Source organism: Triturus cristatus, chromosome 9 (assembly GCF_964204655.1).
Source record: "Triturus cristatus chromosome 9, aTriCri1.1, whole genome shotgun sequence".
NCBI lineage: Eukaryota > Metazoa > Chordata > Amphibia > Caudata > Salamandridae > Triturus > Triturus cristatus.
Window position 1 is genome coordinate 360327421 of NC_140592.1, and position 144179 is coordinate 360471599.

The 144179-nt window shown below is 46.6% G+C and overlaps 1 long non-coding RNA gene across 1 annotated transcript; it reads right to left on the reverse strand.

The window, feature by feature from the left end:
- Positions 1-36522: 36522 nt before the first annotated feature.
- LOC146797939 (uncharacterized) lies at positions 36523-67158 on the reverse strand. The gene is made up of 3 exons (XR_014968564.1): positions 67028-67158; positions 36843-36910; positions 36523-36621 (listed from the first exon to the last, which is right to left on the reverse strand). It is a non-coding gene; the product is annotated as an uncharacterized LOC146797939 (long non-coding RNA).
- Positions 67159-144179: the final 77021 nt, after the last annotated feature.

Below are 144179 nucleotides of genomic sequence, written 5' to 3' on the forward strand. Positions count from 1 at the left end.
ATTCTAGGACTTTTCCTGACAGAAATGCAAGTAAAATGTGTTTTTTAGGCAAATTTTTTAACTTTGAAGTAAATTCTGGGTAGAAATAAAACGTGGTGAGAGCCACACAAGTCATGCACCACCGTACTCCCCTGGTTGTCTACTTAAAAAAAATATGCAGGTTTGCCTACACGACAGCTGGTCTAGGGCACAAAATCCACAACTATCCATTTTACCACCAAAGATATAAATATAGTACCCATTTGTTAAAGTTAATCCACCACTTTGACAGTAATGCTGACTTCAAAGCACAAAGGCTTATCAAAGTATCTAAATATTTAAACCAAGCCTTCTGTAGGTGAATCATAAAGCCACTTCCAGGCACCAACAGCTTTATGGTCCATTCACACACCAATCACCCACCACAACCAAGAGTTTCAAACCACCGTCCACGGGCCCAATCTACCAAATCAGTGCACTCACATCAACATATCGCCTCTACGAAAGGGCCCATAATATTCATACACCACAGGACGGAATCAGTTTGACTACATTTGAACACCTGTCAAGTAACTGCCTCCTTCTTTCTAAAAATTATCGAACGGTATTCCTGGTGAACCTTTACAAATGACTCCCATGATAGCCACTTGAGGTTCAGGAAGACAAGTCTTTTATGTGCTGTTAGTGCATCCACTGTGATAAATCAAACTCCTTGCAGTTTGTGGATGCAAGGTGAGGGTGTCCAATTATGCGCCAAGGCCTACTCCTCGGACTGAGTGAGTATATCTACTTTTGAAGCTAATACAAACATGATGGGGAATTTTCCAAAGTTTGCTACAGAGAACATCATAAACTATGAAGAATGGTTGCTTTTGAAACACAGGGTAGTTCGTGAGACCTTAGCATATGTCTCATCCACCGTTATGTGCAGTGCAGCTTATTGTACAGCAAACTGAACATCTACTAAATTTTTACAGAGGATGAACATGGCAAGCAGGTCAAGGATTGACCTATACGTGCCATAGTGATTCAGTGTCGGGGCGAGTGTGGACCAATGGATTTGAATCCATAGGTAAAGATGAAGTCAAGGCATGTGTAGCTGTATCAATTTCAAAAAGATCCTAAGCAACTATTCATTTACGAAACAGAACTAAAAGCACATACAAACAAAGGGAAAAAAAACATATGCCTTTATGCAAAAATAGAAATGTGTATTATTTAAGGTTATTGTATTCAAAATATATCTTTATGTATATATAAATAGATACATCAATTAATTCATAAAAAATACATGCCATCCAGATCACTTTCTTCTACTCACATATACCCATGCATACAGACACTTCATGCAACCAACAAACAAAAATGCATAGAGATAAATTATTATGCTTTGATCTGCAACTGCTTCAAGTTATATCGAATTGATCATTTCTTTCTAACACAGCAACTATAATGTAAAGATTGTGGCTACAATCAATATTCTGATTTTCTCTACGCGCGTTTCAGGTGAATCGTCTTCTTCAGGAAGTCACATATTGAGTGCATCAGTGCTGTATCTGTAGACAACAAAGAATCCAAAATATAAAATATAAATATACATGCCTTCAGACTGTATTTGAATGTAATCAAGTATATTAGAAAGTAACCAAAGTTAACAAAACGGTTTGTGCGTCGTACCGAAGTACCTGTGATGCTCTAAAAATTCCAGCGTTCATGCAGGCCAGGTGGAAACCAATTACCATGACATACCATAAAGCGGGTGTAGTTATGTAACCATAGATTGCGAGAAAACCCCTAGGGAAGTCACATAGGAAGTAGACAATGGTGTTGTCATGCTGCATGCTCAGGTTAAATGATTACCTTTTTCAACGATGTGTATCTGTACTACCTTTACTATCTGCCTTCTACATATACAATATCCATGGGAAAGAACAACTACCATAAGCTTTTCTTACCCGTTCATTTCTCTGTCCTCATCAGAGTCCTAACTACCCCTTTATAATTGGCAAGTGAACCTATACTAATGCCTTCTGTTCCTAGCTGCTTGAAGCTCAAGAAAATGCGTCTTTCATGTGCCATCAGTGCACTGACTGTACTAAATCCAACTCCTTCCAGTTGTGCATCATGCATCATTTATTAATACATATATTTCCATATTTCTTATGCTCTTCACATCAAAATTACAATTCCACAACCTTGTTGATTTTATATATAATGCACCCAATTGGAAGAACAATCTTTTTTATTGAATGTCACCTGGGACTATGAAGGGATATAATTCTTTTAAACTGATTCATAAGCTATGGAGTGATCAATGGACCTTAGATGTGTTTATAGATGAAATAAATAAATGTACATTGCTTTGTGATTCTTTCTGTATGTAGTGGTAAATGAAAGAGTCTTTCCAGAATGAGAACGTGAAAGATACCACAGACTCTAAATCCTTCTTTGTCCTTCTTAACGAACCTGGGAAAACAATTTCTCCATCTGATGTAGGATGTGACCCTTTATAGTCCTGAAAAATGTAAGAGAACCACAAGTTATGACACCCAACCTAATTTTGTGTGTACAATCAGAACTTTCCCATAGTTAGAAGCTCCATCTAAGTCTATTAATATGTTCAATTCATGACACATTGTGTATGTCAAGTACAAAAATGCCAAACACATGTGTCTTGCCAAAAAGTTGTAAGGACATCACAAAGAATGCAGGGAGATCTTTATACAAGACTCAGGTGAAAATGGATCTTTAAGTCCCTCAGATTCAGTAAACAATTTCAAATCCACAGTCCTAGTCACCTATTAGAGTATAGATGTGGGACAGCAGCTCCATATGACATAATATAAGATGCAAAACAGTGGCGTACTCATGTAAAAAAACACCAGACAGCATCGAATTCATAATGGTGCTGGCAGGAGCGGCCCGTGCTGGTAAGAGCGGTGGGCGCAGTGGGGCAAGGTGGGGGGGGACTCGACAGACGGCGACAAAGGAAAATTAATTATTTATTTAATTTTACCTCGCCTGTCGAGGCCCACGCCGTCCGACCACTCTTACCTGTAGTGCCACTCCTGGATGGATGTTGGTGAAGTAAGGCAACACCATATTCCATAATAAACATTGAAAATAACCGTATCTCCATCATTTCAGGACCCTTCAGGCTGTAGTGCCACATTTTACAGATCGTGCACTCTGGTACGTGCCATTAATATGAAGCATGAGCAGCTGCCATGATGGAGATGAGGTTATTTTTCATATTTATTATGGAATATGGAGTTGCCGTACTTCTCCCAGATCATTATACAGCTACAAAAAGAAGAGTTTTAAAAAAGAGAAGATTATGAATAAAGGAATCAACTTTTAAAGAAAAACTGCATTTTAATCTGTGCATTATGTGACTCTGTTGGAATTAATTTTGAAATCACTATTTGATCAAATTGCATTTGGACAATACATCTGGTTAATAATTTTGAGTGCTGAGCCATTCATGTTCGATAAGCAATTCTGGAGCTTCTCCTGTGGGAAGGTTAAGATGACTGTTCTTCCAGACTTGTGCACCTCTTCTTTTTGAATTTCACTTTTACCCACATTAGTGATATGTGCGATAATTATTGCCTCAGTCTCTTTTGTAAATCACCTGATACCTTTACATTTTATCCTGTCAGGGAGGTCAAATTTCAGGATTGCTGAGTGTGAAATATAACAAGCAGTGACAAAGCCAATAGGTCTTATCTATGCAAGAGGTATTGGCTTTGACAATATGTTTTTGTAATGTTGTACATCAGAGTGGCTGCTGTTTAGCATGGCTAAATGTTAGTGTGATTGAAAAGCCGGTGCAACTGCACCTGTATACCGGATGCACAGCGATGAGAAAACTACAGACTGTTTCACCATGTACACTTAATAATGAACATATTCATTACTTGAACAAAACTTAAACAAACAATGGCATTTCTTGTAACACAAAATATGTTCCTTTAATTGTTGAGCTTTATCGGTCATCAAAATCAAAAAATGTTAATTTGATACGAAACTTGATAAAATGTAAATGTAAATGTATGTGTCTTGTAAAGCGCACTGCTGCCCTGAGGCGTCCTGGCGCTGTAGACCGCTGGGGAACCCGTCCTGGCTATCCCTGTGAGATGGTCCCTCCAGGGTATCTTCAAGGTGAAACCAGGCATCCCCAGCGAATGTGGGGGGCCGTTGTGGAGATGAGGCAAGCTAATGCCCAGAGTTGCCGAGTGTGTTCCTGGTTAGAGTAGGTACCGAGGCGAGAATTATCGAATCCGTTTTGACCCTGGTCCACGACCCAGTTCCAGATGAACATGTGAATTGTCAATGTCAATTCTTCTTAAAAAAACATCAGCATAGAACTTAAAACAATGAAATTGACGGCGATTGTGGTTGTTGTTGCCCAATGCATTTCGGGATTCTCAAAAATCCCTTCTTCAGGGGCCTGTATATTGAAGGGATAAAACAAAAGAACATTTGCAAATATTCATTGTATGAAATATTGAAAGAATGAATACACATAATCAGTAGATACAACGTGCATGACCAGAGTGGTAAGAACACACCTGTACATGTCCTATAACCAGACAAGAATCAACTCTTGTGAACAAAAGTGAATGAAATTGAAAATTATTTCGACTGTGTGGTGTCGTCATTCTGTGTGGAGAAGAGAAAAGCAGAAGCCAATCACCAAAAGAACACACACCCTTTTTTTTGGTGACAAGTGATGTGCTCAAATGAGAAAGAAGACGAAAGAAGAAAGAAGAAACAAAGAAAAAATAGAGAAAACAGAAGAAAAAGAATTAAGTACTAGGTTCATGGCCCTTACTGAAATCGCAGAAATCCGTAAACTGGATGCTGAATGTATGTCCTCTCAGTATAGAGAGCTATCGCCCACACTCCTCTGAGTAGAGTACAGAAACTTCAACTAGTCTGCTGGAATATAAGAAACACAAACGGAACTCGCTGTTCAACAACCTCTGAAATGTGAGTATCTCAGAAAATCACATCCTGCAGGCAATGTACCTCTTGTCAGGCTGCTGTTGCCTGTGATGTAGATTAAACCCCAGAATTCTAACTCATTCAAAAGGCAAGGATGCCACTGATAATACTGCTGCCAAACATGCCCATGTGCTTGTGCAGAAATGGCTGACCGCGGCAAAACCTGAATCAAAAAGAAACGACACGGGAAAAGATGGTAATCGACTCAGCAGTCGGTGAACCTTACTGGTTATCGCTCGCAATCAACTCAACACTAATATTAATGGCAAAGAGTGTTCCTTTTACCTTAAATAAGTTGAAAAATTTCGTCAAACCTGGACGGCAAGGCGATGCATATGCACTTGTTGTAGAACGGTGGCGAAGGTCCGCGTACGCTTTTTTAAAAAAGAAGTGTGGCTGCATCGCGTCTGACGTCACCCCTGTATGCTGACTATAGACAGTGAAAAAAGACTAACACAATTCCTTACTTCATGTTTCTCCGCGAAAAAATGGATAGCCTGAAATGTACCCCGTACTCATCATCCAACGGCAACTAGTAGGTGCCGGTCACTGTGGCGATAATACACACGTGTTGTAATAAATGTCCGTCTCAATGCTCTAAAAATGAAGATGAATGAAATAATGTGTGCACAATGGAGATCTGCTCTTATAGTAAAACAGACTTGATGACAGATACATGAGTGAGACGGAACCACTGACTGAAAAAATATTAAATGAATGTGGGAAGGTAAATGAACTGGAGAGATTTGGTGTTTATAGTTACTGACTGTAAAACATGTGCACTATTGATTACTGCTGAACATACTGGAGGAATTGGTATGTCAACATCGGTCATTCTTATGTTCTAAAAATGTTTGTGGTGCTCCAATGTATGAATGCTCGTCAATAAAGATGAATAGAAAAACATTCAGAAATAGAAACCACAGAGTGAATGATCGAAAATAACTCGTGAAGAAAAGTGCCCATGGAAAAAACTGCCAGTGAGAGACTGGAATTGAAATCTTAGATAAACTGATGGTTGATAGATGAATGGAAAGGACAGTACTTACAGGCTACTTAATTTAAATAAAACAGAGCATTTCCAATTTGTCATTAAGCCCTGCTGGTACCAATGTGTGAAGGAATTTAGTCCACCAAACTTCCCTTTGAGCTAAAACCTTTAGAGTGTCAGTGCCTAATCTAGATGGAACGATTTCTAAAATCGGGAAGTTCAATTGAGCATTGGTGTGGTGATATTGTAACCAGTGCGTAGCCAAGTTTGACTTGAAACTTTTTGTCCGGATGGAACTTTTATGTTCAGAGATGCGAATTTTAATTTTGCGTGAAGTTTTACCTACGTAAAGAAGTCCGCAGGGGCATTTAATGGTGTAGATAACATTGGTGCTATTGCAATCTCCGTTGTATTTGAGAGAAATTAGTTTACCGGAATGTGGGTGATTGATGACGTTCCCAGTCATCACATTGTTGCAGTTGACGCAGTTGTGACATTTGCGCATACCTGTGAAGGGTACCATATTAACTGATGGCGGTCTTTTTAGCAATTCTTTGATATTCCTACTGCGTGTGTATGCAAAAAGTGGTGGTTCAGAGTATAAACCATTGAAATCCGGTTCATGTTGAAGTAATTCCCACCTCAATGTAATAATTCTACTGATGTTTGACGAATTGGTGGAATATTTGGATACAAATACTTGTCTGTTCTGGGTCTTAACTGGTTTGGGTGATAACAATTCTATGTGATCTCTTTGTTGCGTTTTAACCACTGCTGCATGTAGTACGTGGTCCGGATAACCACGCGCTCTGAATTTAGTGCTTTGTTGCAACAATGCCTCACCTAATAGGTTAGGATCTGATGTTATTCTTTTGGTACGTAATGCCTGAGAGAAAGGCAAGTTACGTAACAAAGAAGGCGGATGGAAACTGGAATACATCAATAAATTATTCCTATCTGTAGGCTTGGAGTAAACTGAGGTCGAAAAAGAATTGCTGTTTTTGGTGATTAATACATCGAGAAATGGCACTGAATCCACACTGATATTGTGTGTAAATTTAATGCGGGCATTCTTAACATTCAATTCATTGATGTTGGATTCAAGTAATGCTCGTGAATTTGTCCAAATCAAAAAAATTTCATCAATGAACCGTACGTAGAAAGCCAGATTAGTACTCCATTGACTGTTATTGAAGATATGATCATGTTCAAACTTAGACATGAAAGTATTGGCATAAACAGGGGCCCCAGAAAAACCCATGCTGGTGCCGCTGATTTGTAAATAATACTCATCTTGCCACTGAAAATAACTGTGCTGAAGACAAAATGTCAGAAGTTCAAGAATGAACACTTTGTTAGTTGTTATTTCTGGTGACTGAAGAAGTGCCCATTCACACGCTTCAATGCCTTCCTTTAATGGTATTGATGTGTAAAGCGCTGTGACATCAATAGTACACAAGAGCCACGAGGGTGAAAATTGTTCAGCCACATTATTCAGAAGATTTAAAAAATGCGTTGTGTCTTTGACATAACTGCGCCATGACTGAACAAATTTTTGTAGGAAATGATCCACAAATTGTCCTAAAGGTGTGAACAATGAATCACAACCTGACACAATAGGTCGAAAGGGGGGATCATGTAAGTTCTTGTGGACTTTAGGCAACATGTGGAGCGTTGGTCTTCTCGGGTAAGTCACTAACAAAAAATTCCGTGTGTTCAAAGATATCCATGACATGTCTACAGCATGATCTAAAACCAGTTTACGGATTTCTGCGATTTCAGTAAGGGCCATGAACCTAGTACTTAATTCTTTTTCTTCTGTTTTCTCTATTTTTTCTTTGTTTCTTCTTTCTTCTTTCATCTTCTTTCTCATTTGAGCACATCACTGGTCACCAAAAAAAAGTTTGTGTGTTCTTTTGGTGATTGGCTTCTGCTTTTCTCTTCTCCACACAGAATGACAACACCACACAGTCGAAATAATTTTCAATTTCATTCACTTTTGTTCACAAGAGTTGATTCTTGTCTGGTTATAGGACATGTACAGGTGTGTTCTTACCACTCTGGTCATGCACTTTGTATCTACTGATTATGTGTATTCATGCTTTCAATATTTCATACAATGAATATTTGCAAATGTTCTTTTGTTTTATCTCTTCAATATACAGGCCCCTGAAGAAGGGATTTTTGAGAATCCCGAAATGCATTGGGCAACAACAACCACAATCGCCGTCAATTTCATTGTTTTAAGTTCTATGCTGATGTTTTTTTAAGAAGAATTGACATTGACAATTCACATGTTCATCTGGAACTGCATTATCAAGTTTCGTATCAAATTAACATTTTTTGATTTTGATGACCGATAAAGCTCAACAATTAAAGGAGCATATTTCGTGTTACAAGAAATGCCATTGTTTGTTTAAGTTTTGTTCAAGTAATGAATATGTTTATTATTAAGTGAACATGGTGAAACAGTCTGTAGTTTTCTCATCGCTGTGCATCCGGTATACAGGTGCAGTTGCACCTGCTTTTCAATCATGTTGTTTCAGGTTGGCTACCTTTCCCGGTTTGCACGCATAATGTGTTTTTAGACAGTACATGTAGACAATAGAATATTTCGAATTTATTGTTGACAAGTCCACTCATTAGTAGTGCGCTGACTTCTACTGATTTCTATAAATGTTAGTGTGGTAAAGGAAAGTGGCGTGGAATGGGGTGTCGAAAATGCGAATAGAGTGGAGTGGGATGGAGTGGTGTAGACTGACATGGAGTGGCATACAGTAGAGTTGAGTGGTGTGGAGAGGAGAGGAGTGAAGGTGAGTGACATGGAGTAGCATACAGTGTTGTGGAGTATTGTGGAGGGAGTAGAGTGCCATAGAGTGGAAGGGCATAGAGTTGAGTGGTATGGAGTGGAGTACAGTGTCAGAGTTGAGTAGAGTGGAGTGTCATACAGTGTCGTGAAGTGGTGTAGAGCAGAGTGGAGTGGCGTAGAGGGCGTTGCGTAGATTGGAGATGAGTGTTGTGGAGTAGAATGGATTAGAATGTCATGTAGTGGAGTGGCATAGAGTAGAGTGGAGTAGTGTGGAGTAGTGTGTCATAGAATAGAGTAGAGTAAAGTGGCATGGAGGAACTTGTGTGGAGCGTCATAGAGTGGAGTAGTGTCGTAGCATGGCATAGAGTGAAGTGGAGTGCTGTAGAGTGGAGTGGCATAGAGTGGAGTAGAGTGTCAGTGGAGCAGAGTTTAATGGAGTAGAGCATCTTAGAGTGGAGTATCGTGGAGTGGAGTGTCAAAGAATGTAGTGTAGTAAAGTAGAATATAGTGGCCTAGAGTGAAGTAGCATAAAGTACAATGGTGCAGAGTAGATTAGTGTAGAGTGCAGTGGTGTAGAGTGCTTTGGTTTTGAATAAAGTTGTGCAGGGTGCTTTGGTGTAGAGTGCAGTGACGTAGAGTAGCGTAGAGTGCTGTGGCATAGAGTAGAGCAGTGCAGAGTAGAATGAAGACGGGTAGAGTGCAATGGGTTAGAGTGGATGGTGCAAAATGGAGTAGAGTGGAGTGGTGCAGGGTTGAGTGGAGTAGTGCAGGATCGAACTCAGAAGTGCAGAGTAGAGTGGCATACAGTGCACTGGCATAGAGTGCAGTGGTGTAGAATGTAGTGGTGTAAAGTGATGTAGAGTGGCGTAGAGTTGAGTTGTGCAGAGCAGAGTGCAGAGGCGTAGAGTGCAGTGGCACAGTGTAGAGTCATTCAGAGTTGAGTGTCGGGCGCAGGGTCATAGAGTCATAGAGTGCAAGGTCGTACAGTGGTTCAGAGCCGAGTGGTGAAGAGTAGAGTGGTGCACAGTAGAGAGGTGTAGAGAGCAGTACTGTAGAGTACAGTGGTGCAGAGTAGAACAGAGTGGCATATAGTGCAGTGACATAGAGTTCAGTGGCATATAGTGCAATGGGTAGATTGCTTCAGAGTAGAGTGGTGCAGGATAGATTATAGTGGTGCAGGGTAGTGTTCAGTGGAATAGAAAAGAGTGGTGTTGAGGAGAGTGGAGCAGTGTTGATTGCAGTGGTGTAAAGTGAAGTGGTGCAGAGTGGTCTAGAGTGGCTTAGAGTTCAGTGTCATAGGGTAGATTGTTTCAGAGTAGAGTGAAGTGGTGTAGAGAGGAGTGGTGCAGGACAGCTAAGTGATGTAGGGTAGAGTTATGTTATGTTATATTGTGTTTATATAGCGCACGGCTACTCAGAAAGAGTGTCCCAGCGCTTTCCACATGCAGCTCAGTGTAAAATAACACAACAGACCAATAACAGACCACAAGGCAAAAAAAAGGAGAAAAGAAAACCTAAAGGTTAAAAAGCCAAGTCTTCAGGCTCTTCCTAAACTGAAGCAAATTAGAAGTGCTGCGTAAAACCAGCGGAAGCGAATTCCAAAGCTGAGGGGCCTTGAGGCTAAAAGAGCGCCCCCCAGTGCGGGCCTTCCTCACACGCGGAACCACGGCCATGAAAAGAGATTCTGACCGCAGTGAACGGGCTGGACGGTAAAAAGACAGCCTCCGTTGCAAATACCTAGCGCCAGAACCAAAAAGTGCTTTATTCATCAGCGTCAAGGATTTAAACATAATCCGCTTCCGGATGGGCAACCAGTGAAGCGTCCGCAGCTCGTGCTCGCCTGTGAAGGCCAAAAATGGCACGAGCGGCAGAGTTCTGCGCCACCTGCAGGCGCTGGAGTGGAGCGGTATAAAGTAGCTGTGCAGCATGCATTAGCATAGAGTGAAGTGCTGCAGAGTGGAGAGATGTAGAGTGGAGTGGTGCAGAGTGGAGTGGCCTAGACAGGAGTAGTGTAGAGTGTAGGGGCAAATGGTACAGTGGTGCATAGTAGAGTGGGGTAGAGTGAACTGGCACAGTGAAGAGTGGTGCAGAGTAGAGTAGAGAGGCATAAAGTGAAGTGGCATAGAAAGCAGTGTCAAAGTGCAATGGTGCACAGTAGATTAGAGTGACGTAGAGTGCATCAGCATAGAGTGCAGTCAAGTGACATAGAGTGGTGCAGAGTAGAGAGCAGTGGCATAGAGTTGAAAAGTGCAGAGAAGGGTGGTGTAGAGTTGAGTGGCACAGAGTAAAGTGGCATAGAGTAGAGTGGAATAGAGTGGAGTGGTGCAGGGTTGAGTGGAGTAGTGGAGGGTCGAACTCAGAAGTGCAGAGTAGAGTGGCATAAAGTGCTCTGGCACAGAGTGCAGTGGTGTAGAACGTAGTGGTGTAAAGTGCCATAGAGTGGTGTAGAGTTGAGTTGTGCAGAGCAGAGTGCAGAGGCGTAGAGTGCAGTGGCACAGTGTAGAGTCATTCAGTGCAGGGTCGTAGAGTGGTTCAGAGCAGAGTGGTGAAGAGTAGAGTGGTGCACAGTAGAATGGTGTAGAGAGCAGTACTGTAGAGTACAGTGGTGCAGAATAGAACATAGTGGCATATAGTGCAATGACGTAGAGTGCAGTGGCATATAGTGCAATGGGTAGATTGCGTCAGAGTAGAGTGGTGCAGAATAGATTATAGTGGTGCAGGGTAGTGTGCAGTGGAATAGAGTAGAGTGGTGTCGAGTAGAGTGGGGCAGTGTTGATTGCAGTGGCGTAAAGTGAAGTGGTGCAGAGTGGAGTAAAGTGGCTTAGAGTTCAGTGTCATAGAGTATTTTGTTTCAGAGTAGAGTGAAGTGGTGTAGAGAGGAGTGGTGCAGGATAGAGAAGTGATGCAGGGTAGAGTGGAGCGGCATAGAGTAGGGGTGTAGCATGCATTGGCATAGAGTGAAGTGCTGCAGAGTGGAGGGGTGGAGAGTGGAGTGGTGCAGAGTGGAGTGGCCTAGACAGGAGTGGTGTACAGTGTAGTGACAAATAGTACAGTGGTGCATAGTAGAGTGGGGTAGAGTGAACTGGCATAGTGAAGAATGGTGCAGAGTAGAGTAGAGAGGCATAGAGTGAAGTGGCATAGAAAGCAGTGTCAGAGTGCAATGGTGCACAGTAGATTAGAGTGATGTAGAGTGCATTGGCATAGAGTGCAGTTAAGTGACATAGAGTGGTGCAGAGTAGAGAGCAGTGACATAGAGTTGAATGGTGCAGAGTAGGGTGGTGCAGAGTTGAGTGGCACAGAGTAAAGTGGCATAGAGTAGAGTGGCATAGAGTGCAGAGGCAGAGCGTGCAGTGGTGCAGAGTAGAGTGGCATAGAGTGTAGTGGTGTACACTAGAGTGGCATAGAGTGCATTGGTGTACAGTGGTGAAGAGTAAAGTGACGTAGAGTACAATGGTGTGGAGTAGAGTGGCACAGAGTGCAGTGGCATAGAGTAGAATATAGTGGTGAACAGTGCAGTGATGCACAGCGAATTTGCATAGAGTATAGTGGCATAGTGTATTGGTTTTGAGTAAAGTGGTGTAGAGTGCATTGGTGAGGAGTGCAGTTGCATAGAGTGTGGTTGCGTAGAGTGCAGTGGTGTAGAGTACAGTGGCATAGTGTGGAGTAGAGTAGTGTGGTGTGGAATGGTGTAGAGTGGACTGAGGAAGAGTGGAATAGCATGGTGTAGACTGCAGTGGCATAGAGTAGATTGTTTCAGAGTAGAGTGAAGTGGCATAAAGTGTAGTGGTATAGAGTAGAGTGTTGTAGAGTGCAGTGTTGCAGAGTAGGTTAGAGTGGATTGGCGTAGAGTGCAGTGGCATAGAGTGGAGCGATGCAGAGTTCAATGGCATAAAGTAGCGAGGTAGAGCATTCAGTTGCAGAGTATAATGTCAGAGTGCAGTGGTGTATAGTAGAGGTGTGAGGAGTGCACTGGCATAAAGTGCAGTTGCACAGAGTAAAGTGGTGAAGAGTGCAATGGCGCAGAGTAGTGTGGCCTAGAGTGAAGTGGCACAGAGTACAGTAGGTCATAGTAGAACAGAGTAGCAAAGAGTGCAGTCATTTAGAGTAGAACAAAGTTGCATAGAATGCAGTGACAGAGTAAATGGTGTAGAGGAAGTGGCAGAGAGTATAGTGGCTTAGAGGACAGTGGTGCAGAGTAAATTGGCATAGAGTGCATTTGTTTTGAGTAAAGTGGTGTAGACTGCATTAGCATAGAGTGCAATGGCGTAGAGTGGTGCAAAATAGAGTGGAGTTGCGCTGAGTGCAGTGGCAAAGAGAAGATTGTTTTAGACTAGAGTGCAGTGGTACAGAGTAGATTAGAGTGACTTAAATGGGTTTGTCATAGAGTGTAACGGCATACAATGGAGTGGTACAAAGAAGAGTGCATTGGCATAGAGTGGAGTGGCACGGAGTGGTGTAGAGTGCAGTGGCAAAGAGTGCATAGTAGAGTGATGTGGGGTAGAGTGCATTGGCACGAAGTAGAATGGAGTGATGTAGAGAGGCATAGAGTGGCGTGCTAAGAAGAGTGGAGTGACACAGTGTGGAGTGGAGTGGAATAGTGTGGAGTGGTGCAGAGTAGAGTGGAGTGGGGTAACAAGGAGTATACATGGTATATTAGCATTGAGACAACACATCTTCAATTGAAATAACCATTGCATTTGCACTCACATACAGTTTTACTGCTAAATGTATACAGCGCACATATGATAATGTGTGGAAATGTCATCAGCCAATGTATTGATTTGATTGTCAGCACAGTTCATTTACAGATATTTACATTTTGCTGTGTGCTAGAAAACAAATAACAGCATGCTACCTTCCTCAAGCAGACCCCGAGTAGCCAGCATGATTGTCACGTAAATCGTTTCACTTTGAAGTCAGAGAAAGAAATATTAACAAAAATTCAAAGGGAGGGATGAACAGACTGTTATTTATCCAGGTCCAGCATACATATCCGTAAACTAACCTTAATACAAAAATGGTATGCAGTTCCTCATAAAAAATATATATGCAGGTGGAAAGGTGTTACAATGCGCAGGTTAGTCGCACAGGTTTGGGAGAAGAGACTTCTCCTCTTGGAAAAAGACCCTCACACACCCAGCCAGCTAGGTGTCTTGCTTCATCATCGGGTCTGCTCCTTATCGGGGCGACGCTGCAATCCCCGATCGGCACCCGAGAAGTGGCCTTCCTGGCGGAGATCTTTATTCCATATGCCGTTGGGTGAAGTGCGTGTGAGGGCCCTAAAATAGTGTAGGTGATAGTGATGTGTAGGAAAACAAAAAGTAAAATAGGGAAGAAGGTCCACTCAAGAAATTTTAATGAACGTGGCCCCTACTCTAATTAAAACTAAAAAGACAAAACGCGTATCTCCACTCTAAAGATGTGAAGTCTATGTGTTTGTCAGTAGGTCAACATGTTTCTTGCTCAAAATCAATTAGATGGCAATTCATCAGGACCGGAGGGATCTACCTACACTTTAATGGTGGTGGCCAATAATTGAATAAAGTGGATCAATAACCACCCTTACAGCACCCAAGAAAAGTGTGGTACCTGTAATAAGAAAAATACACAACCTGCAAAAAAATTATTACAAACAGAATAACATTAGAAAATTAAATCATGGTATTCTGGTAATGATATGAAACAAATGCATCACACAGTGATCGTGATTCAATATCCGTATGCCAAACACACGTGACTGGTGGCATGCGTGATGTGGATATCTGTCAGTTCACTACGCACAATGCATAAAGACCAAATTTAAACATAAAAAATGTAAAAAAATGAAGCAGTCGTCAAGAGCAATCACCAAGGCAACTCACCCTATTGGGGTCAAGGAAGTATGTCATCAGTACCGGCTGGTGTAGACACTAAAGTATAGTGTCCTATTAGAAGTAAAAGATGAAAATAAATAATAAAAATGAGACACGTTAAGGAGTTAAGAAATGATAACAACCTTGGTTGAAAAACGGGGCCCAGGAAGTCCCTGTGCTACGGAGGGCTCCCCCAAAGGGAAAATTCTAATGTAGCGATGTTTAGGCTCTAAAAAATGGGGCACAAGCATTTACAAAAAAGGCTTAAATTTAGGTGAACGCGGTGCACGCCCCGGCAACGCCGACGAGTGAAGTCCCCGCATCCACAGGGGTCATTGCAGGTCCAACACATGCAGGCATCCCGGAGACCCCACCGCGTCCAACAACGTAATAGTAAAGAAGGCATTGTGCTCAGCGCTAATGGCGTCTAAACTGGCAGGTTAAGGAAACAGTAATCGCCGCGGTGCGTGTGATGCAGATGGGGTAAACCCAGAGGTAGCGTCGGCAATAGTATTCACACGATTTAGCAGTGCCGCAGTATCTCGCACCAACTATTAATCGCGGGGAAGTTGAATAAGAGAGAGGAGCTAAATGCAAGTCTCAAAAAACGGTTGAAGACACACGTGGTATGTTATTTACTCACGGTTCCAAGAGGTCATGGATGGCGGCAGCCCTACCCACACGAAGCCGGTCCGGGCAGTTCGTGGAGGTGACGACGGAGGAGTGTAAGTACCCGCGCATGGGGGTTGGCGGGGGTGGGACTTCCGGTTGCTGTGGTCAAAAGCGCCAGGGACAGCCAGGGAAGCGGGCCAACCATGAGCGCCATCTTAGGTAGGGAAATACCTGTAAGATTAACTGCAGTTGTGTCCAGTGGGGGAATGCATGGACGGAAACACCCGCGGAAAAAGCCCCACTGGGGGCGGAAAGTATTTTTTATATTTAAAAAATATATATAGAGAAAGATAGTGAACACGGAAGTAAGGGTCCAATTGACCCGCTTCAGCTAGGAAGAGATCAATAATGGAAAATGTCCATGGAACTACATCATTCAACTCAAAACGGTGGCATACCAATGTCAAGTGGAAGAAGAGTTTAATAGTGATAAAACGAGGGCCATGAATGTCCAATAGTCAGTGTAACTGAGCCAAGGGTAAGGAGGCTACATCACTGGCGCAACACGTGCCAAGGTATACATCTAACTAGAGGGAGTGTAGGTCAAATGCTACGTGTCAGGTGGAAACGACGCTGATAATGATGAGGTGGAGATCAGGATTATCCAACAGGCAGTGTCCATGTAACAGGGATATGTAGGCTGAGCTAACAAGCCCACCAAGATAAAAAGCATACGTCTATATTGATTAGAGTGTTAGTCAGGTACCATATAGGTAAACCGCCAGAATGCCGTGGACAGGGTCTCAAAAGGCACAAACAACTAGGTGTATATGTGCTATATTGCACAGGTCCTATACGTATGTGAAAGGTCATAAAGACAAGGTTGCGGACCAGAATAGGGCAAACCTAGGCTAGATCGTATCTTGTTGGGGTTATGGGTCAAGAGACCGTACTATTCGCTAAGTCAGGAGACTCCAAGGGATGTTCTCATTGACCCCTGACCTGTCAGTTGCCAATCGTAGGACCCACCGCTGTTCAATACGGAATAGTGCTTGTTTTGATATCCCAGGGTGAGTCTCTAAAACGCCCCATTCAAATGAGTCAGGTGAATGTTGTGTGTCTCTGAAATGGGTGGTCATCTTGGTGTTGGTCTTGTGGCACCTGACATTGCTTCTGTGTTCCATTATGCGAATTTTAACCGGCCTTGAGGTCATGCCGATGTAAAGTAGGTTACACTTACATCTCAGTATATAGATGCAGTTAGAGGTGTTGCAATTAGTGTGTGCAGTGATGATCCACCTAACTCCATTAGGAAATTCCAATTCTTTGGTGATTTTTGTGAGGTGGCAAACTGAGCATGCCCCACAAGGGTAATGTCCCGTGACAGGGGGTAAGTGCCACAATGTTCTTTGTCGGTTGCCATGTTGTTTCTTAGGTCGCGTGTGGATTAGCATGTCCTTGATGTTACTAGTACGTTTGAATGCAAACCTAGGTGTGGGGAGGTTAAGTGTTCCTGTGTTAAGGATTCCCCAGTGTTTATGAATGATTTTTCTTATTCGGTTGGAGTCAGGGGTAAATGTAGTGACACACGTCATTGTAGGATCTGGTGTTCTGATTCTGTCTAGTAGCAGACTCTCGCGGTTGTTATTACGAGCTCTTTTAAAGGACGTGTCTACAACCTGTCTAGGATATTCCCGTCGGAGAAGGTCTCTCTTCAACGTGTCGGACTCTTTTTTGTATTCAGTTAGGGTGCTGCAGTTCCTCCTAATACGGAGGAACTGGCCAAAGGGTAAGTTCTGTCTCAAGGCTCTAGGGTGGTGACTACTGAAAAGTAAGAGACTGTTCCTGTCGGTTGGCTTGCGGAACAGGGTAGTCGAGATGTTGTCTCCCTCTAATCTGACCTTGAGATCGAGAAAGGGAATCTCTTTCTCTGAAATAGTGTTAGTGAATCTAAGATAGGGGTTCAAGGTGTTTATCCATGTGCAAAATTCATCACATCTTGCTCGCTCCCCTTTCCAAAGTATCAAGATATCATCGATGAATCTCTTCCACATGTGTATATTTTCCAAAAATGGATTTCTGGGGTGGAAAATTTCCCTTTCTTCAAAAGCTGACATATACATACATGCCAGGCTCGGCGCGAATGTGCTGCCCATCGATGTGCCCTGTGTTTGATGGTAAAGTTTGGCATCATATTCAAAGACATTTTCTGTTAGTGCTAAAGTAGCACATTCCAATATGAAAGTCACAGGTGTCGGTGAACTCCATTCACTCATGGTCAGTGCATCTTCAATGACCTCGAGTGTAGCTCTTTGTGGGATATTAGTATAAAGGGCCTCAACATCCAGAGTAACCAGTAGGTCAATTGATTCTGGATGCTGAGTACCCTCCAAAAGACGAAGTACGTCTGTAGTGTCCCTGATGAAGGAGGGTGTAGCCATGACCAGTGGTTGTATAAAGTGGTCAACAAATTTGGACAGTGGTTCCAAAATGGAGCCAATCCCTGACACTATGGGACGCCCTGGAACAGGAGTGGTGTTCTTATGGATTTTGGTTATTCAACTTCCCCGCGATTAATAGTTGGTGCAAGATACTGCGGCACTGCTAAATCGTGTGAATACTATTGCCGACGCTACCTCTGGGTTTACCCCGTCTGCATCACACGCACCGCGGCGATTACTGTTTACTTAACCTGCCAGTTTAGACGCCATTAGCGCTGAGCACAGTGCCTTCTTTACTATTATGTTGTTGGACGCGGTGGGGTCTCCGGGATGCCTGTGTGTGTTGGACCTGCAATGACCCCTGGGGATGCGGGGACTTCACTCGTCGGCGTTGCTGGGGCGCGCACCGCGTTCACCTTAATTCGGGCCATTTTTGTAAATGCTTGTGCCCCATTTTTTAGAGCCTAAACATCGCTACATTAGAATTTTCCCTTTGGGGGAGCCCTCCGTAGCACAGGGACTTCCTGGGCCCCGTTTTTCAACCAAGGTTGTTATCATTTCTTAACTCCTTAACGTATCTCGTTTTTATTATTTATTTTTATCTTTTACTTCTAATAGGACACTATACTTTAGTGTCTACACCAGCCGGTACTGATGACATACTTCCTTGACCCCAATAGGGTGAGTTGCCTTGGTGATTGCTCTTGACGACTGCTTCATTTTTAAACATTTTTTATGTTTAAATTTGGTCTTTATGCATTGTGCGTAGTGAACTGACAGATATCCAAATCACGCATGCCACCAGTCACGTGTGTTTGGCATACGGATATTGAATCACGATCACTGTGTGATGCATTTGTTTCATATCATTACCAGAATACCATGATTTAAGTTTCTAATGTCATTCTGTTTGTAATAATTTTTTTGCAGGTTGTGTATTTTTCTTATTACAGGTACCACACTTTTCTTGGGTGCTGTAAGGGTGGTTATTGATCCACTTTATTCAATTATTGACCACCACCATTAAAGTGTAGGTAGATCCCTCCGGTCCTGATGAATTGCCATCTAATTGATTTTGAGCAAGAAACATGTTGACCTACTGACAAACACATAGACTTCACAGCTTTAGAGTGGAGATACACGTTTTGTCTTTTTAGTTTTAATTAGAGTAGGGGCCACGTTCATTAAAATTTCTTGAGTGGACCTTCTTCCCTATTTTACTTTTTGTTTTCCTACACATCACTATCACCTACACTATTTTAGGGCCCTCACACGCACTTCACCCAACGGCATATGGAATAAAGATCTCCGCCAGGAAGGCCACTTCTCGGGTGCCGATCGGGGATTGCAGCGCCGCCCCGATAAGGAGCAGACCCGATGATGAAGCAAGACACCTAGCTGGCTGGGTGTGTGAGGGTCTTTTTCCAAGAGGAGAAGTCTCTTCTCCCAAACCTGTGTGACTACCCTGCGCATTGTAACACCTTTCCACCTGCAAATATATTTTTTATGAGGAACTGCATACCATTTTTGTATTAAAGAAATATTAACACCAAGCTCCCTGGAAGACACACCCTGACATTTGACCTCTGACTTTGAATGCACAGCAAATATGCAAGATAAGAACAAGATTTAAAGGCCTGTTTGCAGAAAACAAGTTTGTGGAAGAATACAGTAAACAAGGTTTGGCCAACAATATGGACAAGCCCGAGCTGGACAACCTAAAGCAAATAAAGCCAGCAAATAAAAAGCCAAAATTGTGAGTTACAAACCACAAAGCCAATGGTAAGCAATGGGTGGAATGCATTGCTAGGTCAACTTTCTGTATGGCCCCAAGATATCTTAGGCAAACCAAACAGCGGTAGGATGCACCCTAGCGAGGTAGGATTTTATTTTTCTTACATACAAATACAACATGAACTGTCAAAATATATCTACTGATTACAAAGCTCAAATGAAGCACTTCCTTTTGTAATTCTGAAGTGTGATGGATACAAATATTTTTTCAGAGCAAAACAAATCAAGATGCTTTACTCTGCGATGTGAACATGATAAATGATCACTGAACCCCAATTTCCGCACATTAGCATTTGTGCACTATATAGTGTTATTAGTAAAGCTATATGTTTGTGCAAATGTAGTGGCCATTTCAATGAAAATTGTGCGGTCTGTAAATGACAGTGTGCTACAACAAAATGATTTGGGAATATATTTGTGACAGTGGTCTCCAAATGCACCACCCATACATCCCATACCCTTGCCGCTCTCCTGCTGAATAAACGAGGATCACATGTCACACTTGTTCTTTGTGTGCTGCTTGAATTTTTATAAGCTCCATGATTTCAGTGGGGTAACGCCAATACCAGCACCACCACACTGACAATTGTTCTAGCACCACTTTCCCGATATGTATTTTATCTCCCTTGTTGTGACTCCACAGTCTTCTCATTACACTTTAGTACTCCTAGCTTTCCTGGAGAAAGGGATTGATGGGATTACTTAAAATCAATTCCTTTCACTGGTGCAAATTCAGGCTCTAAAGAAGGGTCTCTCTGTTCCTGAGTCTACCTGCACAGCCTCTACATTAGGAGTGTGCGAAGTTCGCGTAATTTGCTTTTGCACAGTTATGCACAATTTGAGGAAAATTGTGCAAAATTATGCATGCATGATAACACAAAATGCAAATCCATCATTTAGCACCATATTTTAGCATGAAATGCATATTCACATCAGTTTTAAATACAATAATGCAATTTGGGGCAAGGAAATTGAGCTAAAAAAACTCACAAACAACTGTTGCATGCACTCTGTTTGTTCACTTTGTTCCCAGGCTCCTGTCCTATACTTTTTCTATGAACACCAGTGAAATTGCTTAGCATACTGGGATTATTTGGGGAATGTAGCCTAACAACTGTAACACAAAATTTTTGAAATTATGCAAAATATGCTGGCATAATTTAAATGTTGCCTGTGCCAATTGATTCAACTCTACCCAATCGCTTTGACTCTGCTTTTCTGTTGGCTGTGCTAGGTGGAATTATGAAAACCCTGTGGGAGCTGTGAAACTTATCCTCCATCTTACTTTCACAGGACAGTTCCACAATGGAAGTGTAATCAATTTTTGCTAACTGAACACTGGGAGAGGGGTGCCTCGCGGCCATTGTGCTTTTGGTCCCTACAGCATTATGTTCTAGTTTTCCTCAATTTCTCTGAAGCACTTTGGGGCATTAGCAAGACCGGCAATAAAATTATCGCCGTTTTAGCGGCAGAAAACTGCCGCTAAAACGGCAATAATGGGCTTGCTAATATGCGTTATAGAATTCCAATAGAAGCCCAGGTTAGATGTGCAGGACATCTAACCCAGGCTTCTATTGGAATTCTATAAGTATATTATCAAGCCCATTATCGTCGTTTAAGCGGCAGTTTCCTGCTGCTAAAATGGTGATAATTTTATCGCCGGTCTTGCTAATATGCCCCACAATTCTTTGTAAGACAGGTCTAGAGAATCTCTTGCCTAGTCTACATGATATATATTCAGTAGGAGATGCATCACTCAACAGGGGAGAAAAGCCAGTTCCTATGAGACAAACTACATCCTCCCCCTCCCCCCTACAGTGGCACTAAACTCTGAAGGATTTGCCCAGGAGGATTCACCTCTCACACCACAATGGCCCGTCAAGCACATGCCCTACCTGTTGCCAGTCACTAGTCTGTCACTGGGATCCCTTTACTGTCATAGTGCCTAGAAGGCTCCTGGCAGTTTGCTCACAACCAAAGGTTTCTGGGCTTAACCTCTCAGTTGCTGGGACTCAAAAGTCCATCTGACCCTCCAACACTTAATGTGAAAGTGGCACTGGGTGGTTATTTAAACAAGCGATACCTTGGAAGGATTTCATCTTGAAGGAAGGGTCACCGTTCAGACATCTGACTGGAGAGTTACCCTTCCCAAACCATCTCCAAGTACAATCTCACCTCGCTCCTTGACAGATAACCAGTTCTAATTACCAGGCACACCCTGTTATAATGTCACAAGCTCATTACCCTCTCAGGCAGAATCAAAAAATTAAGCTACGGCCATAGAGCTGCATTGTATTGTATTATATTATATTGTATTGTATTGTATTGTATTGTATCTCATTGTATTGTATTGTAGCATTTGAACTGAGCTTGCTATCCTTATGTGAAGCACTGAAGCACCTTCCTCTACAGATAGCAAGCTACACTGTGTAGGTTGTGCTGAAAGGGTATTGTTTTTGTTGTGAGCTATGGTGGAACTATGTTCATTGTATTTCAAGACAGTAGCCCCTATACAGATATGATAACACGGTTATTTATTTATAGCAATCTTTAAAAGCATCAACATCAGCCCAGTGGGTGTTGGTGGCAGAACGTGCTCGGTGCTCTCTTAAGCGCGATACACACGTGATTATAGTTGTCAAATTATATATGTCTAGGGACCATTGGTTTGAAATACAATGATTTCCCAAGGTCCCTAACAATTCTCGGGTTCCCTTGTTACTTAGAGCTTTGGAAGTGTTTTCATGTCATGTGTGATAACCATTGAGGTGTGGTTATCATTTTATAGGATACAGTGCCTTGAGGGTTTCATGGCTGATGGTATGTGAAAGATAGAGGTGCAAATTATAATATCAGTATGGACTAAAACATATAGGCACAGGCAGCTGGATGCTCAATGTGTTTCCACCCAAAAAGAAGACATAATCCGAGAAGGCCCATTAATCCATATGGCAACATGCACCAGGCACAGATGATGTTGAACAAGTAAAAGGATCTCAAGGGGCAAGAGCCAGAATTTGTGACCTGAGTAGTAGCCATTCACTTCTTTTTTAGGGCAAGGATACTGCCTACTGCTGAACAAATACTCCCCATGAACAAGATGTGAAGTGGAAGAGCAATTTAGCAGAAACTAAAAAATCTTTAAAAGGGTTGGATTCAACCTACTCCTGCTAGGCCCAAGGAAGTACGAATTGTGAGCAGGGATTCACACACCAAGCACTTTTGAGGCTCCTGAAGGCAGATGACCACTAGACAGGTGAGTCCTAGTCTGGTAGTGGCTCAAAATACCAGCCACATTGGCACCCACACATGCAAGGGTGATAGGCAAACCACTTGGGGGGATATTCTCAAGAATGTGTGAAAACTACCGCAAAAGTAGCTTAACGCAACTCTTCACATCACCGTCTATCGCGGGAAAATAACACCGTGTTAACGTGGTATTCCCAACACGGCGGCACCATAGTATAGACCCACCACAACGTGGCAAATGAACGCGTTAAAATCAATGCAACGCAACAAAAATGCGAAACACCAATGCGAAAAAAGCGGCGATGACGCAAATCGCGATACAGAAATCAGAGAAAACCAGCCAAAGGACTGCAATCCCCACGCGGCATGGGGGAAAATGCACTACAAAAGTTAGAAAAAAAACACATACAAAAGCCAAACAACAGCAAAGCACAATGGAGGCAGCCGTAGCAAGTGCAGAGTACAACCAGAACCCCACAAGCCCCCCGGAGGACCAGCCTGGGACCTTGGGGTCAGGGAAGGGCAAGGAGAAGAAGAGTAGGAACAAAAGGTTCAGTCCGCAGGAAAACAGGATCCTGATAAAGGAGGTGATAGAACACCATCAACTACTGTTCGTCACCTCCACTTTGTCACTGGCAACTAAAAATGGAATATGGCAGACCATCGTGGACAAGGTGAATGCAGTCGGAGTGCTGAAGAGGACAATGGAAGAGGTCAAGAGGCGCTGGAATGATGTCAAGCGCAAAACCAAGCAGAAACTCGCAAACAACAGGAAGGAAGCAATGCAGACTGGAGGTGGGAGTCCATTGCAACAGGAGGAGCCGGACAAGATGGAGGATATGGTGTCCACAGTCATCAGACGGGAGACGGTGGCAGGAGTTGGGGGACCGTACACTGCTCAACATGACCGGACACAACAGCAACAGTGTGAGTAACGACCAGGGACTGAGGGACGGGGGGAGATGGGCACAATGGCATAGCACAGTTGCAGACAAACCATGCCCCAGAGTCCCAACTCCCACCAAGAGCCCAATGCATCCAAGTATGCAACATCTCAGCACTGTATAAGCAGAGAAGTCAGAGGCACACCGCATGTAAGCGATAAGGGTCAGCCAAATCAGAGCTGCAGGGGCGACTCCCCTAAAATGCGTCACACACACATCACTTCCAGAGCACATCAACATTGACAACGATGTGGCACAATCCGCAACACGTTCCACCACAGAACAGAGGACACAACTGGTGCCACTTGTGTGCAGAAAATGGCCAATCACATGTGGCATAGCAGGGAAATGTGAGTTGACAATGTACGAGTACAAACACACATCCATGATGTTGTCGGAATGTCCACTGTCCCGTATCATATAGGCATGTCCCCACAAATAGTCACAATGTACACTGGCATGCAGTCTGAATGTAAACATGTACAATGCGACAACATACATGTGAATACAATGTTAAACTGCATCTCCCCTTCACATTCCAGGGGGAAATTCAACACCTCCTGCAGAGCAGTCCCAAACTCGCTTCTCCGATGACGAAGAGGACCACTACACCTTTGACTCCGATGCCCTTCAACAGCTCGTGGACAGCCTCCACAGCCCACTTCAAGGAGCAGAGCAGCCCAGCTGCTACGAGGAGAACCCGCCCCCTACACAAAGCGCACAGCAGGCAGCACCCACCACCACGTCTGCCTCCCAGGACCCCCACGATAAACACATGGCCTTCCAACGCCGTGTGTTGGGGTGCCAGGAGAAGCTGGCTGAACAGGTGCAGGTGGGGTTCGACCACAAGGCAGACAAACTAGAAACCATATGTGGGTGTCTAAGTCCAATCAGGGACCACTCACAGTCCCTAACGGACACCGACAGTCTACTCCATGCCCTCCAACTAACCATGGCTGATATCGCCAGAGTCCTGACTCTGCGACAAGAATGACTGTCTAGTCAGAGTGACTCCAGCGAGCTCGCCCGGGAGTTCGGACTCATGCAGAGGCTCATGGAGGACAGGAAGCGGACACGGGTGGAAAGATCAGCTGCCACGGCTGCACACGAGCGAGAGGTAGCTGGGTCACTCAATGCCATAAATATCCTCCTCCTGCCACAAGGTCTGGCGCTGATGCATGCTGCTGCTACCTCTCCATCCACTGCCCCGGCCCCTGATGTGTCAGTGCCACACTGTGCTGGAGGCAGAACACCACCACCACATGTGAGGCACCTGAAACAGCAGAGGACGAAGATGCGGATGAATCTGCACTCGTGGTCAAAAGTAAGCGGTAGCATTCATCCCCGCTATATGGCCTGTTTCTGCTTGGTTCTGCCATCTGCATCATCACCTTCTGCTGTCCCCCGATGCACTCTGCAACACTCACCTTGGACCTCGACATGGACTGCCATATTCTGTTTGCTCACCAATGACACAGCTATCAGACTCCGGACTGAACTCCTCCTCTTCTGATGTACTTGTCATTCCCTGAAGGACTCTGGCAGGCCCTCCATGGACTACCAATGTAACATGGGTTTTGCATGGCCCTGTACTGCGTCCATGTTGCTCATGTTGTGGGACTTGGGTCACAGGGTGACACATTGCCGATGGCATTCTGGGTGGCGCTGACACTAGAACAGACACACGCATTAGTTACTTCCTTGTCCAGCCCAGGACGGAACCACGCCCAGAGCCCCGGGGTCATTGTTCGCACCCCTACGCTGGACAGGCATATGCCAGGCCAGCCCACTCCTCTTACGCTCACAAGGGGCGACGACAACGCTATATGTCCCACTTCTTCCCTGTAGGGATCTGCTGCTCACAGGTCTAGTTGTCAGCATGCCACAGCCACTCCCTCATGGCTGGTTCACACCCACACCACACCCATTCTGCACCGGCATCACAGAACATGTGACCCTGCCAATAAAAAGGGCCTGGCGCACGTGCTGGACGCCATTTCCACTCTCCAACTGGGTGTCTCTGTGTGGGTATCATTTATGCATGAGGGCCTAGGGCCCGGGCACAGCACATTGCCCTGTGCCGGGGGTGACAGGAAGGCAGGCCTCTCCTGCCAGAGATTCGGTCAGCAGCAGGAGGCCAGACCCGTGTCTGTGGCAGAGGCATCCATTTTGTGATGCCAGGGCTGTAGAAAGTCCTACCCGGTTAGACCAGTGTGAACATGTCTCTACCTCTAGAAGGGTGGAATGCTACCCCCGCCGCCAGAACTGGCAGGGGGGGGGGGTTGTATTCCAAAGCATTTGACACCAAACACGACATGTTTCCGTTCAGCCATCCCAAAGTTAGCATTTACCGCAAGGTTATAATGGACTTAAGAGTATATGGTCAGGCTGCACCACAAACAGCATCGGAGGAGGTACTCCGAACGCTGCAGAGGGTCTCTGCTCATGCAGGGGCACCCTCTCACATAAAAACCAAGCACTCTGCCTTCAGGATTGTTAAGGCCTGCCATAGGAGTGACTTATAGGTTTTATATGTGTGTGCAATGGTAGTGATATCGGTAGCCTATACTACTGTAAGGGGTGCATGCACCACCTTACCCAGTAAGGGGTACACACACCACCTTACCCAGGCTGCAATAGCAGACCTGTGGTGTCATTTTGGAGTGCTTCCCAGGGGTGGCATAATACATGCTTCAGACCCTGGTAGGCATCTGAGGTACCTATGCCCTAGGTACATAGTATACCATATACTAAGGGCTTATAAGGCACTCCAGAATCCAATTAGATATGTACCTAATGTACATGGAAACCACTTTAGAGAGGAAGCAGCTAGGCGGGGGTCCTGATTAGCAGGGCCACAGCCAGACTAAGGTCGAAAAACAGTGAAACACCAGCAAAAAGTGGGGGTACCCATGTGAAGCAGATTCTACTCTCCTACAGTCTGCACCACGAGACTCAATCATAAAGGGTCCGTGGCTAGCGGTGCACAGACTTGGTGGCACCGGATACACTGCGGCAGGCACAGGCACACCGCCACGGGACGGTGTCTTTCGGTGCACTGAGGTAGGGGCACCTAAAGTGCTGAGCGGGTGTGCAGCCTGCGATGATGCACCATCCAGCCGGTCAGGAATGGTGGCATTGGTGTGAGCCCTGCTGGACCACAGTATAGGCCTGAGCCAGCGGGCAGTGCGGGCCTACCGCCATGTGGCGTTGCCTTGCAGTTGACAGAGTTAGTGGCACCTCTAGTGCTGAGCGGGTGTGCAGCCTGCGATGAGGCTGGGTGCACTGATATGTTCTCTGCCATAGCGAAATCAAGACCCAGCATCAAGTGTGTGACCTGGTGGCCCGCAGTGTGGGGCTGCATGATGTGGAGGGTGCCATGGTCGCAGGCCCCGGGCTTGGGGCTCCCAGCAGCAGGTAGTGGGCCCTCTCGGAGGCATGCCGGTGGCGGAAGGTGAGCAGGGAGGCCTGGTTGCGCAGGGGCGGGAAATCTCTGCTAAGCGGCGGGAGGGGCTGGGGTGCAGAAGCCTGTGTGCGCAGAGTCGGGCAAGCGCATATGGCGTGTGCTAGTGTATGGACTCTGCCATTCATGTCTCTGGCAACTGTTTCAGATGAGGGATCTGGGGGACTGCAGTTTTTACCGGCACGTGGTTGGGGACACACCGGTGGCTGCAGGTGAGCAGTGAGGCCTGGGTCTGCAGTGTCGGAAACTCTCTGTCCCTCTCTCTCTCTCCCTCTCTCTCTCTCTCTCTTTCTCTCTCCCTCTCTTTCTCTCTCCCCCTCTCCCTCTATCTCTTACGCTCTCTCTCACTGTACTTTGATGTACGCATGACACACCTTCTTATCTGTATTTCTGTCTTGCAGGCTGTGACTTACATAATGCCCGGAGAAGACCCGCCGTACCTCTTCAAGATTGTTGTTTTTTGTTTAATCTGTAATAAAGATTTTTTGGGGATTATATAATTTGAATGTATGATTTCCATTTTTTGGGCCGCACCAGTATGTTAGGTGTTGTGATTGTGTGACTTCAGGCGATTTGTTTTGTTGATGTTTCGTGGTGATGATGTGCATTCTCTTTGTCAAAAGGGAGGGGGGAGCGGGTGGTGGGGTCCTGGGGGTGGTGACGGTGTGTGTTGTTGCCCTATTGGGGCTCCGGGCTGCATGTTCAGTTGCTCAGGGGCATCTGTTGTTCTTCATGTTTGGTTCTGGGTAGTGCTCCCTTGTCTGGTGCCGGTTGACGTCCGACTTTGCACCAGGTCAGAGCAGGTGTTAGTTTCCTGCTGCTAACGCGCCTTATCGCCTGTTTTGTGATCTTATCGCCGATGCGGCTGGTCGTTGAGAATGTTGTGGAGTGTTGTTGTTGCGGCTTTTTGCTCTGGAACGCCTACTCTGCATCTCATTAGTGATAGTTGGCGGGGTCATCCGTGGCGAGGTTTTTTGAGGATGCTATCGCCGGAAAACTGGTAGTATGGGCTGTTAGCACCGGCTTGTGAATGGGGCGGTAAATTTATCGCGACTTTGGCTGCTATAAAGTGCCGATAACTCAGCGATAGATCCTTGAGAATATGTCCCACAGTTTTGAAAAACAAGCTGAGACCAATAGAACCACAGACATCACTTGCTACTAGCTCCTTGAGAATATGCCCCTTGGTTTGTTGCTGTCCTGACAGCACAGGAGTGGATTGTCCTGCTGCATGTTATCCTTCTACCCACACCCCTCCAATACTTTTCTTAAATCCTAGAGACCCTTGCCGCTTCTTGTTTACATAATGAGGCATTCTCCTGCCTTTCTAGGTTTTTTCCCCAGACAGCTTCCACTTTTATTATGACTAGTGAATGACATTTCACAGTAAAGAAGAAACAATTTGGTAACAGGAGAATTACCCGCCTTGCATAGTTACTCGCATTCATCCCCTCACATGTATACAAGTACAGCCCATAAGGCCCCATTCTTGCTGTTCCTACACTAAACTCACAGTGGTAAATGGTCGTAGAGTAAGAGTTTTTTTCCCTGTCTCACTTTAACATAATGTGGCAATTGTTGCTTGTCTCTCTTACCCTCTCTCTAATTGACTTTCTAAACTTTCCCATCGTAAATGGCTTGAACATGCTTCAATGCTCACATTTCAGTATAGTGTTACCATAGCTTGGATACCTTCTGCAGAAGCTTCTGGCTTACGTGTTCTCTAATTTCCTCAATGTTGCATTCCCACCGCTCTTTATTAGGACTCAGCTTGACAGCGCGTGTGCTGTCTCAAAGAGACAGTTAAAATGAATATGTGGGCTTCAGCCCGCCCATGGGATTTCTATTTGCTGGCTCTCTCCATTGTGAATCTCATATTCTTTTTCCCATTGGTCCATCTCAAGCACGTGTCATGTCTCTTCTTGTGTTTAGCCCTGCCCGAGAGCATGGACTAGTAACCATCCACTGCTCCCATTTCATGACAATTTTAGGACCTACTTTGGGGCATATTATCAAGGGCCTTATCTCCGCTTTTTTGACTTTAAAAGCCAAAAAAGCAGAGATAATGTTTTCCCCCTATTAACAAGGCTAACATGCATTAGCGCATGTTAGCAGCCTTGTTATCAACGCCTCGCTTTGTATCTCTAATGAGATGCGAAGTGGGCATCACTGGGCAGTATAACCTTGCGAATATCGCTGATGTGCACATCGCAATATTTACAAGGCTGCCCCAGCATTTAAGCAGAAGTTAGTTTTTGGAGAAAACCGCTGTTTTCGCCAAAAACTAACGTCTGCTAAAATGCAGACTTACCTATCCCTAACATTGGGGTGGATTATGCTGATACGACCACAGGGTCGTATCAGCAAGGTTATCGCCGTTGTGCAGGGAACATCGCTGGAAAACCAGCGATGTTCCCTGCAAAACGGTGATTATCCCGCTATCGCTGGAATCTTTATTACGCTGGAGAAACGCGTTGTTAATAACTCGCTAACAGGGCGATAAAATCCAGCGATGGACGGCTATCAATAAAAATGCGCTAAGCGTGCTTTGCGTTATTTATCGCCGTCCGTAGATTATATGCCCCCTTGTTCTTTGTTTTGGAGCACTTCACAAGAGCACTTGTGTTTTCACTCGCTCTCTTCTCCGTTTGCTGTTGTCTCTTTTAGTTTTCTATCGAGAGCTCTGTTCCTTTAAACAGGCCTGTAAATCTTGTTTATAAGTATGTGCAGTGGAAAAGTTTGCCTCCTAGTTTGTTAAAAGCTTTCCTCCTTTTTGTTCTCTTATGCTTCCTTTTATACATACTGGGGGAGGATGTGGTGTAACTGCTTGTTCAGTCGACTTTGAATCTGGGTAACCAGGTTCGAGTCTCGGTGGCAGATTCAGCATCCTCTGATTCTGGGAAAATCGTCCCTGGTTTTATACTTGCAATGTTTGCTGCTTGCAACTGCCCCTATTTATTTTCATGCAACAAATGCAGTGGAAAAGCTTGCCTCCTACTTTTCTCTTTACTGTTCCCCTATGCTTCCTTTTATAAACCCCAGGAGAGGCTGTAGTGTAACTATTTGAGTTGCCGACTTTGAAGCTGAGGAACTGGATTTGAGTTACAGCAGAGGCTCAACAGCCTGTGATTCTGGGCTAATCACTTTCTCCGTTCCTAAAAGTGAATAAATACAAGTGCTCATGTACAGTGCTCTGATACCTTCAGTCGATTTTGCGCTATAAAAAACAAAAAAGGTGGGGCCGTATTCTCAAGGAGCTATCGTCGAGTTAACGGCACTTTATCGCAGCCGATAAATGTACCACCCCATTCACAAGCTGGTGCAAACAACTCATATCAACAGTTTTCAGGTGATAGCATCCGCAAAAAACATCGCCACGGAGGACCCCTCAAACTATTGCTAATGAGGTGCAGAGTAGGCGTTCCCAAGCAAAAAGCCGCAACAACCCCAGTCCACAACATTCACAACAACCAGCCTGATGTGCGATAAGATCACAAAACATGCGATGAGGTGCGTTAGCACCAGGAAACTAACACCTGCTCCGACCTGGTGCAAAGTCAGACTACAACCTGCACCAGAAAAGAGAGCCCAACCCAGAGCCACACCTGAAGAACAAGGGATGCCATGGATGGTTTCATCCGCATCTTTGTCCTCTGCTGTTTCATGTGCCTCACGTGTGGGTGGTGCTGGCCTTTCTCCAGCACTGTGTGGCAGTGACACCTCAGGGGCTGGAGGTGGAATGTCTGCCGCACTGTGTGGCACTGACACTTCAGGGGGCTGAAATGTGTATGTAGTGGTAGCAGCAGCATGCATCGGCGCCAGGCCTTGTGGCAGCAATGCCATGAGGATGGTTTTGAGGTCATTGTGAAACCCAGCTACCTCTTGCTCGTGTGCAGCCATGGCAGCCACTCTTTCCGCATTGGCCCGCTCCATGATCTCCATGAGCCTCCGCATGAGTCCCAACTCACGGGCGAGCTCGCTGGAGCCATCCTGACTAGACAGTCATTCTTGTCGCACAGTCAGGACTCTGGCGATATCAGCTATGGTTCGTTGGAGGGCATGGAGCGGACTGTTGGTGTCCGTTAGGGTTCGTGAGTGGTCTCTGATTGGACTTAGACACCCATGTATGGCGTCTAGTTTGTCTGCCATGCGGTCGAAGCCCACCCGCACCTGTTTAGCCAGCTGCTCCTGGCATCACAACACACGGAATTGGAAGGCCATGTGTTCTTCGTGGGGGTCCTAGGAGGCAGCCATGGTGGTGGGTGCTGCCTCCTGTGTGGTCTGTGGTGTCCCCGTTGCAGCTGCTCTGCCCTGCTCCTGAAGGTGGGCTGTGGAGAATGTTAATGAACTCTTGGAGGGCGTCGGAGTCGAAGGTGTGGTGGTCCTCTTCGTCATCAGAGAAGAGAGGTTCGGACTGCTCGGCAGGAGGTGTTGATTCTCCCTCTGCAATGTGAAGGGGAGCTGCAGTTTAACAATTTGTTCACATGTGTGTTGTCACATTGTACATGTTCACATACAGACTGCATGACTGTGTACATTGTGGCTGTTTCGAAGGGGCTTCCCATTTGCTGCGGGACAATGGACATTTTGACAACATCACGGATGTGTGTTTGTACTTGTACAATATAAACTCAGATTTCCCTGCAATGCCACTTGTGATTGGCCTGTGTCTACACCCAGTCGGCACCAGTTGTGTCCTGTGTTCTGTTGTGGACGTGTTGGGGTTTGTGCCACTTTGTTGTCAGTGTTGATGTGCTCTGCATGTTATGTGGGTGTGCTGCATGGGGGGTGGCCCCTGCTGCTGTTTTGCTGCCCCTTATCCCTTTCATACGGTGTGCCTTTGACTTCTGTGCTTGTCCAGTGCTGACATGTAGCATACTTGGGTACATTGCTCTCTTGGTGGAGCTGGGGTCTGGGGCATGGTTAGTCCGCAGATGTGCTGTGCTTACGTGTGCATGTGTGCCATTGTGCCCATCTCCCCCGTCCCCCCAGTCCCTGGTCATCACTCATCCTGATGATGTTGTGTCCAGTCCTGTTGAGCAGTGTCAGGTCCCCCGACTCCAGCCACCGTCTCCCCACTGATGACTGTGGACACCTCCATGTCGTCCAGCTCATCCTGTGGCACAGAGCTTCCACCTCCAATCTGCATTTTTGCCCGGTTGTTGGCGAGTTTCAGCTTTGTTTTGCGCTTGACGTCATTCCAGCGCCTCTTGACCTCTTCCATTGTCCTCTTCAGCACTCCCACTGCATTCACCTTGTCCACGATGGACTGCCATAGTCCATTTTTTGTTGCCAACGACACAGTGTGGGTGACGAACAGTAGTTAATGGTGTTCGACCACCTCCGTTATCAGGATCCTGCTTTCCTGCGGACTGAAGCTCTTCTTCCTACTCTTCTTCTCCTTGCCCTTCCCTGACCCCGAGGTCCCAGGCAGGTCCTCTGGGGGGCTTGTGGGGTTCTGGTTCTCCTCCGCACTTGCTCCGGCAACATCCATTGTACTTGGCTGTTGTTTGGCATTTGTTTGTCTGGTTTTTTTCCACTTTTATGGTGATTGTTCCTGCCTGACGCGTGTGAATTGCAGGCCTGCAGCTGGTTTTCGCTGATTTTTGTATCGCGCTTGGCCTCATCGCAGCTTTTTTTCGCGGTTGCGGTTCGCATTTTTGCGGTGTGGTGTTGATTTAATTGCGGTCAGTTGACGCGTTATCTGGTGACTATCGCATGGTACCGCCATGCTGTGAATACCTGGTTAACACGATGTTAATTTCCCGCGATGAACTGCGATGTTGAGGGTTGCTTTAAGTAACTTTTGCGATGGTTATCACACGTTCTTGAGAATATGCCCCATGGTTTCTTGCTAAATACTCTGGAATGCTTTTTAAAATATGCATGATGCCAAATTTGAAGCTAGGGAACCGGGTACAAGTCTCTGCGGTAGGCTCAACATCCTATGATTCTGTTCAACTGCGGGCTCATTTTATACTTGCAATGTTTGCTGCTTGCTACTCCCCGTATTTATTTTCACGCAGCATGTACAGTGAAAAAGCTTGCCTCCTAATTCGTTAAAAGCTGTGCTCTTTATTGTTCTGCCATTCTTCCTTTTATAATCACCAGGAGAGAATATGGCATAACTGGTTGAGTTGCCGACTTTGAAGCTAGGAACCTGGGTTCAAGTCTTAGCATCAGCTCAACATCCTGTGATTCTGGGCTTATCACTTTCTCCTTTGCAGATAATGAATGAATGCAACTGTTACTCATGCACAGTGCTCATATCCCTTCGGATTGAGTTTGCGCTACATAAGACTACAAAAATGTTGGTTTCTTGCTGAATACTCTGGAATGCTTTTTAAAATAGGCATGATCTTTTTATTAGTTGAAACGATTTTGCAATTAAAAAATTAATGTTCACCCAGTTAATTCACTCGCTCCCAGAGCCATTCTACATGTCTAAAGGCTCAGGTTTCATGCTTTTTTAATTCACTTTCAGACATGTTGAACAATGCTGCTATTCAACATGGCTAAAAGACATTAACATTGACCACACCAATAGCTCTCAGATTGCTGACCTATTGGCTTTGCCAATGCTTATTATTCTAATCCATCCTTAATAATGACTGCCTCGTACAATGTAGCCTTCGGCGTAGCACATTGATTTCTGAAGCGCGGCACTGCGAACTTAATTGCCTAGAGGTGATTATCTTTGCATCGCTGCACGTCACAAATCACATAATTCAGCCAAGTCAAATCAAATAATAATGACTAAAAACTGCCTTCATGCACTGACTGTCATAAAAGAACTAAAATGTATAACTATAACACATAGGACCTAATTACGAGTCAGTCGTGTTTTCCAACCAATGAGTAAACCTCTATTTATGGAGGAGTCAGAATTATGAGTTAAAAGGTATTTAACTTTAATATCTCAAGCTTCGTTAAATTTTACCACGTCAAACCTGCCGAAATTTAACAGGGAAAATGTGTACTGTATTTACCATACCATGAGGATTTTGGTGCGTTAAACACCAAAATCCACGTTATTCACCACAAACTCAAAATAGGTGCGATTTATCTCACCTGTTAAATAACATACTCCATAGTATCGTAATTTATCCAGCATGCTAAATAGCACCTACACTCGTAATCATGGCCAGAGACCGCTGATAGGTAATCATGAAAGACTATATATGGTGTGCTGCATTCACAGGCTAAAGGGGCAGCAACAAGGTACCTCAAAGTGATGAATACGGTAAACAACGTTTACAACAAACATTTTTGTACGCAGGGAATCACAATGCTGTCGTTACAACGATCGCGTTGTGATTCTGCATACCATTACTCCGCAATTCGGAACAACGACTTGCGGAGGGGGGGAAGGTGTTGGATTTAAAATCCAACACCTTCCCTACTGTCCGCACAGACTGGAGTTGGAATAGTAAATTATACTATTCCAACCTCCAGCTCCCCCCCTCCGCAAGTCGTTGTTCCGACTTGCGAAGTAATGGTATGCGGAATCACAACGCGGTCGTTGTAATGACCGCGTTGTTATTTCCTGCGGACAAAAAGACTGCGGGATAAGGAAGCATATTCGATGAATACATATCTACACATGAGACACTCCGTAATTCTTGAAGGACAATGTTGTCGAGATGACAAACGTTATCTGTTAACTGTATGAGAGTGTCCTGAGCCCCACTTGAGCCACTTGAATTTTCCTATATAATCTCCATTCACAATTTAATCAATGCCCTTCATTGCTACCCTTGTGCATGGATATGGATTATTAGAAGGGACAGCTTATTTTCTTGACTTTTCAATCCAAAACATGGACAATGATTCACCAAAAGTTTCATGGAATACAAGTGACAACACACCCCCTTTACCCCTAGAGGACATAACAAGAAGTGGATTTGCAACTTGTTTTACCACAATGACATTGCAGAAAGAAATGCCACTTAACTTGTGGCCACAGTGACATCACAGGATTTGGCATCACTGTAGATACAAAAATGCAAAGAGGGCAGTATTAGAATAAAATGACAAAGGGTCCGATTAACAGAACTAATCTGAGACAAAATCATAAATTTACTACTTTTGGTATTCACAGAATGCACTTACTACTTCTGGTTAAACTTACTACTTTTGGTTAAACGTACTATTTTTGGTTAAACTTGACGATATACTATGGCTCAGTCTTAACAAATCTCTTGGTGGATACTATCGAGCAGCCCTGCCACAACCAGAGATATTGTCTTCATTGTTGTTCTGACCATCCTGCAACTTGTACATATTTGTATATAGCTTCACTCTTGTATATATGCACTACACTACCTGCACTGAGCACTCACTGTCACTTAGAAACACTGGTCACTATATAAATGCGCCTCACTTTGACAGCCTTTGAAAAATGCATTTTTAAGAAATGTTTTGAAAATTCAAAAATATCAAATAATAATTACTTTTGCAAGCAATTTTGAGTCTCTTGTTGTACTATTGTGTTCCAATATACCAATAATCTTGTGTTGCGTGCTGCGATTTAGCCCACTTTTTACTTTCCAGCATATTGGTTAAGCTGTGAGTCACATACACTAGTCATATATATGAAATTTTTGTAATAGGATTCGTTTTTGTTGACAGTGTAATTGCTGTCTCCCCGACAGAACCATTGTAGCTCTACTTACACTTACCCAGGTTCTGAGGGACACAGGGTTCCCCCATTGTATCTATACACCAGTGCTACTGGACGGCTAACTGACTGATTTTCTTTTGAAACTGTGGGGCATATTCTCAAGGACCAATCGGTGAGTTATCAGCACTTTATCGCAGCCAAAGTAGCGATAAATTTACCCCCCCATTCATAAGCCGGTGCTAACAGCCCATATCACCAGTTTTCCGGCGATAGCATCCTCAAAAAACATCGCCACGGATGACCCCGGCAACTATTGCTAATGAGATGCAGAGTAGGCGTTCCTGAGCAAAAAGCCACGACAACACCACTCTACAACATTCTCATCGACCAGCCAGTTCGGCGATAAGAAGAAAAAACATGCGATAAGGCACGTTAGCAGCAGGAAACTAACACATGCTCTGACCTGGTGTAAAGTCGGACGACAATCGGCAGCAGCCAAGGGAGCACAGCCCAGAACCAAACCTGAAGAACAACAGATGCCCCAGAGCAACTGAACACGCAGCCCAGAGCCCCAATAGGACAACAACACCCACCGCCACCACCCCCAGAACCCTACCACCTGCCCCCCCCCCTTTGGACAAAGAGAATGCACATCAACACCACGAAACCATGAACCAAACAAATCGCCTGAAGTCGCACAATCACAACACCTAACATACTGGTGCGGCCAGAAAAATGGAAATCATACATTCAAATCATATAATCCCCAAACAAACTTTATTCCAGATTAAACAAAAAACAACAATCTCGAAGAGGCACGGCAGGTCTTCTCCAGGCATTCTGTAAGTCACAGCCTGCAAGACAGAAATACAGATAAGAAGGTGTGTCATGTGCCCATCAAAATACAGAGCGAGAGAGCGAAAGAGAGAGGGGGGACAGAGAAAGAGAGGGAGAGAGAAAGAGTGGTAGAGAGAGAGAAAGAGGGAGAGAGAAAGAGAGGGAGAGAGAAAGAGAGGGAGAGAGAAAGAGAGGGGGAGAGAGTTCCGACACTGCAGACCCAGGCCTCACTGCTCACCTGCCACCTGCTACCGGTGTGTCTCCAACCATGTGCCAGCACACACTGCGGTCCCCCAGGTCCCTCATCTGAAACAGTTGCCAGAGACATGAATGGTAGTGTCCATACAGTAGCACACGCCATCCGCGCTTGCCCGCCCCTGCCCACACAGGCTGCTGCACCCCAGCCCCTCCCGCCCTTCAGCGGAGATTGCCCGTCCCTGCACAACCAGGCCTCACTGCTCACCTTCCGCCACCGGCGTGTCTCCAAGAGGGCCCACCACGTGCCGCTGGCCCCAAGCCCGGGGCCCGAGACCATGGCACCCTCCCCATCATGCAGCCCACACCGCGGACCAGCAGGTCAGACACTTGATTCTGGGTCTTGATTTTGCTATGGCAGAGAACATATCAGTGCACCCGACCTCATCGCAGACTGCACACCCGCTCAGCACCTGAGGTGCCACTAACTCTGCAAACTGCGAGGCGAGACCACGTGGCGGTAGGCCCGCACTGCCCACTGGCTCAGGCCTACACTGCGGTCCAGCAAGGCTCACAACAATGCACCATCCCGGACTGCCTGGACGGCGCATCATCGCAGGCTGCACCCCCGCTCAGCACTTTAGGTGCCCCTACCTCAGTGCACCCAAAGACACCGTCCCGTGGCGGTGTGCCTGTGCCTGCCGCAGTATATCTGGTGCCACCAGGTCTGTGCACCGCAAGCCATGGACACTTTATGATTGAGTCTCATGGTGCGGACACCATCATGTCACCCCCGGCACCGGACAATGTGCTGTGCCCGGGCCCTAGGCACTCATGCATAAATGATACCCACACGGAGACACCCAGTTGGAGAGGGGAAATGGTCTCCAGCAAGTGCGTCAGGCCCTTTTTATTGGCAAAGTCACGTGTCCTGTGACACCGGTGCTGAATGGGTGTGGTGTGGGTGTGAACCAGCCATGAGGGAGTGGCTGTGGCATGCTGACAACTAGACCTGTGAGCAGCAGATCCCTACAGGAAAGACCTGGGACATGTAGCATTGTCGTCCCCCCCTGTGAGGGTAAGAGGAGTGGGCTTGCCTGGCGTATGCCAGTCCAGCACATGGGTTTAAACAATGACCCCGGGGCTCTGTGCGTGGTTCCGTCCTGGGCTGGACAAGGAAGTAACTAATGTGTGTGTCTCCATTCTAGTGTTGGCGCCACCCGTAACGCCATCGGTAATGTGTCACCCTGTGATCCAAGTCCCACAACATGAGCAAAATGGACGTAAGGGGGAATCATTGACCCTACATTCATCCATACTTCCACACTTGCAAGATCATAGACATGACACATCGCTGTGACAATGAATGTTTAATGCACATTCAATGGAGTGTCGTAGCTGGAGCAGTACAGGGCCATGCAAAAGCTATGTTACATTGATAGCCCGTGGATGGTGAGCCAGAGTCCTTCAGGGAATGACAAGTACATCAGAAGAGGAGGCGTTCAGTACGCAGTCTGATAGCTGCGTCATTGGTGACCAAACAGAATATGGCAGTCCATGTCGAGATCCAAGGTGAGTGTCGCAAAGTGCATTGGGGACAGTGGAAGGGGATGATGCAGAGGGCAGAACCAAGCAGAAACAGGTCATATGGCGGAGATGAATGCTACCGCTTCCTTTTGACCACGAGGGTAGATTCATGCGCATCTTCGTTCTCTGCTGTTTCAGGTGCCTCACATGTGTGTGGTGGTGTTCTGTCTCCAGCACAGTGTGGCACGGACACCTCAGGGGCCGGAGGTGGAATGTCTGACGCACTGTGTGGCACTGACACATCAGGTGCCGGGGATGTGGATGGAGTGGTAGCAGCAGCATGCATCATCGCCAGGCCTTTTGGCAGCAATGCCACGAGGAGGGTCTTAATGGCATTGAGTGACCCAGCTACCTCTCACTCGTGTGCAGCCGTGGCAGGCAATCTTTTCACCCGCGTCCGCTCCATGTTCTCCATGAGCCTCCGCATGAGTCCCAACTCCCGGGCGAGTTCGCTCAAGCCACTCTGACTAGACATTTGTTCTTGTCACAGAGTCAGGACCCTGGCGATTTCAGCTATGGTTCATTGGAGAGCATGAAGTGGACTGTCAGTGTCTGTTAGGGACTGTGAGAGGTCCCTGATGGGGCTTAGATACCCAAGTATGGCGTCTAATTTGTCTGCCATGCGGTCGAACCCCAACTGCACCTGTCAGCCAGCTACTCCTAGCACCCCAACACACGGTGTTGGAAGGCCATGTGTTTATCGTGGGGGTCCTGGGAGGCAGCCGTGGTGGTGGGTGCTGCCTGCTGTGTGATCTTTGCAGGGGGTGGGTTCTCCTCATAGCAGCTGGGCTGCCCTGCTCCTGGAAGTGGGCTGCGGAGGCTGTCCACGAGCTGTTGGAGGGTGTCAGAGTCAAAGGTGTAGTGGTCCCCTTCGTCATCAGAGAAGAGAGATTGGGACTGCTCTGCGGGAGGTGTTGAATTTCCCTCTGAAATGTGAAGGGGAGATGCAGTTTAACATTGTGTTCACATGCATGATGTCGCATTGTACATGTTTACAATCAGACTGCATGCCAGTGTACAAGTGACTGTTTGTGGGGAGCTGCCTATATGATGCGGGACAGTGGACATTCCGACAACATCACAGATGTGTGTTTGTAATTGTACATTGTCAACTCACATTTCCCTGCTATCCCACATGTGATTAGCCAGTTTTTGCACACAAGCGGCACCAGTTGTGTCCTTTGTTCTGTGGTGGACGTGTTACGGATTGTGCCACATTGTTGTCAATGTTGATGTGCTCTGGAAGTGATGTGTGTGTGCCGCATTTTGGTGGAGTCGCCCCTGCAGCTTTGATTTGGCTGCCCTTTTCCGTTACATGCGGTGTGCCTCAGACTTCTGTGCTTATACAGTGCTGAGATGTTGCATACTTTGATGCATTGGTCTCTTGGTGGGAGTTGGGACTCTGGGGCATGGTTTGTCTGCAGCTGTGCAATGCTTAATTGTGCATGTGTGCCATTGTGGCCATCTCCCCCGTCCCCCCAGTCCCTGGTCGTTACTCACCCTGTTGGTGTTGTGTCGTGTTGAGCAGTGTCCAGACCTTCAACTCCTTCCACCGTCTCCCCACTGATGACTGTGGACACCATTTTCTCCATCTCGTCCGGCTCCTCCTGTGGCGCAGGACTGCCACCTCTAGTCTGCATTGCTGCCTTCCGGTTGTTTGCGAGTTTCTGCTTGGTTTTGCGCTTGACATCATTTCAGCGCCTCTTGACCTCTTCCATTGTCCTCTTCAGCACTCCGACTATATTCACCTTGTCCACGAAGGACTGCTATATTCCATTTTTAGTTGCCAGTGACACAGTGGAGGTGGCGAACAGTAGTTGATGGTGTTCTTTCACCTCCGTTATCAGGATCCTGTTTTCCTGCGCACTGAATCTTTTCTTCCTACTCTTCTTCTCCTTGCCCTTCCCAGACCCCGAGGTCCCAGGCTGGTCTTCCGGGGGGCTTGTGGGGTTCTGGTTGCCCTCTGCACTTGCTCCGGCTGCCTCCATTGTGCTTCGCTGTTGTTTGGTTTTTGTATGTGTTTTTTTTCCTACTTTTGTAGTGCATTTTCCCGCATGTCGCATGGGGATTGCAGGCCTGTGGCGGGTTTTTGCTGATTTCTGTATCGCGATTTGCGTCTTCGCCGCTTTTTTCGCGTTGGTGTTTTGCATTTTTGCAGCGTCGCGTTGATTATGACGTGTTCATTTGCCACTTTGTGGTGGGTCTATCGCATGGTGCCGCCGTGTTGTGAATACCATATTAACTCAGTGTTATTTTCCCACGAAAGACTGCGATGTGAAGAGTTGCGTTAAGCTACTTTTGCGGTAGTTCTCACACGTTCTTGAGAATTTCCCCTGTATTTTGTCCCTTGCTCACTTTAAACAGTGAAATATTGTCTACAGTCTTTTTCCTGTAACCTGTTAAAAGACTCGTAGGGGCATATGTACAGGCCCCTATCGCCACCGGGTTGTCACTTTTTTTGCCGCTCTGGTGGCCTAGCGCCATTTCCCATAAATGCGCCCCTATCCGGTGAAGTCCTCTGCGGCAAATTGACGTGCATTGGGTGTTGCAGTGGGCATTCCACCGCAACACCCATTGCTTTTTGGCACCACCCTAGATTCACATAGCTGAAGCAGTCCCAAAAACTAACACCAGGGAATACCTGGTCTTAGAATGGCGATACCAGGATACATTTTTTATTTCTCCCCGTTTCTTTCACTTTCTATGTGTGCTGCACACATAGAAAGAGCAAATCGCCTTGAATTATTGTTTTTGTGCAGGAAGGTGTTCCTTCCTGCACATAAACAATCGCCCCTTCAGCGCAGGCTCTCTTGCAACATGGCAGCAGGGTGCATGCGCTGGCTCTAGGCAGCTTTTTTTTACATCAGCACTAGTGGACACACAGGGATGAGCCATATATCTGTGAATACGGCGCATCCCTGTGCTTAAAAAATATCAGAGCACGGCATTGCCAAATTTGGTGCAGCACCACGCCCTGACATTTTTTTGTAAATATGCCCCATAGTTTTGTAGCTTGTGTGGGTGTATCTCATCGTTTACATAAGATCCATTTTGCTCATCACGTCTGCAGTGAGTTTGAAGCATGATCTGACTTGGTATGGTACTTTCTTTAGAAGGCGACTAGCAAAGTTTTCCTATAGAACTTTGTAACAAAACATGCACTTTATGCATATTTTCTCAGTTAATGGCACATGGATACTTCGTGATTCGAATTTACAGCTTTCAACTTTGGTTGATGGGACCCTTAGTGCTCAGCACGACTGCAGATAATGGAGGGCTGGGATCATGTGTGATCTAATGAGGCTTGCATATTACTGTTTTTTTAAAGACTTTTCAGGCATTTAGCAATTAATGTTGCTGTCATTTCCAGGAAGACAGATGATAGCTTTTGATCTACTTGGTGGCATGCTTAACTATGTCCACAGATTTGCGAAACTAATGTCCACCTATTCAGTATCCATCCCTCTACTGCAAATTCAAAGGAGAAGGGCCTGAGGAGGCACAGTGCCCATGTTATGGGAGTGGGCCATAGAATACATGCCACCTGTAACATGTACATGCCCTTTTTAACAGAAGAGTGAGACAGAGAGGCTTTTGGACCTAGGCACTAAAGTCCTGAGCGTCAAAGACTTTCTGCTGAGTTTGCTTTACTTATTTACGCAGACGCAGCACACAGTCTACTGGTGGAATTTACAACTCAAGGTAAGTTGTGATTTGTGATGGATTGTAACACAAAGTAAAATAAACAATGCAATATGCTGCCTGGGATTATTTTGAGTCAAAGGGGCGTTCCATGGGTGATGCATGGGCATTCCCATGCAACCCCAAAGGGGTATCAACACAAATTCCTATCTACAAATAATTATAGACAGGGATTTGAGCAAGAATTCCTGAGGCTCCCTGAGGCATGCGTAACAGAGAACTGTTTTCATTGCTCAGTTACAATTGAATGGGAGGCCTTCAAAGTTGTAAAAAGGGAACATTGTAGAGCTAAAAGGATGGGCGTTAAGGCACAATTGCACTCTGACTTTCTAACAAAAGAAAAACTGCTAACCACATTATAGAGGGAATTAGTTGGTGTCAGAGTGGGATGGGAAAGCCGCCAAGAAGAAAAAGAGAAACTGTTGGCATTGGTAGAGAAGCTGAAAGGGTACGATAATAGGTCAAATACCATTAGGGCACCTGCTGAAAGATATAAAGCCGGTAAACCACTGGCTTGGCTGGTTAATTGGGAAAAAAGGGACGCTCCGATTCTTAACATCTCTACTTTAAGGGATCAAGTGGTCTACTCACAGCTGAAGATAAATGACACATGTAAAGCCTACTATGACAACCTCTACTCCGCTGGGGATGTTGCATTAAATTACGACATAACCAATTTACGTGACGGTTGCAGCCCCCTCTAGATTTACGGTTGATGAGGCAACTTTCCTGGGAGTGGACGTACCTGTGCAGGAAGTGAGGGCATTTGTGAAAGAGATTGTTAGGGGGTGGGTGCCTGGATCCGATGGGCTTTTGATTGGATGTTATGCAACACTTCTGGAAATATTGGCTCCCATATCAAAAGAGGCTTTCAATGCAAAAGAGATGAAGATGCACATAATGGAGGTTCCTATTGTCCACTGGCTAGGCTTTAAAATATTAAGAAAAATACTTGAGAGTAGATTACTCCAGAGAGTGAGTAATCTGGTGCACCCTGACCAGTCAGGGTTTATTGCCCAACAAAGTAACATGCCTAATTTCAAGAGACTGATTCAGGTACTGTGTGACCCGGTGATTGTGAGCTCTGCTGCCTCAATACTTTCTACTGATATAGAACAGGCCTTTGGTTGCCTTCAAAGGGAATTTCTGTATATAGTATGATCAGGCATGGTTGGGCTCTAGGATTTTTGGCGAAGATTAGACTGATATATACTAACCCACTGGCCAAAGTCAAGATGTGCAATTTAATATCAGAACCTATATAATCAGTAGGGGGCACGAGACAGGGATGCCTGCTCTCTCTAATGTACTGTTTGCATTAGTAGTGGAGCTGCTTACCCCAATAGTGAGGCAAGGGGACTACTATTGGTGAGGGTGGATAGATGGTCCCCATTATATATTTCCTTGTATGTAGAAGCCTTGTTTTTATATTTGAAGGGGGATAAACATGAAGTGCTGCGAGCAGTTGAGGCACTGGGGAGTTCGGGCGGCACTCTGGACTTATGGTGAACTGGGAGAAATCCTGTGGACAGGTTATGATTACTTTGTTCGCCTCTGGGGAATGCTGTATATAGACAAACTGCAGCCTGGAAATCACTACTAAAACTCATCCACATTACCTGTATGTCTCCTGCCTGCTTCCCAGTTCAATCTTAAACACATACTGAAAAATGTACATTTGCTTCCATGGACTACAGGTTCCATAATGCACTGCAAAGTATTCACTAAGCTCCTGCATCCACTGTGCATTGCTTTCAGTGTGAGTAGTCCTGCTGTTCCCCAGCACTGGATTCTCTCATCCAGGATGTGTGAGAGAAGAGAAATGCACACACCTATGACTAGTCTGGTGCTGCCCAATCAGGGGGCTCCATTATAGATGCTGCTGCTGGGTGGTGGTGTCTGGAACAGTTTATAAGATGCCATTGCCTGAAGCTCCCTCTTTGTGCATTGAAGTTTGAACCTCTGTGTACCAGGCCTCTTATTGCATGTTTTTCTTTCCAGTTCCTGCCTTGTTTCCACCACAGCCTGTGTCCTTGCTGCAGATTTCTCTCAGCCCCGCATTGCTTTTGCTTTACTCCTGTGTCTGCCTTTTTTCTACAGTAAGGTGCAGCCCCGGGGCTGCTCTCTTTCTAGTTGTTCCCAGTTTGTTCCTTAGGTTCCGGATATTCACTCCCTTGTTGGACAGGCCACACGAAGGGCTTGCGCCCTCCCCGCATGACAGGGCCCAAGCCCCGGCCCCCCAGGCGCGGCCCACGAGAATCACCCGCACCCCGTCTCCCGACGGAACTCCTGCCCTCGGACCTCCCTGTAGCACGGGCCCAAACCACCACCGGCTCCCTCGGCCGGGTCAAGCCGCCATCTTGGGCCCTGCGCCACGAGGCCGCGTGGCCTCCCCCCGACCCTAACCCTGGGCCTGGCCGGCCCCGACATCCCGGCACCACCATCCACCCAGGAGGTGAGCGGATCACTTGGCAGGTCAATGGGAGGACGAAGTGCCAAGGACTCTCCCCCGCCAGGTGACGATCGCCTCCAGCTCCCCCAGGCACCGGCTCCACCCCCCCGCTGGGTGTCTGGACACCTTCATCCCGGACCCTCCGACCCCCAAGTGCGAGGGTCCGGACATCAAAGGGCACCTGCCCTATAACTGGAGCAGCTGCGGAGCAGGAAGGCAGTTGTATCCTGGAGTCGAGAGACACCGAGAGAACTCAGCCTTGACGGACTACTGGCGCTGCCGTAGCCCTATCTTGTGATTCATCGTCCTGCCTGCTGGCGCTGCCGCGGCCTTCTGCAACATCCATCCTCGTCGGGACCTGCTGGCGCTGCCGCGGCCCGTTGTAACGACCATCTTCACCGGGACCTGCTGGCGCTGCCGCGGACCGTACATCGACCATCTTCTCTGGGACCTGCTGGCGCTGCCGCGGCCCGTGTATCGACCATCTTCACTGGGACCTGCTGGCGCTGCCGCGGCCCGTACCAGCTAGACCACCTAAGCTCGAGGATTGTGAGCTACCCACCACACCACCTCAACTACCAGACTGGTAACCAGACTGTCCCGCTACCCCCTTTTCCCATCTTGAGAGACTTGAATCGAGGGGACCCCTGAGTCCAGACCTCCTTGTACCTTTTCATCGTACCTTAAGAAGTGCTTATAAAGAACGCTAACTCATCGCCTTGTGTGGTATCTGTCTGTGGGGGGGAAGTTATTTGTCTGTACGATCGCTGGAGACGGCTCTCCCCGGAGACCTCTCCCCTTGTCCTCGGCTGACCCTCCCGGTCCGTCTAACATTGGTGGCCAGCGGCGCGATCCGAATCAACGCGTAATCGTACAGAGAGTAGCTCACCCCACGACAAAACCACGATGTCAGCTAAAGATAGCGGTTCCACTGAAAAGTTCCAAATGGATAAGTTGGAAGAGTATAACCACCGCGAAATTAAACAATTCTGCATGGAACTAGGCATTGCTACCACCGGCCTGAGTACCAAAGAGGATTTGAAGCGCGCCCTTGAGTCGTGGGCAGAAACTGGGATCACCGGATCCTCCGACCAAAACAGTGTCGCACCAGAGGGGAACGCCACGGCTCCCGAGGAGAGGGGAACGGGCCTCTCGCAGGAGGAGATCCAGGAAAGAGAAAGGACCAGATTACACGAGTTGGAAATGGCACGACTCAAGATGGACGGTGAACTAAAGTTAGCCGAGCAGAAACTAAATCTAGAGCATCTGCGGCTCCGAGAGGAGCGAGAAGAAAAGCAGAGACAGAGAGAGCTTGAGGAAAAAAGAATAACACTCGAACACGAACGCAAACTGGCGGAAATAGAACTTCGGAAACAGAATAAAGAGACGGGGGTGCCTGAGCGACCGCACACCCCAGGGGCAACCGAGAAAAAAGTCCACATCCCCAAGGATGTTGTCCGAGAGTATGTCCGAGAAGACGACATACAGCAGTGGTTCAAAGCCTACGAGATCGCCATGACCTCCCACCGGATCGACCGGAGTGATTGGGGAGCTGGACTATGGGGGAGGTTCGTCAACGAAGGTCGCGATGCCCTGTTGCAGCTCCCAGATCACCAAATGTCGTCCTACGACCACATGAAGGCTGCCCTCCTCACCCGCTACGGCCTCACACCCGAGATGTACCGCCAGAGGTTCAGAGATTGCATCCGGATCCCGGGTACAACTTGGGTGGAGTACGTAAACTATTTCAGCAGAGCCTTCGAAGGGTGGATCAAGGGGAGCCATGTAACGACCTACGAACAACTCTTTAACCTCATGGTATGGGAACACCTGTCGAACAACTGCTTCGTCGAGCTCAGGCAGCACCTCCTCGACAGTAAATTGACCGACCCCCGGCAGCTCGCCGCTGAAGCTGACCGATGGGAGAGCACCCGAGTGGGCCGGAGAGGACCGCACGAGCAGAACCGAAGCAACCAAGGCCAGCACCGTCCTCGGGGAGGAGGAGGAGGCCAGGGGCGAGGGAGAGACACCCTCCCGGCAACACCCGTGGCCAGCACCCCGCCCTCGGCCGGCCGGGGAAACCCCCCGATGCGTCCAGGGTTCCGAGCCAATGTCACGTGCCACCGATGCCAGCGAGTCGGCCATTACGCCAATGACCCGAGCTGCCCGCAGAACCAAACACCCAAGCCCCGCCAGGTAGCTGCCGCCGCCCTGGGGGAAGAACGACTGTCAGAGGAACAGGAAGAGTATGAGCCGGCCCAGCAAGAGTGGGAACCGGCCGCCATGGTTCTAGCGTGCCTAGGGGGAAAAGACATAGTCCCGCGGGCTCCCCTACCCGCCAACACCAGGAAATACGGTCAGTGGGTGACCATTAATGGGCATCGGGCCGAGGCCTTACGTGACACAGGCGCCAGTGTGACGGCCGTCCGCTGTCACCTGGTGAAACCCGAGCAGATCCTGCCGAACATTCTCTGCCCCGTCCGCTCAGCTGACAATTCCGAGAGTCTGTGTCAAATGGCCTGCGTCCCCTTCGAATGGGGAGGGGTCTCCGGCCTGTTGAAAGTGACGGTCCGGGATGATGCCCCCGTGGACTGCCTCCTGGGGAATGACCTCGAGAGTTCCCAATGGGCCACCGTCGAGAGAAGAGAGCACCTGGGGATGCTGGGCCTCCCGGACTGGGCCTGCGTAACCACCCGGTCCAGGGCAGCCCGTGCCGTTCCCCGACCAGAAGAACCGGAATGGCCAGCACCTCCGCCCCCGGTCGCCCCAGTAGAAGACAACGATGAGGCCAACCCCCCGGAGCCAACGACCGAAGGGGACGCGCACCTCCAGGACGTCCCCGGCCTGGCTCAGTGGCGTCAAGAAGGGGGGCCCACCCAAGAACAGTTCCGCCAGGAGCAAAAGACCTGCCCCTCCCTTGAGGGACTCCGCCAACAAGCCAGCGCCCAGAGCGCAGGGGACTCCACCGGAACTCACTGGGTCTACTGGGAGAACGACCTGCTATACAGCGAACAGAGGATCGCAGAGCTAGGGGCCGGTCGAGTACTGGTGGTACCTCTCCGCTTCAGAAACTTCCTGCTCAATCTGGCCCACGATGTCCCCCTGGCTGGACACCTGGGCCAAGACAAAACTTACAGTCGCCTAGTGACCCACTTTTTCTGGCCGAAGATGCGGAACGATGTCCTGAACCACTGCCGGTCCTGCCCCACGTGCCAGGCCAGTGGGAAGAGTGGCCGTAAGCTGAAGGCCCCTCTACAACCCTTCCCGGTGGTCACCACCCCGTTCGAGAGGGTAGGAATAGACATTGTGGGGCCCCTGGACCCCCGCACGGCACAAGGACATAGGTTCATCCTAGTACTGGTGGATCACGCCACCCGCTACCCCGAGGCGGTGCCTCTACGAACAGTAACAGCTCCGGTGGTCGGCCGGGCCCTAATGGGGATCTTCTCCCGGGTGGGCTTCCCCCGAGAAGTCGTCAGCGACCGAGGCACGAACTTCATCTCCAAATACATGAAGTCCCTCTGGCAACAGTGCGGGGTCACCTACCGATTCACGACCCCCTATCACCCCCAAGGGAACGGACTAGTGGAGCGATTCAACCGCACTCTCAAGGGGATGATTGGGGGATTGGAAGAGCCCCTCCGTCGCCAGTGGGATGTGCTACTCCCGTGCCTCCTCTTCGCCTACCGGGAAGTTCCCCAGAAGTCCCTCGGTTTTAGTCCCTTCGAACTCCTGTACGGGCACCCTGTGCGAGGGCCCCTCAGCCTAGTCAAAGAAGGTTGGGAGATGGCCCCCCTAAAGACCCCTCCAGACGTCTTCAAGTACCTCCTGGCCCTACGTAATCAGACCCGGCGCTTCAGGGAGATGGCCAAGGCGAACCTCGAGGCCAGCCAGGAAGACATGAAGAGATGGTATGATCACCATGCCTCCTCCGTCGAGTTCGAACCGGGACAACAAGTGTGGTCGATGTCCCCCACCGAACCATGTGCCTTGCAAGATAAGTGGACGGGGCCCTTCAAGGTGGTCGAGCGCAAAAGCCCCGTCACTTACCTCATCGACATGGGGACCACCCGAAACCCCCTTCGGGTCCTCCACACCAACAGACTCAAACCACACTTTGTGCGCTCAGAACTCAGCCTCCTGATGGCTACAGACAGTGGGGCGGAAGAAGACTCCGAGCCTCTCCCTGATCTCCTGAAGACTCAGGAGAAAGACGGTTCCGTGGACGGGGTCCGGCTCTCCGATGCCCTCACCCCAGAGCAACGCCAGGGCTGCCGGGACCTCCTGCTGCGGTTCGCTTCACTGTTCTCCCTCACTCCCGGGGTCACCCCTTGGTGCTTGCACGACGTAGACACCGGGGACAGTCCCCCTGTCCGGCACCGGGCCTACCGCGTACCAGATCGGGTACGGGCCTGCATACAAGAGGAAGTGGCCAAAATGCTCACGATCGGGGTCATCGAGCCCTCGGACAGTCCCTGGGCCAGTCCAGTGGTATTGGTCCCCAAAGCCGCTGCCCCCGGCACCACACCTGAACTGAGATTCTGCGTCGACTACCGGGGCTTGAACGCTGTCACCCGAACCGACGCTCATCCTATCCCCAGAGCGGATGAATTGATCGACCGACTGGGGGCCGCCCGCTACCTCAGTATCTTCGACCTAACAGCGGGCTACTGGCAGATCGGTCTCACACCCCGAGCTCAAGAACGATCCGCCTTCTCTACCCCCGATGGCCACTACCACTTCAAGGTCATGCCCTTTGGCATGAAGAAAGCCCCCGCTACATTTCAACGTCTTGTGAACCAGGTCTTGGCGGGGCTCGAAGAGTTCAGCGCTGCCTACCTGGACGATATCGCTGTATACAGCCGCCACTGGTCCGACCACCTCCTCCACCTCCAGGAGGTCCTACAGGCCCTCCAGCGGGCCGGCCTCACGATTAAGGCCGGCAAATGCCAAATTGGTCAAGGGTCTGTGACCTACCTGGGGCACCAGGTGGGGAGCGGGCTGGTGGCCCCACTGCAACTTAAGATTGCTGCCATCCAGTCCTGGCAGCCCCCCGTCACTCAGACCGAAGTCCGAGCCTTCTTGGGGCTCACCGGCTACTACCGGCGGTTCGTGAGGGACTACGGCAGCATTGTGGGGCCCCTCACGGGTCTCACGTCCAAGAACCAACCAAAGCGGATTAACTGGACCCCCGATTGTCAAGCGGCCTTCGAAAAGCTGAAGGCCGCCCTGTGCACCGCCCCTGTGCTCCAGGCCCCCGATTACAGTCGGGAATTCGTAGTACAGACAGACGCCTCCGACCACGGCATCGGAGCGGTTCTTTCCCAAGTGAACCCCGAGGGTCATGACCAGCCGGTGGCCTTCATCAGCCGACGTCTCCTGGGCCGAGAACAGCGCTGGAGCACCATCGAGAGGGAGGCCTTCGCAGTGGTGTGGGCCCTCAAAAAGCTCCGGCCCTATCTCTTCGGTACCCACTTCCGGGTACAAACCGACCATAGACCCCTGCAGTGGCTGATGCAGATGCGGGGGGAAAACCCCAAACTACTGCGCTGGTCCATCTCCCTGCAGGGAATGGACTTCACCGTGGAGCACCGACCGGGCCAAGACCACGCCAACGCAGATGGCCTGTCCCGCTTCTTCCGCCTCGACAAAGAGAGTCCCCAAGGAGATGGGTGACTCTCCCCGCCTTCAGCTGGCGGGGACGCATGTTGGACAGGCCACACGAAGGGCTTGCGCCCTCCCCGCATGACAGGGCCCAAGCCCCGGCCCCCCAGGCGCGGCCCACGAGAATCACCCGCACCCCGTCTCCCGACGGAACTCCTGCCCTCGGACCTCCCTGTAGCACGGGCCCAAACCACCACCGGCTCCCTCGGCCGGGTCAAACCGCCATCTTGGGCCCTGCGCCACGAGGCTGCGTGGCCTCCCCCCGACCCTAACCCTGGGCCTGGCCGGCCCCGACATCCCGGCACCACCATCCACCCAGGAGGTGAGCGGATCACTTGGCAGGTCAATGGGAGGACGAAGTGCCAAGGACTCTCCCCCGCCAGGTGACGATCGCCTCCAGCTCCCCCAGGCACCGGCTCCACCCCCCCGCTGGGTGTCTGGACACCTTCATCCCGGACCCTCCGACCCCCAAGTGCGAGGGTCCGGACATCAAAGGGCACCTGCCCTATAACTGGAGCAGCTGCGGAGCAGGAAGGCAGTTGTATCCTGGAGTCGAGAGACACCGAGAGAACTCAGCCTTGACGGACTACTGGCGCTGCCGTAGCCCTATCTTGTGATTCATCGTCCTGCCTGCTGGCGCTGCCGCGGCCTTCTGCAACATCCATCCTCGTCGGGACCTGCTGGCGCTGCCGCGGCCCGTTGTAACGACCATCTTCACCGGGACCTGCTGGCGCTGCCGCGGACCGTACATCGACCATCTTCTCTGGGACCTGCTGGCGCTGCCGCGGCCCGTGTATCGACCATCTTCACTGGGACCTGCTGGCGCTGCCGCGGCCCGTACCAGCTAGACCACCTAAGCTCGAGGATTGTGAGCTACCCACCACACCACCTCAACTACCAGACTGGTAACCAGACTGTCCCGCTACCCCCTTTTCCCATCTTGAGAGACTTGAATCGAGGGGACCCCTGAGTCCAGACCTCCTTGTACCTTTTCATCGTACCTTAAGAAGTGCTTATAAAGAACGCTAACTCATCTCCTTGTGTGGTATCTGTCTGTGGGGGGGGAAGTTATTTGTCTGTACGATCGCTGGAGACGGCTCTCCCCGGAGACCTCTCCCCTTGTCCTCGGCCGACCCTCCCGGTCCGTCTAACATCCCTTTACTTATTACTTTGTTTGTCACAGCTGTTATCTTTTCTCACCAGTCTCCTACATTTTTTCTCCTTTTTATGTTCCCTTTCTTGGTGTTTCTCTTTCAGTCTCTAGTTTCTTGAAGTTCCAGTCTGTTGCTTGTTAGAGTTCCTAGAATCTTTGTGCTTGTCCTGCGCCGCTTGTTCTCCAGTTTTTCCTTGAATGGCCTGCTCCTGCCTATTAGCCACAGCTGTTAGTTCCTTTCTTGTGCTTGCTCTGTGCACTCCTCAAGGATGCTACTGTCTGGTAAGTGTGCCCTTTTATCCTCACTTGTGTATAAGTGTTCCCTTTGTACAGGTGCTAGCTTCAGCAGGCAATTCCTTCACAATCCATTTTCTACATTTCTATGTAGTCTTAAGTGCCTTAACTCTGACAGTGTGAGATTTCTATTTTCTTAGGACTCTCTACTGTGACACCAGCTGTACCCATAAGAGCTTGCCTCATGTATGGAATTCCAAAGCTTGGTTGTGCCCTAGGGTCCAGATCTCAGGGGAGGGCGGCGAACTCCACTCCACCAGTGGTGTTTTGCCAACTGCGCGCTCCGCTGGGAATGTCGAGTTTGGCAAAAAAAAGTCTAATTTCCACCACGTGGCGGAGTTTGCCACCACCCCTTGCGATAACATAGCGGTTCCAGCCAAACCTCGAAATTGTACAAATTTCCCAATACTCCTCTCCCTTGGGCTGAGTGGCTTCTGCCGGCACATTGTGGGGGAGCGGAGGCCTGCAAAGGAGGATGTACTGGCCTTATTCTGCCAAACAAACAGTGAGGAACTGGTGGTCTAATGAAACAAAACTTGTAGGGAACAGAACTACCAACATCCCAAACACAAAGATGAACTTAACTGCATGGGATCATACCTATGTACAGCAGAGATCACAAAAAGTTGTCAAGATTTCTATCAACTGCCAAGAGAGGCCAGTGTCATCATCTGGTCATCCTTCAATCTTAGCCACTCTTCCTCAAATCCTTGAGGGAAATCGTGTAGCAATAAGATTGCAACTGAGCAATCAAAGTCTAGTCGCAGAAGGAGAGAAGCAAAAGGTGGCTGATCAGTGTGATCACGAAAGATAGTAGATTATCTCTTGCTTGATGGAAATAGTATTAGTGCAGTGCAGGACAGTAAAATTTAAAAAGGAGTTGGAAAAGAGAGAAACAGCCTTTAATCACCATCTCTGTGCCAATCCTATTAAAAACGTACTAAAGCAACTTATTCTGCCAAACCCAAGGGATCCAGCTAGTCACCCAGATTCAACACGTCCCGCAGATGCATATTTAAAAATCCCACCCAGTCCTCATGCTTCTCCGAAGACCAATGCCACCTGCTTCCCAGCACAGTCCAGATTGCAACAGGGGTTGTAGGGCAGAGACGAATCCAGGACAGAGGGGAAGGAAGCGATCTGATTGTGAAGGTCTAAGGAAAATAAATCATATTTGTGTATACCTTCACCCAGCCTCTCGGCTGGTCTAGGTGCAGCTCTGCACGCCTGGCACGGTGCTGCCAACCCTCCTGTTGCTGTGACAGTGAACCGCTGTGCTTCTTCTGTAACCCCTTCACTGAAGGACTTGCCGGGACTGAGCATGCGCACCATGGAGAGTGGAGAATGGGTTAAGGTCAGCTCTCTACATGTGCAGTGCCCGCGAGTCCTGCAGCGTAGGATTTACAGAAGAAACAATGATAACATGGGAACATGACACAATACAATACCTGGGAGTTCTAATGTATTGGCTGGAATGAAAGCTTCTTGCAGGAAATTATGGGGCAGCCCTGTCCTTTATTAGACAAACCATTGCTTTTTGGAACACACAAACGCTGTCTGTCATGGGTAAAATTACGTTATCAAAAATGATAATGCTGGCATGGTAATTGTATTTCTTCACCTCCTTGCCCATCCAAATACCCAGAACTGTATTCTGCGACCTAGCTCACATGTCAATTGACCTCATATGAGGAAGACAAAGGCACAGGGTAGCATTGTCAAAGTTGAGGGACACATGGATGAGGACGTCTTGCTGTTACTGACTTTGAGCTCTACTGCCTGGCCACCCACCTGCCATGGATGGCTTGGTGGCAAGCAGTTTGCTGGGATGGTGCACCTGCTGGGAACCCAGGAATGCATTCCCAGACTCTATTAATGCAGGCTTTGTTTGATCCTTTTAAGAAAATGCTTGTCAAGGATGAGGGTTCCGGATGTTCTCGTTTTTGCAGGCCTGGGCACTATACAGAAAAATGTGTGTCTACCCTATACTAAGAATAAACCTATTTCCTCATTAATGGTTTGGCCTCATGTGGGTAGTTGGAGAGGACTGTGGGAATGGACAGTGAAAGGCCTCACAGTGCTAGGCAGTATAATTTGCTGGGGGCAATATCTCGGGTTTCTTCTAACTTTATGAATACCACATCTTGACATCCTGGTTTTCGTGGACCCGAGTGCTACAGAGAACTAATGTGTGTCCACCCTAATCTAGGAATAAACCCATTTCCTCAATAATGATCTGGCCACCCGCGGGTAGCTGGAGGAGACTGCCAGAATGGGCATTGAAAGGCTGCATAAGTTGCTGGGGGCATTGGTCCAGGTTCCGGGAACTTAAAGAATTATATGACCTACCACACGGGCATTTCCTGCTACACGAGGCCCTTGTGGGACAATGCAAATCTGGTTGAACATGGGCTTAGACCAGTCCCCCGAGCATGAGTGCCTACAATACATCTTTACACTAGAGGGTAAGACTAGAGCAACCATACTTTTGTATCTCATACTCCTGAAGTCTATCAAGAGACTTTAAAGGTTTTACATAGTAGATGTTTTGATGATATTATTATACTGACTACTGATGCTGACTGGGCTTGAATACTCAATAATTCTTCCAGGGTGTCTAGAAATGCCAGATTCAAGCTGATACAATTTTACTTGCACTGAGTGTATATCACTCCAAAGAGAATTGATCTCATGTCACCCATGGATTGAGCAGGCTGTCCTTGGTCCAATAAGGAGAGTGCTGATTTATACAGTATGATGTGGGCCAGGCCAATCTTAGAACATTTTGGAATGGCATTCTTCAAGTTTATTGACAGGGCCACTGACAGGTCTGTGCCTCCCTGATGGAAATTTCGAGAAGCAAGACCACATCACCCATGAGTAAATTCATAAATCTAATGCTAATACCGGCCAAACACCAATTTGCCATAAACTGGAAGAAACCCATGGATGCAGGTTTTAATTAGAAGGCAGTAGCGGCCGGCATGGCTGGCTTGTCGTAGGGCGGTGTTGCACGGGGAGGGCGGTTGCACGGGGAGGGGGGGGGGGGGTAATAATTTAAAAAAATAAAACCTACCTTTCGGCCGACCCGGGTCCTGTGTCCTCACTGCTCCTGCTCTCCTGCCGGAGGCAGGAACAGGAAGCAGGCAGCCTCCCTCCCCTAAGCCAATCACAACTCTCCAATGGAGCGTTGTGATTGGTCGGGGCATGCCCAGCCAGGGGCTATAGGGGATGGTATGTTCTCCATGTAGGCTGCAATGCAGCCTACATGGAGAAGTTCAGAGTGCTCATTACTGGTTTGGGCGCCCGAGAGAGCTGACCTAACCAATCATGCACATTCAGGTGTGGGCAAACCACTCCTGCCCTGCCAGGGCAGCTGCGCGCACCTGCCCGCAATGCAGTAAGAAAAATAAAATGTTAATAACCAAAAGTTATTACCAGTTTATATTTTGGCTTTCTCGCACTGCAAGAAAGTAGTGGGGCGATGATCCTCCACCCTAGTGGAGGAGCCGCCCCTATTAGAAGAATAAAGGAGTGGGATACTGGGGCGGAATGCAGCAGTGGCTCCTCCCCTATAGCAGAGAAACGTCACCTCCCTATCGGCCTCAAAATATATATTTTTTTTAAAAACAATAATAAAATTGTTTATTATCTTTTTATTTTTCTTGCAATAGAAAAGGCTTGGGGGTGGAGCCGTCATGGAGGGGGAGTGGAGAGCAAGGCACTGTTGTAAGTGCGCATGACGGTTTGGCCATTCTGTTCTGTTAAAGCAGCAGTCGAGGTGAGCGGGATCTGGTGGGCACGATGTGCCTGCCTATCCTTTTTTTAATTTAACAGAAACATTTCCCCTACTCTTTTTATAAAGGCAACCATCCCGGAATGGTTAATTCCGACAGCTGGACTGCTCAGACAAAGTGGAAGGGAGGAAGTCTGTGTTTTGAAGCAGACGGTGGGACAGACAGCTAAACAAGAGACCTGTTTTCTCACCAGGGTGCCCGCTGCTTGAAAGAATTGCAAATGTGTGCAATTGCATAATCTGCAAACGTGAAGGTTGCTTGGAAGCCAGTATCGGCATTTATCAATGGAGTCACTTGAAGCTTCGAGATGACAAAGATTAATTATTTTTCAGATGTATTGCATACAGCACTATGGGGTGGGTGCTTTTAATGGACAGTTACATACATTTTGGGCCAGATGTATCAACATTACATTTTGCGAGACTATAATAGTGAATTTTACCGATTCACAATATAGACTCGCAAAATGCAATGTATGTAGGAATGTGCTAATATTTTACGATTCCTACGCATTCCTTATTTGCGACTCGCAAATTTCGAGTCTTAAATAAGGAATGGATACCCATTCATTTCTATGGGTGAAGATGCCCATAGGAATTAATGGAAATTGCACGCGCAATTTGCGAGTACCCAATAGGTACTCGCAAATTGCGCATGCAATTTCAAGGATGCAAGGGTTCCAAAAGGACACCCTGTTGCACCCCTGAAATGTGCATATGTGCACATGTGCCTGTATGTGAGCCACATGGCACTTTGAAAAATGGTGGTAATTTGCGATTCCTTAAAGCAATAGCGCAATTTGCAATTTGTGATGGCTACTAGTGTAGCATTTAGCGATCCTCTAAAAGCGTGCGCAAAATTGGGAATCGCAAATTTTGCGATTCCTTATTTTGCAAGTGGGTTTTTTCATCCCTACATGGCACACTACAATTTTGTGATCGCAAACGGTGAAATTCTGCGAATTTCACGGTTTGCGATCGCAATTTTGCTTGATACATCTGGCCCTTTATGTATTAGGTAAAGTCTGTGAATTGCTAAAATCTACATTTTGGGAGCGCTATTCTTTAGCTAAACTTAAATCGTTGTGTGCATTTTGTGGCAGCTTATCTTATACTGTGTGTAATGTGATTTTAATATAATGACTTACAAATTCACAGTGATTTCTCTCTGGGGCTGTGTAGCACTAAAAGTGCACAAATCACTATGCCCCACTGCACTAACCAGGACTCAATTTTGTGGCTCGGGTTACACACACAGACCGCTGCATTAATTGCATGACCCATTGGAGGATTGATAACGTAAAATAGTGCATTTCCCACTGATTCATTTAACTTGCATTTATTTTTCATGTAAGGTGGGCGTTATTCTATATTCAGCTACCTGAAGGTGATATAGACCGACAAAATAGTTACAGAATATTTTGTTCTTTTTAGTTATGCCTTTGACCACGCCCCGATGCTCACTCGCCTCCATTGCACTCAGAATCACAGTTCCTATACTTTTTTTTAATGCACTTTGACCACTGTGTTAAAGATTTGATTGAGACTCATTTGGCTGTAAGACGATGGCACATATCCCCCCCAGCAGAGCTGCAGGAAATAGATGCACTCTATGTATTATATTTCTTATTATGCTATGGATTTGTAACCACTTGAACCCTCACAGTCCAGCACTTAAAGTTTGGTTGTATTACCATAGCAGGGCTATAGGTGTGAAACACCTTGTAACATGATTTCACTGCCAGATTATTGCATTCTTGGAAGATGCAGCTATGAAAGTTCTCTGTATGTTACAGTGTTGCTATAACTAGTTGTGGGACTCGTTTTCTATCTGCATGTATATGTTGTTCGCCATGATTATGATATGTAAAGGAGAACTTGTTATTTTGCAATGACTTCGAAAAAGTTTACAAAACAATAAAAATTGTATCTGCAAAAAAATGCTGTTTTTCCATCCTGTAATCCAGATCGTTATGCTGTACAGAAAAACTATGTACAGGAACATCATATGTGGATTTTCCAATTAGTAAAACTGGGAGCTCAGTCAAAAAAACTACTAATTAGTGGGTAGAATGCAATGGTTTCCAGTGCTTAGTTTGTAAAAACCGAAGTACCAGGGCCCTCATCAGGGGCCAAAACAGCTTACATTGCCCATTGCCCATTGCCCCTGCTAGCACAACTACTAGCCATCTCACTCCTAAAAGTGTGACAGTACAGACTATTCCAGACCACTAAAAGCTGAAGGAATAGCTCAGGCAGCAGGTATTTGACATTTTTATGCATATTAAATTATTAAATAACTGTTGTTGGGCAGATTTGAAAAGTAGCAAACAGCAACCCTATGTGGCACCCTGCCATAAGAGCCGGTGTTGACTATTAAGTGCCGGTGCTGAGAATCGGAACCCCGGCACAAATTAAGCACAGCTGATTTCCCACTCGAAACTCTAACTTTACATATGGCAGTAACACACATGGATACTGTAAAACTCATTAGCAGGGTCATCAGAGCAGGCTATCATTACCAATAACAATTACAGGTCTAAATGGTGTTGACACTGCCCTTCGGCACTATGCCAAGAAGCTTCATAGATATGTAATGGGGACAAGTGAGTGACCATTAGCCATTAAGCTAGATAAAGGGCAGTGCTTTAAATGGGCCGGTACTGTCCGGTACTGCGTGCCGGCACTTTTTTATTTTGAGAGGGAGAGTACCGGCATTTCTCAAGAGAAATATAATACTTTTAATTGGAGGGTACCGGCACTTCTCAGAAACGAGCAGGTACTCTGGTACAGAATACCTGCACTCTATTTTTCCATTTCAATCACTGATAAAGGGTATCTCAACACTAGCTGAAAACAGAGCAAATACCTACAAAGTTATTGATGGATTACTGTTTTTTAAGGAAGAAGAGATGTTACGTTACAACTAGTTAATTTCTGTACACATAGGGCCTGATTCACAAAGGTAAATTGAGATGAAAGTCTAACTTTACGACTTTTGGTATTCACAAAGGGCATTTACGAGTAGTAAAGTTAGAGTTTTGGTCTCAGTTTTGGTCTCAGTTAAACTTAAGACCAAAACTTAAGTTTATCTGAGACAAAACTCTAACTTTACTACTCGTAAATGCCCTTTGTGAATACCAAAAGTCGTAAAGTTAGGCTTTCATCTCAGTTTACCTTTGTGAATGGGGTCCATAGACTACATAAAAAAATTCAAAATTAAAAGAATCCTTCTGCACAGACATGATGCAGAATACTGAAAGGTATATCTTTACAGAGCAGCAAGACATAAACCTATCCACATGTTGAAATAATCCAATGGAATACGTTTTTCAGGATTTTAAAGGTCACGAAAAAAAACATCTTTCTTGATAAGGAAGAGGAGCTGTTGGGCACCCTGTTTCAGCAAGAAGCACAGATCTATTGCCCTGGTCTCTACCCATTTACTAACAAATGGGTATTTCCAAACGTGGACAACATCTTACTTGTGCAGATGTCAGCGAGGTAAAACTGCCAGGAGTGAGTGACACTGGGGAAGTGGCTGCTAATTGCATTTCTAAAGCCTTGTCCCTAAATCGGTGGAAAATATTCCCACTAGAGGGGAGGGATAAACTCTTCAAATAATATAGTTTCATTGAAATTGCCACAGTTCTCGGAGTCCTTAAAGCCAGACCATAGTGTTACTGTAGGTTCTTATCACACTGGGCAAACATTAAACACAACTGACAAATGATATGATTATTCTCAGACCTATTAAAATATTTTTTTCAAATTCACATTGCAAAGTGAGTCACCACCACTGAACGTAGCTCAGTGAGCAGGCACCTATCTCATGTAAAGAGATGGGTGCATAAGAGAGTATGGTTCCTTGGAGAGAAGTAACGACTAGTGGAAAATTTACAAGGGACACTAACTCTTTCAGTCTTCTGAATAGAGTACGTACTTGGCTTGTGTTACTTTCGTGAGATCAAGTGACCTCACGTTTATCGTAATGAGGAGTCTTCAGAAAATCAGCACTTATGGCCCTCATTGTGAGTTGTTGCATTGTAGGCAGAGTGATAACTCTGGGTGAAATTACATAACTTATCTCCAAATCCGAGTTATCTGATCCAAAAACCCCAGACCCAATATTTCTGGGCCGTGAGGCACCTGGCACTTTCAGAAAATACAGGGGCTGCAAAAAAACAATTAATAGACAGAATGCTGAACAATGTCAAACATTCACACCAGTACAGAGGTCTGGGCCTAAATCCATGTTTTTTATTGCTCCCCATGCCATACAGTTTAAACCCAGCCATATGTAAATTAGTCTTGACCCTGCTCCGAATGAGAACAGTCCAGCCGGAACTGCCGGGCCAAGTCCTCTCTGGATTGGAAACAAGCATCCTGGGACCGGTTTCGGGGCATCACCCCTTATCAGCCAGGCTAGCTTGCTTCCAATATCATGTAGAGCACGGAACCCACGTCTGGGCATACCCGTACCACTCGGGGTGACAAATGCAAAAAGAGCAATTGATGGACAGAATGCTGAACAATATCAAATTACAGAGATCTGGGCCTAAATCCATCGTTTTTTTGCTCTCAATGCCATTTCAGTTCAAATCCAGCCATAAGCAAATCAGTCTTGACTCTGCTCCCAATGGGAACAGTCCAGCCCAAACTGCCAGGCCAGGTCCTCAATGCACTGGAAACAAGCATCCTGGGACCAGTTTCAGGGCATCACCCCTCCTCAGGCAGGCTAGCTTGACTCCAGTGGTATGGAGAGCACGGAACCCACGTCTGGGCATACCCGTACCACTCGGGGTGACAAATGCAAAAAGAAAAATTGATGAACAGAATACTGAAAAATGTCAAACACTCACCCCAGTACAACAATATGGGCCTAAATCCATTTTTTTTTGCTCCCCACGCCTTTCCAGTTTAAAACCAGCCTTATGCAAATCAGCCTTAACCCTACTCCCTATGGGAACAGTTCAGCCTGAACTGCCAGGCCAGGTCCTCCCTGGACTGGAAACAAGCAACCTGGGACCGGTTTCAGGTCATCACTCAGCCAGGCTAGCTTGACTTCAGTGGCATGGAGAGCATGGGACCCACGTCTAGGCACATCCGTCCCACTCGGGGTGACAAATGCAAAAAGAACAATTGATGGACAGAATGCTGAACAATGTCAAACATTCACCCCAGTACAGAGATCTGGGCCTAAAACCATTGTTTTTTGGCTCCCTATGGCATTCGAGTTTAAACCTAGCCATATGTAAATCAGTCTTGACCCTGCTCACTATGGGAACAGTCCAGCTTGAACCGCCAGGCCAGGTCCTCCCTGGACTGAAATGAAACATCCTGGGAACGGTTTTGGGGCATCATCCCTCACCAGCCAGGCTAGCTTGACTTCAATGGAATGAAGAGCACCGGACCCATGTCTGGGCATACCCGTTCCACTCGGGTGACAAATGCAAAAAGAACAATTGATGGACAGAATGCTGAACTATGTCAAACATTCACCCCAGTACAGAGATCTGGGTCTAAATCCATTGCTTTTTTGCTCCCCATGCCATTCCAGTTTAAACCCAGCCATATGCAAATCAGTCTTGACCCTGCTCCCTGTGGGAACAGTCCAGCCGGAACTGCCAGGCCAGGTCCTCCATGGACTAGAAACAAGCATCCTGGGCCAGTTTCAGGTGCATCACTCCTCATCAGCCAGGCTAGCTTGACTCCAGTGGCATGGAGAGGACGGGACCCACGTCTGGGCATACCCGTCCCACTCGGGGTGACAAATGCAAAAAGAACAATTGATGGACAGAATGCTGAACAATGTCAAACATTCACACCATTACAGAGATCTGGGCCTAAATCCATTGTTTTTTGCTCCCCATGTCATACCAGTTTAAACCCAACCATTTGCAAATCAGTCTTGACCCTGCTCCCTATGGAAACAGTCCAGCCCAAGCTGCCAGGCCAGGTCCTCCCTGGACTTGAAACAAGCATCCTGGGCTGGTTTCAGGTGCATCATTCCTCATCAGCCAAGCAAGCTTGACTCCAGTGGCATGGAGAGCAAGGGAGCCATGCCTGGGCATACCCATCCTATTCAGGGTGAGTAATGCAAAAGAACAATTGATGGACAGAATGCAGAACAATGTCTAACATTTACCTCAGTGCAGAGATCTGGACCAAAATAAATATTTGTTTTGCTCCCCATGCCATTCCAGTTTAAACCCAGCCACACGCAAATCAGTCTTGACCCTGCTCCCTATCGGAACAGTCCAGCCCGAACTATCAAGCCAGGTCCTCCTTGGACTGGAAACAAGCATCTAGGGACTGGTTAAGGGGCATCACCCCTCATCAGCCAGGCTAGCATCACTCCAGTGGCATGGAGAGCATGGGACCAATGTCTGGGCATACCCTTCCCACTCGGGGTGACAAATGCAAAAAGAACAATTGATTGACAGAATGCTGAACAATGTCAAACATTCACCCCAGTTCAGAAATATGGGCATAAATCCATAGTTTTTTTGCTCCCTATGCATTCCAGTTTAAACCCAGCCGTATGCAAATCAGTCTTGAGTCTACCTGGCTTGGCAGTTCGGGCTGGACTGTTCCCATGAGGAATAGGATCAAGACTGATTTGCATATGGCTGGGTCTGAACTGGGGGGGCGAAGTGAGCTAAAGAACGATGATGGATTCAACCCAGTTCTGTGACTGGGGTTGAGTGTCTGAAAGGTTTCAGCGCTCCATCCATCATCTCCTTGTGTTTGCTTTGGAGCTGCTAGAGCAGCATTTCCCAGCCCTGACCGCGCCTTGAGTAGTCCAGGAGAAGCAGACCATGCTCCACCTGGGTACTCCCAAGCTTGTCACCTATCACCCCACCAATCACCATCCTGATTCTCCTATTGACAGTTTCCATCTGCTCATATCAGGAACACAATGTCAGAGGTTTTTTCCACAGATTTGGGGAGCAATCAAGTAGTAAAGTATCTGGGTACGTGTGGTTATTCCCTATTCCAGGAAGAGAACTTGGAATAGCTGGAAAATGGTGTGTGGATACTGCCTTTAATAAGAGATTCCGTCCTCCTGGTATACCCGCGACAAATTCCGACCAACTCATAATGAGGGCCTATACAACTGTGGGTTGACAGAGGTGGTGCAATGAATATAAAGTCTTGCTGATTGTACACTAATCGATCCCAAAGGCTTGTAACACAAGAGTTTTTTTTTTACAGGTCTTTCCCATTTCATATCAAATAAGCAAGCCTACTGTTCCAATGACATTACAATATTGTCAGAAAGACCCACATTCTGAGTGGTCTTAACATTCTAAACCCTCCACAAACTCCTATGTGTGCAGGCTTTGGAATAATAAATCAAAGCGGACTTTGTCACACCCAGTAATTGATAGATGCCATAAAATCCAATGCCAGTGTTAAATGTTGGCAGGTCAAAAATATCAGAATGTAATATCTGAAAAATGCCTGGCAGTTATAGAAACATGGAGATGTTGCTGTGGTAATAACCAACATTGTAATGCTCGCAATCTCAGAATAGGTGCTATTTAACATCCTGATAAATTTCACCTCCTGCTGTGTTGGATTTTATGGGGGATATATATTGCTGTAAACATAGTGCAACTTTAAATGAGAACCAAAGTTCTAGATTATATTTCCAATGTATTTTTTGTCTAATGATAGAATGGGACTTTCAATAGACCTAATTATTTTTTTTACAAATGAGAAAGTCGATTGGAAAAACAATTAATTTATTACTAGAACAAAGGAGATAGGAAATGGGTTTAATTTCTCTCAAGCACTGAGGCACTTAGAATTTCATTAAAGTCAGCCAGGGTCCTGAACAGAAAGAAAAGTATACCAGACTGTCCACTCAAAACAGGTCGGTTGGTCTGATGTACCTGCATCAATGACCCCAACTCTGTCGGGCCATCAGTGTAGGGTTTATGACAGCAGAGCCAGCAGGGGCAGGGACAGGACACTCCCTCATCTCTGCCAAATTCTTACTCAGCCCTAAAAGTTTTTTCCTACAGAATGATCTGTCCTCACTGTTAAACAAGCAACATACATCAACATGGGGTAGGTCTGGCACTGTCCGGTACCAGAATCTCCTTGTTAGATCATTGTCTGACAGTTTGTGTCCTAAATGAAATCTACAAAAATGTCACCCCATTGAAATAATATTATAAAAATTACTTCCAATAAAGTAGTATTTTTGTAAATGATTTTAGGACACAATATTTGTTGCAGACAATATTCCTTTCCGTTTGCGGAGTTTTCTACACTCTGCGCTCAGCGGAGCTTGCGGAGTGCAGAAAACTCTGTTCCGCATAGTGCAGCAGAGTTTTTTGTCTACTCGTGCTCGCCAATGGTAAGTTGGCATTCGCGAGCTGCCTCTTGGGTAGAATGTTTTCTCAAGTGGCAGGAAGATCGTGCTGCACTCCGACACTTGCGGAACTCCACAGTTTGTCACTTTGCGGAGTTCCGCATAGCAGAATACCACCCAGGCACTGATCTACAGCCAACAATACACAGCAGAAACCTTGGAGATGCCTATATTTAAAAAATAAAAAAAAGTGCCATCTTTTGTCACACTGGTCCTCCAATTCTTGAGAATATGTCATCATAATTCCTTTGTCATCAGAAATCAGGAATAATCTGTAGTGGCAGAAGTCTCTATCTCATCAGGCCGCTGTATTCTTCTGGGTACCTCATTTCTACTATTGGTTACAACCCATTGCAACAAGAAGGGATGGAGGCTGTCCTGGAAGATCACACAGCCATTGGGCCCTCAATCTAAGACAGCAGGAAGTTTTTTTGGGAGTGTTCACCCATGTATTGCAAAGCAGACAACAACACCATCAAAAAAATATAGTTTTCCTTCAGCATGTAGGTTGACAGGCAATCATTCTCCAGAGTGTCCCAAACACTGCTGTACCGCATGTCGTGAGTGTGAGCGGTTCCTTTCCGCCTATTTCAAGCAATACGTTTAGCAATGACCAGCACTTAGAATGCAGGTTTCGAAAACTAACTTACAAAAGTTAGCCTGTCTATTTGGTTTGAGGCCCACGATCACCGTTCCCAGGTCTGAAGGGATGAGAATGCCTTTATTTCCCTATGGCGTTGAGGACATTGAGGACTTCTGACCCGTATGTCTTTAATTTAGGACATTCTCACTAAATGTTACCCACCTGCATTTCCTTCAACGTCACCCCAAGTGATAAGGGAAAGTGTGTTTCAACCTCTCTGTGTTAGGTACCAAAGATTCTTGTTTTAAAAGAGGATTCACTAATCACCCTTTTTGTCTAAGGTTCTCAAGAATATCCCCTTGTGAAGGGTTTAAATTGTTCTATTTCCCCTATTGTAACTGAGCAGACCCTCATTAGCTCAATTAACACATCTATCTGAGGCAATCTATTACAACATTCAAGTGTGGTCATCATCTCTACTGCTTTCACCTAGTGGCTTGGAGTTTGTGAATGTGGAGTAACAGATAAAATGTTACTCAGTGGAAGACTAAATAGGATTCCAACAATGTTTATATCAAGATACTTTAAAGCTATGTACCTCAGGGATCACTTTTTTCCTGGTTCAAGCGAAGATGTCTTTACCCAGAACATGCTCGCCATTCCAGGGTCTCAATTTTTTGGGATTGGGTAATTTTTCTTTGCATAGTCAATGGGCTGAGATTGGAAAAAAAATCCATGCTCAAGCAGTTTCATTGAATCAGCAGTGAATACTCAAATATTGATCATAGTTTTTTCAGGGAGGTTTGAGCAGTGGTTTAGGATCCAGACTATTAAAAAGGTTTTTAGCATTAGTTGGCAGTTCATTCCCTTGTGCTCAGCTGAGATCTTTAATCGTTCTAAGTGCTAAGCAGGAGGCTGCCTTGAATTTGTGATGGATGTAGTTTTTCCATTTCTCTCAGTTAAGGTTTTTTACTAGACATAACATTAGCGAAGAGGGTTCTTGGCCTTGCAATATCGAAGCCCATTCCTTTGGTTCTTATAGCATGGACCACTTCAACACCTTGTTTCCAGATTTATCCCAAACAATTCCTGGTGATGGATGATGATCATTCTGGGGGGCATATTATTAAGAACGGCGTTAAAATTATTGCTGCTTTAGCGCCAGGACACTGCCGCTAAAGCGGCAATAATGGGCTTGATAATATGCCCTTGAGAATTCCCATAGAAGCCCATGTTCTGGTGTCAACATGGGCTTCTATTGGAATTCTCTAGGGCATCTTATCAAGCCCATTATCGCCGCTTTAGTGGCAGTTTCCTGCTGCTTAAGCTGCGATAATTTTGACGCCGTTCTTGATAATATGCCCCTAAAACTTTTAGTTGAGGTTAATTAGCTTGTATTACCTCCTGACTATTGTGTTTTTTTGCTCAGAGCTGTGTGTGGTTGTTGAAGCACTACATAGATGTGGTCTAGTATTTCTGAATTCACCGATGTTTGATATACCTTCTTATTTAGTACGAATTCTGTAAAAGAACACGGATTAAAGAGTAAGGTCTCAATTACTTTCCCAGAGACTTCATTCCAGAGCTTGTTTTCCCTGTTCCATCAGCTAGCTGGACTTAATGGTTCTTCTTGAGACAGGGACAGAGATTTGGGAACTCTTGAATATTAAGGGAATAAAATAATTGTATTTCTTTTATTTTTAAAGGGGTGAGTAAGTATTCTTGTCTCACTGAAGTGGAACATTGAGGCCTGAAGATATCTAGGATCAGTCTTAAGGGACATTACAAATAAGTGTTATTCATTTAGACATTTTAAGGTCGAGCTTAGCAGACAGCACAAGCTTCTGGTTGCAAAAGACATATTGTGGACTTGACAAGAACGTACAGGGGCATGCATTCTGCTCACTGTTTACCATTGGTTGGCTTTACTGTCACTAGTATTTCTGTTCTATGGCCTTTCCGGTTTCAACCTATCCATCTTGTATCTGGCCCTCCCCAGGAGCATAGCCTACATACCATCTATCTGATGGGCTGGCTTCTACCATTCCACTGCTGACTTTTTCAAAACTACTTTTTTCTTTCTGCTTAAGAACTCTATGAGTGTTCATGAATTTTCAAGCTTTTTCCCTTTCTCCACAAATATTACCCCCAGGTTCTGTGCAGGGCTGGACGGGCCGTAGCGGGCACAGGGCATTTTCCTGGTGGACTGGAAGGGTGGGGGCTAGTTTTGAACTGGTGTGAGAGCCGTTTTTAGGTCTCGCTGGCGTTGCAGCGCGAAGCGCTGCCGCCAACGAGAACTATTGTTACCCTGATGCCTCTCAAGGGAGACAAACCGGGCACTCGCAGCGATCGGGGTCTGTGGACGCGCTTCTGAGAAGCGCAGACGCACACGCCCCCAAGCACGCGCGCGCCACGCTCCGCCGACCGCCGGGCTTGTTTCTATTTGGAAGAGAGTTTAACATACGTTTACATGACATTGCTAGATAAATATGCGAAAAGGTTGCCTCTTAGAGTCAAGCTAGAGACATGAGCCAAAGGTCGACTGAACTCTATCCCCCATCCACCTCATCCGTGGGAGGTGTCAGCCCCTGGAGTACCCGTCCCCTCTCACCTGACACTGTGCTCTCGGGTACGCCCTTCGTCCCGGGCTGGAGTGCGATGAAAGCGGTGCGCACAGCGTGGCAGCCGCCGGCGGGCTGCGACCAGGGGCGTAACACAGGCCCCCGCAGCCCCCGCGGTGCGGGGGCCCCCAAGCTCCAGGGGGCCCCCTCAGCACAGTGCTCGGGCGGAGAGCTCCTAATTGAGTCAGCATGGAGGCATAGAATTATCCACATCGTTGTTTGTAAAAGGGGGAACATTTAGGTCTTTTTCTGAAGTCAACTCCCTGCATTGAAAATACTTCAGCGCGCACCGGAAACAATACCAGATTACCAATGCCATGCCGTTATCTGGAGGAGGAACATTGAGGCCCTTTACTACAGGCAACTGGCCTCCTGAAGAACGTCATGGGATCCTGTAGGTAAGATAAGATCAAGATTAAACAAGTATTTGCAATCCAATAGGTATCACATTACTGAAAGTTTGACCTATTGGTGATGCAAATAATAATACAACGCTAATAGCTCAAACTTTCAGTAAAGCGAGACCTATCGCATTGCAAATGCTTGTTGGTTCAGGGGCTGGTTTTGCAGAAGTGCTGCAATATAGGCCCCCTGTCCCAAAAGCAGGAGCAGAGTTTCCCACCAGCACCCGCGCAACCCCCTCCCCCTCGACGGCCGGTCAGACTCAATTGCCAGGGCGGTTTGCCTTCCCAGTCCAGCCCTGGTTCTATGTTGCTGTCTCGTGTACATATCCCGCTACGCTCCTCCTTCGCTCTCCGTGTTGTTAACTGGTCTCGCCGATTATGTCCGCCGGCTCAAAAAACAAACCCATTGACTGGCCAATGCTGGACATCCCTCATGACTGACACTGTATGAAAAAGAACCTCCACATCAACTCCCAGCAGCACACAATCCAAACTAATACATTCCTGTTTCTTTAATGTGCTGAATGACCAATCACAGTCACTGCATTTCCTTATTCCATTCTTAGCCTGCTGCATTCAAGTCTTCTTTAAATTCTGCCTTTTCACCACTTTCTGTATATGCGGTGATTTTCCCTTACCCTCTTGCAGTAAAGAATCAAAGAGCAGAAGAGCTTAACTCCAGCTCCCTGCAAGATCCTTTTTGATATATAAACAGCTGATAAGCACAGAGGTTTCTCTGCCTCTTTCCCTCATAAACCAGCTGAAGACAAATCTGTATCACTGCAGTTAACATGCTATGGAATTGGCCTCACAGCAAGAACTCTTCAAACCACCTCTGCTCATGTCTACAATTACAGCCTCAATGCCAAGTTACAAACTGCTTACTGCCCTGATCAGTGCACATTTATTGTACATTTTATTTATCATGCATTGTTAATTAAAACCATTACATGTACGTTCAAAACACGTTACAAAATGGAAACATTTAATATACAATTAATTTGAGCTGAGTCTGGTTAACAATTAAAACAAAATCATATGGGGGTCAGTTAGAATGAGTAGACATTGGCATGCCCAGAACTTATGGTATTGGAAGTCCCATATTCCTGGAATCCAGGAGGCTGAACACAGGCAGTGTTTCAATATCATTTATTGAAACAGAATGGAAAGTGCGTCCAGAAACAAGGCCTCTCACTTCCGGTGATTAATAAATGCATTATTTAGGTTGTTTTGAAATGTCTGATCTGACACCTTCTGGTGCTGGTTCTTTGGAAGCAATTTGGAACTTTTCTAAAAGCATCCTAATTGTAGGTACAATAAGGGTATACGGACACATCCATTTTTACCGTTTTAGAATACCCTAGTGCGCAAACCCAATTTTGAAGTTGTCCTTGGAAACAGTGTGACACTTCCATGCATATGGGGCTTCCAATACCATAATTCTGGGCATGCCAATGTCTTACTTGAAAGTTGGTTCAGAACAAACTGTCTGACATTTATTTGATTGAGGGAATCTCTGCCCGAATCCTTTGGTATCTCGGTTTTAGATAATTTTCGTCCTGATGATGACCCAGCTCGAAATGCTAATGTTGAGGGGTCAAAGCATCGAAAAATAACATATGTGGCCTTGATTTTTAAGAAATTTGATGGTGGATGTCAACACTTGTTTCAAGGGTGTGGACTTCAAAACATTCTATTGTCCCTATCTGCCACATGTATATCTGCTGTACATAGCACAACTGCACTTTTTATTCACTATTTATCACTCTCACTGCGCCGTCACTTTTTAGGAGCACCTTGTATAAGTACTACATTTTACTGTGTGAATGGAACGAAATATTCATAAAAGAGATAGGTATAAATAAATGCATAATTGAAACTTACTCATTTGAGTCGTTTTTTCCACTTTCCCAAATATAACACTATTGTCGTGGTAGTCAAGGGCTACACTAACCCTAGAGGGACCACTTTCTTGTTTATCCAGCCTGGGTGCCGGGGTTATTGGGTTACCCCTGGGTTACTGGGTTTCCCCTTTTTCTATTTAAATACTCTTCATCTATTGGTCTGTTCAAGTGGCACTGGTGTTTATATTTCCCTTCCTCCCACAAAAATTTACAGTAAAGAGCAATGGGCCTGTCCACTTCACCAATTGTATCTCTTCACAGTGTGTAAGACTGCATTTTGCTTGTGGACATATGCACATCCATCTAAAAAATGACCCTACTCCAAGGCTAGGGATAGTATGCCAATCTTTAGTTTTATGTCTTTTGTTTTTAATGTATGTTTTGTGAAGGGTCATGGGCCAATTTGTACTTTATTTGCCAACATAACCTCAACATCATCGGACTGCAGCACTTTCTCACCTGCTATTACTGTTACACTTTTAATTCCCACTGCATATGTTTCCAAAAAACTCCCCCCACCCAACTTTATTTTTATTTTATCTCCCCCATGTACATTGCTTCACCCACCAGCTCATCTGCTGCTGCTCCATCCTTTGCTAACGTATCACTTTCTTTCAAACGTGTTTTATCTTTTTGGGAGTGCCCAGCAGCTTCCGTTTGCTGCCCAGCCACTCTGCAGAACAGAAAGCATTTTAACGCTATGAAAAAAGTTATGTTTTTCTTTTCCAATTCAAGTGGTGTCCACAATTATAGATCAGTAAGTAAAAAAAGCTGCCCTACGGAAAAAGAAAAGGGAAGGAATGCGCCGTATCTATTAGATACAGCACTTTCCTGTCCACTCCCCTGCGCCGCCGCTCAATAGGCTGCGGTGCGCCAACGCAGGCACATTTGCACCATGGTGCAAGGGTGCCTGCATTGCGGGGATGATTATTTTTGTGCAGGAAGGGAAACCTTCCTGCACATAAACAATCACAAGAGGCTTTTTCCTCTACATGTGCTGCAGAATGCAGCACACATAGAAAGAGGAACAAGCATTGGCATAGCCAATAGGTCTTACCTTTGGGACCTTATAAGTGTTTAGCCATGCAACAGTTGCATAACTAAATACTTATAACGTCCCAAAAGCGAGACCTATTCGCTATGCCAAGCGGCCGTGGGGCCGCAAAAGTGAACGTGATCGCGATCACGATCAAACATCAAAGCGGCCGTGTGGCCGCGAAAGTGAAAGTAATCGCGGTAAAGCGCGGCGCGCGCGCCCGCGCACATGCGCTGTAGCTCTAGGCTGGCCTGGTAGCACTTTTTGGAGCCCTCTCAATAAGTCTCGGCAGACCAGCGCATGCGCTGGGTCAGGCGAGACCTAAAAACGAGGAGAAACAAAGAAAGTTTATGATGCTGCCTCAGACTTACAATTTCGGGTAAATCTGGGGCAGTGTCAAAAAGCCAAGGATGTTGTTGGGAACGACCCCAGCAACAACCATGGAACACCACTATCACGCAGTTTTCTGCATGAAATGGGCACATATTTACAAGGCCATGAAAAGCCACATAACGTTGCTTACGAGGCCCTATAAATATGCCAGGCACATCAATAAAGTGACGTTCTGGCGGCGCAACAGTGCTGGTAGGGCCTCATATATGAGGCCCTCTTTCTATAAATCAGACGTACAAGTGCAAACATCAGTCTTTACGACTGCAAGGAATTAACAAAAGGTGACCTTACAGACTTAAGTCATTTTACTCCTGTGTACCACACAGTTGTGTAATATTTGGCCGGAGTAAATCCTATGCAGGGTGGAGGGAGGGATTGTGCTTTCCAATGCGTAGTTAACTTTGAAAGTTTGTGAACACCCCGATATCCTTGAGTTTTTGCGTGTTCACAACCTTCTCCTTGACCATTTCTCACCGTGGAAATGGTTTCAGATTTACTCCTGTCGAGGGCAGGAGTACATCAAGGCTAAAACGCAACCTTTGTTGGCGGTACTCTAAAATTCTTCTTCACAGGGAAAAAAAAAATTCGGTCTTGAAAGAAAACTGGTACCATTGGACAAAGCTTTGCAGCGGTTGTAATTGAAAGCCATTTACAATTACATTGACGGAAATGCCAATTAATAGGCATACCCAGGAATTCAAATAAAAAATGAGTTTGCCTGGTCAGTATCCAGGATACACTAGCTAATGATTCACAGCAGATAGGCATGCACTGCACAGCACTTACAGTCTTAGAAACACATGTCACGGAGTCACGTCTGGAGGGGGGGAGGCAAGGGAGGAGGGAGGGAAGACAGGAAGTTGAGTTGCCTCAGTGGGAAGGGGGAAGGCAATTGTGGCTTTTAAATATATGATGGTTCCTTATAACCCACCGCGATGTGTCTTATAAGGTGTGAACAGACATAAGAGATTTGCTGTTAGGATTGAGTTCAGATGGGGCGAGTTACATTATGGACATTTGAGAACACATGCGAGACAGTCCCAATACATCTGCTGTACTATAAATGGATAAAGATATGATGATGTACCCCTAAAACAAGGAATTTATAGATTTGTATAATCTCATTGCCTGTTTGTTCCACCTGCATAAAAAATTAAAAATTAAATTAAAAAAAAAAACGAGTTTGCCTGTGAATCGGGAAACAATGCACATGTAACCTTGAAAAGTCTTGTATATACCAGAAAGTCATACTTTTGCACCCGAGAGCAAAAATGAACCAGCAGATACAGATTTGTAACTTTTTGGGGCAATTCGACTCACAATGCCCATTTTATTAGTTGCCAAGGTAAAATAAGCATATCAATGCCACAGAATGACGGCCTTCAACAAAAGAAGGGAAAGGCGTGCCAAGGTAGAACTCCTGCATGCCAGCTGGAACAATTGCTTGTGGGCTGATTTTTTCTAGCCACATAAAAAATAATTCTTCTTGCCGCGTGTCAGCCATTTTAGCAACATGACAGGCCAACGAGAGAGCATATTATTTTGTCATGTTTATTGACTTATGAACATGACAGGCCCAGTGTGCCAAATGCTGGTATAATTGTTCGATGCACTGTCGTGGGAATAGTATGCATGGGTAATGATGTACTGTTTCCCAATTAGCCCAAGTTAGGATGCCAGGCACTCATTTGGGGCATTGATCCTGCCTAGAGCAGACAGGTGTTCAGAACCCCCAATGCAAAACCCGGCTACTGGCCCAGGGGATCACCCAGCCAGTACATCTTGATGGCTTAAAAGTTACCTTGTTAGTTGCAGCTTGCTTTGTCCCAGGCAACCGCCATTTTGATCACTTAGCACCTGTTCTCATTACCTTCAATAGTTTCCATTTGACAGCGGGTGCATTTATAAAATGGCGTGTCTGGTTCATGAAATACTGGATATAGACGCTGTGCGTGGTCTATCACAAAAATGGAACAGCTCAAGATCCCGCGATCATTGAAGAGCTATAGCTGGGTCTGGTGGTTTAGTGGACTAATGCATCCACTCCAGAGGTCTGTGTTCGACCCCATAGTTGCAGGTTCAAATCTCTGCGGGTCCATTCAGCCTTTCATCTTTTCTGAGCTCGATAAAACCAGTACTATTGAGTTGTGTAACAATAAACATCTGTTATTCAGCACCAAGATACCCTGTTAGGAATAAACATGTGCTTTACAAATATTTATGTTTTATTTAAGACGCTTTTGGAAATCCCTAGCCTTTATTCAGACTATGTCATTAGCAGGGCAGGAGTGGGGGGTACACGCGGGTGGATGCCATCCACCCTCTATTTTCACAGAATAAACGCTGTCCACCCTGTCAAGAATTTGGGCCCCACTGAATTATGTTTTGAACTCGTCCCGGTGTAATTCCCAAACGGTTCAGTGACTAAATATCGAGGGACAAAATATCGACCACACAAAAAATCAACACCAAAATATAGAAGGACAGAATATCGACTCCCTATCTACAAACAGGTAAGTACTAAAATATCGATTCCAAAATATAGACTGTTAAAATATAGTTAGCCACAATATCAAATTTTTTAAATGTATTAAAAATAATATAAAATTAATTAAATATTAAAAACAATTAAATAAAAGATACCTAATATAATATAAAAATGCTTAAATTGTAAACATAATATAAGTAATTTAAAAAAGTCGAGATTTTGTTGGATAGTGAGAGCGTAAAAATTTCTATTCCCACTCCAGTGAGTGCAACAGTAGGGAAAGCGTTGGATAGCGTAGGGGTAAAAATTACTATTCCCACTCCAGTGAGTGCAACAGTAGGGAAAACGTTGGATAGCGTAGGGGTAAAAATTACTATTCCAACTCCAAACAGTGCAACAGTAGGGAAAGCGTTGGATAGCGTAGGGGTAAAAATTACTATTCCCACTCCAGAGAGTGCAACAGTAGGGAAAGCGTTGGATAGCGGGAGGGTAACAATTACTATTCCCACTCCAGAGAGTGCAACACTAGGGAAAGCGTTGGATAGCGCAGGGATAAAAATTACTATTCCCACTCCAGTGAGTGCAACAGTAGGGAAAGCGTTGGATAGCGGGAGGGTAACAATTACTATTCCCACTCCAGAGAGTGCAACAGTAGGGAAAGTGTTGGATAGCGGGAGGGTAACAATTACTATTCCCACTGCAGAGAGTGCAACAGCAGGGAAAGGGTTGGATAGCGTAGGGGTAAAAATTACTATTCCCACTCCAGAGAGTGCAACAGTAGGGAAAGTGTTGGATAGCGGGAGGGTAACAATTACTATTCCCACTCCAGAGAGTGCAACAGTAGGGAAAGCATTGGATAGCGTAGGAGTAAAAAATACTATTCCCACTCCAGTGAGTACAACAGTAGGGAAAGCGTTGGATAGCGTAGGGGTACAAATTACTATTCCCACTCCAAAGAGTGCAACAGTATGGAAAGCGTTGGATAGCGGGAGGATAAAATTAACTATTCCCACTCCAGAGAGTGCAACAGTAGGGAAAGCGTTGGATAGCGCAAATGGAAAAATTACTGTTCCCACTCCAGTGAGTGCAACAGTAGGGAAAGCGTTGGATAGCGTAGGGGTAAAAATTACTATTCCCACTCAAGTGAGTGCAACAGTAGGGAAAACTTTGGATAGCGTAGGGGTAAAAATTGCTATTCCCACTCCAAAGAGTGCAACAGTAGGGAAAGCATTGGATAGCAGGAGGGTAAAAATTACTATTCCCACTCCAGTGAGTGCAACAGTAGGGAAAGAGTTGGATAGCGGAGGGAAAAAAATACTATTCCCACTCTTGAGAGTGCAAAAGTAGGGAAAGTAATGATTTAAATTTAAAATAAGATTACATTAATTATCAATACCGATAAAAAGTTAATTAAAAATAATTACCAATTAATAACAATTAATTACCATTTAAAAATATGAATTATCAATTGATAAAAATGTATTACCAATTAATAATAATTAATTACCAATTAAAAATTAATTATCGGGGCGTGGCTAGCTGCCGAGTGTAATGGCCGCAGCCTAACGGGGCTCCGGGGGTGAGACCGTCCTCCCCGCCATCCGCTCACTGATCCGCGTCTTGTTGTGAGCCCAAAGTCGGTGCTTTTACCGCCGCAACGAAGCGGCATCCAGCGACACCGCTCCGGAGTCTCCCCGTGGCCGGTGAAGCAGCCGGCGCCGCACAGAGAGTATCAGCCTGTCTCCTCGGCCGAAGCCGGGGCCTCAATTAGGTTGGCGTGGCCCAGATGCTGCACGCGAGTCCCGGGATCGCCGCATAGCGGTGCCCCCTGCCCTGACGTCGGACGGACTGCGCAGTGGACGACCTGGGGCTACTGCCTTGAGCCTGACTACCCTGGCGGACGCTCAATTTGCCCTGCGGACCCACAGCACATCGGGGTCGCCGCTGGGCCGGCGAGAAGGGGGCGGAGCGGCGCTGCGGAGCAATGGCGACTGCAAGACATCTGCGACGCCGGGAGTGATGGGACTGCCCGCCTGGAGGTTCCGGGGACTGCTGTAATGGCCCGAATAGCTGTCTGACACCCCCAGTCTGCACAGTGTGAAGTGCGTGTCCAGCCCACACGATTCGGATGCGGAGGTGGTGATTTGCGGGACTGTGACGGACCACGCTCTCTAAAGCGAGGGGAGTGGATGAGTGTGGGTTAAGGGCCGTTCGGTGTCAGTCTTGCCCCCACGAAGTGCCAGTGCCTGAGAGGTGGCAGCGCTGCCGCGGGAGTGAGAAGACGCCTGGTTTTGCCCCTCGAGCCGTGGTGTTGACAGTCCTCTGCGAGGCCTGGTCCCCGGCCCCATCATGAGCGGTAAAGGGAGTAGGGCACATCAGCACGGGAAACTGGATAAATACGCATACACTAAAGACTCTCCCCCGCTGACGGAACACGCAGAGGCGGCCCCCGCTGCCACCGGCCAGCCTAAAGTGACATTAGAGGACATCATGGCCGCCTTGACTAATGTGCAAACGACGGTGGGGTCGATATCCACGGACGTGACGCTCCTCCGGGCTGACTTCCAGAAGATGTCCGCCAGAGTCACGGAGGTTGAACAGGTGACTGCTACTCTGACAAAAGACTCTAGCTTGCTGCTGCAAAAAGTGTCGCACTTAGAGGCCGAAAACAAACGCATGCTTGAGAGGCTTGAGGATCAAGAAGGGCGCTCCCGCCGCAACAATGTACGCATTACGGGCATTCCGGAGAGCGAGGAGAGCCCAGCCATGGATCTTTACGTGGAGAATCTCATAAAAACTGAACTGCAGCCCAGGGGACTCTCTGCCTTCTTCTCGGTGGAGCGGGCGCACAGGGTGCCCGGGGGTAGGCCTAAAGTCGGGGCTCCCCCCCGGCCGGTCCTGGCCCGCATTTTCAACTTCCGCGATCGTGATGCCATTCTGCAGACGGCCCGCGTGGCTCCCCCCTTGCGCATACAGAACTCACTAGTGTCCTTTTTTCCGGACTATACGGCGGCTGTGTCGGCGCGCCGGAGGAGCTTCTTGGAAATCAAAAAAACGCTCAGGGCCCGTGAACTTTCCTACTCCATGCTATTTCCGGCCAGACTGCGAGTGGCGGCAGATGGAAAGACTTGGTTTTTCGACTCGCCGGAGGAAGCGCATGACTGGCTCGAGGGGTGGCGGCAAGTGAAACAGTCAGGCCGCTCAGACAGGCGAAAACGCCCGCCTGGAGAGGCGACGGATCCTACTGGCCGAGATGATGCTCTGGAAGCTGCGGCCCGGCTGCAACACGAGGCGTAATCCGGAGGCGATAAACTTTGACTCTTTAATGGACGGTGCAGGGTAAGGGGGATGTCTCCGGGGTGGTGAGGTGTCAGTGCATTCCTAGGGTGGCTCGGAACATTTGACCGCCCGACAGGGGGATGGCTCTGGTCTTCCTCGGACCTCCCGCTCCTTGCACACAAGTTAGGTATTGGGATATGGGGTCGAAGCACTCTGCTGATTTGGGGTGGCGGGCAGTTTGGAGTCCGCCTGGCAGGGAGGCAGGGAGGGGGTTGGGGGGTATGGGGGTATTCTTTTGGTTCTTTTTAGTGTTTACGATTCAAATAGACAGTAATGTTTGTAACACAGTACACACAGCCACTACGGAACGCACATTGCGCGTTGTTTGTTGCGCGCTGCTACTTCCCCCGGTGCATTGGGTATCCCAGCGAACAGTACACGCGCAAAGCACTGCACGCACGACCTCCGCCGATCTATCCTCACTGTCAGTTTTCCACTACCCCAGCTGCTGCGATTGCTGATATAGCACAAGGACAGTCTAATAACATCCCCCTCACTCCGACGCAGCCCCTCTCCCTGCTCACGTGGAACGTGTGTGGTTTAGGTGACAAAATCAAACGGGGCTTGGTCCTTCAGAGTCTTAAGAGGTGCTCCCCGGCGGTGGTCTTGCTGCAGGAGACCCACCTTACGGGCAATGCGAGTAAGGCCATGGACAGGTGGGGATACAAGATGGTAGCGCACTCTGAATTCTCCTCTGGTTCCCGAGGGGTGGGCATACTGGTTAAAAAACAATCCCCCCTTATCATACGTGGAGTTAAAACTGACGACTCAGGGAGATTCGCAGCGGTCATCGCCCAATGGGAGGGGCGGCCCCTCAATATTGTCTCAGTCTACATTCCCCCTGCACTGCACGCCACGGCGCTCCCTGCACTGAGTGGGTTTTTGCTCGATCTGCCGGAGGGGGAGCTCCTCATGGGAGGTGACTTTAATGCGGTTATAGACGACCTGCTTGATCGCTACCCAGCGCGGACCGGGGGTACGGGGCCATCCCGACTCGGGAGCTTCTTCGAGGCGCTCGGGCTGACGGATATTTGGAGGCTACATCACCCTACACTGCATCAGTACACGTACCACTCTGGGGTGCACAATAGCCTAACTAGGATAGACTATTTCCTAGGTTCGGCTGGCGGTCTCCAAAATATCGACAACGTTGAGATCAGGCCCAGAGGAATATCGGACCACTCCCCTATACTCCTGCGGTATACACACTACCACCTGGCTAGACGCCGTATTTACCCAATCCACCCGGGATATCTTCAGGTCCCCGCCATTAACGCTGCACTTAGGAAGTCGACGAGCCTGTACTTCCAAGAAAACGCCTTTTCTGTCGCCTCCCCGACTACCCTTTGGGAGGCATACAAAACAGTTCTGAGAGGGCAGGCCATAGCGTCCATTACGGCGCATAAACGCGAGAAACACCTTGAGCTGCAAGCGTTGGAGGCGGACCTCGGTGCGGCAGAGTCGCGCCAGGCCGCGAACCCGACTCCCGAGGTCTCCCGCAGCCTTCGTGTGGTGCAGGCAAAGTATAAGGAGCACCTAGCGGAGTGTACCAGACAGCAGTTGGCAGCCACTAGGCATAAAGTCTACGATGTCGGGAACAAAACAGGAAAGCTGCTGGCATGGCTGGACAGACGGGACAGAGGCAATAGGTGGATAGCGCAGCTTACCTCGGACGGAGGGCAGGTAGCAACTGACCCACGCGAAATAGTGCGCATCCTTGCAGGTCATTTTCGAGCAGTCTACTCTTCTGCTTCCTCCATGACGGTGGAGGAGGCGCTGGCATATATTACTGATCTGAATATGCCCAGACTCGCCCCCGAGGCGGTGATGGCTTTGGAAGCCGATCTCACTGTGGATGAAATACAGACCGCGGTGGTGGCGTTGCAGTCGGGCAAGGCATCAGGCCCCAACGGCATACCGGTCGAGCTGTACAAACGGAAGGTGGAGACGCTCGCACCCCACTTGCTTAATATGTTTATAGACAGCCTGCAGAAAGGCGAACTCCCGCCCGATCAGCGTACAGCCACCATAGTGGTGATACCAAAACCGGGCAAGCCTGCGGATCAGTGTACGTCCTATCGCCCCATCTCCCTACTCAATGCGGAGGCGAAGATCCTGGCAAAACTACTGGCGACTCGGCTCACACCATACCTGTCGGATATCGTACATCCAGACCAGTCTGGCTTCATGCCCGGCAGGAGTACGTCCCATAACCTGAGGCGGTTGTACAGTGTGCTGGCACGGGCGCATCGAGTGGAGGAACCAGCGGTGCTTCTATCGCTTGACGCTCACATGGCATTCGACATGGTCGAATGGCCCTTTCTCTTCGCAGTGCTGCAGCACTTGGGATTTGGGCCCAAGTTCAGTGCCTGGATCCGGCTTCTGTACACCAAGCCGGTGGCTCATGTCATTGCCAACGGGCATATGTCAGAGGATTTCCCCCTGACGCGGGGCACGCGCCAGGGTTGTCCCCTATCGCCGTTGTTATTTGCCCTGGTACTTGAGCCGCTGGCGGCGTGGATACGGTGGGCACCAATGATACGGGGACTCAAATGGACGATCGATTGGGAGGACCGAGTTTCGCTCTACGCGGACGATATATTGTTGTATCTGGCCTCCCCGCGCCGCTCCATATTAACGCTGCTTAACATCTGTGACGTCTTCGGTAGAGCATCTGGCTATACTATAAATTGGACCAAGTCGGTCATGTATGTGTTGCGTGGCCCTCCGCCACTGCTGCCGGCAGATTGCCCGCTTAGACTGGCGGAGGGGTCATTTAAATACTTGGGTATACATGTTACAGTAGATCCGGCGGACTTTCTCCAACAAAATCTTCAGCCCCCATTGGACCGTCTTAAGCGAGATGCCCGTCATTGGGGAGCGCTACCGCTGACCCTGTTAGGGAAGGCGGCACTCTTTAAGATGATGGCCTTGCCCCGTTTTGTATACGTGTTGGAAAACACGCCGTACCCAATACCGCCGGCGTACTTTCGCGCGGTCGCGGCGCAGGTATCTGGTCTTCTGTGGAATAACGGGCCGGCACGTATTGCGCAGTCCAGACTGACCCGCGGTTGGTATGACGGAGGGATAGCACTTCCCGACATCCAGCTTTACTACTGGGCAGCACAGTTGAAGGTTGTCAACCAATGGCTCCACGCCCGACACTCTGACCCCGCCTTTAAAGCGGACAGGGATATACTAGGGACGCAGGGTATGTTAGCGCCCCTGTACGACGGGAGGCTGACCCCTGAATTGTTCGGCCCCCTGAGGCAGACTGTGGCCATATGGCACGCGGCCCAGGCCAGGCTGGGTTTTAGAGGAGTCTTGACTCGGCTCACGCCCCTATGGGACGCAAAGCGGCTTGGGAGGCTTCGGGGCTGCAAGGGCTTCCATCGATGGGACGACATCGGAATATCCACGGTGGGCGACATGTGGCAGGGGGGTGCGGTAATTCCCTTCACGCGCCTGCAACAACAATACCAGTTGGCGCCCTCGGAATGGTTCCGTTACATGCAAATTAAACATGCCTTACTGTCAGCAATTGAACCCGGCGCTGCTGTTCCGGAAGCGTCGCCCATGGAGGACAGATTGCTAACGGATTACATGTATAAAAAGGCCACATCCCTCACATACCGTAAGCTTATTAATAATCTGCCGGACCCTATGGGACCCTTGCGTGAGAAATGGTCCAGTGATGTGGGAGAATTTGACGATCCGGACTGGCGGGATGCGCTGGCGTCACCACGGGAGGCGGGGATCCCCTCCAGGCTTAGGCTGGTGCAGCTACGGATTCTCCACCGCTCATATTACACCAGACACACCCTGCACAGAATAGGTAGGGCACCGCACCCATTCTGCCTGCATGGCTGCGGGGAGGAGGGTACCTTCTTTCACACCATATGGGAGTGCCCCAAGATTCAAGAATACTGGCGGCGGGTGATGAGGACACTGTCCCAGTCGGGGGGAGTCTCACTGGTACCAGAGCCTAGGCGATGCCTGCTAAATGTGTGGGAACCTAATGACCTTGGCCGCCAGGCTCAGAGTTGGGCTACGCTGGGGATTGTGCTAGCCAAACGGAACATAGCCCAAAAATGGGGTACGGGGGAGGTGCCTTTGCTGTCTGTCTGGAGAGGGGACATGGATAGAGCTATGCTGGCTGAGCGATCAGTGTTCATCAGGCGGGGGTGCCCCCGAAAATAGAATAAAGTGTGGGGGCCCTGGAATAAATACAGAGGGGGCATTTGCGAACCACCACCGCTGCAAGAAGACGAGGCCTCTGACTCGAACTGAAGTGAGCAACTTTGAGACATACTCTTGGGGTATGGTTGCCGGATCAGGAACACTGCGCAGCAGTATTGCCGAGGGGTGGGATATAGTGTCCAGTGCGCCGGGGTTTTCCGCTGTGGCATTACTGTGTACCCGAATATTAGCGCTTTGTACTGTTGTATATCAAAATAATAAAAATTGTTTAAAAAAAAAAAAAAAAAAAAAATTAATTATCAATTATCAATACACATAAATAAAAAAAAATATATTTACTTTATTACAATTAATTTACTTCCCACCCAATTCCCCTATAAACCCACAACCCACTCCCAATAATAAAAAATACAATTAACATTATTATCAATTAACCAATTAATAAAAATAATTTTGCAAATAATAAAAATTATTTAGCAATTCATACAAATTATTTACCCATTAATACAAATTAATTACCAATTATTAATTAATTATCAATTAATTATCAATACACATACATAAAAAAATAATATTTACTTTATTACAATTAATTTACTTCCCACCCAATTACCCTACAAACCCACAACCTGCTCCTAATAATAACAAATACAATTAACATAATTATCAATTAATCAATTAATATAAATTAATTACCAATTAATAAAAATTAATTACCAATTAATAACTAATTATCAATTAATTAATTATCAAAACATATAAATATAATTAACATTTAATTAACCATAATTAAATTACTTCCCACCCTATTCCCCTATAAACCCACAACCCGCTACGGAATTAAATTACGCAATAATTAAATTACATAACATTCATTTGTTGAAATAAATTAAACATACATTACAAAAATAATACATCATTTTAACATATATACTACCATAAATAACACCATTTTTTTTTCGATATTATGGTAATCTATATTTTAAAATTCGATATTATGGTATTCTATATTTTTAAAGTCTATATTTTGGAAATCGATATTTTGTACCCCAATTTCGATATTCTGACCTATCTATATTTTGATAATTCGATATTCTGTCCACACTATATTTTAACTTCGATATTCTGGGCAGTCGATATTTTGGAATCGATATTTTGGGTGTTTACCTTCCCAAACACCGGGACACTTTCAGCAGTGCCTACACATTGTCTGCTTTCCATCTGCAACAAGCAACAACGTGCAGGCGGGGACGGGGCTTTCTTATTTTAGACTCCTGCTGGGCCCATAACAAAGGCCGAATCTGAGGGGTCATCAGGCCTCCTTTTGTGAGTCTCTTGGCTGGGAGCTGTCAGGAGTCTCACACCTAGATGAAAATGAAGCGGAGGGAAACAAAGGTTAGCACGTCACACATACTTAAGAAAGGCAGCTTTTCACTTTTTTTTACTTTGTTCAATCCCTGTTTAGGAGATGCACATGCATTGTAAGAATGTCAGATGTTTTGGTCTTTCACAGTAATAACACACAGCAAATTGCATTTATATAGAGCTTACTACACCTGAGGAGGCGTAAAAATAATTTAAGTACCACTATTTTTTCTTGTGTAGCCCTACTCTTCCCAATGCAGGGTGGCAGAGCGCTTTACATCAACATGTGCATATTCCATGTACAATAACTGATAAAAGTTTGTAAATGAATGTTCAGGATGTGTTACATAAAACTGGGGGATTGCGAGGTGTAGAAGTCATATATCATCTTCCATAGCTCACTGTGCTATTATCCTCGTAATGCGCTCAAACGTACTCATGATAGACCTGCTAAACATATATGTGAGGGCTTTAGATCCGATGTCACTTCTTGTGATGCCACTTCCTGTAAAGTCGTGGCTTGTGATGCCACTTTCTATGATGTCAATTCCTGTGACGCCATGTGTGATGCCACTTTCTATGATGTTAATTCTTGTGATGCCATGTGTGATGTTGTGCGCCGTGATGTCGTGCGCCGTGATGCCACACGCCGTGATGTCTAACTACAGGGCATATTAACAAGGGCTTTATCTCCGCTTTTTTGGCTTTAAAAGCCAAAGAAGCGGCGATAAAAATATCGCCCTATCAACAACAGGGTGCTAACATGCAAAATCGCATGTTAGCACCCTTTTTCACTACGCTTCCCTTTGCATCTCTAATGAGATGCAAAGTGGGCGTTCCAGAGCAAAATAAGAGGAGAAATGTCGCTAAGCGACATTTCTCCTATTATCAAGCTTCACGCTAACCCTGTTAGAGACAAAAAAGCAGCGCTAACCACGGTTAACGCTGCTTTTTTACGTCTGCTAATTTTCAGATTTAGCCATGTAATCCAATGGGAGGTGGATTACATGGCTAAATCCACCATGGACTATCAACAAGGATATCCCTATCCTTGTAGTTTTATCGCTGCATTACCAGCGATAACCTCCCAAAATGCCGCTATCGCTGGATTTTTTATCGCCTAGGTGGTTAGCGCTGTTAATAACGTGATAACCAGGCGATATTATCCAGCAATAGTGGGCATTAAAAAAATTAACGCTAAGCGCCCTTAGCGTTAATTTTCCCTGTTCCTTGTTAATATACCCCTAAGTAAGTCCCCCCACTTCTGTTTTTTAGGACTTATGCCCTGGCCATTAGTATCTGTAATTACTTTCTCCAAGAGCTACAGGTGTCTACTTCCAATGAACCTTCCCAAAAAATACCTCCTGTCAGAAAGACTTATCACATCTGCATGGTAACGACTTTCTCTCACTCTTTTTAAATTGATTGCACTCTCCCGGCATTGATGTCACTGCTGCGGATCCACTCTCTGACATTTATTATCTGTATATAAGTATTTTTTTTATTGCTTTAGATGTATTTTTTAACACTTCTTTATTGTGATCCTGTACCTCAAGGTATTAGGACGCTATACAGATAACTCAAGCTTCAAATTACAACAAACCATAAAACAAGAACACTTTTGAACCTTCCCTGCGTATTTGAGCATAATCTAGGGACTTCGCAGAAGGGCTCTGAATCCCCCTGTGCCCCATTGGCGCTAAAAAACATGAAAATACATTTCAAATAAATAAAAATAATAAAGTATGCCAGGAATGGCCCTAACATTTGTTATTCTATGTAAATAGGTTTTTTTAACGTCTTAAATAATTGTAGTTTATTTAATATTCTAATGTAGTGCTGATGCGCTACAGGGTATCAAGGCACTATACAGGTAACGCAAACCTCAGATTACATAAAGCCATGGGACAAAAACATTTGAAAAAAAGTGAATTTAAGAATCCCACATCTAGATATTCTAAACATGAGAAATTATGATATACACACTATTGTATTTTGCTGTAATAAGTATGGACCTCAGAAAGCGCTCCAGAGCCACGTGGCGAACGATTGGCACTGAAGGAAAACTACAAATAAATGAAAGAGTAATAAATAGAATAATAAAATTACCTCAAAGTTGTTGCTTATTGGCAGCCAGTCTCCCGCTGGTGAGGGAGCATCACCTGAATCTAGGTTCTTACTGTGTACCTGTTCTGAAGCAGCTACAGGCCTGCCTGTCTGCTGAGAGGGAAGAAGTGCCTCTCCAGTAGGAGGGAGGTTCAATTTGTCCCAGGAGTCTGTGGAGCAACCGGAAGTGAGGTCTGGGGAGAGCAATTTGCTGGTCTGTGGTGTCGGCGGCACAGTAGCCTCTTCACTCTGGTTCTTGGTGGCTATTGTGAACCTGTGAGTGAAATTGGTGAGGCCTATCATGGCTGTGATTGTGTGTCGGATTCAGCATCTGCACAGCCACAATTGCCATCTTGTGCGTGGCTGTGTCTGATAGAGTTGTGATGTACCTGTGCAATTGCCGCTACAGACAAAACTTAGTGATTAGCATGGACATGGCCACAACTGCCCGGTATGGTGATCGGCTTGAGCATGGCCACAACTGTTCAGCATTGTGATCAGCATGTGCATGGCCGTGACTGCCCTGAGTAACCCGCATGCGTGGGGACTGCAATTCAGGGCTACAATTGCCAAGGCCATGACCACACAGAAGAAGCTGCACCTGCCCATTGTAGTTTTGTCCGGTTGGGGTCCCAATGCTAGCTCCGGCATGCGCCCGTTGCAGAGTCTCTGACTTTAAAGACACTCACCATTGGTCCATCCAGGACCTCGTCGCAGTCAGGACTGCTGCCTCCGCTTCTCGTGGGTGCTTTGACAAGTAGAGGACCTGCAAACAAAGCAGGAACCCCAGGAGATAGGTCAGCTGGCATGCAACCTCTCTGGGAGAGGGTTTAAGTATGACCGAATGCCAGGAGAAGTTCCAATGGGACCATTCCAGTGGTAAGACAGTAAACTGTGACTGCGAGAACTGAGCACACCTATGTGTGAGTAATGGAGCCTCCACCTGAGCTTTAATCAGGTTCCTCCCTTATACTGTAAAACGAGGGTGCCAACTAGACCCAGTGGGGTGAATCTGGATCAGGGTGGGAGATAGAAAGAAGGTTGGGAGAAGCACTGCCTATAATGCACCAAGTAAATTTTGTTGAGGTATTGTGTTCTTTTACAACCTAGTGAGTATTAAAAGAAAACTCATGGATTGAACATTCTACTACTGAGCTTATTGACTGAGAGTTAAGTATGGAGCGGGTTGTACTTGGACCATTTTGCAGAGACTTAGTAGAACAGACTTCGGGACATCAAAGACAAATTACCTCATCCCCCACCGTTGAGGTCCAACAGCCCATGCTTGCCCATTGCCCTCAAAACATGATCCGAGATTGTGATCTACTAAATATTCATTTGTTTTGGTTGTAAACCCGTTCAGTCTTCAATTTGTGTGTGAAGGAATTTTCTTTTTCAGGTTCCTGTTGCATCTTATCTGCATTGATAAATTGTGGGGAGCACATTTTACCCAGGGGAATTCTTCTCAATCTTTCTCCACACTAATATCTACCAACATGTCTTGCTCTTTTCTAATATGACTTGTAAGCAACACGCAAGGAGTGTCACATATTCCACGCATGTGAGGAGGGAAGTCAGCATTCTAGCTTCCTCAAGTGTTAGAGCTAATTAACAGATCAAGAAGTAAGTGAAAGAGGGTGAGCTAAATGACCAGGAGTTCATTGTCCACTGGCAGCACACAGACAAGTCATTGCAAAGACTAATGCTGCAGGCACTGGACCATTGTAAGTAGTTAACAGGAAGGTGGGCGTTTGAGTTCCTTAATGTACAGGTGTCTTTCCTCACTTGTATAACCACACCAGTATGATAGATCACACCTGGTGATAAGGAAAGGAACATTCTCACAACTGCTGCTGCTTTCTTGGAGTCAGGGAGACCATATCCACACTGAACTGACACAGTATGTACTAGCTGGGCAAAAGGTTCCTAGTTAACCTGCATAGTCTTTCTGGAATGCTTTTTCTCCATACTTCAGTTCTCCTGATGTGTGCTTATCTCCTAGCTACTTGAAGGAATGAATGAATAGTGGGATTTGTATAACACACAGCTACTGCTAGAGTGTCCCGGCACTAGCCCCGGACAGCAAGTGGACCAACTTAGCTTTTGAACTGATGGGTTGTTAGATTGTTACTGAAGATCTCAATATCCTGGCTACTTCTCAGAGCCACTGGGATAGCATTCCAATGTTTAGCTGCTAGTACTGAGCTGGCCAAGACGCCCCATTTCTTTCGTCTAGTAGGAGGGACACACAGCAGGTGGGCTGATTGAGATTTCAAGGGTCTATTAGGGCAGGAGGGGGTCAATCTGTCCTGTAGGCATTTGGGTTCAGGTCTGTGCTATTGTCAGTACTTTGAAGAGAGCCCTCTTCTTCACTGGAAGCCAATCCAGCTGGCTGCGGTAGTGGGATAATGTGGCACATTTTGGCAGCTTAAACAGGAGGCGAATGTCATGTTATGCACCTTTTGAAGTTTTTGTATAAGGTATACCTAGGTACAAGACATTTGCATAGTTGAGTCATGACTAGATCAGGGCTGGAACCACAGTTTTCTGGGCTTTGCAGGGCAGGAATTTTAGGTATTTCCTTAGCACCCCGAGAATCCAGTAGGAGTTATTCACATTGCACTGTGGCTTACCCCCTACTTTAGTGGATGCAACACCCTCCTGTGACCACAGTGACTAAGATTTGGACCAGAGGTGGCACTCCAGTGCAAGTTACAAGCCAACAACATAAACTATTTCAGTGAATTGTCAGATCTGTTGTCTCCACAAATTGCTTATTTACCTCTTAGTACCATCCTGTCTGACTCCTTTTTCCTTTCAGCCTCCTTTTCAAGTGTCCTACACTATCTGCAGTGCGAGAATCAGAGACTGTGGGCCAGAGAAGAGGGTGATAGAGGTTCCAGAGGACACAATAACTTAACGCCACAACAAACAGACCAGGAACATGTTTCAGAACATGATCAGGGATGATGTTGAGGAGCTGCTGACCATGCTTCCGCCAGAGGACATCACAGCCTACGCTGGTCTGCTAAAGGTCCTTAACAATGAATGTGACCATCAAACATGCAGTCCATATTAAAATTGGTCTATCAAGGCATACATTAATCCAAGGTGACTTTAAAACTCAACTGCAGAAACTGTTGCATCATTGTGAATTCTCCAACGTTGATCATGAAGAGGTGATTAGAGCCTGACATATTCATGGGTGTTCAGGCACAAAGCTTTTGAGGGAGACTGTTCGGCTTGCACAAATACTGCACGTTGAGAAGTTAGGACTAGCTCATGTACCATTGACAAGGAAAGGGGCAGACTGATGAAGATTAAGCAATAACCATAATACAAAGCAAACCAAGCAAGACTGCAGATTCAGCAAGACTGTGTTTGAGGTGCAGCCTCAGGCTCCCACACAGAGGCATGTCTTCCAATGGGTGATGCAGCTGTGAAATCTACCTTCTCTATGTATGTGAAGGTGATGTAAAGAGATCACAGAAGAAGCCTTGCAAAGTACCTCTCCATCAGAAAGTGTACAGTACACCATGTGACACAAAGACACACAATGAGGGAAGGATTCCCAAACTGACACTCAGGATTTTCCCATGGCTCAACAGAATCCCTCAGAAGAGCCTTATTTGAGAACTTTAACACTTTTGAAAGGCACTATCTAAAAGGTGTGAGCTATTTGACGGGAAGCTGGAAAAATGATGCATTTTCCATCCTATTTACCTGGCATGTGGCTTAATTGTAAAGATGATATGCTACTTGGCCAGCAGCCATGTAAATAGCCCAGATTATTTGATTATTATTTGAGGTTTTGTAAAGCGCGTAGTAACCCGTAAGCATCCCAGCGCTAAGATCATGACAATCAAGAGGTTGAAGTGAGGGTCCTTGCTGACCCGTTACATCCCCAGTAGGCATCTTCGGTCCTCAGATTCTAATCAGCTGGCAGTTCCTCGTTTTAAGAAGGTCAGATGGGGGAGTAGAGCTTTTTCTATTGCTGCACCTCTACTCTGGAATAATCTCCCTCTGGAGATTAAGTCGCAACCCTCTCTTGCCCTTTTCAAGAAGGCTCTTAAAACTTGGTATTTTATAAAAGCCTACCAGTAAGCTCTTTTAGTTTTATTTTTAAGTCAGTTTTATCTGGTTAGGCGCCTTGACGCCCATTGGGCTAAGTTGCGCAATACAAAACCACTTTCATTCATTCATTCAGGGAGAGATTTAAGGAAACAAATGAGTTTTTAGAAGTTTTCTGAAACGGAGGTAGTCTGGTTCAACCCTAAGATTACGGGGGAGGGCATTCCACAGACGGGCTGCGTTTACAGAGAAACGCCTTCCGCCAGTGCGTGCCCTCTTCACTCTGAAAGTGGTGATAAGGTGTTCATTGTCAGAGCGAAGGGAGCGTGTAGCTTTGTAGGGCCTAATGAATTTCTTAAGGATGGGGGGGCCTTTATCCTGCAGGAGTTTATGGGACAGGCAAAGAGCCTTAAATTTGACTCGCTCTCTCACTGGGAGCCAGTGAAGGTGCTTCAGGGCTAGCTTTGCCGATGATCTGGCCGGAGTGTTGGTGAGAATCCGTGCCGCGGCATTTTGGATCCTTTATAGTTTATCAAAGGTTGCTTTGGGGGGCCCCAGAAAAATGGCATTGCTATAGTCCAGCCTAGAGAGAATGAGGCCTTGGATGAGCAGTTTCTGGGAGGCAGGAGGGAGCAGGGGCAGGATTTTCTGACGGATTTAAGGAGCCCGAAGCAAGTCCCGGCAATTTTTTTGGCTTGGGTCTTAAAGGACAAGTCCTTTTCTATCCAGAATCCCAGGCTCTTTATCTCGGTTTTGGGAACTGGAGGTTCACCCAAACAGGGAGGCCAGATGTTAGGGGGAAGGGAGAGGCCCTTTTGGCCAAGAAGTAGGATATCTGTTTTTGATCCGTTGAGTTTCAACGACGAACAGTTCATCCATCCTTGAATCTCTGATAGGCAACTGTAAAGGTTAGATGAATCCTGGTTGGGATGTGATAGAGACACCACTAATTGTGTGTCATCTGCGTAGCTAATGATATTTACACCAAACGGGATAACCACTGCCTCCAGTGGGGACATGTAGACATTAAATAGTGTCGGGCTTAATGATGAGCCCTGGGGCACTCCACACTGGAGGGGGGTAACAAGTGAACGGGAATCGTTCTCCCAAACCTGGAAAGAACGATGATTTAGAAATGATACGAACCAGGCCAGGGCAGTACCATCTACACCGATGTTTTTGAGTCGCTGGATTAAGACTTGATGGTTAACGGTGTCGAAGGCCGCACTGAGGTCCAAGAGGAGCACTGCCACTGATCCTCCTGCGTCCAGGATGACTCTGGCCTCCTCCACTGCCGCAAGCAGGGCTATGTCCGTGCCCTGACCTGGGCGGAATCCGGTTTGCGAGTTTCTGAGCAAATTATTGGACTCGAGAAACTGCGAAAGCTTTTTGTTGACTAGCTTTTCAGTGATTTTACTGATTCCAGGGAGGAGGGAGATTGGCCTATAGTTGGCCATCTCCAGAGGGTCAAGTGAGGGTTTTTTAAGGAGTGCCTTTACGACAGCCGCTTTCCAGCTGGGGGGGACTATACCCTGGAGCAATGATGAATTAATGAGGTCTGTTAGCGGAGAGGCGATCGTAGGAGCCACTTTTTTTAGGATGCGTAAGGGCACCGGGTCGCTAGGGGAGCCGCTTTTGATAGTCGCTAGAGTCTTTAGAACCTCTTCAGTAGTTACCGGGCCGAGAGAGTTAAAGTGGATAGCATCTAGATCGGAATTAGTGCAGCCCTCATCAATGAGACTGAGGTGGACAGCAGGAAGAGACGCGAGAATTTTCTGAATTTTCTCGTCAAAGAATTTCGCCAGATTAAGGCACTTATCTTCGGAGGTTTTGGCGTCTGGATGTTCCTCTGATTTCGGCTCTGGGACTTTGAGTAGTTCTTTAAGAATGATAAAAGTTTCCTTAGCGAGGCAAGAAGAGTTTTTTATCCTTACATCAAAGAATGTGCTTTTGGTGTTGTGAATGGCGAGTTTGTAGTTTTTTAAAGAGGTGCGAAACGCGACTTTATTTCTTATGGATTTATCCTTTCTCCATGAGCGTTCTGTTCTTTTACACTCCTTACGTAGGAGGTTGAGATCAGGAGTGTACCACGGAGCCGGGTTTACTCTTTTGACTCGTTTTAGGCTGGTGGTTCTGGGAAGGAGATCATCCAGAGAATGGGTAAGCCAGGTATTGAACTGATTGTCTGCAGTAACTGGGTCTGAGGATGGAAGGGGAAGAGTAGCCCTGAGTGTAGCGGCCCATTCTTCTGTCGAAAGTTTGTGCCAGCGACGATCGGTGACCCGGATTTTTGGTGGCAGGGTGAATGGGACAAAAAGATGCTAGTGAATGGGTATAAAGAAGTGGTCTGTCCAGGATAAGGGAAGAGGAATATGGGTTTTGAGGTCAGGAATGTTGGTGAAAATGGGGTCCAAGAGGTGTCCTTTGTTGTGGGTGGGCTCTAAGTTCACTAGTCGGATGCCATAGGCCATGAGGTCCAGGAGGAGTTCGGAAGCAGTAGTGACCTTGGGGTCTAGTAGGTGGAGATTCAAGTCCCCCAGGATTAAAAAGTTAGAAGTGGTGGTTGCCATGTGGGTGACTGAGTCCACAAGAGAATTAGGGAATTTGGCTGGGGCTCCCGGCGGGCGATATATCAATAGACCAGAAAGCGAAGTTGCGGGGGATATCTGAAGGACAAAATGGCAGCTTTCGCAATCGTCTATAATCCCATCATCGGTTCTGCAGGAGAAGCGCTCTCTATGGATGATAGCCAGGCCGCCTCTTCTACCGAGGGGTCTATTCTGGGAGTGTATTTGATAGCCGGGTGGTAGAGCGTTGATAATGTCAGGATCAGAGCAGGGGGTAAGCCATGTTTCCGTAAGGAACAAAATATCGATGGCATGGTTATGTACTAGAAGATTAATTTCGTGGGCGTGTTTAGGGAGGGACCTACAGTTAAGAAGGCCAAGCTGAAAGCCGTGATGTTTAGCGACAAAGGGTGCCGGATTACAGAGGTGACAGTTAATAAAAGATTTTTCTCCTGAGTAAATGTAGTTGCATTTAGAGTCTTTCGAAGGGTTCAATGCAAGGAGCTTGTCTCTCGAGTAGGTAAGTAGGCCAGCAGTGGCAATGGGCATAGTGACTGGGCCTGAGGCCGGCTGGGCCCGGACGGGCCCAGACGGTCTTGCCTTAGGCGCGCCTACGGCGCGCAGACGGCACGCCCGCTGCGCCCGTCCGCTGCGCGCACGTGGGAGGCACATTACTTATAGGTGAAGAAGGGCGTGGCCTAGTGCAAGTGGGCGTCACCCGTGACAGCGTTTCCCTCGGCTGCGCAGGGTCAGAAGATGACGAAAAAGCCCAGGAGAGCACGAGACGAGGTAGGGTTAGTTATGTGTTTAAAAGCAAGCAAATTCGTCAAAGTTAAAAATAGCAGCAATCTGTACAAAGCTCCCGGCTGTGCCTCAGGAGTATCACAATCTACTAGCGGGCTCGTAATCTATTCGGTTAAGTAGGCGAGGGGGGTGGGCGTGGCCTAGTGCAAGTGGGCGTCACCCGTGACAGCATTTCCCTGGGCTGCGCAGGGTCAGCAGATGACGAAAAAGCCCAGGAGAGCACGAGACGAGGTAGGGTTAGTTATGTGTTTAAAAGCAAGCAAATACGTCAAAGTTAAAAATAGCAGCAATCTGTACAAAGCTCCCGGCTGTGCCTCAGGAGTATCACAATCTACTAGCGGGCTCGTAATCTATTCGGTTAAGTAGGTGAGGGGGGTGGGCCTGGCCTAGTGCAAGTGGGCGTCACCCGTGACAGCGTTTCCCTCGGCTGCGCAGGGTCAGCAGATGACGAAAAAGCCCAGGAGAGTACGAGACGAGGTAGGGTTAGTTATGTGTTTAAAAGCAAGCAAATTCGTCAAAGTTAAAAATAGCAGCAATCTGTACAAAGCTCCCGGCTGTGCCTCAGGAGTATCACAATCTACTAGCGGGCTCGTAATCTATTCGGTTAAGTAGGCGAGGGGGGTGGGCGTGGCCTAGTGCAAGTGGGCGTCACCCGTGACAGCGTTTCCCTCGGCTGCGCAGGGTCAGCAGATGACGAATAAGCCCAGGAGAGCACGAGACGAGGTAGGGTTAGTTATGTGTTTAAAAGCAAGCAAATTCGTCAAAGTTAAAAATAGCAGCAATCTGTACAAAGCTCCCGGCTGTGCCTCAGGAGTATCACAAAGATTGCGTATTATTTAACCGGTAGCCAGTGCAAATAGCACAGAAACTTCACTATTTATCTGTATGCAGGCTAAATAGCAGGATTTAGGTATTCTTTGGCTGAAGCATTACTGTTTGACCTGCAGCTTGCTAAATTGCAGAAATTATTTATTACTTTTCCAGCTGCCATGCAAATAATATGGAGACGTCGCTGTTTATCTGGCTGCTGGCTAAATAGCAGATATTATTTACTACTTCTTTCAAGCTGGGTAAAGGAGTAGATTTTATTTATCGCACCTGATAAAATCTGATATCCTGGGGGTTGGAATCTATCAGGTGTGATAAATGGCGCTTGTTCTGAGATGCTGGGGCATTAAATGCAAATTTGGTACTTATTGCACCAAAATCCGCATGTGATGATAAATACCATATTACTTTTCCATCTATAGTTTCCTACAGGACTGACCTGCTAAAATGTAATGAGGGTGAGGTATTTATTGCACCAAGTAATTACCTGAGGGATAAATTTCACCTGACTCGGAAAACACCAATCCACTCATAGTAAGGGCAACTATGTCTGGCAACTATGTAGACATCCTAGAAATTTCACTTATGCATCTGGTGGCTAATTACAGACTTCATGTAGTACATAGCCAGTGGCCCTCCAATTACAAAAAAAAATCACTAGATAACCAGAAATTGGATAAAACCAGGGGATATATTATTTACCTGGCGGGTGTGATAATAGAAACTTCTCTATTTATTGTGCCACTGTCTAAATGGCTTGTAGAGGAGAACTCATGAATGAGTTTTAATATTTACCAAGCCACTGCCTAAACAGTGTATATTATGTATTGCTGATGGACCAATGGCTTAATTACAAATATGCTGAGCTATTTTAATGTTCAAGTAAACAGTAAAGTGTCACTGCTTTCACCCTGGCTGCCAGACACATTTGGTTTGGTTTCAGTTTTAGTGACTTGAAGAATTTTATAGACAGTTGTGCACTTTACAACTAATAAAATAAAAATGATAATAAAAAGATTCAGAAATTAAGGTAATAGCATTTACTTTATGGATATAGGATGGATATTTCCAAATACGTGATGCTAAAAATCAGCCTTTATGTACAGCAGCTGTTAATGTACATTTTTACAAAACTTCTAGTCATTGATTATCCTCTCCTAAAACTCTTTTTTCATTTTTTAACTGATATTGTCTCACTGATTAGATACAGGAATTGTGGTAACTGATCCTATAGGCAGCATCATTAAATCACACCACTTCTTCTTTATTCTGCTTATTAATGAGATACATGCAATCTTTCAAAAGGCCACTTTCAATGTTCCATAGACCTCTAATGGAAGGTTTCCACATTCTTTGTGCCAGTGATGAGGTGATTGTGGTATTAATTTACAGGAGCATTTTAAGATGTATGAGCAGTGCTATTATGAGAGATTGATGGTAAATCTAAAAAATAGTTATTAGACTTTAGCAAAATTATGAGAAAGCAGCACAGCCTTTAAGGTGGCAATCTTAGAGGGTGTCTGGGAGGGGTATTCTTCAGCGTGCTCCCAGGATCTGAAACTTATAACTAGATAATTTAGACAAATGTACTATGCTCAGCTTTTAAAATGCGTTTTCTCCTACTCTATCAGTATTTCTGCATATCACTGAGTGTTTCCTTTACTGAACCCAACAATCATATATGTCCTCTTGAGGTTCTCCATCCTTCCGCTTTTTTGTTCATTCTCACATCTTAAGACACGCCTACACCCTAGCCCTGCTTCTATTTCATCTTGCACTGTAAGAATGTCCATCAGTTCTCTGTCACCACAGTCATGCTCCTCCCTGGCCCAGTCTTCCCCTTACCTTGGTTCTACAGCTCCTCCTAGACCTTCTGGTCCTCTAGTCGTGGCCCTTCTGATCCTCCCTACACTTCCCACGTCTCTTCGACCTTCTAGTAAAGGGCCTCCTCGTCTTCCCATCCCTTGGCCTTCTGGCTGTCCTGTGCTGGGTCTTCCAGGTTTTTGTCTCCCTGATCCATATCCACGCAGTTCTGATGCCTTTGTTCTTCCTGATCTTTCTCACCCTGGCCCTGCCCCACCTGAGGTTGTGCTCCCTTATTTTACCCTCTGTTCATGCACCCCATTGTTCTGGTCCTCATGATATTTCTAGTCTTTCTGCATTTGTCCTTCTTGATCTTCTTGTCCTAGTGCTCCGGGCACAGGTCCTGGTCTTCCTGTTTTGTCTGTAGCTTGTTTTACTGGCTTTCCTGATCAATTTGTACCTGTTCATGCCCTGCTGGCTGTGATCTGCCTAATCATATTCCTGTTGGTACAGATCCTGCTGGCTTTGGTCTCCCTGATTCTAAAACCCCTGGTCCTGTTATACCTGCCCTCCTGCTCTTCCCATTCCTCTTAGTCTTGATGTTCCCTCTAGGTACTCCTAACCCTGGTCCCTCCTGGTCCTTTTGGTCATTGTCTCCCTGGTCCTCCAGATACTGGTCTCCATTGTCTATGTCTTCCCAGACCTGGCCCACCTGATCCTTCTTACCCTGGTAGTGGTCACAGTGAACATGGTCATTCGGGTACTATTCCTCCTGGTTTCATTGATCCTTGTTCCCATGTTCCTGGTTTCCCAGATCCTGGACTTCTTGATCTTCTTGGCCCTCTTAATCCTGCTACTCTTAGATTCCCAGGTCTTCCTGGACTTTAGTAATCCTCCTGGTCTTCTCAACCCTGGCTCTTCATGGCTCTTCATGTTCTTTAGATAGTCCAGGCCCTGATCTTTCTTGCACTGCCCCAACAGGTTCTGGAGTACTCATCCCTCTGATGTTCCTCACCCTGGTCCTAACCTCCCTAGCCTTGCTCCTTTTCATCCTTTTCGTCCTTATCATCCTGATTCTTTCACCCTGGTACCCCTGGTTATGTTCACCCCTGTTTCCAGGTTCCCTGGTTCTCATGTTATTGCTCCACTGGTCCCGCCTCTTGATTCTGACCCCCTTTGTTCTGGTCCTCTAGAATCTCTCTGTACTCCTCATAGTGGTCCTCTTGGTCCTGGTACCTTTGGTTCCAATAGTCTTCATTCTCTGGGATGGGTCCTCCTGGCCTTGTGCTCCTTGTCCCTCTGTTCCTTGTTTCCCTGGTTTGCATTTTCTTGGCCATATTGGTATTCATGGTCCCAACCCCCTTCTCAAGTGCTCCCAGGCCTTAGTAGCCATGATAATTCTTGAACCTTTGCGTATATGTGGTTGTTGTTGCCCTGGTTCTTTTTGTCCTAATCTCACCCATCCATATCAGCAAAGTCCCATATCCCTAGTCCATCAGATTCTGCTACTTCTTTTCCTGTTCCTCCTGATCGTCCACAAACTGGAACACCTGGTTTTCTTGGTCCTTCCAGTCTGCCTGGCCATATTCTAACTGGTAGATAGTCTTGTGACACTTCATGGTTTGGTTGCTGATGGCTTGGTTCCTTCTGGTCTTTCTATCCCTGGCAATCCTGTTGCTTCTAGGTGTCCTTGCTCTGTTTCTCTGGGTTTGAGTTTCCCAAATCCATGTCTGCCTGGTTCTGGTCTCACTGATCCTCCTTATTCCCCATGTCTAGGAAATCTGGACCTGGTTCTCCTGGTCCCGTTCAGCTTGATCTTGGTTACCTTTTTCCTTGTTCTCCTGATCTTCCTGGTACACTTGCTTCACTTGATCTTGCTTCAGGGCCACTTATTGTCCTGTCCCTGGTTTTCGTGGTCATTTTCCTCCTGTCCCCTCTGTTCCTGTTTCCCTTGGTTTGCCTGTTCCTCCACCTATTGGTCCACCAGTTTTTTCATGTGCCCAGTCTTGCCAGGTCAAGTCTTCCTGGTACTGGTCCTTCTGGGTCAAGCCCTCCTGGACCTGGTAATTTAGCATCATGGGGTCATTGTTCATGAGGCCCTGGTCCTACTGTCCTCTTCCTCCTAGTACGATTTGTGTAGGTCCCAATTCCCATGACCCATACATTTCCCCTCTTTTTCACCCTGGTATCCCTTACCCTGGCCCCCTCCCTCGGTTCTGATCCTCCTGTTGCTGTCTCTCATGCCCAATTAGTCATGGTTCTCTATTACAGATCTCACTGGTTATGGTCTTCTTGATCCTCTTCATCCTCCTGGTTCTAGTACGCCTAGTCCTGGTCCTCCTAGCCCTGGTTCTCTTAGTTCTGGTTCTCATTTTCCACCAAATCATGGCCCCTCTGGCCCTAGACCACCTGGTCCCACTGATCCAGAGTATCATGTCCTACCCGACCCTGGGGCATATTATCAAGACAGGCGATAAAATTATCACCGCTTTAGCAGCAGAAAACTGCCGCTAAAACGGCGATAATGGGCTTGATAATATGCTCTATGGAATTCCAATTGAAGCCCATGTTAGATGTGAAGGACATCTAACATGGGCTTCAATTGGAATGCCATAGAGCATATTATCAAGCCCATTATCGCTGTTTTAGCAACAGTTTTCTGCCGCTAAAACTGCGATAATTTTATCGCATGTCTTGATAATATGCCCCCCTGTTCCATCTTGGTGGTCCCGGCCCTTCTGGTTGTGCTTGTCTTGGTTCTCTGCCACCTGCTTCTCATGGTCCTTCAGATCCTCCTCTGCCTATTATTGCACCCCTTCACCTTTTTATTGTGTGTCCCTGGACCCACCAGCCCTCACCCCTTTTGTTCTCCTCCTTTCTTTGGTACTGGTCCTTGTGATCTCCTACTCCACTTCCAAATGGTTCTCATTATATTAGATCTTGTGGAGCTACCACACCTGGTCCATTTTTGTCCTGGCTATTCGTGGTTGTCTTTGTCCTTGTCTGTTCATTTCCATGCCTCCTAGTCCCCTAGTCCTGGTTCTGCTAGTCTGAACCCCCAAGTACTGGGATTTCTGGGTCCAGCTCTGAGCTTTGGTCCTTCCTGGACACCCTGATCTTGGTCATTCACTTTCTTCTCGATGTCCCACTGCTCACTGTAATCCTTTTTAGTCCACTTTTTTTTTAATTCGAGGGCCTCCTGGTTCTCCTAGTCCTTCCTTATCTTCTTGATTGTTCCGGTCATCCTGCGCCTGGCCCTCTTGCCCCTGACCTCTGGGTCCTGGTACTGCTGGTTCTTGTCTCCTTCCCCATCCCTGCCATGGTCCTACTTCTACTGGTCCTCCTGGTACTATTCTTCCTGGACCGCTGGGCCCAGGTTCCCCAGTCCATGATCCGCTTCGTGCGGCCCTGGTCCCAATCACTCTGGCCTGCTTGTCTTGGTCCTCATGTTCCTGCTTCTGCCCTTGTTCCTCAACCCTTTCATTCTGGACATCCTTGTCACCCTTGTCCTCCTTGCCCTGGGCTGTAGTCATAGTCCCCTTTTTTCCTGGTCTTTATAGTCTCCTTGCTACAGGCCCCCTAATCCTCCTGCACATTCCTAGTCCTGCCAGCCATGGCCAGTCCATACGGCAAAGTGGCTACACCCCTTCAACTTTTTCTGGAGAAGAAGAGTGTCTGTCAGACTGAGCAAAGGTCAGCCTGATAGACTCTTTTCTTCAGATCAGGCAACCAGAAGCTAGACATATGCTAAATGCACAGGCTCCAGGCTGCCTGAACTGAACTTTGCCAGGCCGAGGATTTGACAGCACTGTGGGCTGACCTCATCAGCCTGAAAAATGTGCCTCAAGGCCTTCCCCCCTTGTGACGAGGGAAAGCGTCACTGATTGCCTCAGCCATGGGCACTTCAGTTTTAAGACCTGAAGTACCCAGAGCCAAGTGTCAATCAGTGACATCATGTCAGAGGGTAAGGTGAGGTCAGCAAAACTCACTAACCCCATCCCACTCTGTAGGGACTGCTGCTTCTCCTTACTGGCTGACCTAAGGTCAGCGAATGAATGAATGAATGATTGAATAAGCATTTCTTAAGTGTGTAGCTACCCAAAGGCATCCCAGTGCTGATAGCAATACATTCAAAAACTCTGAGCGGCATTAGGGAAACAGTAAGGGTTTAATTTGTTTCCGGATGGTCAGGTGGCTAGCCTCAAGATGGACCTGGAGGGGAAGGGAGTTCTATAACCTGGAGGCATTATAAAAAGAAAGACGGCCTCCACTTCTTGACTTTCTTATCTTAGGGACTGCAGCCAGATGTTTACTGTCCGAAAGCAGGGCCCTGTTTGAACAATAAGGGAGAATGATGGAACAATTGATGGGCGGTCCCTTACTTTCTAATGTCTTGTGTGCAATACACAGATCCTTAAACTTGATTCTCTCCTGTATGGGAAGCCAGTGGAGAGTGGCAAGGGCAGGCTTTGCCAATTGGCGGTTAGGAATCCTCAAAAGCATACGTGCTGCACAGTTTTGGACAATCTGTAGTTTTTTAATGGAAAGGCGTGGGGCTCCTAAATAGAGGTCATTAGTGTAGTCCAGCTGGGAGAGAATCAATGCCTGGACCATGAGTCTTCTGGCAGGGAAAGGTAGAGGAAGGACTTTTCGCAGCATCCGACGGATTCCATAGCAACTAGCTGCCACCTTCTGTGCCTGCTCCTTAAAGTCAAGATTGTGGTCCAGCCAAATGCCCAATCTCTTAATCAGGTCCTTGGGAGTAGGAGCAGGGCGAAGGCAGATTGGCCACAGTGATACTACATTAAAAGTAGGGGACTTGCAAAGGATCATCAGCTCCATTTTAGCCCCATTCAGTTTCAAATATGAGCATTCCATCCAGATTGCTACCTTCTCCAAGCACAAAGCTAAACCAGGCACTGCGTTGTCAAGATGATTGAGAGAGACAACCAGCTGTGTATTGTCGGCATAGGCAACAATCTGGACTCCAAAAGGCTTCGCTATCTCTGCCAGGGGGCTCATATCAACATTAAATAAAGTGGGGCTCAAGGAAGACCCCTGTGGTACATCGCATATCAGGGGCATATGTTCAGAGATAGTTTCATCTTCAAAAACTAATGAAAGAAGGAAGCAGGAAGGACCCTTTTGAATTGTTGGTGCGTGTGTGTATGTATAAATTTATGAATTTGTTGTGAGTGAGTTTTGTGAATAGGTGCATGTGGCATGTTTGTGAATGCATGGGTGTGAGTGAAAGAGTGTATATATGTTATGTTATGTTATAATTTTTTTGTATAGCGCACAGATGCCGCAGCAAAGTGGCGTCCTGGCGCTAAGGAGACGGTAAAACATAACAGAGAGAGAATGCTAATCAGGATACGCTGAAGGAACTAAATCGTGGCAAACAGAAAAGTTTTCAGACATTTCCTGAAAGGAAGAAGGTTGGTGATAGAACGAAGCGAAGGAGGGAGGGTGTTCCAGAGTGAGGCAGCCAACACCGAAAAAGAGCGTCCACCCATTCTAGCTCTTTTGAAGCGGGGAACAACTGCCAGATTTGATCCTGCAGAGCGAAGAGCTCTGTTAGGGAGATAAGGGGATATAGTCTGGGCAAGAATAGGAGGAGTAGACAACTTTAGGATTTTAAAAGAGATGCAAAGTGCCTTAAATTTGATCCTCTGTTCCACCGGGAGCCAGTGCAAATTTTGGATGGTTTGACGGGCGGAACAGAAGCGCGGCAAGCCGACCAGCATCCTGGCCGCCGCGTTTTGGATACGCTGAAGGCGGAGAAGGTCAGCTTTGTTCAGTCCCAATAGAAGTGAACTAGCATAGTCCAATCTACTTAGAACCATAGCCTGAACTATGATTTGCCTGGTTATGGGGTCAAAAAATTTAAAAATAGGTCTGAGACACTGTAAGGTGCCAAAACAGATCCCGGCCAATCTTTTGGTGTGGGGAATATAGGACAACTTATTGTCAAACCACACCCCAAGATTCCTGACTTCCTCAGCGGGCGTCGGGGCAGGGCCAAGCTCCGGAGGCCACCACTGGTTGCCCCAGAGGTCTGTATTTTTTCCAAAGATTAAGACCTCGGTTTTTGAGGCATTTAGCTGCAACTTGTTATCAGACATCCATTCCATGATCCCTCGCAGAGCGACCTGAAAGGCAGCAGCGTCCAAAGCGGACTCACCGTTCAGTGCCACCACTAACTGGGTGTCGTCGGCGTACGACACCATGGTCAGACCGTGTCTCTGGGCGACCTCTGCCAGTGGTTGGACGTATAAATTAAACAAAGTCGGGCTGAGGGCCGACTTGTACATATGTACATGTGTGGCCCGCACGCCCTTCTTTCTGCAAAAATTTCAGGCTGCCACTGAGTCCTAATGTTCCTCCTAACATTAGTTCTTCTTGGAAGAAGTTCTGTGAATTGATCAACTTCTTGTCTTTATCCATTGAGAAAGACATCCATTTCTACCCGACTGGCAGTGCCCAGTACATGGTTTTGAAATAGCATAATTTGGCTCCCTTTTTTTGGCTAGGCCATACATAAATACATATCTTTGGCCTAATGTACTCATGTGATACAATAATACCAAGGAGATATGGTGCACTTAAGATACAGAAGGTATAGAAGGTGAATTTATTGTGTGTTTTTGACTTATGAGTGTGTGTGCATATAAATGTTTTTCCTTTTTCAGAGACATCTGGATTGCTGACATTAATGTTCAATAGGTTTAGATTGTAAGGTGAAGAACTCAAATGCATTTAATGCTGTGCATTCACCAGGGATTAGGGAGAATGAATCACACATGGGCTCAATGCTTTCTTAATAAATTGTGACCAGTTGTTTTTGGTTAATAATATATGTATTAGTTTACTGTGCCACATATGAGCACAGTATCATTTTTTGCATTATATGTAGATTGTAAAATTAATATGCATTTAAAGAAAACTGTTAAGTTAGCATGATTGTGGGCCTTTAGCTTACAATCAACACTTTTAATACTAACGTGAAAGTTTTTCTGCATGTTTTTCTACTCTGCAGGTGCAGACCAAAGACATTCATTAGCTTGTCAAAAAGGACATTGTAGTTCAGAGATAGTGAGGCCAAGAAGAATTGCCAATCTCAAATAATTTTAATGAAGAGAGTTACCATTTGGTCCTATCAGATGAAGGGATGAATCCAAGGATGCCTTGGAGTTAGAGACTGGAATATGGGAGTAGCGTTCAAAGCACCAAGTTCTTTTTTGGGAACTGGAAGAGATCATATTTCTTGAACGGCCCTTGTGCATTTTTTTATTCATTAACCCACATTGGGGTTAGTCAGATTCCATTTAGACCTGGACAGGTACAGACCTCTCTTGTCATCTCTGATTGTGTGGCTTCATGCTCTACATGACTCCCTACCTATAGAACTTCTAAAGAGGTTCTGATGCTGACACCTTTCTTGCTTCCTTGATTCAATAGGGTTTTCCCTATCCATAGATTGTTGTAGGGTTTAGTAGATGTTGCAAATCTTTCCCATGTATGAGGGAAAGAATCAAAACCATTAGTCTAGTCACCAAATCCCATTTCCTAATTTTTACATTGCTGCTACCAAAATTTGTATGTGCTTCTTGCTGTTGATGACCAATATTGTACATCGCTTTGGTATTCCTTTTATAATCCTGTACTTTTGTAGTATGCTCTGGAGATTGGTTTATATTAGTCTGGCTATGAGATTGTAATAAACCTTTTAACTTAAAGGTACTGACTCAGACTTTTATTGAGTGGTCCTAATGGTCACACTGTACCTCATTATTCAAATTTATTGCTAACCTCTTTTCCTCTCAGGCTACTATCAAGGTCTATTTACCAGCTTTAAATTGGAAGAGATGGTCCAAAGCATTCTCAGTCTTATGTCTATGAGTCTTTTAGTGGTTTGGGTGTATGATATAGTAGCTGAGTTCCTGTTACTTTTCCATGCCCTAAGCAAAATCAAATGCTTTTAAGTGACATTGCACATCAACAATTTAATTGCTGAACACCATTGCGGGATCCAATCTCCTGTCAGCCTGCTCTAGAAGAGGAAATCAACAATCTACTCAAACAAGGAGTAATATTTTAATTAACTGGCTGTGAGCCATGGGTATCACCGATTGTGGTCGTACCCGAGAAAGACACTGGGATGATCAAAATATACGAGGACACTTGTGCTTCAAGCATGGCTATTGAAAGAGAAAGCTACACTGACCTTCACACTGATGATATGAATGGTTGTTATAAGGGATCCAAAGGTTTTTTTTCTATCCTTGAGATATAAAAAAAATATAATCTATTGTAACTTGAGTCTCAATATGGATTCCTAACAACCTTCTTCACACACTTGGTCCTCTTCCTCTAGAAATGCTAAACTGGGATTTCCTCTGCACAAGAGACATTCCAGGAGCGAAAAGGAACTCTAAGCATCCAAAGAACACTAAAAAGGATGGGACTGATATTCAATGACTCATTTGTTCCACACCCACAAAAGATACAGTTTTGAAAAACAAGCTGAGACCAATAGAACCCCAGACATCACTTGCTACTGTACCTATATATGAATAACTTTGCCAGAGTCAGCACACCCCTTATGGATTTCACACAAGGCCCTTGAGTTCACCCGGTCTGATGACTGCCCCAAAACCTTTGAAAAGATCATGCAAGAAGTGGCTCCAGGAGGTCAAATGGCATCATTGGATTACTCCTCTGCATTGCGTTGGTTGTCAATGCCATTGCTGTAGGGGTGGGAGGCATTTTGAGGCAACATAAATCAGGACATGATTGCCTTAGGCATGTGATTGGCTACTCAAGCTGTAGAGTGATGGATGCAGGAACAGCCTACTCTCAAACAGGCATGACAAGTCTGGCTGTAATATAGGCCTGCAGGCAACCCAAAGCAAAACTATCACCAAGTACAGAGAGATGATGAGGAGTTGAAGTCTTGAACTGTGATTAGATACAGATGAGGAAGGGGAAACAGGAGTGGAGGACAGAAATAAGTAGAAGGGGAAGAATTAAGGGAAGACATACTATACCAGCAGTGTACCTTGTGAGAAAAAGAAACAGAAAACATGAAGCAAGGATGTAAAAAAAACTGAGTGAGTAGAAGAGGACGTGAAAGAGGAGTGATAGGTGGAAGAGAGATGATACATTGGCATAGAGAAGTAGGAAGAGAGGATGAGTGTCATATTGGAGGGCAGGGATGGGCATATGAAAGGAGAAATTACCAGAGGTGGGGAGGTTACATAGAAGAAGCAGGATTGTCGCGTGGCCCTGCCGGAAGTGGAGAAATGGTATGGAGATCAAGGACTCAGCCTAACGATATAGTGACAGGCAGGTAAGCCACCATCACTGTGAGTCGATAATGCACCTCTGCTGGGACCAAAACCGCGCGAGACAGGGGAATCAGCTCCTCGTGTCCTCAGTGACAGGGAGGCATCCAGCGCAGGGACAGGCTGGTATGATTTTAAGTTTGCTCATCGCCGGTGGCAGAAATAGGACCATAACTGTCTGTGATGATGCTGAAATTAAGAGATGGCAGCTGCAATCTCAAATGCGTTTACCCTGCGGGCTATGCACATAAACTGCAGTGTGACTTGCAAGGCCTGTCATTTTCCCCTGTCTATTCTTTTCCTGCTCCTTCCACAAAAAGTATCCCAGAGCATCCTGTAAAATGGCATGTCACAGACGTGGGTATCTAGGTGCCAGTAAGGAGAGTGATTTAGGTGTGAATATTTTTGGATGCATAGTCTTGAAATGGCCGATGTCACCATGCTGCATGGACATATGGCACATTTTTTTATTTTTACCATGTACATGTTATAAATTTAGAGGCAGATTTATCAAACCTTAAAGCAAAAAAAATGCAGCAAGACAACTTGCTGCACTGCGTGAAAGAGAGAGTGCAGGAATGAGCTGTATTTAACATTATACAGCGCATTTCTGCTCTCTACCTGCGCTGGCTCACAATCTGCTGCTTAGTGCCAATGCAGGCATCCTTGCACCATGGTGCAAGGATGCCTGCGTATAAGCAGGATTGTTTTTGAGCAGGAAAGGGCACCTTCCTGCACAAAACCAATCCTCGGAGGTGTTGTGTCTTTCTAAGTGTGCTGTAGAATGCAAAAAATGTAGAAAGAGGAAAAAACGAGGAGAAATAAATATATTTCTCCTCATTGGGCCTCTGGTGGGAAGGCATACATTTCTGATGCATACCTAGGTCTACCAGCGTTGATAAATATGGAAAAGCCTCAGAATACATGGGTAGATTCATGGGAAAACCAACGCTCCACCCATGGAACACCTCCATGGGGCAGAGTACTAGATTTACCAAGCACTGTAGGGCCAAGCAAGGTGGGCTTGCGTGGCTTGGTAACTCTGATTTAACACAGCCCAGAAGTGACAAGGAGCACTCCACCTCACTATACGCACTGTCTCCAAAGCATTAAATCATATCCAGCCTGGGGCAACCACCCCATCACTGAGCAGGGGTGCACATATACAGTCAACACTCAATGGACACAGACACCAAGCATTGTCCCCCCTGAAGACCAATCTGGCACTTGCCATCAATACATCTGACAGGATATCTTATGTACAAGAATGCATCATATACAGTTAACACTCTGAAACGAATAGGCCACGTTATAATGCATGCGTTTAGAACGCAGCCATTAGAACGACCACGTTGTTACATTGCCTAGCATTACAGCACAAGTCATTACAACGACTTGCTGTAGGGGGGCGCTGGATGTTGGAATAGTATAATTTACTATTCCCACTCCGTGCAACAGTCTGTGCAACAGTAAGGTGTTGGATTTAAATCAAACGCCTTCTGCCCCCTACAGCAAGTCGTTGTAACGGCTTGCGTTGTAATGGCATGCGATGTAACAACGCAGTTGTTGTTCGCATGCGGGGTAAATGATGTTTCCCTTCTGAAACTTGCACTACTTTGAAACACTCATACGACCTTTGCTCCTCCTCCGGACTTAATTGCACAAAGCAAGGAGTGTATTTATGTAGGTTTTGCATCGCCCTTGCACCATGCAAGGGGGCGCAAATGCAATGCAAAACCTAAGTAGGATTCCTCAAGCTACCAAGGCCACCTTGTGTTCCCTGAGTGGCTTGACAAATCCATAGTAATTCAACGCAGTACAATTTGCTTCATTGCATTACTCTGCACCAGGGAGGCATTGCATGGGGGGAACACAGGTGCTTCCACGCATCCAACCATGGATTTTGGTGCATTCCGAGATTTACCTTTAATGATAGACCTGGGAATGCGTTGAAAGGCTACACCTCCCCAGGTGAGGCGTAACAAGGAGGAATAAATGTATTTCTCCTTGTTACTTCCTTTTTAGGTCTCGCCTGACCCAGCGCATGCGCTGGTCTGGCGAGACTTATTGAGAGGGCTCCAAAAAGTGCTACCAGGCCAGCCTAAAGCTACAGTGCATGTGCGCGGGCGCGCGCGCCTCTTTTACCGTGATTACTTTCACTTTCGCGGCCCCACGGCCGCTTTGATGTTTGATCGCTCACTTTTGCGGCCGCACGGCCGCTTGGCATAGCCAATAGGTCTCGCTATTGGGACCTTATAAGTGTTTAGTTATGCAACTGTTGCATGGCTAAACACTTATAAGGTCCCAAAGGCGAGACCTATTGGCTATGCCAATGCTTGTTCTATGTGTCGTGCATTCTGCAGCACTCATAGAAATAGGAATATGCCTCACAGGATTATTTTTGTGCCTGAAGGTGTCCCCTCCTGCACAAAAACAATCCTGCTTACAACGCAGGAACCCATGCACTATGTGCAAGCATGCCTGTGTTTGCGCTAGGCAGTGCATTGTGCGCCAGTGCTAGGAGAGGGCAGGAATACGCCATATGTTGTTAAGTACGGCGCATCCCTGCCCTTTCCCTATCACACAGCTCTGGGAAACAAGGTTACTTGCGCTGCATGATGTCTCCATAAATATGCCCCCAAATGTTTAGAATAATGCAACTGTCAGACCATCAGCCACCAGTAGCAGAAGAACACAGGGTCAGAATTGGACCAAAACAAATAAAAGCGGCCCACGTTCACAATTTAAAAACTTTTCATGATGCGTTGCTTCGTTCTTAAATGGGGGCTAATTTTTTGGAGGGGGAAATGAAGGGTTTTACAGCTTGCGGGCCACTAAAATTGGTGAACACAGGAAGCTCATTGTTCCACCGTGCTTGTGCCTCATCTTCTGGTTTAAACATTTCCTTCTCAGGTACCTGATTACATTTCTCACCCTTTAGTCACTTAGCCAATACCCATCACTAGATCTCTGAATGCCATGCTTAGGACCAGGCCTGAAATCCAAGAGGTCCTAACTTCTCACTAACCAGTGGGATCCCAGAGGTTCATGCACACCCTCTTGTCTGGAGACATTGCTCTCCATCATATGCCTCCATATATTCTAAGTGTTCCTCCATCCTGCAGTGCAGGCCCACCCTCCCTTGCCCTAAATTCGTTTTGACTTGCATTAAGCCTAAAATAAATCGCTGGGCCATGCCTACTCCCTCTTGCCAAGTATCTATACTATCACATCTTCTCTCCCAGCTGGGTCCCATATAAGCAGACCCCCTAAAGATTATTCAGCACTTCATCCTTATATGAATGACCCACTTTCTCACCAGAAACCATAATCACTTTGGTGTCTGTGTGTCCATACCCTATTTCACAGTACACTACCCACATTATTGCCTCAGATAGAAGCTTACCTAACAAGCTACAGATCCTCATCCTCCCTTCTCTCAGCTGGCCACAACTGAATCAAAAGCAAAAAAAGTCGCATCCCGAATGAGCATAAAACCACAGTTCGCCCAAAAGAGGATCCTGACAGCCGTCTATCTGAGCCAAAGATCTTCTATTCAATGACGTACACAGGGGCGGCTCCTCCATTATGGAAGAGGAGCGTCGCCCCACTGCTGCTACCCAGCAGAGGCAACAGTGAAAAATAAAATTAGAATTTTATCATTTTCTTTTTCATCAATGCCTCTGCTGGGGAGCCGAGTAACGGGGGGCATGGTCGGGCCATTATGAGTTTCAGGAGGAGGAGTCGTGGGCACTACTAAGTGCGCATGACGGTTTGGCCCGGCAACATTTCTGTACCCTGCTGTGCTGTACAGCCAGGTGAAGTAAACCCACAGGCTCCCAGGCACTGTCTGAGTCGCAAACCAGGCTGCTCAGACCAATCCCAGCATTAGTCGAGGATCAGGAGAGGCGCAAGACGCAGTATCAGGTAAGTTGTATTATTATTATTTTATATATTTTTATTTATTTATTTATGTCACCTCACCCCCCCCTTGCTGCCCTTCCACGTCGCATCGGGAGCAGCCGCAACTGGATGTACACCGAATGGAACAGGGGTCTTCAACCTTTTTGTATACTGAGTGCAGTTTCTTATCAATTATTGGAATCCTAAGTGCTCACAAATATTATCTGCATTACAATAGTGACATAATTGCACAACAATTCTGTCGTGCCCACGTCATCCAGGGTTGCCAGTAGTGACCACTCCAGAGTATCAGGCAATGTTACCAACAGTATTGTTATAAACAATTTATCAATATGGAATTCTTCAACATAGCAATGAAATACCAGTCAAAGCAGCAACAGTCGTCTGACATCAAATAAATAATACCAGCAACATTTATTTTCTACCTGGCACAACTTAGCAATCAAATATCAACTTGAAATGTGTTTTCGGGATACAGTCCCTTTGTCTCTAAACATCAACCTATCATTCTCTGAACAACAACTAATTGACTTGATATAGTTATATATGGTAGATTGTGGCATGCCCTAAAGAACACCTTCCCGGAGTTCCCCCAAGAACCCAAACTCCTCGATCTTGAATACTTAAAGAGCTGGGTCCCAATGTATGAAATAACACTTGAAGAACGCGTGAAGGTCACGTCTCAGTTATGGAAGTGTGGGAGAGGGATATTGGTGACTTTTGGAATGTTCTTAAATGGTCATAATGCTCTGCGCAGATAGAGATAATCTGAGCTATAAACATAATTTGAAAATTTTGCACCGGCTATACTATACCCCTGTAGGGTAGTACAGATTGGATAATGCCAGGTAGAGGAATGTGCTAGCTGTCACAAGCCCCAGGATACCTTCTTCCACTTGTCGCGGGAAATCCACAACATAGCAAAATTCTAGGGGGTGGTGCTGGCTGATATATCTCGCATTGTTGAGTGTAGCATTCAAAATGGCCTTACATTGCGGAACTGGGTTATGTGACCAAGATACAAAGTCCTGTGAGACCACTGGTGGCAATACTTTTATTATAGGCAAAAAGAGAGGTAGCCCTTCACTGGCTGAAGGGACATCTTCCTACTCATAACGGATGATTTAGAAACATTGTAATTTGTAACACAATCATGGAAGTATCTGAAAACATGTAGCCCATTATGTCTAAAACCAAAGACCCAAAGATTAATCGCAGAATGATAGCTCAGAAGCCCGCCCTATTTCACCTAACGACAACACTGTTATAGAGATGCAACATGTGCTGGAGTACCTGCATCGGCTGGTGGAATTGAGGGACAAATGCAACTTGGGAAGACTAGCTGTATTGTGTTTTATAACATGGATATACAAGAAGAGGAGTACACAATGTTGATGTGCTGTGGTAATGATCCAAAGTGGGTACTTGTTTGGTGACTGATCCAATGTTATGTATCGTATAATGCTTTAATAAACATTCTAAAAAATCATCCTCTGAAAAGAAATCACAGCCAGCTATCAAATGCATGGTTTTCGTTTTGGATAACAAACGGCGATGCGATGACAGCGGCTGCGGCGGCGACACGCTTCTCGTTGTTGCGTCGCGCCTCCAGCAACCCGCAATCCCTCAGAACGCCCAGCACACCAGCAGGCACTTCAATTCCCAGTAAGGGAATTTGGGGGGGGGGGGGGGGGAGCTGGTTGATGAAGTCTTGTATCCCTGAGACTTCAGGCAGGAGGCAAGCTCTAGTTCAAGCCCTTGGAGATTCTTTTTCAAGTTGATAGAAAACACACTCAGTCCTTTTCTCCTCTCTTTGGTAATGAAGCAACCACTGCAGGCCAACCCCCAAACACACAGCACAGGGGTAGTCTCCTCCTTCAGCTTCCTGGTTCTTCTCCTCAGAAAAGGTTTGTCTTGATTCCCAGAAGTGATCTAAAGTTCTTGGGTCTGGGTCCCAATATTTATACTACTTTTCTCTTTGTTCTCTGAAGGCAGAGAGGCCTTTGCCTAGTCCAAACCACTTCTAGTCAGTCCTGGGGCACTTTGTTGACATGTCTCCTGCTTTCCTTTCACAGTGCAGGGCAGGGACATCAGACACACCACAGGAGGTGGAGCCAGCATTGTGGAGGGAAGGCCCAGCCCTATTCAGGTCCCAGGTGCAACTCCTCCCACCCATCTAAATGCAGATATCTCTATTCAACCTTGTGCTGACTCACCCTGTCTCCTGGAATCCCCCAGCCCCTGTCACTCAAACTCCAGACAAGGAATACACAGCCTAGCATTCTGAGTTCAGGCATACTAAACTTGAATTTCTACCATGTTCCCTGAGTCAGTTAGGATAATAAAATGTAATAATCAAACTGCCCATTCTGGCCTATGGGGAATAGGTAGCCTTGCAATAGTGAAACACGAAAATGGCTGTCAGTCACTATCAGGACATGCCACACACATCAGGGCATGTCCTACCTTTTACCTACAATGCACTCTGCCCTTGGGCCTACCAAAGGGGTGACTAATATGTATAAAAGGGAAGGTTTAGGGACTGGCAAGTGGGTGCACTTGCCCAGTCAACATGGCAGTACCAGACTGCACACAGGCTCTGCTATGGCAGACCTGAGACAGACTTTACAAGCTGCTCTGGTGGGTGGCACAATCAGTGCTGCAAGCCCACCAGCAGCATTGGTTACAAGCCCTGGGCACACGCAGTGCACTGTACTTGGGTCCGACAAGTAAACCAATCAAGCCAATCATGAAGTCACTAATCCATACATCAATTTACCATAGGGAGCACTTGCACTGTGGCACTGAACAGCAGTGCACAGTGCCCAAAGCATCTATAACCAGCAAAAACACATGAAGCAACAGCAAAAAATGGAAGGGAGACCCACGCCAATGGTGCCAGGTCTAACAGCGCCTCTCTCCGCCACTTCTGAAACGCAAGGCTGCACCGTATTTACAAAAATGTGGTGCAGTCTCAGTTTCCCCCTGCGATGGCGCTAAGTTTAGCAATTTAGGGCCAATGCAGGCACCCTTGCACCATAGTGCAAGGGTGTCTGCATGCAGGGGAGGATTGTTTATGTGTAGGAAGGAGTCCCTTCCTGCACATAAACAAACCAAAAATGCCATGCTGTCACTGTCATGTGTGCTGCTTCATGCAGCATACATGAAAGTCACAAAATGGCATTTTTTAAAGGATTGTTTATGTACATTAAGGGACACCTTCCTGTACATAAACAATCCATAGCATTTTGCTTTTTCCATGTGTGCTGCACAAGACAGCACACATGGAAAAAGAAAAAATGACGAGAAATAATGCATTTCTCCTTGTTTTGCCAACTTAATACCAGGTTTTACCTGGTCTTAAATTTGGCGCTGCCTCCTATGTACGCTGCCCAGGACTCACAAGGTAATGCAGTAGGCAGATGACATTGTCCTGAAAAAGCACTAACATTTTTATGAGGTCGAAACATCGACAACCCCTCCCTCTTGGTTTATGAAAATAGTGATAATTCTAGGGATTGTGCACTATTTCACACCACCCTAATATACATGATTATAAATCATGTAAAACCCCAGTGGGAGCTGCACAGTGTCTTATGTAGTATGTGTTTTGAATGTATATTAACATTTTGAGTGATGTGTTGTCTGCACTGTCACTTGGTGACTTGCCATTGCATACTAATTGGTTGAATATATGTATCTGACAGAAGCTATAAGCAGTTCAAAGTTTCTTGTTTTTAACATACATTAAGTGATGAGTACTTTAATTGTGCAATAGATGATAGATTCCTCAAAATCAGTAATGCGTGTCTAGGATTTAGAATGAGTACCTCTAGCTATTGTTAATATGACATACAGTTCCTGTCCTTCATCAACATCATCAGATGACATCAATATTAGAATTTGGAAATGTCCACTGTCAATATTTGTCACTGATTTGAAGAAATTCAGGGCTTCCAAAGAGTTTTAGGCCCAACACCAAGGGACAGTCTAACTAATGCTGCCCGTTCTGGTGGAGCACAACCTTTTTTTCTCCCAATTTTCACCTCTAGCACCATCCCAAGTATGAAGTTGACCACAGGTTTACCGGATAGGGTGACCTTTGCACAATTATGTGATTCTGGGGAATGCTGCCCTGTGGTTTCATATTTTGGAAAAACCTGTGAATTTGATATAAGGATGCACCTTTTTGGAAGCCAGATATCGATCAATTCAACCAAATTAAGTGGAGGCCTGTATTCTGAACTTATTATCATAAAGAATCTAAACATTTAAGGAGCAGAACTGAATTACCAACTCTTAATGAATGGGCTTGGACAGCCTACCACATTTAACTCAAGGATTTGTGCTTCCCTCAACCTTGATATGCAGGACAGAATATGTCTTCCCTAACAGACTCTTGCGTCTCTTTATAGCCTCTTGTCTCTTGACATGGTCAGCTTGTGTCTGTGTGGGTAATTTCGTTACTTACTACAGGAGTGGCCCATGCAGGTAAGAGCGGTGGGACGGGGTGGGGGGAATTCGACAGACGCAGCAGAGGGAAAATTAAATAAATAATTAATTTTCTCTTGTCATCGTCTATTGAATCCAACCCCCCACCCGCCCCACTGCCCCACCGATCTTACCTGCAATGGCCGCTCCTGCTGACTACTTAATTTGGATCAGTGTGACCAAAATGACATGTGCATTTGTAATCACTTGTTCTTTTATACTTACGACTCGGCCAGTATGTCCCAACTACTTTTGCTTCTATATTTGGCCTATAAGACTTAGGAGATAGTTGACATGCATCAAATGACTTGAGTCTCTGCATTCGTCATTCCTTTATTATTAAGCCATGAGGTTCCAATTTAGTTTGGCTTCTCTAGTTCTCCTTCCTTTGAATACAAAATTTGGATCAGCCTAACACAACTAACACGGAATAAGAAACTAAGAAAAATAGGAGGAAAAGGCTTTTTTTTTAATTGTCCTGAATTTAGCTTCTCCACCTACCCAAACAAACTGGGTTGGATCAGGTTGTGCAGGAGTCCCTTTAATCTTGTTCCTTCTATAGATAGAAACAAAGGAGCTTGTACAAGACCCTGGTAGCCCTATATCTCTTTATCATACCCGGACCTAAATTATCTGTGTCTAGTTACTTGCAGGTTGTTTGCTCCACCTTACTTAAGCAAACGAGAATTGATGACACATTCTACAAGCAATCTACATGTAACCCCTCCCCCACCCAAGCATAGGAAATTATCGAAGTCTGATCACCCATATAACAGAGTCTTGGAAAGGGGGGTTTGTATCCTTACATCACTTAGGACTACCTCCTCGGTTGCTAGTGTGAAATTCTCTCTGCCCTCCAGGATTCGCAAAAAACCATGGCCAGCATCTGCCTTCATTGCATCGTCTATAATGGGGCGGTTCGTTGCATGTCCTTCTAGAGGGTTTCGCTCATCTGTGCATCAGCTTTTCCTTCCCCTCCGCACAACCTCCTCCCCGTTCTTGCTGCTGGAAGCAATCACCGCAGCGCATTGGAAACCTGACAAAGTCATTGTTTGTGTTATTGATCGCAAAAAACAGCTCTGCAGTGCTCATGACGGATGCTGTCCATGTCCCTGTCTCTCATCCACTCCCCGGTTACTTTCTTCCTCTGTCCGCCTTCACTCTCTCATCCCTTCCTTCCAATCCATTGATGTCAATCTTTAGTCTTCTTTGCCTTCTTCTCACTACCACATCTGTCAATATAAGATTCCTTATCTCTTGTAAATTTCTTAAGGTTCTCCTTTTTAAGTCTCCCTCTACAGTTACACTCTAGTTTGGCAACATGTCTATCCCCTTCCCCTCACATTACTTTACCGCCACTGCCCCGCCCCCCTCCTAAGACACTCAGCAGACAACTGTAGGTCTAACCATCCCCCTCTTGATTTTAAACACATAAGACATGTTGGGCACATGTACAAAGAAGTTAAGGAGTGCGGCGTTCGCCTTCTTGGCTTAACGCTGCATTCCACCACTTCTGAAACGCAGGGCTGCACCATATTTACAAAAATACGGTGCAACCCTGCATTTCCCCTTGCGCAGGCACTAATTTCAGCTGCCTAGCGCCAACTCAGGGGTGCCTGCGTTGTGGGGAATGATTGTTTATGTGCAGGAAGATGTCCCTTCTTGCACATAAATATTCTTAAATGGCGATTTGTAACTTCTACGTGGGCTGGTTTGTGCAGCACAGATAGAAGTTGCAATTGCCACTTTTAAAACGATTGTTTATGTTTTAGGAAGAGACACCTTGCTTTACATGAGCAACCATGCATGACGTTTTGCTGCTTTTCTGTGTGCTGCACAATGCAGCACACATAAAAGCAGCAAAAATGAGGAGAAATACAGCATTTCTCCTTGTTGCATCCTGTTAAGACTGAGGGGCATATTTACAAGCCTCTATCGCTACCACAACGTCACTTTCCACAACGTTGTGGTGGCGATAGGGGCTTCGCATTATTTACAAGGCAGTGTTAAGCCACTTAATGTGGCTTAATGCTGCCTTGTGAATAAGGCCCTCTTGCACGCTATAATTAGCGTGAAAGGGGCGTGCAGTGGGTGTTGCTGTGGGCGTTCCACCGCAACACCCATTGGTTTTGACGCTGCCCCATATTTACAAGGGTGGAGTAAATTTGGGGAATACCTGGTCTTACTCTGGCGCAACACGGAGAAATGTTTTATTTCTCCTTGTTTTTGCTGTTTCCACGTGTGCTGCTTTGTGCAGCACACATGGGAACAGCAAAATTCCAATGATTGTTAATGTGTAGGACGGTGTCACTTCCTCCACAAAAAACAGTCGTTTAAAAAAATAATGTTTCGCAACTTCTATGTGTGCTGCATTAAGCAGCACACATAGAAGTTACAAAACGCGATTTAAACATTGTTTATGTGCTAAAAGTGACACCTTCCTGCACATAAACAATCACTCCCCTCAACACAGGCACACTTGCACTATGGTGCAAGGGTGCCGCATTGGTGGTAGGCCTCTAAATGTAATGCCAGTGCAGGGGGAAACACAGGGCTGCACCATATTATTGTACATATGGTGCAGCTCTGCATTTCAAAAGTGACAGAGCATGTTGTTAGCCTTCTAGGCTTAATTTCACGCTCCCCGCTTTCCCTCTAAATATGCCCCCATGCTTCCCATGATCTTAATTTTTGTGCTGCCCCATATTTACGCCACTCTTTTAAATATGGGGCAGCGTCAAAACCAATGTGTGTTGCGGCAGAAAGCCCACAGCAACACCCATTCCCCACCACTTTCACGTTCAGTATAGCGTGAAAGGGTGCCCTATTCATGAGGCAGCGTTGAGTCACGTTAAGTGGCTTAACGCTGCCTTAGAAATAAGGCAAAGCCCATATCGCCACCACAACGTTAAAAAAAGTGACGTTCTGGTAGCGATAGGGGCCTCTAAATATGCCCCGTTGTTGTATAAGGATTGGAACAAAATTAAGTTGCAAACAAGTTTTATTGTTTTTGTACTATTTATTGCTATTCCCACAGAGGGGCGTCGATGCGTTTCACCTCTTGATGGAGTTACAAGGGGAACACAATAAGGGGAAAATAGAGACACTATCATTGATATGTAAAAGCAAAAAGTACGAGTTACATGTCCTCGACAGAAATCAAATTGTTCTGTAAAACGTGTTGCAGTCGGAAATATACTGTTTCAATAATCTGCAGCCACACAGAATAAGCAAATCCCCTATAATCTTTGGGTTTATCTCGAATCTAAAAATCAATCACCCCAGGCAGCAGGGCTTTGGGCTTGGAAAATTAAATATTCTGGACCCTGCACCTGCATCACCCAGGCATTCATGTAGTGTAGTAGTCAAAAACTGGAAGCAAAACCTCCCTGGTGTACAATTATTTCTAAAACGGGAGTCCTCACAGGTTTTCTGCCTGTTTTAGCAATAGTCAGAAAATATGTAATCATGTTCTCCTGTTTGAGTGCATTATTATCACATTTCTGCTGTTTTGCAGTACCTCAGGTTTACTACCAGTTGAATTATGCGTGGAGAACTGAGGGCGGGCCGGTTGGAGTTAGTATTCCACCTGTATTCAGCGTACCACTGAACCACCGTTATACTTACACTGACAGAATATCGGAAACACAGGTATATGGTGTGAAAAGAATATTGTGTGAAAAATATCGAGGTCCAAAATATCGAGAAGGTAAATGCAAATAGGTAAGTATAGGTTTACTATTCTTAACTCCACATCTGCGTACCTTGAAGATATATATATATTGTCAATTTGCATATATGTGGAGGTATATGTCTTGTCGTCTCGTGTGTTTGCGGTCCTTGTTGCTCCAGTTGCCCGCTTGTCGGCTTGAGATTTCGGAAGTTTGGACCGGATCGATGCTTTCTTTAGCGGAGACTGAGCGGCCATGGCCGATGCCCGGTGGAGCTGCCCAGCCAGCTATAGACTGGCTCTGGTTTTTCGCCGTGGCCATCACTTACCCAGCCGGACATCAGGCACAGCTCTCCTCGTCTCTATGCTGTTTCCCCATTCCCCCCCCGCCTTCCTGGCGAGGCACCAATGAGTGTTTCCTTCTTTCCTGGATGGTTCCTGGGTAATGGAGGGAGATCTCCCCACAGGCCGTTGCCTGCCTGCCTGCCTGCAAGACCGGAGCCACAAGCGCCTCACATCCCACTGTGTGGGTTCGAGAAACAACGTGAGCTCAGCAGGAAGATCTGCTTGATGCTGCTGCCCTGCACCACTGAACTTCCTTTCCTTTCTTTTCGGAACTGCTCGCCCTCCTGACTCCCGCAGTTACCTTCCTGGGACTGCTTCCTTGGTGACCGCGCTGACTTCACTGCTCTTCCTGGGACTGTCTCCTTGGTGTCCGCGCCGACTCCCCTGCTCACCCTCCTGATCCTCGCTGCTGCCTGCCTTCTCCGGCGCTACTGCTACACCTGTTCGAACTTTGTGGCTTAGCGAATTACGACTCTGACGCCCTGGCAACCCTGAGCTTTTTGCTCGCTTTAACTACACGATTGTGTTGGTAATCCCCAATCCCTTTCCCTCCTTGCTCCAGTGATGGACCCCCTCCCACCTAAATCCTGCTCCGTGGAGCCAGCGCCCTGGTTATTTTGTGGGTTGGATTTCTTGAGTTGTCCGGCCATTTTGTAACTTTGAAAATGGCGCCGCGACCCGATCTTCTTTTCTCCCCTTTTTCCTCCACCCCCCACCTTCCTTACCCCTTTGGACATGTATATATTTTATTCTGTGTTATTGTAACTGATGTTTTTTGTTGCAACACTGTTTTTTTCCTATGAAACTATTTTTTTTGCTCTTTTTTTTCCTATGCTCCTGTAACTGAATCAATTTTGTAACTCACTGTTCCTTATGTAAAGCGCTCTGATACCTCTGGGTCTAGCAAGCGCTATATAAAACTCTGCAAATCAAATAAAATTAAAATAAAATATGTAGTAAAACTTTACTTATCCGTAGAAACTTACCTTCACAATACTTTTGTCCTCTATATTTTTGACAGTGTTTTGTCCCGTGATATTTGTGTTTCTGATATTCTGTTTAAGGGCCTTATTATGACTTTGGCAGTGTGGCAGAGGGCTGCCACGCCAGCACCGCCAAAGTCACATTGACACCACCCGCCAGATTCCGGCTGCAAACCAGGTTAGGTAGTCTTGCTGAGGCTGGTCCGAGGCAGTGCAGTGCTAAGGCTTATACATGAACGTTAGCAAGGCACTGCAATAGGAACGCCAATGCACGTTCCTTGCGGGCATGGACTGTCAAGTCCATGCCCTGCAGGAACTGGGGGTGCATTCAAACAGGGGGGCATGCCATGCACCCCCCAGTATGCATCCCCTGACACAGAGGCAACTGGGGGCCATGTAGGGCCTCCTTTGTTTCTTCATCGCCGCACTTTTAATTGTGGGCTCACCGCCATGAAAACTGTCGGGGTGAAGAAACTCCTAATATGCTTGGCGGTGCCGCAGTGGCACCGCCTGCATATTAGAGGCCTCAGACCACTACGAAACCACCAGGGATCGCGGATCCCTGGCTGGCAGCCGCAGTCACATAGTGGTCTGACCGCCCTACTTGTAATAGGGCGGTCAGACCACCGGTACAGCAGTAGCTGCACCGCCACTGTGAGTTTGGCGGTCGATCGGACTAACAAACTCATAATACGATTCTCAATTCCTGCGAGGTGTGCTAAATTGTGAAATGGCCAAAAGTGTTAGATACTACCTAAAAACTTAAGAAGATAACATTTTAAGCAGGAACGTTAGTTCAACAACTTAGTTCCCTGAACATTAGCAATATCTTAGTCAACAATTTGATATTTTCATACTGGGAGTGTGAGCCTTTTAAAAAAGTATTCAGAAAAACTCATCGACATTCATACAATGCAATGAAAAATAAACAATGTTCTAATGAAAACTGTTATTAGGCTGTGCACATTTGAAACTGCATGTGCAATGGGCAAAAACGGGACAAATTCATGAGCGGCAGGTATTAGTTTCTCCCATTTCTTTCAACTATGCTTGCATCGACAATCCTTTCCATTTACTGGCCCAGTTAATATACATTCTGATAAACCCAACTCTGCAGAGACTCCCAGTTTTTTGAGCAAAAAATGAATTTATTTTAGCTGTCTCCCACCTAAAATTTCCTCTTCGTCAATATGAATATCGGCAATGTGGACAATTCATACCCACGATTTCTTTTTCTAAATCTCCCACTTCCCAGTTGAGGTGGGCGAGCCATGGAAAGTCTGAGACTGGCTACAGCAGCGGCCAGCACAGGTAAGCGCGGTAGGGCGGGGCAGGGCGCTGCTGGGGGGGGGGAGAAGTCGATGGATAATGAAATAGGCATTATTTATTTATTTAAATATACCAATTCCATTGCCATTCGACCTCCCACTCCACCCTACCCTGGCTCACCACTCCCTCACCGCCCCACCGCATTTACCAGTGCCGCCTGCCGCTGACTGGCTAGAGCCAGAAGTCTGGCTAACATGAGCCAAGGTTGATCCCTCCCTCTTGGGAATTGTGGCTGTGAAAAACAGCATTGTGAGACAGAAACAGGGACACATTATTCAGTGCCATCTCTGACCAATAGACAATACACCTGTGCTGGTGTTTCTTACATTTTTAACACAATTTAGTTTTTTAGAGGCTGTGAAAACCAAGATTGTCTTAAAACTCTAAAAAACGTCAACATGAGCGCATTGCCTTTGGCATGTCTCACCAATAAGCAATGCGCCCGTTTTAGCGTTTCTTAGAGGTTTAACAAAATGTTGTTTTTCACAAGCTGCGAAAAACATTGTGGTGTTAAAACTAGGCCTGGGCAAAAATGTTGTTCCGTTCGCGGAAATTGCGATAATTTGACATTTTCGCGTTCCGCGGAGAGCGCGAAAATGTCAAAATTTCCGCTTTCCGCAGCTTGGCGATAATTTGTTTCTTGCTCGCGCTGTAAAATAATACATTCTCGCGCGCGCGCGATCGCCTTACCTGAATCCCTGCGTTCGCCGACAAGTTTTCTTGATCCGGTCGCGTTCTCCATGAGATGTTGGATTGTTTTTAGCCATTTGCGCTGTCTCGCGACAGTTCGCGCCCGCATTGACGTCATGTGTATCGCGATCACGTCTTTCTTCTCGCGATCATGCACCGCGAGACAACTCAAAACAAGATGCCCGCGCCCGCGAGCAACCACATGGGTAAGTTGGCGACCCGCAACCATGCAGAAAATCTCGCGAACATGCGGGGAAAAAAATTCCGCATCTTCGCGATATTTCCGCTTGTTTGCGATAATTTTAAACATTTTCGCAATAATTTGCGAAAGTGGATTTCGCAAATTCCGCCCACCTAAAACTCTGAAAACACCAACAAGGAAGGGGAGGAAATATGGTGTTACGGGCAGAGCTGACAACTTTGGAACTGGGAGCCAGGCTCACGTTTTGGCATCAGATCAACATGCTGTGATTATGAGCAAATATCCTTACCTAAAAAACAAGCATTGGCAAAGCCAATAGGTCTAGGGTATTCAAAAGCTATAGGCATTGGCAATGCTAATGCATTTGTGTACAGTGCTGGATCTGGTATTATTGATATATTGGTTCTCAGCTGAAGAAGGGTCCCATAGCTGGTGTGGGCCATTATGTCACCACTGTTCATTGGCTAGCGTTTGTCAGCGTTATTGATAGAAAGTCAGCACTCTAGTTGTTTTCAACACCCTGCCTTGGAGTCTTTCTTCCATGTGCATGTATATGGCAAACTTCCTTCACAGATGCCATTTCTTTGAAGTAAATGAAGTTGCACATGTGGGAGCATGTCAGACCCCGCAATATGTGCGTCGCGTTCATTTAACCATTTGAAAAATAATGTTTTCCAATTGACTAGCTTTTCCATCGCCCATTAAGTGCTCTAGTACATTAAAGCTGGGAAACCTTTGTCATGAGCGCTTGTGCACAAAGCAAGCAGCGATGAGGGATGGGGTGGAGGGTTGAGTCAAGGTGCAATGAGGGAGGGGGTTAGGTGATGGACAAGCAACACTGGAATGCACAGCAATGTGATGAGAGAAGAACAAGATTTACAGGCCTGTCTAGAGAATCGCTCAGAGCAAATGTAAACACAAGTGTTTGTGAAAAGAACTGTTAACCAAAGAAACAAGGTTTACAGGCCTGTTTAAAGAAACACTTGTAGCAAATGTAATCATGAGTGCTTGTGAAAAGCGCTATTAACCATAGAAAAGAGTAGTCCAGAAAATACTTCCTACAATGGCAGCTATGTCTGGATATTAGTAATTGGTCCCTGCTCTCGGGGAGGGCTAAACACAGGTAGATGTGATGATTCAATGAAGGAAAGATTCAGACACTGGATTGTTACTGCGGGTGTATGAAGTCAACATTTTTCCTGTGATGGAGCGGAAATCTCATTTCATTTGTAGGGGTGCATCATAATCACATCTAGAGCACTCCCACATATAATCTTTCAACTATACTATTGAGAAGTGTTAGAATTGTGAAATTTATTAACGTAAGCACGTGATATATTTTAGGTTATCGACAAGTAGTATGGAGAATTAATGTAGGAAATGGATGTAACTGGCGGAAAACGTTAACATGAAGACCTTGTGTGGTGAAAACTGACAAACATTCATGTACTAAAAGTGTTTATTAATGTTGACATTTCATACATAGGTAAATGTCCTAGTTGAAAATGTATTAATGATTATGTGAATTTGTAATGCTTACATGATGCATTATTATGTTAGCTGAAATCGTAGGCCTGAAATGCAAGTCTCTGACAACTCTTTTTTTATTTTTTTTTTAAACTTTATTTATGATTTGAAGTTTATACATAATGGCGTAACATTATGCAGTCAGAGGTCATACTACATCAGTTATAAATCTGCACATGCAAAATACAATACAATTCTTGTGGTTATCAGCACAGGTTCATTGTGTGCAACCACGTTATACCCAGGGCATCTAATGACAGGTAACCTATTCTAAGCATTCTGTATACATCCGTTAGGGGCAATACATATATCAGGACACTTATATTCCTTCCAGAGTCTCCATTATACCATGGGCGCTCATCACCTTGACAAATCCCTCTATCCACCCACTGTCTTACTGAGTTATCCATTTCTACCATCTTGCCCTACTCCCTTCTCAGCTATCTCTTCCACTGCTGTTGTTTCCTCATTGCTATGTGAGAGCAGGTATCCTGCCAGCGGTCCCCATATGTCTCGGGGTTGAGACTTGCGTGGCAGCAGTTCAGCGTACATGGCACTTTGTTCTTGACAATACGTTATGTCAGCTAGCCATTCTTTGAATTTCGGGGCTCTGCCCCTGCCCCATCTGCAAGCAATCTTACGCTTCGCCAGTAACAGCAATATAGCAACGAACTTCCTGCACTGTTTTGGTATCTGCGCCGTGTAACCCATAAGCGCTACCACGGGGTGTCGCACTAGCTGAATGCCTGTCATTTCTTCCAGCGCCACAAACACTTGTTCCCAATATTCTTCTATTTTCGCACATTCCCATGCTAGGTGTAGGAATCCCGCCCCTGGCATCCCACATCTCTCACAATGATCATTGTCTGTCAATTGAAAGCGGGCCTTCTTGACCGGTGTGTAATATAGCTGGTGTAGGAATTTATAGTGAATCATACGGAACCGGCTACTAGCTGATATCTGTTCCGTCTGCATACAGCAATATCTCCATTGTTCAACAGTGATGTCTTCTCCCACGTCCCTCTCCCAGCGCAATCTGGACCGATCATCTGTTCCCGCCCTCAGCGCTCGTATCCCGGTGTATAACCCGGACACCAGATGTTTGCCATCCTTAGACCGTAGCATCTGATGCAATGGCTCCAGCCTCACAGGCGCCTGTGGGAACTCCGGGAGGAGTGACCTCATTCCCTGTCGTAGTCGCATATATAGGAAAACATCTAGTGACGTGCGATCCTCTGCTGGAAGAAATTGATCCAACGTAAGGAAGGTTCCCTCACGAAAGAGGTCTCCCCATGTTCTAATCCGTGCTTTACTACATAGATCCCGGAACCCCGTTTCCTGCAACAACGTCAGATTAGGATGATATACAAGCGGCAGCTCAGGAGAATAGATGAAAGGCACATTCAGTAGGGTTTTAATCCGGTGCCAGGCTGAGACTGTGCCCGTGACAGTGGTGAATTGTGGTGTTAAGGCACGTAATGGGCCGTAGATGATCCCGTTAAGGGGTATCGGATTAGCGAGCCAGTCTTCTACCGCTATTTGCGGCATGTACCGTGGAGGATGCACCCAATAATATGCATAGTGCGCCTGGGCGCTGAGGAAGTAAATCTCAAAGTCAGGGACATCAAATCCTCCCTGTTCATATGGTCTCGTTAATATGGACCATTTCAACCGTGGCTGCTTACCTCCCCATATCAATCGCGTTAGCTCTGAGCGCAGTGTGGCGAAAAAGAATCGCCCGGGATGATAGGGGATGTTGAGGAACAGGTACAGGAACTGCGGGAGTACCACCATCTTAATGAGCGACACTGGCCCGCCATGGACAAGGGCAGCACCATCCAGCGTGTAATATTGCCCTTCAGGCGCTCCACAGCTGTACCGTAGTTTGCCCTTATAGTTTCTTCTTTATCCCTAGTTATACAGATTCCGAGACATCGCAAGTCCTCCTGACACCATTCCAGTGGGAAGTCCAATGGGAAGGGGGTCACCGCTTGCGTGAGCGGAAACACCTGGGATTTTCCCCAGTTAATCCCCACCCCAGAGAGCTGTCCAAATCGTATGAACTCCCGTAGTATGGGATTTATGTTGGTTTGTGGGTCCCTTATGTATAACGTTATATCATCTGCATATAATGATATTAATATTTGTCGCATACAGCAGCGGAAAGCCTTATCATTATGAACCTGCCTCAGCCGCGCTGCCAGAGGCTCAACCGCGAGAGTGAACAGCAAAGGCGACAATGGGCACCCCTGACGAGTGCCCCTGGAGATAGAGACCCCGGGGGACAGATGGCCATTTATCAAGATTCGGGCTGTGGGTTGATGGTACAGCAATTGAAGCCATGACATGTATAGGGGCGGAAATCCCATCCTCCACAAAACTCCAAACAAGTAATCCCACTCCACTGAATCGAACGCCTTTGTGGCGTCAAGGAAGACCGCGGCCAGGGGTAAATCAGGATCTACTGTTTGCATTAATGAGAAGAGCGTCCTGAGATTGTGTGAGGTCGACCTGCCCGGGACAAACCCCGACTGGTCTGGTAGTACAAGCTTCTCCATCAGCAGGGACAAACGATTAGCCAGTACTTTGGCCAGTATCTTGGCATCGCAGTTTATGAGCGACAATGGTCGGTATGAGTCACACAAATCAGGGGGCTTTCCCGGTTTTAGCAGGGATGTGACCGTCGCCTCTCTCATGGAAGGAGGCAACAGTCCCCTCTCCATGGACTCCTCATACACCTCTTTTAGGACCGGTGCCATGATGTCTATATAAGCTTTGTAGAACTTCGCCGGTAGCCCATCCGACCCCGGCGCCTTTCCATTAGCTAATTGCATGATAGCCTCCCTTACTTCATCCAATTCAAATGGATGACATAAGAATTCTCGCTGTGCATCTCCTAACCATCCGAGTGCCACCTCTCCTAAAAATTCCTCCAGTCCGAGTTCCCCTTGCCTTTGGGATGTGTATAGTGTACTATAGTGCGAAGTGAATGTCTCCAGAATATCTAACGTGTCCCTTTGGGTGACTCCCTCTTGGCTTTGTACCTCTAGTATGTAGGTGTTGAAGCGAGAATGCCGCGTTATCTCCGCTAGTGCCTTCCCGGGGCGTTCCCCCTCCCCATATTTACGGGCTGTCCAGTAGCGCCCACGGAAATTCAACTCACGGTGTGCCTCCGCTTCGTATTCCGTCAGCTTGTTCCGGAATGCACTATGCGCCTGCCTCTCCTCCCCCCGCTCCATTGTTCTCTCCAATTCCTTCAATTCCCTTTCCAGTCGTCCGAGCGCACGCTGTATGTCACGCAACACCCCAAAACTCTTTGACATGCAAATCCCTCTGACCGTCACCTTGAAGGCCTCCCATATCACCTCAACACTGTCCACTGACCCCTTATTCCTGGCAAAAAAATCATGGATTTCTTCCTGCAATTCTGCATGAAACACTGTGTCTAGCAATACTGTGGGTTGCAATCTCCATCGGGGCCTTGGACAAGTATATCCTGGTGGGGTGAGCGCTACCTTGACCGGGCAATGGTCTGAAAATGTTCTAGCCAAGTGTGTCACCTGTTGGACGCCGGGTCCAAGCCCCCTGGACAGAAAACAATAGTCCAATCTCGCCCAGTTTCCGCTATAGGACGTGTAGTGCGTGCCCTCCCTTCCCTGCGGGTGTAGGTGCCGCCAGCTGTCTATGAGACCACCCTCCTCCAAAATACCATGTAACACCGCTCTAGCTTTTGTATCATGGTGTATCGCCGCATTGGACCGGTCCTGGCGTGGATATAGTGCTACATTAAAGTCCCCTCCCCATATGATGTGGGTGGAGCCTATGGTCAATATTTTACTCCAGAGATCTGCGAAGAACTCGGGTCTATCTGTATTAGGACCATAGCAGTTTGCTATTGTCACGGAATCCGTGCCTAATCTGCCCCACACGATAACATATCTACCTCGCGTATCCGTGAGGACTCCTGCTGGTTGAAACCGAACCTGCTTTTTGACTAGTATTGCTGTCCCTCGCGAATAGGAGGAGTAAGAGGAGAACTGGCGGAGACCCGCCCATTTGCATGCAAAAGTAGAAGTCGCGCTCGGAGCCAGGTGTGTCTCCTGTAGTAATGCTATCTGTATCTGCTGCCTGTCCAGGTATGCCAGGATCTGCCTCCTCTTCCTCGGATCTCCCAGGCCCCTAACATTCCAAGACATTATTCTAATCATTTGCTTATCCTCCTGCGCCATAAGGGCTCAGTGCCTGTACATGCCTTGCATATTGCAAACCTGAATTTCCACTAATGTACTCTCGAAGACCTATCTGCGCATAATATACGTACTGTTCGCACATGTCACTACTCATAACAATTCCCCCATCCCGTTCCTCCCCCACCCACTGGAGCATCCCAATCATGCCAGAACAGATGAAACCACCCCCCACCCCCTTCCCCAGCCGCCTTCCCATGTCAGTCAACAGGACTATTACACCCCCTCCCTGTGTGAGAAAGGGCATATGGGAAAACAGTAAAACATCAACAAGAGAATATAGGGTAGTTCCCTTTGGGGTCGCATGCCTGGGTGGCGCACGGTAACCTCCCGTCAGTTCAGCTTCCAGTAGCATCGTCCACTGGTCTCATGACCGACGTCGAGGGCGGCTGGCGGTCTCAGAATATGTGGCTCCACTTGCGATGAATGTACTAGCGATTGTCCTGCCTGCCGCTTGCTGCAGCAGCCGCTCTCTTTACCCCCTTGCAGAGCCCCAAGCTGCGCCGCCGATCTCAATCCATAGGCATGCGCTAATGTTCCACCACCTCCATATTCGTCTCCGCTCATTCCACATCTGATGATGAAGATCTCCCAGACCGGTCCGGTGTGGTCGATGTGTTATGTTGTCGTCTTTGCTGTTTTAGATAGTCTTCCACCTGATGTGGGGTGGTAAAGAACTTCTGAGTACCCTGGTGTGTGATGCGAAGACGGGCAGGGTATAGTAGAGCATAGTCGATCCCAGCCTGTCTGAGCTTTTGCTTCACCCCAAGGAATCGACGGCGCTCTTCCTGTACGTGCTGAGTGAAGTCCGGATACATGGTGAATGTTACTCCATTATATGTTAATTGCTTCTTTTCCCTGGCTACACGCAGAGCGACATCTCTGTCCCTATAGTTCAATAGGCGGGCAATGATTGGCCTGGGGAGTCCGCCCGGGGGGGGTCGCGGCCCAAGGGATCGGTGAGCGCGTTCTACGATAAATTGCGGAGAGAGAACATCTTTCCCCACCACATCCAGCAGCAGTTTTTCTACATAGTCTTCAAGCCTGCCTGTGTTGGTGCTTTCTGGTATACCCAAAACGCGAATATTATTTCTGCGGCTGCGCGCTTCTATGTCCTCATTCTTCGCCGCAATCACTTTAAGCAACTTCTCGAGCTGTTCAGTGGTTTTTTGCACGTGGGCAGCAGAGTCCTCCGCGGTGGAAACGCGCTGCTCTACCTCTGTCAGGCGCGTCTCGTGGCCCTCCAGTTTCCGCGCTATCGCGTCCATGCGGGTGGTCATTGTGTCTATTTTACCCCCTATGGCCGCGAACCCTTGTCGCATCTCTGTTAGGACTGTCTTTAGGTCCTCTCCTGGGCCTGTCACCGGTTCCGGCCGCGGGGGCTCCGCTCCCGACTCTACCTTCATCAGCGGCTGTTTTGCCAATTTTTTGGCTTCAAAAGTTAGGCGCTGTTGGCGAGCATCTGTTTTCCCCATCCCGATGTGGATGAGGAAGGACTTCTCACAGTCGAGTATTGCACACCCTAAGCAACCAAGACCAACGTCTCAGGCACCTTTGAACACTCCACTTATGCCACTGTTAGTCCCAAAGCCGCCTCGTAGTGCCACTCTTCAGGGTTACACCTGCCGCAATGATTCCCACCGCCAATCGTCACACCACTTGCGATTTATTTCGTGATAGTCCCTCCAGTGCCACAAGATGACAGGGCAGCCCACGGAGGGTGACCGTCGCCAGCGTCTGTCCTGACAGTGCTGATTCAGCAGCGCTCCTCTAGCAGCCCAGGGCTGGCATAGGGGGGGATGTACTACCACTCCTAGGCAGTCAAATCCAGTGTGGCCTCTCGGTGAAGGAGCTAGTGTATAATTATCTGCCCAATCTCAGCATGGAGCGACCACTTCCCAAGTCACCCGCAGCACCGCGAAGTCCTCCACCACCGTGCTATCGGCTCTCCAGCTCTCTATTCCACCCGCAGCGGGCGCACACCTTCACCGCCGGCACCCAGTAGCGCTGCCCAGAGCTTGCCCACGTGTAGCAATGCTAGTTCAACTGTGCGCTGTTATGTGTCTCCCCTTCACGTTATGTCCAATATTGATAGTCCTCTCAATGAGCAGCCCCGTACTCCCGTCACTACTCACTGTGCACCGGGGGTGTTCTCCCGATCCGCCGGGCCGCTTCCGCCGCTGCCGGTGTCAGGCAGCCGTTCCAGTGCGCATATCGCCCTTCTTCGGCCCCAGACGCTGAGATCTCCGGCCCAACCTGCAGCTGATCTAGTCCGCCTTCCGAGCCTCCACGCGCAGTCTGATGTAGGCCCCGGGTGTCCGCGGGGCACGGCCCGGCAGTCACGTGTGTCGCCCGCCGCTAACGTGAAGTCCTCTGCCGTCGCTCGGCTCCAGGAGTTTCTCTGTCACCGGCCGCCAAAAGATCGGGCGAGCGTTCCCCGGCACGAGTCTGCCGGCGGGTCCCCCTTTCAGTCACCGGGCGATACAGCAGATCCAGGTCACAGCATTCAGCGGGTTTTCAGCAGAATCGCTCCATTCGGAGCAGGATAATTAATGTATGATGCAGCCAGCCCGTGGGAGCCTCACTCAAAGGCGGCCATTCCACTCGTGCGCCACCTAGCACCCCCAAGTCTCTGACAACTCTTGCTCTAGAATTAATAGTTTGAATTTCATGTGCACTGTGGAAACTGTTCTTTCTCATGCTTCATATTGCAGGTGCAGAAGCATTCTTTTAGGCTGAATAATGTCTTTGTTTTAGCAGCTAGACGAGGAGAAAAGAAGTTACAATTGTGTGACTTGGGTCGATAAAGGAAGGACATTGGGATTCACACAAGAGAAGGCCTGGGAGCCAAGGACGAATTGTTGTGAAGGTTGCACATGGACAACACAGCGGAAAAGTAAGCGCAGGACTGTATCCAGAGTGGATGAAGTGTGCAAGGTGCACTATTGTAATTCTACATGTGGATAACTGATTGTTGGAACTAAGGAAAGTGCCACACTTTTTTCTTGCCTTCAGAGAGAGAGCATCCTAGAATGAGCTCTTTCTTTGTGATGGTAGCTTTATGCTACCTGACCTATCATGACAGTGGAGAGACTACTTAGGAAGACTCCACTACTAACACCTTACTATCTTCTTGACTTGAATTGCTTACCCAGTAATGTAGGGATGTCATGATAGTGCTAGAGTAGGGGCTGATTAATGCTTTTCAGTCATCAACCCTCGATGCAGGGAAATTTGGACTCATGCTTCCTGATTTTCTGCATTTTCTAAATTGGATGCAGAGATTTGGTTTCATTCTATTTAGTTTGTATTTCTATACCATTGTGTTGAGGTGTCTCTATGTCCAGTTATTTTTGGCTTTGTAATAAACTAACTAACATTATGTAGTTGTCAGTGAGTTATTGTGTATCAAAAGAAAATGATTGGCCAATTAACTTTGTTAATGGCTTTTCTCCCCTTTACACTTTCATGCTGCGAAAAAGAACCATCGCAGTTTGTCTCTAGAAAAGGTCTAGAACTAATGGGCCCGGCCCTTTCACCTGCAGAGTCTTCACCTGTGAAGTCGCGAAACTGACCCTTTGTGAAAACTGGCAAATTCCCTCCTTCACCGAACTTTTTTGACGCCACGTTCATTTGAGGCCAGGATTGTTTGCAGCATGGAATTTGCTAAGCAGTGCGAGCCATCTACCTGCCTACTATTCAGGGCTTATGCCCTTTACCCTGAGTGACACTGGAAAACCCTGCAGTGATCACACACTGTCTGCTTTATACCCACCTGAAGGGCTAATCTAACAAATCCAGGTATCAGGTGGGGAATGGATACTGAGTGCCTGTGAATGGCTGCGGAGTGAGGGCATGGCAGTTTTGGATCCTGAGTAAACATTCCCATTATATCCTGGAATGTAGCTGCTCTAAAAAGACTTCTTGAGTACAGTTAGTGAGTAACTATTTTCGTGAAAAATATATCTTATGTCTACAAGAGGCCTGGGCCACCAAACCTTTCATTCTTCAAGGCTTTTACGAATTACCCTACTACAGCTATAAAACGCAACATCTACGGGAGAGCTTCTGGTGGGCTGTCAATCTTTATAAACCAAGCTCGCAGACTAGAGACAACTTTTATTGTAACCAACAACCCAGACTTGCAAGCTGTACTTATTAGCGAACTGAAAATTAACAAAAACTCAATTTGTCTCTTGGTAATCAACTGCTATGTAAACCCTGCCTCCCAGCGAAAAATACAAGTATTAAAAACGGGGAACAACATTTACAATGCAACTTTTACAACGCACTACACTTACAACGCATTTTTTACAACGCAACATCCATTACAACGCATTCCATTACATAGCATGACACTACAACGCATTTTTAAAAACTACCTTTACAACGCATTCCATTTCTTCGCATACTACCTTTACAACGCATACCATTGCAACGCATAATATTACACTACACTATCCAACACTTACCCTACTGTTGCACTCCCTGGAGTAAGAATAGTAATTTTTACCCCTATACTATCCAACACTTACCCTACTGTTGCACCCCCTGGAGTTAGAATAGTCATTTTTACCCCTATACTATCCAACACTTTCCCTACTGTTGCACCTCCTGGAGTTAGAATAGTCATTTTTACCCCTATACTATCCAACACTTACCCTACTGTTGCACCCCCTGGAGTTAGAATAGTAATTTTTACCCCTATACTATCCAACACTTACCCTACTGTTGCACCCCCTGGAGTTAGAATAGTAATTTTTACCCCTATACTATCCAACACTTTCCCTACTGTTGCACCCCCTGGAGTTAGAATAGTAATTTTTACCCCTATACTATCCAACACTTACCCTACTGTTGCACCCCCTGGAGTTAGAATAGTATTTTTTACCCCCATACTATCCAACACTTTCCCTACTGTTGCACCCCCTGGAGTTAGAATAGTAATTTTTACCCCTATACTATCCAACACTTTCCCTACTGTTGCACCCCCTGGAGTTAGAATAGTAATTTTTACCCCTATACTATCCAACACTTACCCTACTGTTGCACCCCCTGGAGTTAGAAAAGTAATTTTTACCCCTATACTATCTAATACTTACCTTAAATGCAATTTAATATTATGCGTTGTAATGGTATGCGTTGTAAAGGTAGTATGCGATGTAATGGAATGCGTTGTAAAGGTAGTTTTTAAAAATGCGTTGTAGTGTCATGCTATGTAATGGAATGCGTTGTAATGGATGTTGCGTTGTAAAAAATGCGTTGTAAGTGCATGCGTTATAAAAGTGTGTGTTGTAACGACATACATCCATTAAAAACATTGACAACAAAAATGGACCAGCTTATAAACAAATATGTTTCACACTTTCCCGTTATCACTGGTGACCTGAACACTCAGGAGTTAGGGAAGTTCAAAGTGCATACTCCACCGCACATCGATGTTGCCCCATTGCAGCGGCTTTTTCATAATCATAGTTTGGTCTCCGCTCCCACCATCAAAACAGCTGCGGTTCCTCTCTGGCTCTCTCTCCCCACCTTCAGGGATAAGTCTACAATAGAGTATATCTCTATTTCGGATCACCTAGTACCATACTTTAACAAAATCGAAGTGGACAATAGGGATGAGAGTGATCACAGGCCACTGAGGATAACCCTGCAGCTAAACGGGAAAACCGCAACACAATTGGAAGCACTGGGGGTTTCAACTGGCGAAGAATGCTACGAAGTCCTGAGTAGAATAAAATGGACTACCAAGCTTGGTCCAAAACTCCTGGAGTGGGTAAATTATAAAGAGTCAAATTCCATAGTCATGAGCATAGTCTCCCCCCAGGAGCACTAGGAAGCACTCCTAGTAGAATTAAAATCAGCCCTAGGGGGACGAACTGGAAGCACTCAAGTGCAGGATACCCACTCCCAGGGACCCCCTCAACAAATTAAATCAAGAAACCTAATTCACACAAAACGCAGTCTTTTAAGGGACTTGAAGGCAAGAAGGAAAGGAATCAAAAAACCCCAAACTCAGGTAAAAACAGCTCTCCGTGCAGAACACAGAAAGAAAGTTTGGGAGATACGATCCAAGAAAATCGAGGCAGAATGGGTGGGACATATTCAACTTTGGAGATACATTAAGCAATACACTAACACCAGTCAGACAAAAGGAAACGGAGTGGCAGTCTTGGAGTGGGTTAAACATGCAACGCTGTACTCAACCCATCAGAACATCATTCAAACCTATCCTCATCAACAATCTCCAATAAAAGATAAAGTCGTCAAAACTCCCAACATCACTGCGACAGAGGTAACTACCGTGATTAAAAAAACGAGAACAGATGGCGCTCCAGGACCCAATGGGGTTCCCGCATCAGTGTTCAAAGCTTCGCATGGATTCTGGGCAGAACAGTTAACACCACTTTTTAAGCATGTCTTCGCCACTTCCACCATTCCATCATCGTGGAAAGGTTCAATTCTTTTTCCTATTTATCAAAAACGGGACAGTACAAAACCTGAAAATTATCGGCTTATTGCTTTATTAGATGTTGAAGCGAAAGCATATGCCAGAAAACTTTTGAAAGAACTAGATGCCTGGGCAACAGATAACAACATCCTTCCCCTTTTTCAATCAGGATTTAGGTCTCAAAGCTCACTTTAAACAACGTCTTAGTACTGGGCCATCTGTCACACTGTGCGACCCACCCATCACAGTTACCCCTTTTCTGCTGTTTTGTGGACTATAGTGCAGCTTTTGATCGGGTTGATCGTGGGAAGCGGTGGGAAAAACTGCATTCTTGGGGAATTCCCCAACAGCTGCTAGAGGCTATAATCTCTCTATATCAGGGGACCTGGGCCCGTATTAAAATTAGCCAAACATCAGGTACTGCCAAGGTACCAACCAATAACGGTCTATAACAAGGGTGTGTACTTGCCCCTATACTTTCTAATCTGTACACATCTGACCTGGGGAAAGCCCTGGAGGGGGCAAGTCTACTGCCTCCAAGACTGGGGAATTTGCGGCTTCAAATACTCCAGTATGCGGACGACATTATAATAAAGGACCACACGAGAACCGGCTTACAGAAGGCCCTAAATGCTCTGCATGGATACAATCAACAGAACAAACTCCTGGTGAATCAGGAGACCAGGATACTTATTTTCAGGAAGTATCAACGAAAGAAGACCGCATACTGACGACTTGGTGCTCTGCAAATTAAAACAAGCATAAGCTACAATTATTTGGGCGTCTGGCTATCGGAAGGGGCTAAACCTACTGCCCACCTGAAACATCTGAGAAGGAAAGGGGCTGGTATTATTTTTTCTTAAAAAGCCCTAGCCAGCGACTTCACAGCCCAACAGTAGAACCTATTCTGAAAGTTCTCAAGGCAAAATTAGTGCCCTCTCTCAACTATGGCCATTTAGTTTTCCCGGTGCCTTCAATAAGTTCCTCAGGAATCTTCAAATTTTGGCCTATAAAAAGGTCCTAGCTCTCCCTCGACAGGCTAGGAGAGCAAGAGTAAGGCTGGAGCTGGGTCACACCCGTCCGGACATTACTTGCTCATTGTCCGCGCTATTAAAATACTATATTAGAACTCTGCGAGCCCCAGTATTGTCACTAAAAAGGCAAATTAAAACGATCTTCGAAGAGGATGGCTCTCCATGGCAAGTGCAGTTGTCAGTAGCCATCAGATTACAGGATATAGATGTCCAACATCTGTACAACTCTGACATCCCAGTAATAGCCTGGAGAAAAACAGTGAACACACAGGTCAAGAGAAATAGAGAATATCTTTTGAAAGGGACCTGGAAAGTTTGCATCATCAATCCAATCTTTCTTCACTGAACGCCTCATACATTGTGGGAAAATCGCAGCCCTACCTTGAGCAAGCTCTGTCAGTCTTGGCCCAGGAAAGAATTATCTACATGAGACTTCTCGCACTGCCTATCATGGACTTTAATTCAATTTGGGCCCGGCAGGATCTGCCACGCGAACCCAAAGCAGTTTATGCTTAATCGTGCTACCTTTGAAATAATGGTAGTCATTCTGAGACCAAAAATGTAGATTGTCGTTGTAAGATTGAACACAATAAAAGGAGTCACTCACTATAAGGGTAGTGACTCGGGGATCAGCAAACTCTAGCGCTAGCACCAGAGGACGAAGCTCCGCCAACTGTGCGGTACAATCACCCAATGACTGCGTATGCACGACATCGGACTGGAATTCACCATTTACGAAAGTACCGACTACAATAGCGCAAGCCACTGAATAGGCGTGCTTTGATCCAGTTGCGGGTTGCGCAGAACCGTCAGTGTATATGACACAATGGTAATCCTCGAGCGGGCGTAAGGACAGAGGAGCCGGATGAACAAATTCATACTGCAAGAACTCCTGAGTCTGAAGTGCCGCGTCAAAGATAAAAGTGACGTCCGGCGAGGTCAAGGAAGTAGCCCATTGTATCCACCTTGGATGCAAAGCTTTAGAATTCGGTACACTTGCTTTCGTCACCGCCTCAAGGGCAGGGTAGGGTGTTACCACCAACATGCGTTTTCCTTGTGACAGCGCTCGTTCTTTCAGAATCGCCATCTGCACCGCCGTCAGAACTTTCTCGACAGCGGAAATACGCAGTTCAGCTGATGTGTACAAGTGAGATTTGTAAGCAATGGGGACGGTGTCGCCCTCATTGAACATTAAGTATGTGAAACCAACTGCGCCGGGCACTATTCTTATGACCAGGTTAGTGTGGTTATCACGCGTCAGTAAGTACTTAGAAGCAAGAAGATCAGCTTGCAATAACTGCAATATAGCTGAATGCTCTGGCAGCCAACAACATTTGGAAAAAGTAGGTTGTACCAAGGCGTAAAGCGGCTTGATACGCTGGGCATAATCCGGGATGTAAGTTCGACCGAAATTAAAAAAACCCAGCAAAGATTGTAATTTCTTCAGTGAAGTATGATCACGGAGGCATGCGCACTTTTCCAGAAAGTGCGGAGCCAATCCTCGACCTTCATTGTTGAGTTCGTACCCCAAGAACAACACTGTATATTCCGCAATGTGTGACTTCGCAAAGTTGAATTTGTAACCGAAGTCTGCAAACAAAACAATAATGCGATCAACGCGACGGAGATGCGGGTCCAACTCGTCATCTGTGAGATAAATGTCATCCACATACGAGTACGCATCAGGGTCTATACCCTCAAAGAGGGAGACCACGCGAGCGGCAAAGACTCCCGGGCTGTTCTTATAGCCCATTGGTAGTCTTTTGAATTGTTTTTGTTTGCCACCAGAGGTGAACGCCGTCCACTCACTACTAAGAGAGGACAGGTTATGGCTGTAAAAGCCATTAGAAATGTCAAGTGTGGTTTTAAACCTTTTTCTCACGAGACTATCGACGAGAGCCAAACTGTGGGTGTTCTGTAATGCACAGGTCCAGCAATGAGAGTTTAAGTGCCGGTAATCCAAAACTAGGCGGTACGACCCGTCAGGCTTCGTCACAGTGAATAAAGGATTATTCATAGGTGACACACATGTTTCGATAACTCCTTGATATTCCAATTGTTCAAGGATCGACGCGACGTGAGGTCTAGCTTCGCGACGCATGGGGTATTGGGTTCGAGGTTGGGGTGTAGTCCGCAACGGAATCTCATGGCCGGGAGACATTTTATCCCAGCCAACCTGATTTCGATATAACGCAGGCGCTTGCACCTGAGCCCATTCCTCGGCGTACTTTTAGCTAGGACCTTAGGCACTGTGTGCGCAAAGGACGGGAGGATAACCTCCTCCCCTCTAGGAGCATCTAAAACGAAAGCCGGGGAACAATCTGCCTCCGCCAACAGAATATCATAGGTAGTGGTCAGATTATCCCAAAAAAAACCTTGAATTGTACGTTGTATGTCACCTTCAATTTGAATGACTATATTATACAGTCTATCAGGGGAAGACACCCGATAGTCAGCAGTTTCAATAATCACAAATATATCAGTTGCTGTCGTCGCCAGATATGGACGCAGTGCTTGTCGCACTACTGTAACTTCCGCCGCGCTGTCTAGCAGCGCTAGCGCCCATGTCAGGTTCTGAAGCTGCGTCCGTACTATCTGAGGCATACCTCGCTGTCAGTGCAGCAACTTTCTTCTTCTGAAACGGGGGTCGTTGACATGCAGAGTCCTCTTGCTTGCCTTTGCCGTCAGTCTGTCGGGACTGCTTACGTGCTTGCGGGGCACCCCGACTTTTTCCAGCGCCTCCGCCACCGGACTGTGAAGCCGATGTTTCCGGTGAAGAACGAGGAGAACGTTGTTCAGAAACCTGAAATCGATCAGGTGGCTTAATAGTAGCACGATCACGCAGATCATAAGTGCGTTCACTACTTGACTGTACCGGAGAGGCAGAACGAGACCCCTGTTTCTGTTGCTGCTTTTCCTGTTTTTTCCTCCGCCAACTTTGTTTTGGAAAATTAGGGCGTTCGTCCTTACCAGACGAATTTGCCTTTGTCTTCTGTATTAAATCAGGATTCTTCACAGTTGGTTTAACCCCTAAAGCACTACGATCAACTTGTTTATAGGCGTTCGCGATAATTTTCGTGAAATTCCTCGGCTTGTCGTCTTCGTTCACTGCCTCTAATTTATTAAGCACTTGGAATTGCATAGCATCTCCTTTGAGGTTGCCCAGTATCATGGTAGCAACCACATCGAACACTCCGACAAGCCACATTCCCAATTCTACGGCAGCCTCTGCACCGTGATTCTCCTGAACAGGTTTTATAACGGTGGGCAGTACCGACAGACATGGAGTGCCAAAGCACTTCGAGTATGTCGCTGCAAAGACTTTACCCCAGTTCTCACAATCGGCCATATCTGGGACTAAGTCTTTCGGTAAGGATCCTGTGTTTTTCCACAGGAATCGTATGCGGATAAACCGCTTCCAATTGGTCAAATTTCTCAGCAAGCCAATAAGGGAAATCATCCCTATTTTGGGGTCACTTGCCCACAACAGAATTAAACATAACAGGACTAATAACCACCACGTGATGGTCCGTCGGTTGTCCCGCAACAGCAGTAGCGACCACCTGCACGTTGCGTGACACGTACTGCACTAAAGCCCTATGTACTGTAATAAGGGCAATGTGAAGTACACGCAACTCAGCCACCGTTACCTGTAGATAGCGGTTATGAGGCGTATATCCGACTAGTACCGGCCTTGTGGCCCCTGCAATCGACAAAGGGCCCATTCTCGCCGGTATAACCGCATGGGGAAGGGTGCCATTAAACCAAATGCTATGCTGCCAGGCAGAAATAGGAATTTCCTGTGTCCTATATGGTGTATAGTTGGCTGGTAGCTGCGTGGCAGTATAGGTGTGGAACGTATCATCGTCTTCACTCACCGCCGGCAAAGTAACCCAAGAGTAGAACAACTCAAACGGAAACAATGCATCGGCACTTACCACAAAAATCACAGCCATACCATCGTCCGGCACCCCATACTGCGCCAAATGACGTTTCAGGGGTGCCCGGCAATGAGCCGGAATATCGACCACCATTAGGACACTAACAGTAAATCTACAGTATATTAGTAGCACTAGGGTTCAGATTAAATAACCTTTTTAATGATCAAGCTTGAAAGAACCTATATAGTCAAAACACAGGTAGGTTAAACCGTCACTCCCGTTATCCGGAAACCAGAGTGAGGGTGTTTTGGACTAACAGAAGCACTACTAAGGGGTCTCAAATCAATAGACCAAACGTTAGGTGCGCCATGTTGCAGGGACCCAGGCCCTCAGTGAATTGTGGTGTACCAAAAACACACCTCAGAACCCAGAACCCCTTATCCGGCCAGCATCAGTGTCCCATTCGTTATCCGAGGTTTAGCTCGGCGGTCCCAATGTATAGACAACCCAGAACAAGCGACTTAGTATATTTCTCAGGAATGGTGGGAATCAGAAATACCTTTTCGTAATTATTCTCGTACTAGTCCACAACAGAATAAAAAGAGACACGGTAAAAGTTTAAAGAGTTTATTTTAAAAACCTTGTGTCCTAAGATGCAGCAGTTTGGCTAACATTAGCAGACAAACGATTAAAATCAAAACCATCAGCATAGTTACAATACCATAGAAAATGAAAGGAGTAATCATACTAAATTAGACAGTGGCTCTAGGCCACCTTCTGTAGTGAAGATCGTTATCTACATATGTACAATGCTAAGTTAGCATAACCGCGTTAGATGTTAGAAAGCCATCTTGCCGCTTTTGCTGCGTTTGCACACGACACTGTTGTCACATGTTATTAAATTGAGAAATGCTTACTTGACTTTGCTTCACATGATAACTGTCTGTTGTTAACATCCCAAACAGTGAGCATTGACCTTGGTCTGTACACAGTGTAAAAGAAACAGTCTGGGTCGCTAGACGGAGCATGTTGTTGAGTTCAGGTTGATCGGCCCACTAGTTTAGCCATAACACTCACGCAGCTGCAAATACCTGAAAGTCGAGTGCTTTTAATATTGCAGTGTTACATGTTTTCATTACATTCGGAAGAAGAGCGTTCCTAGGAGCAGAGCATAGCTGATCCTGTGATCTGAACTCTCTGAGCTGATCTTTACGGTATGGGGTTCCCCATTCAAGCCTAGAGACCTTTTGTCATTATTCGCCTCGGACTTCTGCAATGAGAACGCAACTATATCCCTATACAACAATGGTAATATCTTTATACAAGCCTCAAATGACAATCTCGCCCATATAGACAAGATCTTCCCTATCCTAAAGAAAGCATTGAGCAAGAAGACCGCACCTCCCATCACAAATCACCCTGACTATCCTGAGGGTGTTCACACTCCACCACAAAGGTCCGTCACTTCATCAACTGATACTGAAATACATTTTTGCCATGCCCCCTATGACTACCACCAGACACAACCACTCCAGGGACCCCAGGCCCAAAGGGGTCAAGGACCCAATCGACTACCGACCAATCCTATACCCACCCACCCCCAACACCCTCGACAAACAATGTAAAGTCATCCAAATATGAATCCTCCCCCGCTTATCCACTCTACTCACCTACAACTGAACCGGCCCTTAAGGCCCCACACAACATGCCAACAACCCTGATCTATGAACAGTCGCTCTACAGATCAGAACATATACCCACTAACTTAACTAACCACCCCACGACCATATCTCTTCCACATGTCACAGGCCCTCCCACGTTAATTTCTACCCAAGCCATCACCCATACCCGAGTGGACCCCCCCAATCCATCCTGACACACGAACCCCATGAGAACCTAAAATTGTCACCCCCATCCAACCAGACCTAGCAGGCGGACTCCCCCTTTAGAGAACGCACACCTCAACACGTAATTAGTTTGTCTGAACTCTGATTGCATCGCACGCTTCAATGAGATATCCACTGGCTTATCCCACCTCAAGTACGAAATATAGAATCTATCAACCACCACCAATGAGCTCCTATATTCTCACAGAGCCACTAGAGCCACTGTGAACCAAATCTATTACCAAACGAACGGATATAGCGCCTGAAAACCTCACCGAGTTCAATATTCATAATACTAACCTTCCCCAAACGACACTTCTCGTCCTAAGAGACCACTTGTTGAGTTATCTGACAATGACGTACGTAACCTCCTCTTATCCTATTGCAGTCTGTTAGACAATAGCGAGCCTCCACAGAATAGTATACAAACCATTCAAACTAATCCTTGCAGAGAACCCACTCACAACCACAGATCTATAAATAGCAAAAACCTCAAAAATATCGACAGAGTGCAGACAGACCTCACCCACTACACTAGCAAACTGAAGTGCGTACTTCTCAATTGCAGATCAGCCAGCAAACATGCGTCCGACATCTACGACCTCATCCTCTAAAATGAGCTTGACATTGTTATCCTTACTGAAACATGGCTAAATAGCTCCTCCTCACCTATCCTAGACCTATTGGTTCCTCCCAGCCATGACATAATCTGCTTAGACAGAGCCGAGAAACCTGGCGGTGGGGTAGCATGCATTTACCGAAACACAATCTCAGTTAATCAAACAGACATCATCTCTTTATCTACCTGTGAATATCTTTGCGTCAACATCACAAACAACAATTGCATCATCAGCAAACTACACATAATATATCACCCCGAGTGATACGCTCCCGTTCACGGAACAGATAATGGAAGTCATCACTTCCAATGACAACCCACAAGTGACAGAGATTTACCTAGGAGACTTAAACCTCCATTGGAACAATACAAACAATCACACTGTAAACTGTCTTAAATCCATCCTATCAGCTCAGGATCTAACCCAATTCTGTGACAGTCCTACCCACAACAAGGGAGAAACACTGGAACTCATCATAGCCAAAATGAACAATGTCACATTGGATTCCATTATCACCTGCGATTGGTCTGACCATCACATCATCTTCTTCTATGTCAATATTACGGTGACCCCAAAAAGATGCCAACTTATGAAAACAAAACAATGGAAAAGTAATACTCAAAATATTAACCCTATAGAATTAGCAAATTGATGCAACACCGACCTGATCCCCCAAGCAGGCATGGTAGACGTCCATTATCTCACAGACTTTTACAACTCCACTATTCTTGAAATACTTGACTCAACAGCCCTCCTTCAACAAAAAAACATGTCCACTAAAATCTCTAAACCATGGTTCAAAGAGAATCTGAACTCTGACCGACGCAAACTGAGAACAGGTGAGGAATATGGAGATGGACACCCTCTGTGGAACACCTAATTCCCCTTAGGGCACTGAGGAATACATACAACAGAAAAATCTTAAAGGCAAAGACGGCCTTCTTTAGAACTCAGCTGAACCAAGTCATTAACCGTCCCAAAAAAGTATTTGAAATAGTTTTTTTTTTTAAAACATTTTTTTATTGTTTTCATAGCATCAACTCAATACAATCCCCGCTACCTTCCCCCTTCAAAAGGAATACTTTACATACATCGTTGCCATCCAGTATCCAGGAGAATAGTCATCCATCACATGCGGGTCCCCCCCCTCCCTCCTCACCCCATGTCAGTGTGCCCCCCTCTGCCTTCCCCTCTCCTGATGTGCCCCTCCCCTACAATCAATCATGCACGGGTGCCCAACCTCTTCTAGGGAACCAAGGCTTTCCCTCATGCCTAGCAACGTTCATGCTTCCAGTGCTCGCCACTGCTCCCCTCCTACTCCCCGTTCAACGCCTCCTCCTGCCTGTCAGATGTGTCCCCCGCCCCCCCGGTGTCAGACATCAGCCCCTGAAGTTCCACCACCAGCGCCTCCCACGCTCGGGCCGTCGCCAGCGCCTTCTCGTCATCCCTCCGAAGGGCTAATTGCAACCGGAGCGTACCCTCTGCCCCCGCCCATCGCGCAAACGCCGCCCTCCACCGCAAGAAGCTAGGCCCCGCTCGGGACTTCCAGTGCATAGTCAGTTCCCTCTTGGCCATAATCAACCCTAAATCGTAAAACTTGCTAGTAACCTTCGTCCGGCGGGTGTGGGGAAACCAAAGTAACAAGCAGGCCCCCAGTTCCGAGGCAATAGTGCGGTCCGTCACCTGATTCAGGCAATCCATAACCTCTGCCCAATAGTCACCCAACTGGGCGCAGGACCAAAACATGTGACGAAAATCAGCCCCCTCTCCCCCGCACCACGGGCATTGAGAGTGCACACCCCCAAAATATTGCAATATCTTAACCGGCGTCAGATACGCCCTGTGCAACGTAAAAAACTGAACCAGCTGAAACCGGGCATTGCGCGTTCCCTTCCAGGCCCGCCGCACCAGCGTGGTCCATGTAGTCTCGGGGATCGATTTCTCAAGGTCCAATTCCCACTTACCCCTCAAGGTGGCAAGGGGCTGCAGGCCTTCCGTCGATAGTCTGCGGTAGAGACAAGTAATGGCCTTGGTCGTCCCCGCCGCCATCACTACATATTGGCAACCTGCAGCGATCGGCGGCTCCGAGAGCCCCATATTCCAATGTCTCTGGAGGCTCGCTACAAGGGCCGCGTGGAGTAAGTATTTGAAATAGTTAAACAACAATCGCTCAACTCATCAAACAAACTCTCCGGAACTAAGAGAGATTGCTACCCGCAACTGCAAGGACCTGGCCAACTTCTTTTTAGAAAAAACAAAAACCATTGAACTTGACCTACAATCTAAGAATGCTCTCCTACAAGCTACCGATCAAGAGTCTACATTCCACTCCCAGGTCAAGGACCAATTCACTACAACGGTGGGAGTCCCAAAAAACAATGCCTCCTGGCACACATTCACTAAAAAAGACATCTATAACATCCTTCTAACGATTAGTCCCTCCAATCACTTCACTGATCCACTACCTCCTGCCATATTCAAAATGGTAAAAGCTTCTATTCTTCCCTTATAGGCAAAAATTGTAAACACCTCTCTTAAGCAAGGCACTATACCTGACTGCCTAAAAGTAGGGCAGGTTACACCCATACTAAAAAAAGCCAATTCCCTCTCATTAGACCTCAACAACAACCGCCCCATATCCAATATCCCCACTCTGACGAAACTACTAGAAAAATGTGTGCAAACTCAACTATGCAACAAAATTGAGAACTTCAATGTTCTAGATCAACATCAATCTGGCATCCGTCAAGGTCACAGCACTGAATCAGCACTCACCCACGTTACGGACGACATATTAAAAATGCTAGACCACAATGAATCGTGTCTTTTGATACTTCTTGACATATCCCCTGCTTTCGACGTGGTTAAACATGACACCCTATTGTCCCTACTGGAACAAAGGATGGGTTTATCTGGTCCAGTATTACAATGGTTTACCTCTTTCCTAAACAACGGAACCCAAAGAATCAAGATGAAGCAATCCGTCTCTCAACCCTCCATGGTCACCCTAGGAGTTCCACAGGGCTCGGCACTTTCACCTATCGTCTTCAATCTAATCATGGAACCCCAGGCAAATGCGCTGAACTCTGCAGACATTCTATATCACATGTATGCAGACAACACACAACTGTATATGAAAATCTCCTCCTCTGAGGATTTCATCTCCCTCGACGCCACTCTACATAACACTCAAAATTGTCTCACTGGCAACTACCTCATGCTCAACACCAACAAAACGGAATTCCTACTTATCTCGCCCCCCAACCACACACTTAAAATAGACCTCTAGCTGAAGCATCTAACAACCTTTAAATGCTCTTCCCACATCATTGACTCTGCTAAATCATTGGGAATCAATCACCCTAGACAAACACCTGAATATGCAGGCACATATCAGTAACGCCACCAAAGGAGCTAATCATCATATAAATATGCTAAGGAAACTTAAACCCTTCCTCCCACCGGTCGACTTAAAAATGGCAGTACAAGCCCTAGTCTTACCAAGATTGGATTACGGAAGCACCACTCTATGAGGACTTCCCAAATACAAGCTGGCCCCGCTGAGGGCCTCCCTTAATGCCGCGGCCAGGCTATTCTCCGGAACAAAAAGAAACAAGCACATTTTCCCGACTTTAAAAGCATTGAACTGGCTACCTTACGAGGCAAGAATACACCTAAAGATCGCCTGCATGACCCATAAAACCCTTCACACCAAAACCCCCAGTTACTTAGCAGAAAAGCTAGAGCTGTCTGGAGGTTGCAGACATTCGCGAAGCGCTAGCTCACTCCTACTGAAACCACAAGCATTCCACAAAAAGAGAACAGGCTGCTGAGCCTTCTCAAGTATCTCACCGAAGATTTGGAATTCATTACCACCAGATGTTCGCAGGATCCCTTCCTCCTTCAAAAAAGAAGTGAAAATGCTTCTAATGAACAAATTCACATCCTAAGACTTTAAGTATCACGTTACTGGTTCTCAATATATGTTATCTTATCTACCACACTCTACCTGTTAATTGAATGTATGTATATTACCCTTTACCTTGTTTTAATCTGTGGGGAAAGCTCTTATACTTTTAAACCTTTGTACTGTGGCAGCAACTACTTGGGCTGAATTATAACGAACTTTGCACCTACCTGACCTTTCTGAGCCCGTCCCCGTTCCGCCACGGCTGTTGTGCCGATTGTTGCGGAGGGTCGTGGCTCCTCCCCCCTCCTCCCTCTCGCAGTTCCGGGGGCTGGACACTGCATATTAGTACCATGCCTGAGTGACCGCGCAGCGGACGCGCGCAGCGGGCGCGCCGATGGCGCGCCAAAGGCGCGCCAAAGGCAAGCCCGTCTGCGCCCGTCCGCGCTCGTTCAGCGACTAGCGCCGGCCATGCTGCTGGAGAGGTACTCCAAGCTCCGAGAATCATCTGGCTACGTAATGAACTCCTCAGCTTTGCTCATAAAGGCTGTCCGACGCCCTCCTGCATGGATGTCTCAGGGTGGGGGGGGAACTTTGAACAATCAAAGGATTGTTGTGATTCCTGTCCCTTCCGCCTGGAGAAGCTATCCAGCAATGGGGTCAAGAGTTGCGGTAGGATGAGGGCAGCATCCTCTATAGCTTTCGCTCAATCACCTGAGATATTACAGGCTTGTATGATCAACTGTAGATCATTACCTAAACACAGAGATGACATATGGCTCAACTTAAAAACGAATTCCTGGGACATTATGTTTCTGCTGGAAACTTGGCTACAAAATAGCTCCAATCCTGATCTTTGCCTGGCAATCCCGGAAGGCTATAGAATGGCAATAGCCAATCGGCCAAACTCCAAACGTGGGGGGGGACTAGCGGTGATTCTCAGGAAGAAATGGGAAATTTCATCAAAAATCATCAAGCTGGCAGGCCCTATCGAGGCCATGTCTTTTTGTATCAGAGTCACCTCTACCCTTTCATATGCGGGCCTACTTGTATACCGACCCCCTGACGCTACTCCCTCGCACTGGCAGGAGTTGTTTGATACTATTGCTGTTCTCTCCTTAAAATACACCAATTTTTTTGTCCTTGGAGACTTCAATGTTCATATGGACAACTCTAATTGCCCTTCGGCTGTAACCCTTACAGACACTCTCCTAGGCCTCAACTTGACTCAGAGGGTCCCCTCCGCCACGCATGTTGCAGGTCATACACTTGACCTGATTTTCTCAAATGACCTCTC